Source organism: Pteronotus mesoamericanus, unplaced genomic scaffold (genome assembly GCF_021234165.1).
Source record: "Pteronotus mesoamericanus isolate MK-2021 breed Mesoamerican mustached bat unplaced genomic scaffold, CSHL_Meso_final contig_56, whole genome shotgun sequence".
Classification (NCBI taxonomy): Eukaryota; Metazoa; Chordata; class Mammalia; order Chiroptera; family Mormoopidae; genus Pteronotus; species Pteronotus mesoamericanus.
In genome coordinates, this window is record NW_026555201.1 from 32,749,220 (window position 1) to 32,893,398 (window position 144,179).

General features: G+C 41.4%; 1 protein-coding gene and 2 pseudogenes across 3 annotated transcripts; 2 read left to right on the top strand and 1 right to left on the bottom strand.

Moving 5' to 3' along the window:
* Window positions 1-10,297: 10,297 nt before the first annotated feature.
* TMCC3 (transmembrane and coiled-coil domain family 3) lies at window positions 10,298-87,025 on the bottom strand. 3 transcript variants are annotated; one of them, XM_054580221.1, is made up of 4 exons: window positions 86,765-87,025; window positions 20,597-21,513; window positions 18,379-18,514; window positions 10,298-14,666 (listed from the first exon to the last, which is right to left on the bottom strand). In XM_054580221.1, the coding sequence occupies exons 1-4, from the start codon at window positions 86,840-86,842 to the stop codon at window positions 14,364-14,366; spliced, it is 1,434 nt and encodes a 477-aa protein (XP_054436196.1). In that variant the 5' UTR covers window positions 86,843-87,025; the 3' UTR covers window positions 10,298-14,363. The 3 variants fall into 3 exon arrangements, with proteins under 3 accessions (XP_054436196.1, XP_054436195.1, XP_054436194.1); XM_054580220.1 differs by lacking the exon at window positions 86,765-87,025 and adding an exon at window positions 24,410-24,570; XM_054580219.1 differs by lacking the exon at window positions 86,765-87,025 and adding an exon at window positions 24,405-24,570.
* LOC129075957 (small nuclear ribonucleoprotein E-like) lies at window positions 73,392-73,669 on the top strand (annotated as a pseudogene).
* A 2,468-nt stretch (window positions 87,026-89,493) lies between the features above and the next one.
* LOC129075733 (transformer-2 protein homolog beta-like) lies at window positions 89,494-90,347 on the top strand (annotated as a pseudogene).
* The last annotated feature ends 53,832 nt before the right edge of the window (window positions 90,348-144,179 follow it).

Here is a 144,179-nt window from a genome sequence, read left to right on the forward strand (position 1 = left end):
TATGAGTTTTGGCCCATTTGGGAAAGAAGAGTTCCCACCTTTCCCAAGCTCTGCATCATATGTATTTTGTTCCTATCTACTCTCAGATCACCCAGTCTCTGAGTTCAACCAGACCCCACTTTACCGCACCCATTCTCCAGGCTCAAGGCATCCGCTGCACACTCAGCCAAACTGGGTCACTTGCTGCAGCCTTAACCTACCTCACACATTCCTGCCTCCACGTGTCTTTACCCCAAATGGACATTTGATAAAAGCTTATCAGGAGATGTTTGATGTAACCATTTAAAGCACTTTCCACAAAACTGCTCAAAACACTGCTTTATCTTAAAAATTGAAAGCTGTCTTAAGTGAAAGGGAACAAATGAAGGATCAGGTGACAGTTCATATAGAAAGATGGGTATGATATCTGTTGAACACATTACTCAGTTACAACAGCACTGAAAAACTAAATATTTAATAATTTGTTTTCCCCCAGCTACCTAAAAATATCCTTCACACTAAAATAGTCAGTTCAAGATTGCCATGTTCGCATGTCACAAGTTTGCTCATACTGTTTCCTCCATCTCCCCACTCCCCGTCTCAGTTAGGAATGCCTCGTGATGTAATAAATGGCCACTAACAGATATTAAGCAGGAGAGATATTATGACCTCATATCACAAGTAGTCTGCAAGTAGATGATTCCTGGCATTGATTCAGCTGCTCAGCAGAACTGACTAGGACCCAATCTGTTTCTGTTTTTTACTTAGCATGTCTGCTATTCGTTTTTACTTCTGTTACCTCATGGTTACAAAATGACTGCCACAGTTCCAGATATCATATCCTTCTACAAGGCAGCAAAAAAAAAATGAAAAGGAGCCGTGCTTAAGAGGCTGTTATGACTGTCCTGGGAAGAACTGAACCAGAACCAATGCAGTGGGGGTTGAGATGGGAGGATGACAAATTTGAGATATATTTTGAAGGTAGAATTGATGTGACTTGGTGGCAACAATGAGGAAGATAACTCTGAGGTTTCTAGCTTGGGTGAGTAGGCAGGTGATGATGGTGACACTAATGGAAGAAGTGAGTACAGAAAGGACACATCTGGTATAAGGGAAAAAATAATAACCTTGATTTTTCAGTTTCAGGTTCCCTAGAGACATCCATGTACAGATATTTTGTAGGAAACGTAAATTGGATTCACAGCTCAGAAAAGAGGTAGGCACTAACTATGTAATTGTGGTAGTATTTGTCACACAGGTGATAGCTGAAACCATGGAGAGTGTGTATAAAGGAGGTGAGATGGAGATAATGAAGCCACAGAATGCTGAAGAGTGATGAAGAAGTAAAAGGAAACCCAAAAGCATGGTTTTAAGGAAACTCCCTACAGGAGGACAGAGCTTAAAGGGCAGGGAGAAGTCTGAAATATCAGTTAACCTAGAAATCCAGTAAGACCAGGGCTGTGAAATACACGCACTGGCTTGGGCAAGTAGGTAATTGATGACCTCTTTAAAAGCAGTTTATGGGAGGGAGGCACAGATTCTACTTTATAGTGGTTTGCAGAGCCTTAGGGAATAAGGAAATGGAGACTATTCCTTCAGGAAACATATTATGAGGTATGGTCATATGAGCCATTCTGGCCCAAGAGTTATAAAGATGGTCTTGCTGGGGGCCTTGTAGAAAAGATGTCCCTCTCTTTAAAAGGCAAGAAGTGAATGAGAAGAACCTACCATTCCTGTGATGTTCTTCTATGTGAAGATGTGATGGCTGGATCTGGGGCAGCAATTTTATGGCTAGGAGGGGAGATCTCATTGATGCACTGAGGCTAGCAGAGTGAGATAGTATGAGCTTGGTCCTTGGTTTTCACTGAGCTGATGAACTAATCCTGTAGCCACCCACCTCCAAACTTTTTTTAGGTGCGAAAAATTAATCCCTGTTGCTTAAACCACTTTCATTCTGCTTGCAACTCGTATGTTGAGCACACTGCCCATGAGATGTGTTAAAAATAAACTCTAGTGTTGTTTCCCACCATCCCTGGAAACTCTTTAGTGGAGCTAATATCTCCCTACTCCTGGGCGAAAACTCTGGCAAGCCCCTAGGTAACAGAGAACCTGAAGTCACTTTCAATAACAAAACACAACTGCAATTCTGCAATTAAAATGGTCCAGGATTAATACAAACTCTGAACCTGATTATGCATCAGGTTTCTATCACCAGACCCAAAACCTGAGGTGGAAAGGAGTAGGTGCTGGCTTCTCTCTTTTCCACCTCATGCCTCTTCTCCTTCCATGCAGCCCTCACCTTTCAAAGCCCACTAGGGTGTGTTCGATCCCTTAGGGTTAGGGTGTGGGATGAACACTGAAACCACAGGAAGGCACTGCTTTAAGCTGGCTGTGTTCCCTGGTGCCGGCAGATGTGAAAGCTTTCTTTCAGGTGATTCCCATCTCTGAGGACTATCCCTGGCAGTTCCCTTGACCTGAGGGGATGCATCTGTCCTGGGGTCTTCTTCCTCAGCCCCACAGGGATGCTGCATCCACCTTTATCTTTCTTCTGCTGTGAGTCCCTCCCACCCCCATCCACTGCCTCGCGCAGTTCATACCACGCAGGTGTCCCCTGTGTGGCCCACGTCAGACCGAAGGGAAACACTGGGCATCCTGGTGCTGGACCCCAGCACAGCCCTCCTCTATCCGGCAGCCACAGGCCTTTCCATTTTCCTGCTCATCAGTAACAGCTCTCTTCAAAACCTGGGCTAAGCAAAAGGCAGAAGAACCCCCACCCCAGTCACCTCAGAAGAAAGCTGAAGAAAAAAACAGATTGAGAAGCCTCTCCCTTCTCACAATCCTTTTGTATTTTCAAACTTGTGGAGCAGGAGTTTATACAGAGCTTCCCTTTGGGAGTTCTACACTATAATGACCAACCTTTGAAATTTTATCTTTTATATTTTGGCATCTTTATCTTTTGTATTTTGGGGGACACATTTTATCCACAACATGCATATGTATGTACACACCTTATATTACATATTATATACATATGCACATATCCATCCAAAATGCTACCTATAAGCCCCACCTCTGTCTGCTGAGAGGACCTGGGAGCAGAGATGCTCCGATAGCAAAGAGCAAAGCTAGCATCCAGATCTTTTAAATACTCTTTTCCACTGAAATAAACCCAGACTGCTTGAAAAAATGGCTGTTACCAGGTCTAGTGTGGAGAAAATACGAGATGAATTTAGAACATTTGTGCCAAAAAGCAAGGGTACACACAGAATGATGCAGACGTGGCAAAAAGACAAAAAGACAGCTTGAATGAGTTCCCACTGTCCAAGTAGGGGGCAACACATCATTAAAATACATAGTAATAATCATGGATTATAACCCTTTGTATAAAATAGGAAGCTATGATTCCATACTGATATAAATAAACTGAGAGTTTAGTGAGGACTAGGAGGCACGAAGTACCTCCCCACAAAATATCTATTAAATAATCAGAAGAAGAAAAAGAAGTCTATACAGTGAAGGAGGCTGGCAGACTGTACCTTAATCGAGTGATCAAAGTGAAAGAAAGCATCAGTGATGGGACACAGGGATCCGCGGGCCATCGGATAGGATGCGATGAGAGCAGTGTCGCTTCCGTAGCATGCCCGTGAGAGGTGTTTGACCCGAATCCAGTGGTGAGGAAACACTAGACTGAGTCACATTATACAAAATAACTGGCCTGTAATCTTCAAAATCACCAACATCGTGAAAGTCAAGGAAAGATGGAGGAAATGTTCCAGACAGGAGGAAAAAAAGATAACTAAATGCTACTCATAATTGGAATGGGATCCTTTGGCTAAAAAGGGCATTATTGGGACAACTGGTGAAACCTAAATGGGGTCTGAGGTTTAGATGTCAGTACCACAGCTATTTAATTTTCTCATTTTGATGGTTATGTTGTGGTTTTGTAGGAGAATGTCCTTATTTTTAGGCATTGTACACTAAGTATTTGTAGGTGATAGGACATTAGGTTGGCAACTTACTCTCAGGTGGTTCAGAAAGAATATAATTCTTTTTACTGAAATCCAACTTTTCTCCAAGTTGGTGATCATTTCAAAATTAAAAACAATAAAACCCAATAAGTGCTATTCACATACGAATTGAATCTATAGTCTATGTGGCTATATACTACTTATTTATTTGTGCACTGTAGTGTATACATATACTACACATGTAAATATGTAGCTTGGGACCTGGAAGCAGCCCTAGACCTGTGCCCAGCAGTAGGCTGCAGGGCCCTGGGGTGCAAAGAGGCTCCGGAGAGACAGGCTGCCTTGGAAGGCTGCATCCCTCACTGTGACATCCAGCCACCCTATTCTGAGATAATGGCTTCCAAACGTCCTACAAAATTCAGAAATCAGAAGTTAAAAATCTCCAACACTCTTGTCCCACTGTCCTCAGAAATCCCAGAAATCTCAGAAAGTTCTCTATTTCAGGACCCCTTGAGCATATCACAGACAGCTTTGTGTCCCTGATGGTGGCACCCACTATGGCCTAATGGCCCGGAGTCAGACAGAGGAGAGCTGGAGCTGCACCTCCACCACGTCTGTGCCTCTGTAGGGCAGCAGCTTCTTCCCAGGGCTGTGGTGGGAATGCAGTGACATAAAGCACACCCTGGGCCTGGTAAGTGACATGGTCAATGAACAGGAACTGTTTTTATCAGTTAAAGTTCATGCTTTTCTGTTTCGATTCCAGAAATGTGATCACTATTTTGATAAAAGGGAAAAGTACCAAAAGTCAGTCTGGGGCTGGGCTCTGAGATGTGCTCTGTGTTTTAGCCAGGGCGGACTTCGAGTCCTTGCCACAAGGGACTGAGACCTGTTTTATGGCCCCCAACTGCCTTCTGGTGCAGGGTGAGGGGACAATGGTGGGCTGAGGGGACAATGGCGGGATGACATAAATGTTGGTATCAGGGAAAGGGAAGTTGAAGGGAAGCCTTTCAGAAGTGGTGCTGTTCCAATGAGATATCTTTATCCCTTTGCATTAGGAAGAGTGTCTGGTAGAAAGCTGGAGTAAACCCAATCCATATTCAGTAATCTTTATTGCACACCAAAGGTCTAGGAATGGCAGATAAAGAAGAGATGTTCCAGCCCACCAAGTGCTCACTCCTTAGTGGGGAAGAAAGTCAGCCTCACCAGAGATGTCATCTTGACACAATGTGGCTTCTTTGCTCACTGCATCTATTGAACATGACCCATGTGCCAGCACTTGGGGCGGTCCTGAGCGAGAACCAGACAAGTAGGAGGTGGCTTCGGACAACGAACTCGGTGTCTACAAGAGGAGACAACCACAGGGGTAAAGATAGTATGACAGAGCCCCCTTTACAGAAAACAGAGGGAGGAGGAGAGCATGAGAACCTTTTGAATTAAATAGGAAGCTCTGATTCCATTTTGATATAAGTAAATGAACAGAAAGTTTGATGAGAAGGAGGCACAACGTACCTCTCCACAAGGCTTCACAGAGCTGACATGTGAGAGAGGCTTTTGAAGAATAAGGAGAGAAGAAATGTGATTATTGGCAGAGGGAAGCACTTGTGCATCACCCAGAGGTGTGAAAAGAAAGGTAGGTTCACATGGACAAAACCAAAGGGGAAGAGCTGAGGGAGGGAAGGACAGAGGGGGCAAGGGAAAGTGGTGAGGGGAGGCAGAGACAAATGTATTTAAAAAATAAAGAAAGAAAAAAAGAAATGCTTGAAAAGAAAGAAAAAAAAGAAAGAAAGGTAGGTTCAGGGCCGGATGTGGGGAGCATGGGGCATGAGGGCGGGAGATGAGGCCAGGGAGCCAGGCTGGCTCTAGGACATCAAGGACCTTGCTGGCCTCGCTCAGAAATTCAGATATGACCCCGTGGGCAGTGGGAAGCCCTGAAGGGTGAACAGTGAAACAGGGTGATCTGATTTGCGTTTTCAAAAGATCGCAGCGGCAATCGCATGGGGGATGGATCAGGATGAAGGCAAAACCAGAGACCAGGGCAACCATCTAAGAGGCTTTTACAACTGTCCTGGAAGAATCATGGTATCCTAAACCACGGCAGTGGCGGGTGAGATAAAGTGAGGTGGACAATTTGGGGATCATTTAGAAGGTAGAATTGACATGACTTGCTGGTGTTGGTGGGGACGAGGAGGATGGCACTGAAGTTTCTAGTCTGGGTGGATGAGTGGGTGGCGGGCGGTGCCTTTAATGGAATGACATAGCACAGAAAGAGCAGATCTGGTGCAAGGGCTACAGCACGAGCTTGCTTTTCTACTTTGAGGTGCCCTAAGGATATCTGGGTAGAGATGAAAGGTAAGTAATTGGAAATAGAGGTCTGTGGATGGAAAAAAAGGCAGGTGCTCTCTGCATAGAAATGGTGATTAGGAGTCATTCAGATGATGATGGTTGAATCATGGGAAGTCTGTAGAAAGGGGATGAGATGGAGACAACGCAAAAAAGACTAGAGGCCAGGGGAGAGGGGAGCGAGGTGGCGAGGAACACCCAATGGGAGCGAAATGCTTCAGGCTGCTGGGAGCATCATGGCCGTGGCCGAAGAAGCAGAAGGTAGTAGAGATCCAGACTAGGAACTATGCAGCGGAGAAGCCAATATGTGCCACTGGTGACCGCAGCGGGAGGACTCTCAGGTGGGTTTCCGGGGCTGACACTAGGTCTCAGTGGATTAAGAAGTCAAAGGAGAGGGGAGTGGAGACTATTCCTTGGTGAAGCACGCTGGTAAGGAGCAGAGAGCTGAGGAGAGGCAGGGTCCCAACAAGCGGGTTTAGGGTAGCCGCAGTGTGGACTGTCGTGAACCCATGGAAAAGCAGGCGTGGATGACACAGCGCTTGAGGACGGAGAGGCAAGCTCTCAGAAGAGGTGGCGCAGGGAGAGAGTAGGCACAGGCGGGCGGGTCTGGCTTGGCAGGAGGACGGAGAGGAGAGAAGGGCAGGGGGAGGGGGCAGGTGAGAGTTCAGGCCTGAAGGCGAGGCTCTGAGAGCTCCCGGGGAAGGGAGCTCCCGGGGGAGGGCGCCTTGGTTCCTGGGGCCCTCCCAGCCGGAAGGCACGCGGAGCCTCCCAGCCGCCCCGGCGGCCCGGGCGCCAGTGCGCGGGCCACCTAGCCTGACTCACGGCTGTGACAGGGCAGGGTGGCACGGCAAGGGCCAGGGGTCAGGCGCTGCCTAGGAGAAGCTTTTCAGGGACTGGGAGGAGCCGGCGGAGGCGGAACGCACAGGCCCGCCTCCCGCAGGGGCGTTACTCGCGGCGGGCTCCGGCCCCGGTGCTCGCTTGCAAGTCCTGTCTCCGAATTCCAAGAGCACCTCCTCCCCTTCCCGAAGGGAACCACCTTCTCCAAAGGGAGCGACCCAGATCTCCTCAGCGCTCCTGCTGCCGTGCGGAGTCTTTCTGACCTAGATAGAAGCAATTCCGCTTTAGAGGGCTCTTCTCAGCCCTGCCCACAGGGCTGGCTGTGAAAACGAGCGGAGGAAACAACTCTTGGGAAGGTCCTGTCGTCGCTAAGACTGTTGAGGGGAGCTTTAATGTTAGCTTAATCGCTTAGAGCACGGCCCTTATTGCTGCCAAATATTCCTTCCACTAGAATGTAACCCCCACAAAAAAGGAACATTGTTTTTATATGAGTCTAGAACAGTGCCTGACACAGTTAAGTGCTTAATAAACACTCTTAAGTGAAGGCCCTGTTCCAAGCACTTTATCTAAACTTTACAACCCTACACATTTAACGCTTTAGAAAAGGAAGATTCTGAGAGGTTAAACATTTCCCTCAGGTTAACCAGATTGCAGGTGAGGGAAAACCCCCTGCCCCCCCACCCCCCGCTCCGGCCCCCGCTAGTTTCAAGCTGGACTTGCCCCATCACACAGTAACTCGTAATCTACTTTAGTAATTTATTAGGTGACCTCCTGTGAAACTGGTTCATGCTAACCCATCTCTGACAAGAACATCCCTGACAAAAAAAGCCAAATGTACTGATTTACATTCAAATATAAATAGCTGCCAAGGAGCCTGTTCCCAGGAGGACAGGTCCACTGAGGAAGCCAGGCACCCCCCCACCCCCACCCCCAAGCTTGGCTAGGGGCTGAGCAGAGTGGAGTGCTCTCAGGGAGACCGAGAACCAGCCCTGTGAACCAGATCCCTGGAAGACCCATAGCCGTGAACCAGTCTGGACCCCTGCCTCCAAGGTGACCCACGATGCACTGCAGCCTGCTCGCCAGCTTGTCAAGAGAGCAGCCTCCTCGTGTCCTTGCAGCTTTCCTTTGAGGAAACATACTTGAACAACTGAACAGGCCTCTTCCACTCCAACTCCATATAGAAATTTCATTGACTTCCTTGACAATTTCATTGTTTCTTGCTTACAAGGGGAAGTCACCTTGCAAGGTCTGACCATGGAGTCTGGAGAAGACCACCTCTCTGTTTGGGTCCCTGTTGGCTTCAGCCATTGTGTGAGGGGGTGTGTATGGCCTGGCTGTGGCCTCAGTGTGGAGTTCTTTCTTATAGTTCTCTGTTCCTTGCAGCTAGAGGGTGTGGGCCTCACACCATGGGGGAAGTATGATGAAGAAAGTCATCAAAACCACTTTCAGGAGGAAACACCCAGGGGAAGGTTCTGTCAGTGTTGCTGCTTGTGATGAGAACAGTCTAAGAATCAAAGAGGAACCCAGGGCTCCAAGAGGTTCTTTGGCAAATGGAGCCCCTTAGCATTTAGCACAGACCAAGGCATTACTTTGCTTTCTTTCTAAAACAGGCACACCTTGTTTTACTGCACAATTTATTGTGTTTCACAGATACGGAATTTTTTACAAATTGAGGGCAAGACCCTCCAGCAACAAAAAGATTATGACTTCCTTGATTGCTGTGTTCTGGAATCGAACCCACAGTACCTCTGAGTTGTGCCTGTACTCAGTAGCTTATTTTTAAGTAGAACAGGAAAAAAAAAATCCATTTCCGAATACCTGGGCTAGAGTAGAGTAACCACCAACAAAATAGCTGTTAACATGGCTGATGCTTATTTCTGTTAACTCCTTTACTCAAGTTCAAGGCCTGGCAAGGGAGAAATTCTGGCTGGCTTAGCAAGGAGAGAAATGTCAGAAGTAGCCACCACAGATGGTAGCAGATGTCACGGAGCACAGAGCAGGAACCACCAGGGACTTCACCATCTCAGAGCTAAGTGAAAAAGCTGGTATTCAGCCAAGCCAAGCCAAGCCAGGGAGGGTGTAAAAGTTGCTTTAATTAACAGCTTTCCATTCTCTTCATCCACAAATCTGTCAGCCTATGCCTCTTAAAGATCTAGGATGTTGGCTTCAGGTAACCATCTTTACCACAGTACGCAGTGTGAAGGGATAAATGCACAATGTGCAACTAACTCATAGTACTGATTGCTGTAGCCCTAGGTTAAAACTGACCCCTCGTAAGGCCCTAAGAGTCATCTATCTCGCAGGAGCTGAGAGCTACGGAGGAACCAGAAGCCAATCACTCAGTAGCCTTCCATGGTTCCCAGTGCAGGCTCCAGAGTCACACCAGCTTGGGGTTGAAAAAACAACTCTGCCAATACCCATTGCAAGATTCTGTGAGTTATTTAACCTCACATTTCTCATGTATTAAGCAGGGACTATAGTGCCTGTCTTACTGAGTGTTGGAACAATTACACTGGACATTGTATGCAAAGCATTGGACACAGAGCATTATATATAGTAAACACTCAAAGAATGTTAGCGGTCATTCCACATTTATGAAAGGCCAGAAAAGTGCTGTTTGGTATCATTGTGGTCCTTCTGTGTCCTATAAATTTCTCCATCTTAATGGTCATACCTATTAGGAAGTAACCCCCTCCCCACTAGGGCTTGAGGAATGGACTGCCTATCACACATCAACAACTTTTTATGAAAGAGACTTGGAATAAGCTTAAAAATTGATTATAGGGGGTGAGGGAAGGAGGGATAAATAGGCATAACACAGAGGATTTTTAGGTGTGAAACTATTCCGTGTGACACTGTAATGGTGAATACAAAGTCATAGAAGGTACAAGAGTGAACAGTAATGTAAGCTATAGACTGTGGGAGACAATGAAGGGTTAATGCAGGTCCATTAACTGTAACAAGTGTACCCTCTGGTGGGGGATGTTGACAGAAGGGGCGGCAGTGTGTGTGTGAGGATGGTGTATATGGGAAATCTCTGTACCTTTTGATCGAGTTTGCTTGAAATAAAGTCTATTAAAAGAAGAAAAATTATTAAAAATCAATGATATACACAAATGAGTCTGCTATTGATATTGGCTCTGACAAATGGGAAAATTTAAGAAATCTAGCTCTTTATTTAACATCAAAGCTAACATCAAGTGTTTATTTAAAAAAAAATAATGGCACCAGCTTTGAATGGGGTGATCAACAGAGAATTTACAATTTTAGGCTGACATGAAACGATATAGTATCCCACAAAATGGAAATTATGCAATGGATCTCACAATAAACATTTCCAGTTTTTACTTTCAGAACCACTATATACTGCTTAAACATATCTTAAATACAGAGCACACTTTTTTGAAACATTTCTCTTAGGACAAACACAGTGAGACATGCTTTAAATACATAAATTAAAATTGCAACACATAAATCATTCCTAAAACAATTCAGGTACATTACTTTCCAGCTTCTTATAAACAGAAAAATTGTAGTGACTTTAGAAATTGTAGGTTAATTCTGCTTTATATTTTATGGATTTCAAACTCTTATTAACTATACCATTTTTTAAAGCTTAACTACTTCTGATGTAAACAGGCCAATCTCACTGTTTTCAGTGACTTTTTTTTTTAGATCAACTCTTTCCTTAGCACATATGCTAAACTTCTAGAAATACCTCTCCAGATAAAGCCCTGAATTTTAAATGACACTCTGTCCTACCACCATTTCCTCACAATTATAGAAATATGCAAAATAGGTTTATTTAATCACTTATGTTCACATTAATAATTAAATGTTTTTCCAAACTAATACAACTGTATTTGGTTTCACTACAAAGGTTCCCATTCAATGCAAAATAATTTGGTATTTAAAATCCAAACAAAAAGGACAAAAGTAATTAGTTGCCCGAGGGGAGCGAGTTCCTGGCACTATTATCGAACCCATAATTAAACCTGATACGCTACAAGAATGGCAGGGTAATAAACATACACAGTGGGGCAATATTTCAATGAAAACAAGAATGACAAAGTGGGAGAGGGGCTAAAATCACAGGGATGCCAAGTGGCAGAGAGGGCTCAGAGCACATGGGCTGAAAGAATAGGAGGAGTTTCAGATTTGTTCACTGAGAGATCATAGTGCACACTGGCAACTTTCACTGCCCCAAATCAGCAATACAGGACTTACATTTACTGCCTCATTATGGCTTTAAATTTATTTATTTATTTATTTATTTATTTAGGGAAAGTGTTTTGCTCTGGCTTAATTATACTAAAAATATAAGCTGGAATAGCCAACTCAAAATCCATAAGGGAGTATTTTTAGGTTTTTGTTTCATCCTCAGAGAACTATCATTATCTTGGCAATCATGAAAATAATGTCACCAAAAATTCCAGTGCTAGAATCCAATGTCCAATACCTAAATGACTCAGTAAGTTCACTGGATGAGCAGGTGCTCGCCCCTCCCACAACTGGCTTTCATCCTTAGTGGGAATGCACAAGGTGTTTACTACCAATGCAAGGTGAGGAAAAGGGATTAATTGACTTAAATATTCAGTTCCAGGATGTATCATAGCTTGATCACTGTTTTATTTGCATACTTATAACATTTTATTTAATTTCCTTCAGCAGTGCAGAAAACAAGCAGTGGGAGAGTTTATTCCTTCAGAAGAGAATAATAAACCACAGAGAGTAAAAGTGCCCTTGGGGTATATCATCTATTAGAAAGCTTTATGAACTTTCAACTAAACTCTGAAATAAATATTCTGTGTAGGTTAAGCATATCCAAATGAAAACAAGCTTATCTGATTTCTAATGAGAATCACTGAAAATAGGAATTCTGTAAAAAGAGTTCATACCGAAGTGCAATGATTTAGGTGCTACACTATTTCGGAACGGCCAGTTCCCTGCAGCTTGTTCAATGCTCCAGACTGCAGGGGGTGGAGTGTGCTGCTTCCCTTTCCTTCACCTCTCTCACTGGGGAGCACACACTGATCACAGGTCCGGGAAGTGTCACAGCAAACACGCTGGGCTGAGCCACGGAGTGGCATGTGGTGGCAGGAAGCCTGTGTCTTCCTAGACACCCCCAGAGCCCTTACCTCAGGGCTAAACTACCAGCCCATCCCAGACCCCGACATGTCCAAAGTGTGCTGAGAGATTCAGACATCAAGAGGAGCCCACCCAGAACCCAGCGTGATGCGCGCCTGTAAGTTACATCCAGCCCTCAGGCCTCATGGAGGCTGATGCCCACAGGCAAAGGCAATGCTGGCCATGGAAATGTAAATGCAAAAGGAAGCACGCCATTGTCTCTCCCTCCCTTCCCTGGATCTGGAACCTGTCTCTGTCCCCTGGATTTGATGGATCGCAGTGTATTTACAGCAAACTTGGGAGTCACCCAGGGAGAACTGGATAGTGAAAGGAGACAACCATGAAATGCGGGTGGGGCTAGTAACTCCTTCCCTGAATCCAAAATACTTATAGCCAATGATTTCATGAAATCATGTTTACTGTTTGAGAAAGTTCTCATCTACAGTTAGGTAATGGTGACAGCTGTATACATTTGCGAACTGATTAAAAGCACTGAAATGTAAACCTAAAAAAAGAAAACAACTTGAGTTGTGAGTCTCATACATTTTGGACTTGTACCAAATGCTGGACTATTCCTTTCTTTCAAACCATGGCAGTCACATTTTTTTGCAAGAGATTTCCCTAAAAGCAGCTGTTTGCAAATTATTGCACTTAATTTAAATCCAGGTAATTTGATGTTTTCTGGAAGAAAATGTACACCAATATGCATCTTTATGCCTTCAGATAATAGAGTGGGTGGTGGGGGGAGGCCCTTGATAGCAGTTTCCTTTTGTGTAGACAGAGGAACAATTAAAAGGAAAGTACTGACTAGGCTAAAGACAGTGAATGGCATCCCCCAAATAGGTCAAAGATGCTACCTTTGTGGGAACGTGGGAAATGTGGCCACTGTTATCTTAGGACTTATTTCCAGTGACATCCTAGAAGGCAGATGGCAACCTTGGCTCAGATACTGAGTCTAATTTATCTTATTCTTGCTGGTCTTTCAGGGTCCTAAGCGGACCTTCTCAATCTTCATCCAGGTGAATTGCTCCCACAGGTGTAGCTGCCATCCAATTGGACACATGTCACATTTTCCTCCTGCTTCCAGTGTTCCTACCTTAGTGCACATTAGCTTTATAAACTATGACTTGGTTTTCCTTTTTAAAGAAAAAAACCCCTGCAACACGGGCATCGTGTGTTTTCATTTACTGAGTGAGCTTCGCAACCCCTCACAGACCTGCAAATAAAGTGAATCACACCCTCACAAGGGATTATCAAAATTAGGGTTTGTTGAATCACAAACCTCCAGAGTAGTGCTCACAGAGCCCCCAATTAATGTAAAAACCATAGTCTGATGAGGGATTTGGAAGCACCTCTCTGTGCTTTGGAGGCCGGGCATTCTAGCTGGTTAGGACGCGTAAGGCTCGGAGGACATGCGAAGACAGAGGCCCCATTCACACATCCTCATTCTTGCTGTTTAAAGTGCAACAGAGCAACTAAGACTTTGGGTGAATTAATGGGTGTAAAATAAGATTTCCATATCACAGAGTCACACATAAATGACCACTGTCGACACTGGGCACGTATGGGACCTATAGCCAACTGTCACCATCGGGATGGATTACCCGGGATGTCCTGCACTTCCATTGCCCATGAGTGTTCAACACAGCCAATGCCTGGGCTTCTTCCCTTCCCTGATTCGTGCCACATCCTTGGTCTTATAGGACTCAGGGAAAACGTGACCACTAACAATGGTGAGCTTGATTTTAATAGAGACTTGAGAGAGAGAGAGAGACTGAAATTCCCTTTTCTTCTGAGCCACTAATTATGCCAAGTGCTCAACAACCAAAGGTCTACCATGGTGGGCAAGTCAGGTGGGCAGGAAATCTGGTCTGATTAAGGCAGCGAATAACGTGGGGAAAGCTTCCGAAACAAATTCATGTTAACCAGGCACAGGGACTGAGCTGGCGACTGCTACTGAGTTAAGACAATTGTAGTTATTTACAACACACAGTCCCAGTCCTTCTGGTAATCTTCAGTTGGCACAACTGTTCATTTTAAAATTTGGTAGTATGCACAGAGTTCTCTTTAAAATAAAAACTTGAAGAAACTTGAAGATGGGAGCCAGCAGCTTCATCTGGGTATTATTATCCTTTCTATGGCACACAGAATATGGTCCCAATTTTTACAAAATATTGCAAGAAGAGTCACAGCAAAGAAGGTGCCAAGGATGTGGAAGCGGCTCTTCATCATGGGTGAGACAAACTTCGCAATGGTGGACACACACACCAAGATGACAGTCATGAAGGCCAGGACCACGTTGATGCACTTCCCCAGCAGAACTTTGGCGTTCACGGTATCTGTCTGCAGAGCTTGCTGCTCCTGTTGGTGCAGCTCCAGCTTAGAAATGCGAGTCTGGCAGGATTCCAAGGCTTCCTGTGGGCAAAACAAGAACAAGGATCAAATGCTGTGAGGTCATGGGCAACGTGTGAGTGCCCGCCCGGGAGTGCACGAAAGCCCCCCAGCTCAGAAAGGTTGATGCTGAGGCAGGTTCACGTAGCCAGACTGACAATGATGATGATGATGATGACAGCAAAGAAAGAAAACAAGAATCCCAAGGCTCATTTTATGTTATTTATCAGTAGAATGAGCATGTGCACACAATTAAAAAAAATCATAAATGAGAAATTATGGTTAAGTATTTTCACTTCATCTATATACGAAATAAAGTGCCTAAAATATTGGTATCTGTTGGTACCATGCAGGACAAACCAGAGGATGGGTAGGATTCCATTTTGGGACAATTATCTACCTTCAGCCATGGAGGAGGTGCTATCTCCAATTGCTTTTCCTTATTTCACTGCTCAGTCTGTGCGCATCCATTTCAGGCTGGCGGAGGATGGAGGGGGAAGGGCGGGGGCAGGACTGACTGTGGGACAACTCTGCTTTCGCCCGCTCTCAGAATGCTGCGCTGCTCGAGACACTGTCTGAAGCTATACATTCTTGCTAGATCTTGATCTTTTCAAGACTTCAGGAATGATGACATGGACGACTCCAAGTGTATCGCTACCTCAGCTGTCTCTTCTGAGACCGACTCATATATCTACAAGCCTCCTTGACATCTTCACTTGAGCTTCTTAAAAGCACCTCACATGCAACATGTCCAAATGTGGATATACGTATTGCCCCTTCTCCCTCACCTGCCACCAACCCTGTTCCCCTTCCACTGTTCCTTTTCTCAAAAAACGGCACCTGATCTACCCAATCCCTCATACCAGAAGCCTGAGAGTCATTCATCAACAGCATCACCCAACCCCATTGATACAACATCTAATATCTATTTCAACTGGTTCACTTCTCTCTCCTCCCACAGCCACCACCACCATCTAAGCCACCAGGATCTCTTACCTGTAACCTATACAGGTTTTCCATACGCCCTCTTGATTCTCAGCCCCATGAATCCACTTTTCACACAGCAGCCCAAATGACCTTTGAAAGATGCCCACAGGACTTCATTCCTTTTTGCAAAGCCTTCTACATCTTTAACATGGCTCAGGCCCAGCCACCCTCTCCTGCCTCACTTAATGCCAGCCCCCTGTCCCCCTCACTGTGTTCTGCCCATACTGGCTTTTTCAAGTTCTGAAAAGGAGCATGCTCAGGGCCTTTGCACATGGCAGTGTCCTATGTCTGAAATGTTTGCCCCCCCGCCACTCCCTCCCCTCTTCACCTGTGGATCTCTCATTCATCTTTCAGGTCTCACATCAACTGTCATGCCCTGAGGGGAGCGAGCCTTCCTGACCCATCAGACTACACCAAGACTCCCTTTAGCCCTGTGCCCCAGCCAAGAGGCCACGGCTACATGAGGAAGAGGACAGGCCCCCAGTGCTGTGCACAGAGGCAGTGAAGAGCATGCAGCAGGTGCTATGTACCAGCGCAACACTCAGGAGGCGGGGTTATGTGATATGAGGCTTAAAAGAGAAAAAACCTGTAGTCTCTTGAGAGGAAGGGATCGAAGTAGAGACAGTACAATGAGCCCCTTTCAGTTCACTGACCTGCTATCTAATTCATTCACCAATCTGTGTCTGCTCAATTAAAACACAGCCATCTTTTTAGGTTAGAATCAGCGTAATGGCTCTAACAAGATTTGCTTTTCTTCTGCTGAATATACGCTACGGGCCAAAGAATGGGGTTTGCTGTTACTATGTAACTTTCGTTACACAGGCTACCAACAAAAAAGGTAAAACTTCTTTAGATCTTCACATTCTGAAAAATGCTGGCTCTCTGAAATAGCAGGCGAGTGCCCCAGAAATCATGTATTCGTTTCAAACACCTGGGCCCAAGGTGTCTTTCATTTTGGACAGGGCATGGAAAAAGTAATAGAATAAGACAAAAAATCAACATTTTAGGCAAATTCATTCATCTTTGATCGGCTAGATGAATTACACATATAAATAGACCGATCCCAGAACTGCCACCAAAAGAAAAATCCAGAAAAAATTAATTAATGTGTTGTAAAGAACTTGAGTCACAGCAACGACTAGGAGATACTCAGCCCCATAATCTTTAGTACTTCCTTGGGTCCAGTACTTAACTTATTGGGGGTAATGACAAAGGACATGATCATCTTTTAAACTCTTTTAATTGGGAATTCAGGGTTAAAAAAAAGCCCCAGTACTCATTTGCTTAAAATAATCACAAACCCTCGCATCCCCATAGGCAATAGCCACCCTCACCTATACTAGCCCATCTCCTCTATCACCCTGCCTCTGAGAATAAAAGAAATCAGAAAAAAGGACAAAGTTGAGCAAATAACCCTGGGAAATATGTACTTACCACCATTACACAAAGTATAGTCAGCATTTACTTTTTGACTGCTTATGCATCAGGGAAAGATTACTTTAAGTTATTATCCCATTTGTCCTTTTAACAACCTCCTGAGATAGAGCTCATTAATGTTTCCATTTTATAGATGAGGAAACTGAGGCACAGAGATGTGACTTGTCCTGGGTTACACAGAAAGTAGTAGAGCCAGGAGTCTATCGTAACAAGAAACACCCTCCAGTCACTCACAGAGATGTCCTTTTTGTACTTCCGAAGTCCCTCCCTTTATCTTACCCATTGATCCCTAGTGTACGTTTCTTTAAAAAAGGAAGGACAGTATTAACCCAAACTATCCCCTAAATAAGAATAGTACTATCAGCCCTGGCTGGTGTGGCTCAACAGATTCAGTGCTCGCCTGCAAACCAAAGGGTCACTGGTTCCGTTCCCAGTCAGGGCACATGCCTGGGTTGCAGGCCAGATCCCTAGTAGGGGGCATGCAAGAGGCAAACACTCATTGATCTTTTTCTCCCTCTCTCTCCCCCTCCTTTCTCCTCTCTCTAAAAATAAATAAATAAAATCTTTAAAAAAAAATAGTACTATTGTATAGTCCAGCAATCCCATTTTTGGGTATATACCCAAAAGAAATAAAATCAGTATCTAGAAGAGATATCTGCACCCCCATGTTCACTGCAGCATTATTTACAATAGCCAAGACATGGAAACAAACCAAGTGCCTATTGATGAATGAATAAATAAAGAAAATGTGGTATTTTATCTATAGTGGAACATTATGCAGCCACGAGAAAGAAGGAAATACTGTTATTTGCAACAACATGGAATGATCTAGAGGGTATTATGCTAAGTAAAATAAGTCAGAGAAGATACCATATGACTTCACTTACATGTTGAATCTAAAAAAAATGAACTCACAGAAATAGGGGACAGACTGGTAGTTGCCAGAAGTGGGAGAGGACAAAATAGGTGAAGGAGGTCAAAAGATATAACCTTCCAATTATAAAAGCTAGATTTGTGTATTATAACTTTAAAACAGTTTGGTTGTGTGAAGAGAGTAGGGTGTAGGCGAGGAGCTTAGGGGTAATAAGATAATAAATATTTGTTAACTAATTTAGGCAGAAAATAAACAGAATATAGCTTCATTACTCAGTAATGTCTGTAGCATGAGCTAATGGGGTAAATAAGATGGAGAAGAAATGCTCGCTCCATGAGCCAGAGACCCTCTAGGGCTCAGGGGTAATGCACTTAGTTTGTAAAATGCATCTGTGGCTGGGCAGTGCCTGCGGAGCGCCTACTGACAGAGGACAGGCACCTGGATGTCCCGCGAACGCTCGCAGGCCTGGTAGGCCACCTTCTCCTCGATGCTGGCCAGCTCCTGCTTCAGGTCAGCCATCTCGTGCTGATGCAGGTCCGTCAGGTCATGGAGCTGGTCTTCCAGTCGCTCGTACCTTTGTAAAGAGAGGAGCAATTCTGAGCACGGCATCTCAAAGGTGTTCTAACAGCACATTCTAGAACAACATACTTTATATCTCACTGTTGTCAGTGCCCCTTGGCTTGTTTTCATCTCCCCACAGACTGTATTTCCAAAAGAAACATCTAGCTGTGGGAAACACTGACTTCCAGCTCCAGAAAGGACTGGTCTCTGCAGTCCTGACTCCATCCTCACCTCTGAGGTTTCGTGCAAAGCAAATCTGGCTTTTCCACCCAGGTCAGACCAGCACCTTGGCCGGCAGCGATGATGACAGCACAGACCTCAGCAATGACGCATACACCGCTGCTGGCCAGGAAGCGGGGCTGTCTGGGCTCCTGCTCAAAGCAAGGACCCACTGGCATGTCGGTGCCTCTCTCTCCTCTGTCCCATGGTGCCCAGCAGTTCACGGGCACGGCTCTCAGGCACCAGAGTGCCTACAAGGAAAGAACCAATCACTACACTGGAGCCAATTCCACTATTTCCCAGTGTACACATTGATTCTGAATACGTGTTTCAGCTCTTGGAACTTACGTTCATTATGCATTGTAGATGCTTATCAGGTTAGCATTTCAAAAAGTCCAAATCTAAGGAAACAGAGGCACAAAGATTCCCATTCTCAGTCCTCATTCCCCTCAAAGAAGAGGGATTTGTCTTATAGTTACAAAAGCTTATAATATTTATTTTGAAACAGGAAGCACTATTTGGAGAAGATTAGCTTGAAATGAGGCTGATCAATGCCAGTTTTAAGATGCTTATATAGAACATCTGGTAGAATCATTTTTAAAAAAATAAGACAAAAATTACATATTTACACTTATTCTCAGGTAGGACTTCATAGGTACCCCATGTTGGTATTATAAACAAGCCTTTTGAAGAACTCTTAAAGTAAGCAATATAGTCAGTGGCTAGATCATGGAGATCACAAATATAACTATATAACAAATGAGAACAAACACTTTCCTAAACTTATGTAAATGAGTATTTGTGACTTAGGATACAATTTGGATCCAAAGTGTGCTATACCCCAAACTATTCTAATAGAATTAAGGTTAATAGTCTCTGGAAAATTTGTGACTCAAAAATATTTGTTGTGTGACAAAGAAACCAAAGTCAAAGATTATGAGGAAGGTTAAAAAAATTGTTTAATAAAATATGAGCTGAAAAAAGCCACATTCCTAAATTAATATATATATAAAATCATGTATCAGATACAAAACATGTAAGCTAAATTTAAAATTGTAATCTTACAATATGTGATATATATTCACTTTTTTATCTACATTTTTATAAGTTAACATATTCATTGTGACCAAAAAAATCTTTGGAGAATTTTTTTTAAACTGGGAAAATGGAGGAAAAGCACCTCATGTTTGGGCATATACACTTTTTATTAACACATAAAAGCCAGCCAACAAAATACTTACTTTTAAAATTAGCTAATACAGGGTGGGGCAAAAGTAGGTTCACGGTTGTATGGAAAATAATGCAATAATTAATAAACAATAGAAGAATAAACTCTGTTTCGTGTACTTACAACTGTAAATGTACTTTTTTCCCTACCATGTATAACCCACAGATTTGAAATTTATACTTTAGACTTAAAATTTCTATTGAACATTTTCTTCATGGGGGGGGTTTAATGAGCAAGATATAGTATGCAAAAAAATATGCTATATGAAGACTTTAAAATTGATGTACCAATTAAAATCTACCTTGTTGGGAAATGAATTAGTTTTTCATTTGATAGTTATCATGGAGGAAAATCAAATACAGATCTATGAACCAGTGTAATAAATCTTCTCAACAGAAGTCCCTGAATCAGAAGCTTAAAATGCACATGAGTCATAGACTAACATAGTGATATTTTAATAGACCCACACATACAATATCTTTCTCTAAACTGTCAAGTATGAAGTATGGAAAGTACTACTGATCCCTAAATGCCTTTTGACCCACATTCCTCTTTATGAAAAACATAACCATTAGCATATCACTGTCAAGCAATCTCTCTACAGTTAGTAACTCATGCATCCAAATACACTCTAAAAGTCTGAAATACCTGTATCTCTCCTCTTGCAGGGTCTGAGAAATAAAACCGTATTCTCTTTTAAATTGCACCTTCAGCGCCTCAATGTCCTCGGCCAGCTGTGTCTGGGTATCTTTGATCTCCCTCAACTCCTCCAGGATAACGGTGAGCTTCCCCTGGCTGTCCAGTGGGCCAGCTCCACTGGCCCCGAATGACTGGTTCCCGTTACTGTCTGCAGAGCCTGACGTGCCGCTCGAACACTCGTCGTCGCTGCCATACTTGGGTTTGTCCACGATGGTTGCGCTGCCACCGTAGCCCCTAGCACTTGCCTCGGGCCTAAACTCCTCTAAGGAATTTTTTAAGTGAGCGATGTTATCTGCACTGCCAAACTTATTCCGGATCAAATTGGCAAACTCTCTGGACTTACTGAAGACAAATACAGGGGGAGTGAGGGAAACCCCTGGCATGCCCGATTTACTGCTCTCCATGGTGTGTGGAGCAGTTCGAGATTTGGCGTGGGCATCTTTCAGAGAGTGCTGGATGTCCTTCAGGTTGTCCTTGGAAATGTCCTTGGAGCTTCTGGAGGCTCCATTCTGTTCAATCTCCCTGAGCTTTCTGTGATACTGTTCTAATTTCTTCTGCAGCTGGGCAATGGAGTGAGCTGATTTCTGATTCTTCTTCTCAAAGACTTGTTTGATACGGCCAGCCTGCTGCTTGTCAGCACTGTTGACTAGTTTCAGATACTCAGCAACGTTCCCATCACGCGATGTCTGCTCAATTTTGATCTGCTCTGTTACTTTTAGAATTTTTTGTTTCAGGCTATCCGCACTGAGTTTGACCTTGTGGAAGTCCAGGATGCCATCTGGTACATCGAAGTTGAGGTTGGTGTCTGACCCGCCTCGGCGTATGTTTAGGGGCAGGCTTAGAGTAGTCATGTCATGTCGTTCTACCTGAAAAAGACAGGGCAGAAGTAGCACTTTAAGGTTTGAAGTCTAAGAGACAGTTTCTATGATAAAAGTTGTGCACACACAACAGACATACATTAAGTCCCAGATTTAAAAAAAACTTCCTACTATCCTCCCAAGTTGAATATAGGACAGTCCAACTCCTTCCTGTGTCCCTGTACTAACTGTGAGATTCAGATCTCCCAGGGTATCCAATTATCAGTGTGATAAGATGGTAACTTTTGGTTGCCAGAGTAGAACTGCATAATGGAATGAGATTATCAGTCAGTCCTGGTTTCCCAAAGTGTTCCAGTAACTGCGATTCCTGACATATCCATTCACAGAGAACTTCACCATTGTGGGAAGTGCATCCAATTCAGGACTCAGTCATGTAATAGAAGGAGAATGGAAAAAAAAAAAAAAAAGAAAGAAAGATAAAAGAAAGTAAAGTTCCAGCGGGTACATTGATCTATACAAGAAATTATTTTCTTAATGAAATCATTAAACAGATGTAATTAAATAATATGGTCCAAGATTAATTTTAATAACTGAGTAATACACCAGTAGTATTTAGATATAGAAACAACTGCAAACCACAACCAAAGTGATTAAAAAAACAGTACTAATACTAAGACCAAGTGAAACAGTTTTCTCATTAAAGGGCCACTTGGGGAAAAGAACTGCAAAGCTGAGCATCTTGGTCAAGGTGCCGGGGGTGGGGGTGGAGGTGGGGGTAGGCGAGGGGGGCAGGAGGGGGAACTCGTCTGGCTCTAGAAAGGAAGGCAAATGCAGTCCGTGTGCCAGGCACTGTGGATGTGCATAGGGTTGTCTTGTTTGATCCTTACTACCAAGCCAGGCAAAGAATCTGTTAGAGCCATATAATGAGTAGAAGCTGAGGCTTAAAGGAGTCAGGATTTGAATCAAATCACCCTTACTCAGGTCCTCTTTCCAGCCAGGACATTCTACGACTGGTGTCCCCAGAGGACTAAAAACAGGTCTTTGTAGCATCTGAATACATTCTCTAAACAAAGATTTGTAAGATCTAAACTGAAACATCTTATTTGTCAAGTTAACAACACTTTGATTAGAATAATGCCTTGATATAGCGTCTCAAGTGGGAGATAATATTCAGCCCCAGTTACCTTTTTTTAAGAGGACAGCATGCTGACATAGTAAAGAATTAGTAAGACAATAACTCAAAAGACCTCACACTGCGTAAGTGGCCCAGACTCGAATATGGACTGTTGTCAACAACAAGTATTAACAGTTTGCGATGTGACAAATCCTACCTAGTGCTTTTTCCCAGAGAAGAGAGCCCAACAGCACAGTGGGACACAAACCCAGGCTGGTGAGTCAGGCTTCCTTCACAGCTTAGAGAAGTTTGTTAACAATATTTCTTGGCCTCTCTCTTCCCACACACAATTTTGCCACGCATCAGCGACACTGGTGGTTTTATCTGGCACAAGAGCATCAGGCTGGAAGGAACTAAATGCCAAATCACTATCAGACTGGAAAACAGGATGTATGAAAAAGGATAAAGGAACCGTGACTTTATCTGGTCAAGAGGGAAGGATGGGTATAGGGACTAAAGAAGATATATAATAATTGTTAAGTCCTAGAGAGATGAATACAGGAAACTCAAGGAAGCTATGGATCTATGGTTCACTAGTGGACCCAAAAAGGAATAGGCTCAAATTACAGTAACAAAGAATGCATTAAACCTAGCAAATATTTATTCTGGGCAGACAGGCTACCCGTACAATCACGAGGCTGGGAAACTGATCCCATTAAAGATGTCTAATATAATCATAATTCTCTACTTCTCAGAAACTTTCTTTGGCTCCCTAGTGCCTCTCCAATAATGCAACATGGCCACTGTAAGGCCATAGCCTACCTTTCAGGCTTCACAGTCTACCTGATGGGTGCTGGTCATCTTGAGTGAACCATGCAATCGAAAGTTCCCAGAATATATATGAATTTTCTATGGATTTCCTCCTGTGTCTAATATTTGCAATGCCACCACCCATCCACCTCTACTAATCAAAATCCTACATAGGCTGTAAGATCCATTTCAAATGCCACTTCTCTGAAGATTCTCCTAGTGCCACTGGAAAGCCGCCTTTCCTTTGAGCAATCCTCCATGGTGCTTTTGTTGTTCCGCTCAATCCCTCCGCTACCACCCATGCATGGACTTCACCCCCACAGGGGGTGCAGGCTCCTCAGGGGAGAGATGGCCACGCCTGTACCCAGCTTGCACTAGCACGTCCCTTATTCATAGGAGGCTGTCAACAAATGTTCGCTGAACTAGAATGACATCATTCTTCGTCATTCAGGAGTGTCTACCCTGAAGTCATTGAAGATACATTTTAATAGAATCAAAAAGTGATCTTGGAAGTTCTGCACATACAGACCTGGCCATTCCAGGTAAAGACATTTTTCTAATATCTAGGCAATAAATTCTATATCACTTCACAGTGATCCAAGTAAATGGAGATCAAAGTGCAACAATATACACAAACACAGATAAGGACTTTTAAGTATAATTTATACTCAGAAAAGAGGACATTTAGTATGTATAAAACTACAAATTTCCACAAACTGAACACGTTACATAACTAGGACCCAATTAGAAAAAACAGAACAGAAACTTCCTCATGCCGCCTTCAATCACACAACTACATCACCCCCACCTCCAGGATAACCATGAACTTGACATCAGCATTCCTGTCTTTTTTTCACTCTGCAGTGTTTGTGAGATTCATAAGAACTTGCTCTTGCCCGCCTTGTTCTTACTAGAATAGATTCATCTATTAAAAAACAAACCAACGAACCAACCTGCTTGGTGTTCTCAATTGAGAAGTCCACCCCCATACCTGAAGATACAGAGGTTTTTATACCTTACCGACTGCAGCAGTAAACCATCATCTGTTCTTCCTTCTTTGATTCTTAATCACACCGCAGCCGGCCACCCAACCCCAGCATCTCAACACAACGGCCTCATTCTCTTAGTGACTGCTGCATTCTCTATACCAGGACAGCCTCGTATAGACAGGAATGTTTACACACAGAGGGCTGGCTGACTTTTGGCTCACTTATAGTTATTACAATGCTTGGCACGTCCTCAAGAATCCAGGCGGAGGAAATCTGTGGCGTTTAAAGCTCAAATCAATCAGTCTTACTGCTCGTCAGCAAATCTCAGTTAGAAATGTTTGATAAGGGTGAAAAGTTGGACCTACTGCTGGGCCACTCCTCGCAGCCTTTTAAAGCTCCGCCTCTGAGGGGTAATTAAGAGTCAGCAAACACTAGATCCCCATATACTCCCTGAACACAAACTGCAATTTCAAGTACATGCTGGGAAGAAAGCCATGCGAGTCCTCTGTCCTGCCTTTCATCTGGACTCAGTCCTGAGCGCAACAGTGAGCCATTTCAGGGCTGCGACATGCAGGGAGGACAAAGGTTCCTATTTCCCTCGAGCCAGCGTGCATGTAGACTGTGTGGGTCAGAACATGTGTTCCAGTTTTGGCACTAACATTCCCCAGCCGCACTGTTTTAAGTAAATCAAATCACACCTGTGGCTTTAGATCTCAATCTACAATCTAAGGAGCTAGAACCAGGCTACTTAGAGCCGACATTGCAAAATTCCAATGAAAGTAATCCCATTCCATGACATGTGCCTTCACTGTGAGACGGTATCATGGAGTAGGCAAGGCCCAGGGTTCGGGAGGCAGAGAGATTGCTTTGGTTTCCATCTTGGCACCACGCTTATGAGCTGTGTGACCTTGGAGAAATGACTTAGCCTCTCTGTGCCTCAGTTTCCTCTTCTGTAAAATGGAGCTGATTCTTCAAAGGGTTGTTGTGAGGTAAAATAAGATTACATACATAACGTGCGTAAAGACTTCCTGGCACAGAGAATGGTTTCGATAATGTTTCCTATTGTTATCATTCCAGTTTCATCTAAAAATGTATGTACATGTAAAAACTGAAAGGAACAATGGTTATTTTTGTACCATGGGGTTATGAAGAGTCATTCTTTTTATTATACTTTCTTATGTTCCAATTTAAAAAAAAACAATAAACATGAATTACTGTTCTGGCAGAAAAGATGCTATTTTCTGAAATGACTGCTAGCCTCTTTCCGTTCTCAGAATTACTTGGCTATTATTACCTTACATGAAAGGCGGAACACCAGCAGCCCAGTGAAAGCCATTTCTAATAATGTTTTCCTTCAGGCAGCAGAAACACTTCCACTGTCACCTCAATGTTCTGGAACAAAGGCTAAGGAAAAGCTAAAGCCCTGGACAGACGTCAAAAGCTGACACTGAGTCATCTCTGCAACAATCCAAGCCTCCAGTACAACGTTAAGTGAGCTCAGCTCACTCAACTCAGTCATTACCAGGGCCGCTTGAACACACTGTTCAGGTGTCCAAAGAGAGCTGTCCCTTATGTCATTTCATATTTACCCCCTAGAGCTCTGGAGGAAATGAACAAAGAGGGAAGGAGAACCCATGCAGAGGCATACCACCCAAACTGGCAAGGGGTGGGGGCCGAGGGGCTCTGGGGGACTCCTGGAGGGAAAGGACTGAGGCAGGAGTCCCCTGAGGCTCTGGGGGTCACTGAGGGTCAGGATGTGCAGGGACACAGAGATCAGAATGAAGGGATAGAGAACAACCGCCTGCTTAGTCCCAAGGCCAGATACAATGAGCCTTTGCTTAAAGAAAAGCTGCTTGAGCTCAGTCACAGAAGGAAAGGGTCAGGTATTTCAACCGGCTGTCATGACGCAGGCAATAGATATTTCATAGGACTCCTGAGGGCGGCTTATGGATGGGCCCCTATGAAGCTGCATGTTCAGGATTCAGTCCTTCACTGGTCTTTGTGGCCTAGGTGCCTAAGTCAACACAGCTGACATCCTGTACTCATTGTAGCTGAAATCTAACTTCATGACTAGAGTGAAGGTTGTTCATGTGGTATGCCAGTCAGAACTGTGCTAGGCTTTGCTGTGGTTACAAACAATGTCTCAAAAGTTTATTTCTTGTTCAGGCTAACAAATCTGCTGAGTCAGCTGAGAGACCTAGGCTGTGATGGAGCCTCTGCCTTCGAGAATGTTGCCGGTGGTCATGGCAGGGCAGGGAGCCTGGTGAATCAACCACCGGCTCCTAGAGACTTCAGCTAGAAGAGATGCCTGTGACTTCACTCAATGCCCTGGGTCACCTAACTTCAAGGGAAGTACAGAACAGTGCAGTACATCCTTCCACATATCCGGGAGGAAAGTTTCATGTTAGTGACATGCACAGTATCTTATTTCATTGTTAAAAACTCAGAGATAGATTTTACTATTATTACTGTTTTACAAATAAGAAAACTAGGCACTGAGTTCAGTAAATTCTCTCCAGTACACAGCTTGTAAATGGCAGAGCTAGGATTGAAATGTACTCACACGGTTCCCAGAGACTGCCTCCCTAACTTGAATGAATGAGTGCTTTTATTATGAGTCAGACATTGTGCTAAAGATTTTTTTTCACATATTCACGTATTCTTTAGATAGGATACCAATCCTACCTTATCAAAAAAAGGAAGGCTTATAAAGAACATACATGTTTCTCGAGGTCCATGGGTAATAAACAACTTAGCTGGGGCCCAACTTAGGTATATAAAATATGCAAGACTTTGAAAGATCTGTACAACTCAGCCCCCGATCATGTGAGAGTCCTTTCTGCAGTGTCCCTAACATGGTTACCCGGACTTGTGTGGAAGCGCTGGGCTTGGTTTAGACTGCTCTGTCAGAAAATTCTCCCTGAGGCCGAGCTTGTAATCATCATCCATGTAACCTCCTCCCATGGCCCTGGTGTTGATGCCTGGAGACACACAAGCTCAGGTTTGACACACGTATAAAATCAACTTTTCTTCACCCATGTTCCAAAATGTAAACTGTGACTTAGGCAAAATAATTTTATGAGGATAAAAGAAAGCTCATTGCTTTTACTAAAATCATGGCCAGGCATTTACAATCATTAAGAAAAGAAAGAGAAACAGAAAGTATGAATCAGAAGTATACAATCAGAGATCTGTGGAGAAGAAGCAAAGGTCTAACAGGTGAGGGGTTGATACCTGGACTCTGGGAAAAGACACACAGCAGGTAAGCCATGGGTTTGCCTGCAGAGAAGGGAAGGCAACCTTTCCTATTCTAAGAGAAGACGCGGGGTCCTGAAGGGGTACTTTGTATCTTCTTCCTGAAGAACATGAGCTTTATCACCTTTCTACTTGTATTATATATGATGTCATTAAGCCCTCTTCCTTTTTGCTTGCTGAGGTCTCTTGACACACCTTTGAAAAATGTCTCACCAGTCAGCAAACAGGGAACCAAGGGAAGCTAACCAATCATAGTTCCTAGCATCAAACACCTCGTTTTCTTGCTAATTGAGCTAATTTGTACTGGAAAAATCACTCTGAAGGCTTATAAGCATCTTTATCATGACACAATTAACACATTCATGTGGATATCTATAAAGAATATTCAATACCTATATTTTAGAAGAAAGCCACTTCCCATACTACATGCTAGAAATGAAAAAATGACAATGATCTTCTCATAGTATCCAAAAGGATATTAGTAAAGTGTCTTAGTGACATGTTGGTTCTAATTTGTTTACACAAAGAACATTTCCTTTTGTAGTTCAAGTCTGACAATAGTACACTCTGAACTTGTAATAAGTTCATGGTGTACAGAACGGGAATTGAGTCACTAGTTCTGCCATAAAGGTTTTATTTCCCCACTCCTCTTCCTCTCCTGACATCACTGACAAAAAGAATCTATAGTGTCAGAAGTTCTATTTCTTGACTGCAGGTGAAGCAAAGCTCATTACTCTGGAATCAAGGAACATTTGGAAGGGAGAAGGGGAGACAGTACTTTTTTTTTTTTTTTTTTAAAGGTTTTACTTCTAGAGGGGGAAGGGAGACAGAAAGAAAGGGTGAGAAACATCAACATGTGGTTGCCTCTTGAGTGCCCCCTACTGGGGACACGGCCCACAACCCAGGCATGTGCCTTGACTGGGAATCGAACCAGAGACTTGGTTTACAAGCTGGAGCGTAATCCACTGAGCCACACCAGCTGGGGGTGGAAGCCAGTACCTTTAATAGCCAATCCTTTATCCACTGACACAACTAATTAACAGTGTAAAGTGTTCAAGGCTCTCAAAAACAAATTCTTCAAACATCTTCAAGCACTTACAAACACTTGATACTGTAATTAAAATTAATTATCTTCTCATTAAGCCTCTACCAGGCAACAGTGGTAACCTACTTTGAGTTATATGCACTAGAAAATACATATTTCTTCAAAATAATTTATAACTCACGCTTTCCATTAATACAAACTAATCCCTTACAAAATTAAGTCTGACCTGGTAAAGATATAGTATATATACAGTATATATTATAAGTACAGTATAATTTACATAAAAGTTAAGGTAAAGGGTAAAAAAGGCCAGATTTCAAAAGACCATGCCTTGAAGGGTAGAAAAGGAAGGCTGCGGTAATGAAAATCAAGTAACTTGTAATGAGTAGCAATTGTGGGTAAAGAACAGCCAACCATCTCCTGGGGAGGAAACTGTAGAGGGCAATACCCAGAGAGGGCTAGTTCTTTCTTCCGTTTTTTAATTCTCACCAATGATATGTTTACTGTTTATTGATTTTAGAGAGAGAGGAAGGGAGGGAGGGAGATAGGGAGGAAGCGGGGGCAGAGACAGAGATCAATTGGTTGCCTCCCATATGCACCCTGACTGGGATGAAACCTGCTACCTTCTGGTGTAGGAACCACGCTGCAACTAACCGAGTCACCTGGCCGGAGCACCAAGAGGACTATTTCTAAGAAGAGGCTCCGGGGCCCCTACATGCCTTAAAGATAGGTAAGTTTGGGAAAGGGAAGTGAGCGCCTATCACCTGACCCTTACCTAAGAACGTGGTCTTCTGGAAGGAAGGGCTCATGTTCCTCCTTGTGGGGAGATGGTGAGCTCTCACAAAGGAGAAGCAAGAAGCCACAATTTTAGGACAAACGCAGAATAAATGTCACTGAGGCTTTTAGTTCCCACATTCAGAAGCAGCGAGGGAAGGTGTAAGTGGGAACCCCTGGGGCACTAAACTAACTTCTGGGGGATTCTGGACTCTTTCCCATTCATGCTTGTTATTCCCCCATTGGTCCCTGGCAGTGTCTGTCAGCAAAACCTTCCCAGGAAAAGGACCCGAGCACTGGCTAGAGGGCTGAGAGGTGGGTCTACCACACCCATTCTGAGAGAACCCTACCCAGGAACGGAGGGTTTAGCGGCAGTGCTAAAGAAAGAAGAAAAAAGACTCTCCAAGACCCTCAGCCAGTGAACAAAGAATGCCAGCCCTGGCTGCCCAGGGCCTGAGAGGCAGTCTGGGGGCGGAAGTCTGCTTCCATCCCAGGACGGGGACCCCAGCCTTCTCTCACTGCATTTATTCACTGCCTCCCTTACCTCCAAAATGGGGATAGTGAGCATTCTTGGGAGGGACACGTGCTTACCTAAGTTTCTGAATGAGAACTACAAGTCCAGCTCTGTCCTACAATGTCTTTAGTCCTTCCCATCTGAAGGTCTTTGAGATGGTATGAGGGCCCTCTTAGGCACATACAATGACCAATCTCCTATGAGGAACAGAAGTTAGACTTTCAGAGCTGGAAAAGTCCTTAGAGGTCTTATTTGGCCTCTACTGCCTATTTTTAAAAGTGGCGGTTGAACAGGAACCCAAGTAACTTTTCACTTTGATCCATGAACTGTACATGATAGGTGCCCTACAGAAAAGGTAAAGTAATTTGTCTACTAAAGAATAGTTTCTTGGATAAATACATAATGTGAATATAGTAGTGAATATGATAGGTGTGTCTAACAGATAACAATTACGCTTCCCTCTCTGCCTCGGATGTTAGAAAGTTCAAAACAGAGTAACTGTTAGACCAGTGGTTAGCCCTTTTGCTTTCCACTCCTTCTTTCTCTTTTTTTGATTTCTGGATATTATTGCTATTCTATTTTCCATGTACCTTATCATAACCTGACTCTCAGCAGAAAGAGGTGGGTGAACTTTATAGATGCTAAGCTTGTCATGCTGCCTGGAGAGGAACACTTACGGTCACTCCCAAAAGTAATAGGGGTAATGTGGTCAAACATGCCCAGCTCATAAAATGGTGCAGCTACTTCTATCCCCCACTCCCAAGCACTCAGAGAAAGCTGCACTAAGGGTTACAACTGGGCTTGTGTTCTTCAAAAAATTGCTATGCAAGACTGAGCCAGGAAACAGCACTTGGTATTTGGGGCCCAAAGCACATTCCCAAGGCAAATCTAAGTCTCAAATCAAGTTACTACTCTATGCAGTTAAGGGTTTAGTTTGTTTCTGGTGCCATAACATACTGAAATAGGGGTGAGGGAAACATATGTACCAGAGGATTTGTAGTATAGAATTCTGTTGTATATGTATCAGAATATCAGTAGCCATCAGACAGGGCTTAGAAAAATCACAGTTTTGAGAGAGTGGAAGGAAACCTGTATTACTTTTTTAAACATATATTTTATTGATTGTTATTACAGTTGTCCCATTTTTTTCTCCCCTTTATTCCCTTCCACCTGACACCCCCCTCCCACCAGCAATCCTCTCCCCCTCTAGTTTATGTCTATGGGTCATACACATAAATTCTTTGGCTTCTCCATTCTTGACCTCTCCCTGTCTACTTTGTACCTACTATTTATGCTTCTTATTCCCTGCCTCTTTTCCCCCATTCTCCTCCCTCCCCTTCCCCACTGGTAACCCTCCATGTGATCTCCACTTTTGTGATTCTGTTCCTGTTCTGGTTGTTTGCTTAGTTTTTTTTTTGTTTTTTTGTTTTTTGGTTCAGTTGTTTATAGTTGTGAGTTTGTTGTCATTTTACTGTTCACAGTTTTTGATCTTCTTTTTCTTAGATAAGTCCCTTCAACATTACATATAATAAGGGCTCGGTGATGATGAACTCCTTTACCTTGACCTTATCTGGGAAGCACTTTATCTGCCCTTCCATTCTCAATGAGTGCTTTGCTGGATAGAGTAATATTGGATGTTGGTCCTTGCCTTTCATGACTTTGAATACTTCTTGCCAGCCTCTTCTTGTCTGCAAGATTTCTTTTGAGAAATCAGCTGACAATTTTATGGGAACTCTTTTGTAGGTAACTGTCTCCTTTTCTCTTGCTGCTTTTAAGATTCCCTCCTTGACTTTAATCTTGAGTAATGTAATTATGATGTTTCTTGGTGTGTGTTTCCTTGGGTCCAACTTCTTTGGGACTCTCTGAGCTTCCTGGATCTCCTGGAAGTCTATTTCTTTGGCCAGGTTGGGGATGTTATCCTTCATTATTTGTTTAGATAAGTTTTCAATTTCTTGCTCTTCCTCTTCTCCTTCTGGCACCCCTTATGATTCACACGTTGGAATGTTTGAAGTTGTCCTAGAGTTTCCTAAGCTCTCTTCATTTTTTTTTGAATTTTTGTTCCTTCATCCTGTTCTGGTTGAATGTTTATCTCTTCCTTCTACTCCAAATTGTTGATTTGAGTCCCAGTTTCCTTCCCTTTACTGTTGGTTCCCTGTATATTTTTCTTTAGTTCACTTTGCATAACCTTCACTGTTTTCTCCATTTTGTGGCCATACTCAACCAATTCAGTGAGCATCCAGATTACCAGTGTTTTGAACTGTGCACGTGATAGGTTGGCTGTCTCTTTATTGCTTAGTTATATTTTTGGAGCTTTGATCTGTTCTTTTATTTGGGCCATATTTCTTTGTCTCAGCATGTCTCCAATTCTGGAAGGCGTGGAGCCAGGGCAGAGCAACCCAGGCTGTTGTGTTGTATGCTGTGTGTTGGGGAGGGGTCCAGGAGGGATCAATGCCACTTGCTCAGCTCCCGGCACGCTTTCAGTCACTTCCCCTGCTACCTACAAGCAAATTGGGCCCTTCTGGTGCTGATTCCCAGGTGGGTGGGCTTGTGTACATTCTAGGACCCTGTGGATCTCCCTAATGGACCCCCCTGTGAGGCTGGGAGCTTCCTCCCCACCCCTGCTGCTTCATCCGCCACAGGTTTTTACAGCCAGAGGTTTTGAGACTTTCTTTTCCCACATTGGAATCCTGGATTGCATGGTCTGTCTCACTCCCCAGCTGTTCCTCCTGCTTTATCCTCATGCAAATGTGAGACCACCAGTTCACCAGCCACTGCCTTGCCATGTGTCTTTTCCACCCCAGCTGCTCATCTCCCCCACTCCTCCTGGTCTGGATGAATGTTTCTTCTTTAACTACTTGGTTGTCGAACTTCTATACAGTTCAATTTTCTGGTAGTTCTGGTTATTTTTTGTTTTTAAATTTGTTGTTGTCCTTCTGTTGATTGTGGAAGAAGGCAAAGTGTATCTACCTATGCCTCCATCTTAGCCAGAATTCTCTATATTACTTTCTTCTCCTTTGACAATAATGAAGTTATTTGCTTTAAGCAGTTTTATTTTTTTCTAATATAAGCCAGCAGTATTATCATCAAATAGCAATTAGAAATAAACAGCTGGTTTGAATTCTACCAAAATAATATATACCTTTACATTTAAGGAAAAAATATTAATGTCCATGAAAAGTGCATTCAATCAACACTTTAGTAGTTATTTCTAGTAAGGAAAAACAATCTTAGTTTGAAATTGTATTGGACCTTCAAATGAGGACAATCAATATTAAAAACCTCTATGGGCCATATAAAATGATCTTTGTAAAAGCTAACTCAGATCTCATACTCCTCCTTCTGAAAAACCTTTAAAGTTCCCTAGATTAAAATCCTTGGCAAAGAGTTTAAAACTCCTGGTCAGGGTCCCATCTTAGCTATATTCCAACAGATCCCTCCATAATGATATTTTGGGAACATGTATTCACAAGGCACTAGAGTAAGGAAGAAGGAGCTTTATATACACTTCATTTAACCCCACAGCTTCATGAAACAGATGTCATAACCTATGCTCAAAAGACTTGAAAGTGGGGAGACACCAAATAAGCTTTGGTTATAGCTAAGGGGACACAGAGCCGGGGTTTGCTGCAAGTTCTAAGTTTTACCCAACATGTTATTCCATTAGTCCAATCAGCCAGCTGCCCCTGAAAGCTTCATTGCTTTTCTATTTCAGTGTGTTAGTTTTCAGTGTGTCAGCGTGTCAGGCAACCATGCCTGATAGTTCCTCACCCTAGTGTGGCCTCCATGCCAATCTACCTTTCAAGTACTGATTCAAACACTGCCTTTTCCTCAAAGTCCCCGTGCCCCTCAAGTCAGCTGGAACTGATTGCTCCCTTTGTGCTTGCCCCCCAAATCCGCCTTTACCCTTTCTATAGTGTGTGCTCTAACCATATTAAGTACTTGGGTAACATCTGTCCCCCTACTATGTGGAAGCCTCAAGGAGTGGGAATGTCTACTAAACTACCCGTGTGCTGCCCCACATTCCTTGCTCAATATTCTGGTGCATGGTAACAATGACTGACAAACAGCCAAGTGGGGCAGCTGATTGTCCCTCCTGTTTTCATTCTCGCAGCTGCTTGTACAGATAAAGAACAATGTGCAGCTGGTATTGCGCTGGATGGATGGCTTTCCAGACAGGTTGGCCTTGGATTGTTACTGGCTGTTGAATCATGCCAGGTCAAACATTCAGGAAACTGATGTGTCTCATGGCTCCAAGCAGAACATAGGTGACCAATTACCAAGTGGTTACGAATCACAATCTACAGAATATGAAGGTGTACTCCCTTCCTCCCTAGGTGACATTTTCTCTGAGGTTACCACCATAACTATTGCTGGGAACCCAGGAGACTGCTCCTTCTAACACACCTATGTTTTCATTCAATCCCTTGTTTGTGATGTCAGGAAAGCAGCCTTATACTGCATTAAATTAAAAATTTTTAAAAATAATTTATCTAATGCACCAGCAAGATTATTATAAAGTGTAGTTCCTTGTCCCTCAGGAACAATAGAATGTGAACACAAAACAAAGGAATCTTTTTATCCTCTAAAGTCTAAGTTGTCAAGTCATGACTTGTTTAAAGAAGAAAAGCCGGCTGGACCTCAAGAAGAATGGTCTGACAGAGGACAAGATCTTGGCAATATTTAAAATTTACTTTAAAAAGAGAAGCTACCAGTCACTAAGGACTTGCTAAGCATCATGTAATTTTCCAATGCTTTATATATTTTATTTTTGCTTCCAACAATCTAAGATTGGAATAATTACTCCCATCTTATAGATGGAAAAAGTACTTGTCTAAAATCATAAGGCAAGCAAGTGGCAGAGGTGTGGTCCCAGCTGGCTTCAAGGTCTGGGTGCTAATAACATCCCTATATTTTATTGAGAGCCTGCTGCATATACCAGACCCTTCTCTAGACATGAATGTGTTTCTCATAACCCCTACTATGTAGTTCACTTAAATCTTTGTTATCATTAAATATGACTAAGTGATGTTTAGAACAGCAAATACTAAACAGGTTTGGACAGTTCTTGGTGCCAAGAGGCAATTATTGGAAATGTTCCCCATTTGACATTAATAAGTAAAAGAAGAGAATAACTTAAATCCCAAGATATCTTGCATAGTAAAAAATGTAGGTTGCTTTTGTTTTAGTCACAGACAATGAGTCTAGCCTCCAGTGAAACATGGCAGCTTGTACAAAAACTCCCTCTTCTGGCTAAAGCTCTGGTAATAGTGTAATCATTAGATTCTCTGCAACCCAGATGCAGGTAAGAGAACGCTTCCTTTTCTTTCTTCTCCCACAGCCACAGCAGTTTGAAAGCACCCAAGATTTGTATTTGGAATAGAGAATAGTCCTCTAGGAACATATTGTTTTATAATCTGAGAGAAAGGAAACTACAAAGACATAAATTGAATGTGGATCCTAAATTTTAAGATAAACATTATACCATAGTTCTTAGAAACCAAGTCTGTATGTGGATCAACTATATTTTCTAACAGAGGAAACTGCCCTCCAGGGCTCACTCACCGCATCTGCAGCAACCAGTCAGCTCAGGTTCATGAGAAAGACCTGATTCCACGGCCATGTGTCTTAAAACAGAGGCTATACACATTGGTGGCATAAGTTTGTGGTTGAAAGCAGTGATTCTGAGCCAGACTGTGTGGGTTCAAACTGCAGCTCTACATGGTAATTAATTAATTAATTAATTTATCAGGGTAAAGAAGGATATAGATTTCTTTTAAAAAACCAGCAGTGAATATTGTATGAAGTAAAGCAAATGAATTGGACTACATTAAAATTAGTACAATGAAGGACACCAAAGTCAGTGTTAAAAACAAGTGATGGGTAGAAGATATGCGCAATATCTAAAAATCAATAATGAATTCATATTGAATACAAAATAACTACAAATCTAAAAAAAGGCACTGAACACAATAGAATAATGGACAAAGTTTATAAACAGACAATGCACAGAACATGAAATATGAATAGCAAAAAAAATATAAAGAATCAACCCTGCTGACATCAGAAAAAATGCAGAATTAAAACAAATATCACATAGCAAAGAAATCAACACAGGCCAAAAGTTAAAATGCATTACGTGGTGGTAAAAGATAAAAGTGAAAGATAAAAGTTAAATCTCTCTTCAAAGGACATGGTGAGAGCTATAGTGAGAGGTAAATGGTGCGGCTGTTCTGCAGAGCAATCTGTGAGATAAGGTAGCTATACAAATTCTACCTCAGCCATTTCATTTCTTTTTTTTTCCTTTTTTTGAATTTTATTTTTTTCTTGTTAAAATACATTTGTCTCCACCTTTCCCCTGCCACCCGCCATCATGTTCCCCTGTCCCCCTCCCCCACCTCCCTCCCTCAATCCTTTTCCACTTTGGCTTTGTCCATGGGTCCTTTATACATGTTCCTTGGCTTGATCCTTCCCTTCCCTTTCCCTGCCCCCTGCCTTCCCTTCTGATTCTTTTGGTTTCTTTTTTCTTTCAATGTTGCTGGTTATATTTTCCTTGTTTGTTTGTTTTGTTGGTTAGGTTCCACCTATAGCTGAGACGATATGGTATTTGTCTTTCGCCCCCTGGCTTATTTCAACTTAGCATAATGCTCTCCAGTTCCATCCATGTAGAAATCGATAACATTTTTATACACCAACAATGAAATATGAGCGGGAAAGAGGGGTAAAAACTGAGACAACTGTAATGGAATAAACATGATTTATAACTTTAAAAAAAGTTTTACTAAAAAAACAATGAAATATCAGAAACAGTAATCAGGGGGAAAATAATCCCATTTGCTATAGCAACAAGAAAAATAAAGTACCTAGGAATAAATTTAACCAAGGAAGTAAAAGACCTGCAAGCAGAAAACTATACAACACTGAAGAAAGAAATTAAGGAAGACACAAATAAATGGAAGCATATACTGTGTTCATGGATTCAAGAATTAACATCATCAAAATGTCCATATTACTCAAAGCAATTTATAGATTCAATGCAATCCATATTAAAATACCAATGAAGTATTTCACAGACATAGAACAGACATTTCAAAAATTTACATGGAACCATAAACGACCCCGAATAGCCACGGCAACCTTGAGAAAGAAAAGCAATGTAGGATGGATTACAATACTGGACATAAAACTATAGTACAAGGCTACTGTAACCAAACAGTCTGGTACTGGCACAAGAACAGACACATAGATCAGTGGAACAGGATAGAGAGCCCAGAAATAAACCCATGACTCAATGGTCAACTAATATTTGACAAAGGGGGCAGAAGCATAAATTGTAGTAAAAATAGCCTCTTCAACAAATGGTGTTGGGAGAGCAGGACAGCTATACATGCAAAAAATTGAAATTTGATCACCAACTGACACCATACACAAAAATAAACTCAAGATGGATAAAAGACTTCAATATAAGTCGTGACACCATAAAAGTCTTAGAGGAGAACATAAGCAAGAAACTCTCAGGTATCCCATGAAGCAATATTTTCACTGATATGTCCCCTAGAACAAGGGACATAAAGGAAAGAATAAACAAGTGGGACCTCATCAAAATAAGAAGCTTCTGCACGGCTAAAGAAAACATCAGCAAGATGAAAAGGGAACCAACTGTATGGGAAAATATATTTGCCAATGATACATGAGATAGGGGTTTGATCTCCAAAATATATAAAGAATTCACATGTCTCCACTCCAGGAAGACAAACAATCTAAAAAATGGGCAAAGGACCCGGACAGACACTTCTCCAAGGAGGACATACATAGGGCCCAGAGACATATGAAAGGATGCTCAGCATCACTAGCCATCAGAGAAATGCAGATCAAAACCACCATGAGGTACCACCTCACACTGGTCAGAATGGCCATCATAAACAGATCAACAAACAACAGGTGCTGGTGAGTCCGTGGAGAAAAGTGAATCCTAGTCCACTATTGGTGGGAATGCAGACTGGTGCAGCCACTGTGGATAACAGTTTGGAATTTCCTCAAAAAGCTAAAAATGGAATTGCCTTTTGACCCAGTGATGCCACTGCTGGGATTATACCCTAAGAATCCCAAAACACCAATTCAAAAGAACCTGTGCACCCCAGTGTTCATAGCAGCACAATTTACAATAGCCAAGTGCTGGAAGCAACCTAAGTGGCCGTCAGTAAATGAGTGCACGTTAATTTTAACACCTTTGGTTAAGTTACTCTCTCTATGCCTTGGTTTCCTCATGTAAAATGACAGCAGTATCTACTCTAAAGGATGATTGTGAGGATTAAATGAATTAATGATTGTGAATTGCTTGGACAGTGCCTCTCGCAGAGTAAGTGCTTAAGTATAGGCTATCATTTATTGAACACAACATACCCTAAAAAGGTGGGAATTCCAGAAATTCAGAGCCAAGCACAATGGTGCTATTGTTATCCTGATGAAACTCTTCTGGTAGAAGCTGGTAACTGTCCCAGCCGCACTCAGGGAAACTGCTTGTGTGCACTGGTGCGTCTTGCAGCAGAGAGGGAGGGGAAAAGATGAGCAGGATCTCCAATGCATAACACCGCAGGACCTCTTACGGATCAAGTTTCAATGTACATGTGATACAATGTACATAAATATACAAAAGGAGACTATCTAGTATTTGAGTGATTTAACCTGACTTTCAGAAAGGTGCAGAACCTCAAGTGACTAAAATTTAAAATCTTTTCATAAGTATCACTAGTCTTCTCTGTTGCTATTTTCAGTAAAACCAGGACTCTAAGACCCTAAAGACAAATGTCTAACATTTCCCATCTTCAAGTCTTTAAGCAAAACAAGGGAAAATTGCATTAGAATAATTTATCTAATGATTATAACTTGCTATGTCCTCTAAAAAGCCCTTTAAACTAATTCTTCAGTTTTATGTCATGGTAGGTCGTTTTTCTCAGTAATGTGTGGGGTTATTATGGACCGGGCTACAGTAAATCCCATGATGTTACCTATCAACAGCATCATCCTCTAATTTTTACCCAGGTTCTCGCTCCTTCATCCTTACTCAAGTGCTCACCAAATTTTGTTATTTCTCGGGTCAGTAATTTCTCTCTAGATCACCCTTTCCTTGCTATCCCCAGGCCCATCTACCTGAATCCACGCCCTCACTCCCTATCTCATTTATACAAAGGACAATAGTTTAATCGGATTTTCAATGCTTTCAAGGTCTTACTGCTTCAGCCCAGCCACAGGGAGTCATTACAGTAATCTTCTAAACGTCCATCACATGACAACACTCCTCAGGATGTACAAAGGTTCTTCCTTTAATGTTGGCATTGGGTTCCTCCTCCTGCTAGGGCTTAATTCCTGAGTCATTTTTCCCATTCCAACTATCCAGTGTCGTTTTCCTTCTACCACCAACCAGACAGATCTCGGCACTGGAGTCCACTCAGCACATTTCTGTACTTTTTTTGTGTGTGTAACTGCAATACTTTTATCACGCCTTTCTGGACACACCATTTCCAAGGCCTCTGCCTTACCCAAATCCTTCCACCCATCAAGATCTCTTCCATGAGGCCTTTCTGTAGGACTCCTGCACGTGTTCGTTCCTCCCCTTCCTGATCCATTTTGGCTCTTATTCATAATGTCGAGTGGGATAACAGTAGTATTTATCTTCCTTGTTGGATTTTGGGTTACTGAAAATGTTCACCCTTTAAGATACCATACGAAACTCAGCAGAGAACTAGCAGTATCGCTGAGTAGCAAATACCTGATTATGTAACTGACTTCTCTATGCTATAAAGCAGTATATTAGAATAAGTACCTATTTACCAATACATAAATATATACATGCATGTGTATGCACACATGTAATTGAACCACATGTTTTATGAAATAATGCCTATCATTGCTATTTGCAATGCAACTGTATTTTAAAAAACACAGGCTATATTTCAAACAGCTGCATATTGGGAAATTACAATTAATTTTGTTAGGTACATTAACTTTATTATGCAGAAAAAGTCCTTGTTTTTAGATACATATCAGAAACTAAGTTCCCTGATGTCTGTAAGCAATTTACTTTGAAACAGATTACATACACACCCACACAAAGAAATATAAAAAATAGTAATTGTTGCATCTGGATAAGGTAGGTATTTGCTGTACTCTTTTTTTCTACTTTTTCTTATAAAATATAAAATGATATTTATTACTCATTAAATTTATTTCATGACTAACCAATGAGTTTAAATCCTACTTGAAAAGTAGTGCTTTATAAATAGGAAAAAGACAAGTCACTCACTCATTTCTATGTTTGCTAATTACATTTAAGACGGCACTAACATACTGAAAAATGTTGTGAGATTACCTCCTGGAGAGTGGGTCAATGAGGGATTCAACTTTCCGTTGCTCCGAGACCACAAATCCATGAATCTCTTCTTTAAAACCCTTTCTTTGAATCATTAGTACCTTGACAGGAAGGTATAAGATTAAGGACCAGATTTTTTACTTGAAGAGATCACAGAATCAGAATTTACCCTAAGACATCTCATCCTAAGAATAATCTTTGTGGTAAAAGGACTACATATGAGAATGGCAAAAATTCAAGACAATGAATCAAAATGGAAGAATGTCATAATAAATATGCACATAAGTCCCATGAACAGAGCTTGAGACACCTCACTGAATTGACGCAAAGAGGGAAGTGTTATAAATGAGTGAAAGAAATTTCCAGAGAACTGAAATTCTTTCCAGTTAAGGGCCAACATTTTCCAGTATTGCTGATAATGTATTTCTAAATTTCTAAATTCTTAAGACTTTTCCCGATGACTGGGGTCATCTGTATGGTCAAGCTTGAATTGCAACACAGCAGTGTGACTGCAGAAAGAAACCCAAACTAGCTCAGGAGGGGCCCAGGGGTCTAGGAACTCTCCAGCCTTAGGTCCCCCACTTGAGAAAACAAGGAGGCTGGAATTCTCAATTTCTAAGGTCCTTGAAGCTCTTACACTCAACAATTCTGTTAATATTAGCTCTGTAATGCTGATAACAAATCAAATAACACAAATTGAATACAGGGTGGGGCAAAAGTCTACAGTTGTTTGTATGGAAAATAAAATAATTAATAAATAATAATAAAATAATAAACTGTGTTCCACATACTCATAACTGTAAACCATTTTCCCCACCTTGTATTTATCCTTCCTTATAATGAATCTGTCTCACCAAAATGAAAATTAAGCAACAGCAGTTTAAAACCATATATAGCAAGTAAAAGGAATGAATTTTTATTTTTTTTAATTTTTAAAAAATATTTTATTTATTTATTTTTAGACAGAGAGGAAGGGAGATAATAGAAAGGGGGAGAGAAGCCTCAATGTGTGGTTGCCTCTTGCACGCTCCTTACCGGAGACCTGGCCTGAACCCCAGGCTTGTGACCTGACTGGCCAGCGACCCGTTGGTTTGCAGGCCAGCACTCAATCCACTGAACCACACCAGCCAGGGCCTAAAGGAATGAATTCTTAACACCACATAGATGAATCTCATGTATATCACAATGAAAGAGACCACACACGAGGAGAGTACTTGCAGTTTGATTCCAGGGACACAGAGGTCAGACCAGCTGTTACCCTTGTGTGGAGGGGCAGGGACAGTGATCTGCGGGAAGGTGGCAAGAGGGGGTGCTCGGGTGCTGACAATGTCGATGCAGGCGGTAGTCACATGGTGCATGCACAAGCAAAAATCATCCAATTGTACAACTGTGCTTTTAGGATGCATGTGCCTTACTACAAATTATTCCTCAAAAAAGTAAAAAATAAAACAAAAAATCAAGCAATGAAAACAAAGAAGCTGTCAAAACTACTACTTTATCTTTCTAGTACCTATAACATTGCAGGTACTCAGTAAATGTTGATTAACATTTAGTACTCTTCAATTCCAGCAGAAAAAGAATTTTAATTTCATTAGTATGTCAATTCATACTGCATTTTGTTAGCTCTTTAACATTTTCAAAGTTTCCAAAACTTTCATGACACTATCTGATAAATCTTTGTTTTCAGTACCAGAATACAAAAGATCAAATGTACAAAACACAGAAAAAGAAAGGCCATCTGTATGGCACACCAGTAGTAAGGCATTAGTATCTGTGGTATAATCAAATACCTCTGATCTAGATACAAAAATATTTAATCTTAAGTTCCGCAAAATGCAGAAAAATCCTAAAGACCATGTTGATGCAGGTTGCAAATGTCCTGGTTCACTACATCATAGTTATTAAAAAAGCCAGTGTTTCTCAAAGGGGCTGAATTTAATCAAAACACACAAAGCACAATTAGGGCTTACTGAGACCAAGTTGTTTTGTGATCACTAATGGAATTGATTAATTTAGGTCCCAAGCCAGGCCCACCCAAAATACAAAATTCCCACTTCAAAAATGTTTTTCTGCACACACCTTTTGTAAGCCAGAGAGTATGCTAAAAGCACTCATGGAAAGATGAGTGTGGTGAACTCTGCCCTAGGAGTTCCCTTCTGGACAGGGAGACATGAAGAACACATGACTGTACGCAGTAAGTCATGTGGACTTACAAGGACCCAAAAGGGTGGAAATGAATAATCAGAAGGTTTCAGTGATACGGCTTCTATGGTGATCTGACTCAGACCTACAAGAGAAAGCTCAAAAATCAGCCAAGAGCCTAGCAAGGAGCACAAAAAGTAGAGTATTTAGGAAACTAAAAAGTTTTTTGGAAGTGTCTAGAATTTAGAAGGACTAAATGAGTCTTTCTAAATCAGAGTGTGATCAAGGGCTGGGGCAAAAAAGGGAGAAGGCACGAGACTCAGAAGAATACAGAGAGTCTGTGGTAGGCCCTGAAAACCAGGCGAGACTTGACCCTTTACCGTGAAGGTAAGGGGCAAGCCAGAGTTTTAAGGGTACGTCGGAATTTTTTTAATCATAAAAATATTGAGAAATACAGGGATTGACATATCTAACGAGTATTAAAAAACCCACCCATTAAACCCTCCCTTAAATACAGACATTGTTTAGATTCTTATTAATTTTTTGAAACACATAACTGTGCCTTTAGTGTACACAGGGATTTCCCATTTGGTTCATGTGCTGTACTCAGTCACATAAGGCAGATCTGTAGGATTTGGTCAACGTACAGCTGTACAGTCATACATCTGCTTTGCACATCAACACTAAGGGGCCTCTGTCTGGGATGCAGGGGTTTTATGACCAGATCTACTTAAAACAAACAAACAAACAAACAAACAACCCATCACTTGAAGCTAAGGACAGCTGAATTCTTACCTAAACTAGTATTATCCATCACATGTTGGGAAATCAGGCATTTTGCCTCACAAATACATGATTGGTAGTTTATTTTGTCACTACTCATCTCTCCTCTGGGGACCCAAAATGCTAAACTACCTTCAATGGTCATAGCCCTGGTGCTTTTTCCACAGAGCTCCATAGACAGAAAAGGACAAATTTTTTTACCTAGGATGAAAGAAAAGGTAGAAGTGAAAGATGACTTTTGTGTTTTATTTACAGATTAAAAAGAAAAATCCTTCATTGCATGCTGCAAAGCACATTCTCCTCACTTTAAGCCGTAGTTACAGAGAATATTCCAAATTCTTCTCACTGTCCACCAAGGTATATCTCTCTACACTATTATCAATCAAATTCTGTCTGAAAAAATTAAACACCCAAGTTAGAATATTAAAAGGGGGAAAAGTGTATGAAGAATAGAAAGCAGCCTGGAGAAAAAAAAAATCAATGTCAGATTTTTTAAAATCCTTACTGGGAAGTGTAATGAACCAAATAATGGGTCTGTACCTGGCTCAGAACCCTAACTTCCCAATGAGATGGCAAGAACTCAGACGGGACACCTGCTCTGGGCTTATTTCAGCACTATGCACAGAATTACCATAGGAAAACATATTAATTTTATGACCAATTGGAAGCATGCCTTTTGTCTTAAGAGGCTTTACTCATGCCTAGTTCCCTAAGATACATGAACAATTTCTTATTGTCTTTTATTGGGAAAGCTGATAAACTTAAAAAGACTCCAAGGGCTGCTAACTGTGTAACAGTATTTGAATGTAGTGTACTTTATTAATTTGACTCATTCCACCTACATTATTCAGCATTTCAAAATGTTAGAGGACCATCTGTTCAAGATTTACCACTGAGAACATTATGAAACCTCATTCAACCCAAGGTATTACCCCAAATGTGATGAATGAAAATTCTTTGATTTTTATACAGGATAATGCCTCTGATGTCATTCATTACTTCAAATGTTACGACTGATGTTTTACTAATAAGGTCATTGTAAACATCTGTAAGTGCCACAATCCCTGTGGCAGAGATACTTTCCTCAATTGCTTTTCACCCTTGATAATTGTGTAGTCAACAATTAGTGAATACATACTACATATTACAGATTTGACATAAAGTGTTCAATAATATCTAATGAGAAGCAAAGGTATGTTTATTTTTTTTTAGGGGGCACATACTTCAAAGAAAATTTTATATGTAAACACTGGGAAAGTGACAAACAATTAGGCAAGAAGTAAATGACAAGCAGATTTGAGCACTATCATTTATTTTCCACTTATAGAGCATCTTGCAATAGAAATTTCAATACATCATGCCAAATGTTCTTGGGCCAACCTGGGATATGATTATCTGAAAGTGTTACAAATATGTTCTGAATTGCACACTAAACAACTGACAAACATTCAGTCTTTAGGACTCATTGTTAAGTCTTTCTTCCCCTTTGCTTCTCACATCACTACTAAGTTTTCTTTTTTGATCTTCTCTCCAACACTTAATCCTTATTTTCTCTCCAACACTTGATACCTGCCTGGTCTAGGTCTTTTATATTGCGCACCTGGACCACTGCAACAACCTCCTATCTCATATCACTGTCTCCACACTGCCCCTCTCAACGGTCACTGCATAGGCTGTCTACAGGATGAGGGCTGAATTCTGTTAGTTTGAAGTCGAAGTCCTCCATGTCTTGACCCAAACCTGTCTCTGTCTCTCGATTTTGTACTCACACTCCCTTACCTGGACCAAAAGGTCTGAGCCAGGTGAACTCTGACCAGATCGAGAACATGCCCAGATCAGTTCTACTAGCTCATCTCACCTTTGCTCATGCGCTCCCCCAAAGCAGGCAGTCTTACCGCCCCTTGGACATCCACTATCCACTGCCCCGTGCCTGCTATGTGCCTGTCAACATGAGAGATGTTTGATGTATTTTCTTTTTAATCCTCACCCTGATTCTGTAAGTTATGTTTAGTCTATCATGATGAGCACTGAAGAAATCAAGGACTTTGACAGGGTCACGAACTAGTAAGTGAGGAGCCAGAGACTGAATTCAGGTCTGATTCCGTAGCCTGTGTACTTTCTAAAACCTCGTGCACGCTTCTTGAAATGCCATCCCCAATCCTCTACTTACCAAAATCTTGGGGTTTCTTCAGAGTTTGCCTCCACTTAATCTTTTCCACACAGTCATTTCTTATCACCCTCAATCTAGCAATCAGTGCTTACTCGGAACTCCTGCTGCTCTTACTGAATCCTTCCTAGTGCACTAATCCTCTATTATTTTGTATCATTTGTTAAATGCCTTACATTACATTACCTTACATTAAATTGCTTCCTTCCCCCCTTTTTCTTTGGAGTCCCAGAGTCTCACATTGACTCTTGAATACAGCAGGCACTTGACTGTCTTATAATTGAGTCATTTCCTACTTGGATATTATTTTCTTTGGGTAAAATGCCATATTAGGTAATGGAATAAAAGAAGTTGAATCATAGGGGCCTTTTTGACCTCACAAACTAAGAAGATCAGAGGACAGGGCTAATTTGATGGCTGAAAAATGTTATAAACCCAAGTTCTTTCCATTCTACTATCCTCAGGACAGTTGCTCACTCCTTCATGGAGGCAAGAGACCTACTGCAGTTCTGAGTGTCACATACAGACAATTTTTCATTATAGGCAAGTATGCTGTCTTTTCATATTTTATAGGGAGGAAACTGTTTTCCAGAAGCTCCTTGCCAGATTTCCTTTCAGGTTCCCTTAGCCAAGACCGACTCATATGTCTATGCATTAGTTGCCAGAGAGGATGTGGAAACAGTAACATTGTCAGCCTCTATTGCAGGAGATGGTTCTGCCAGCCTATAGAAAGGGAAGGAAAAAGGCGCTTGGTCGGCAACTGATGGTGTTTGCAAACACTGTTAGAGAAATATTAATGTAACGGTAAACTTTGTATAATGAAACTCCTCCATGTCCAAAAAGATAAATGGTCCTAAGAAAGGTTTGCTAATCATATATAACAAATAATCCGTTATAACAGGGTGTGTTTGTGCTAGAGGTAGGAGAGAATTGGAATCTCCCAGTTCTTTAGCCAATGAATTGTAAATACTTTCCTTTTCCTTAGTTAAATATCATGATTTCTTTCACCGTGATGACCATCACGAAGAAGGAAAGGCAAGGAGGGATAACCCATATAGTTCTCCAAACACGTTAAAACAGACAAAAAAAATCAAAGAGATTTAAAGAACAAAAGTGGAGAACTAAGTATTTATAAGTCTTTGCCTTTTCTCCTATTCTTTGCTGCTTCTAACAGGAAATTCTACTTTGTATCGCCGCCGCTGCCGCCGCCGCTGCCGCCGCCGCCGCCGCCGCCATCCCCACCACCAACACCATCATCCTCACCATCAACACCACCATCACCACCATTATCTGTTTTTTAATTCTGGAATCAGCATAGATGTACATCAATGGGGAACCACCTAAAAATTCTAGTACATGAAAAACAATGCAGTTATTTAAACAGAGGTGGATCTGAATGGCTACCATGGGAAGCTGTTGAGGCCGAAGTATTAAGGGACAAAAGCAAAATGCAGAGCTATGTCTACAGTACACACTCATTTGTGCTTTAAAAAGGGGACAATGGTGGGGTTTCTATCAATGAATACACATGTAATCTGGATGAAGATTTCTAGAAGGGTATTTTAGGAATTGTGAATGTTAGTTACCTCTGGGGAATAGAACTGGGAATCTGTGACCAGAGGTACTTTTTATTTTATATTCTCTTTCTGGTATAGTTTGTTTTTATTCACCTTATTTCCATATTTTAAAAGTCTCCAGTGCCCATATTCTCAAAGCCAGACTATTATGCAAATACCTGCAATGTTTCATTAGCACACTCACCACTCTTTCTCTACTCTGAGGACCTAGGACTTTACTAATACCAGCAAAATAACAGGCCTCAGTGTTCAGGGTAGTAAGCATGTCTGTAATGCAAACTAACTTGATCTAGTATATGCAATTACTTTCTGAAAAGCTCCCTACTGAAAAGGGCTTTTAAATCCAACTTCCCAAAGAAGTAAAACCATGTTTTAGAAGGTAGTTCAAAAAAAAAAGATTATGGAACTGAGCAGGAATTTTCAAGTCATAAATAAAAGTTTTCAAATAAGATCCCATTAAAAAACCATGTGTACTAACGTTACATCATTCCTATCATCTTCTTAAGGGACCAATGCTACTGAAGTATTTCTAGTGAATACTCAGTTTCCAAGCACTCACAGCTTTGAGTTTGTATTGTGTGGGTGATGGTGTTTCCCAAGCAGGGTTTTCATGAGAACAACAAGGAGCAGATGGGCAGCGTGTGACAGGCATCTATGTCTCTATCCACGGCAACCACACAGTCAGTCAGTCCACCTAGTGACGGTCTGCATACAGCTCACGTGACTCCTGGGGGCTGCATTGTTCTATTTGTGATTCTCAGGTTTTAAGGTTTGGTTTTGCCCTCCAAAATGGTTTCTGTAACCGTAACTACAAAAAGCAACAAAGCTATCTCCCTAAGGCTGAAGTTTCTCAGAAGCCAAAATAGGACTAGACTACTTCCATTAAAAAAAATATTTTTGATGGTTCTAGAATTTACTTGTAAATGAAGCAGTGCTAAAATTGGATTACAAGATATATCTGGAATGATTACATTTAATGAATTCTTAAAACCCTAAAAATTGTTTGGCATTTGAACATGCACATGTTCTAGAGGCCCAGGAATTCCATTCCTAAGAACAAATGTCCATGATGTGCAGAGAGTGCATTGAAAATATTCATAGCAGTAACGTTCACAACAGAAAACACCAGCAATAACAGCCACCAGAAATAGCCCAAATGTCTATAGGCCTTTGTACAGTGTAATAAAATGAAACACAGCTACAAAAATTAAATTGGATATATCTTAAAAGTAAGTTAAAGAAGACGGGCAGTGTGAATTCCACCTTTTAAAGGTCAAATGCAGGTAAACTTGTTTAGGTATAAACACATAGGTTGTAAAATGACAGAAAAAGTGTGGGAATGGTTAACACAAGTGTTAGGACAGCCTAACCTCTTGGGGATGGGGAGGCTTGTGACAGAGAGATATGCAATCAGGGTTATGTTTGATTTCTTACCCTGGGTTTTAGGTACTGGGGTATTTCATGTTATTTTTAAAATAGAATATCTTCTATATGTAGTATTTTACAATTTACAAACATTTAAATGTAAAAACTATTGAATAAATTACACAACATGAGTGTGAGTGTGTGTATAAGTTATATGATGAATAACATCTTCTTTCAATCCTATTGCTCTATATCTACCGCTATACGTAGCTCTTTGAGTAATGCATGAAAATCTAAATTTGAGCTGCTACTTGAATTGTGACCTGGGCTCAAAGGCCCTCAGGTGATCACCTGCAATATGCCCTGACTTCATTTTCTTGGGTCATTATCCTCTCTGGTTCACACCTGGGAATGTGAAGTAATCGTGGTCACTCACACATGTAGTCAGGAGAGAACCCCCAACTCCCCCCAATGCTACAGATCTGTAGCCTGCAAAACACCCAAGTTGGCACTTTAGGCAACTCCTCCTCCTCGGAGAGGAACTTGGAGAGGAACCTGGAGAAGGATGGGCTGGAGGGGCTGATCAGCACTGAGAGGGCTTCTCCAGAGGACCCTGGACCCTTCCTACCTCCTTCTGAACAGCCTCGAAAAGGCGGCAGCTACGGCTGTTTAACAAGCAACGCTCTAGAGACCCGGGGAGGAATTTCCCCTTTTCATTCCAACCGACACCATGCACGCTGTCAACTGTTGCACTCAGATGCTATGAGGCTTTTAAGATGCTTTGCTGTTGGGACAACTGGCCTTCCATTTTTTTTTTACACAGAAATTTAATCCCCAAGATACAAAGGAGCAAATGGTAAGCAGCAAATTCTTACAACCTTCTATATCCCTCTTCCACCCTTGTTTTAGTTTCTACAGGCTAGGGATCATTATCTACAATAAAGCCTCCCACTTTGTGACATTCTAGACAAACATTTGATGCGGAATTAATTGAAAAAAATACTTTATAAAGGTGTTCAAATGGAACCTTCACTGTCCCACAGGGAGCCTTGCGTCCGGCGCCACGGGGTGTCTGAGGATGACCAAGGAGCCCTGACTCTTCAGATCCGCGTGCCACTTCCCCAAGGCTGCTTCCTCATCCCACCCCACAGCTCGGAGGCAGCCACTATACCTTTCTTTCTCACGATGGGCTGGCAGTGGCTGACACTGTCACATGAGGTCAGTACTATGAAACCTGAAGATTCCACGGAAGTAAGGACTTGCCAAGAGATCAGATGTTAAAGTACAGAGTCAGATCCCAACTCAGCCTGGTTAAACCCAGTTACTTTTGAGTTGACAAGGAAGTGGGAGGACAGCTGGCTCTTTCCCAGCCAGCCGCTGGCACACTCAAACCAGGTATTTGTTCATCTGTAAAGTCACACACGTTGGTTTACATTTTTAAAGAACTAAAGGTGATTCATTAGGAGTCCAGGCAGGCTAAATACCTAGAAACCTGATGAGAAATAGCAAGGGATTTGGGCAAGCACAAAAACAAATATTAAGAGCACAAAAATATGTATTTCTTTCAAGCTTCTCATAGAATATTAATAACCACAAAGCTCTACAGTATATATTACTCAGTCCGGTTGAAGTAGGAGCAGGGTGAAGAGACTTACCAAATGCCACACAACAAATCAGGAAGCAGACCAGGATCAGCAACCACTCACACTCCTGCCCGAGAGGTATTTGTATCTGCAAGGCAGGCAGGCTTGATACTCTAACAGCACCTCTAGATGACTCACCCTGGACTTTGGAGATACTGCTCATATATCTCTGGGTATTTCTGTGTTTGTCTTAGAGAAACTCCACACCCCATACTGTAAATCAATATAACTGCCAGCAATAATACACTGTATTCAACCCACCACTGGACAAATGGGCTCTTTGTGCTGCCAGAAGTAAGGATACATATTCTGTATCTTTGCAGGGAGGCTGACTGGAACAAGGTCTTGTTATCATACAACTCTGGGATTGCTAGAGAACCTTAGAGGATGTTCAGTAGGGCGCTCCCCTAGCTTACCAAAGAGGCTGAAACAGGCTCGTTTCAACAAACTCCAGTTGGGCAGAGCCAATGCAAAGCAGTGAACTGAGCACAGGAAACCCCTACATGAATGAAGGCAGAACAAGCAGTAAATAGTCCAAGAGCCTAGGGAAGGCCAGTAACTCAAAGGCAGTGAGTGAAGTCAGGAGAATCTTTCCTCTGTTGCTTCATTCATGAGACAGATGCTCACTGGTGCCTTTGCGTGTCAGGCAGAGCAAGGAGGCGTCCTGGAGTTGCAAAGTGGCACCGCCCCTTAGTCTAGTGGTGAGGGAAACAATGATAGCCACTGACGAACACCATGAGAGGTGCACATGGTACTACAAGGTTAACACTTAGGAGGAGCAGCAAGGGGATGAGGGGGAGGGGAGACAAGGTTGGTAGAAAGAAACTTGTCAAGTCAGAAGGTGCTTCAGGTGAAGTGAGTTCTGAATCAATTCAGCAGAGAGTAGGTAAGGATTTGGAGGATACACTGTGCAAGGTGAAGAAGGCAAGGGAGGAACTGAGTTGGCAGACAGAGATCAGACCTTGAGGGTTCCAGTTAAATCACATTAAAGTATTCGGATTTCAGCTGATAGGCTATGTGGCAGCTGCCAAAGGGATTAGAAAGATCAGATCCCTGTTTCAGACAAGTTCTGAGAAAGCAGGAGAGAAAATACATTTTGGTGGAGTGGACTGGAGCCTGCTGTAGCCACTAAGGCAAGAGCTGGTGAAGGCTGGATGTAGGGTGGAAGCAGGGAAGGGAGAAAGAAGGCAGCATCGAAAGGGCTTGACAGCAATCAGCTTGCTGTGGGATTAACCGGGGGAGTCGAGGAAAATTCCAGTCTGGTTTTTCATTCCATCTCACGGCCAGTAAGATCACTCACAAGATCTGCAAATGAGAAGAGGCGGGGGAGATGGCGGTTGGGGTAGAGGAGGAGTCAGATTCAGATATACTGAATTTGAGGTTTCTATTGGATGTTTAAGCAGAGATGTCCAGAGGAATGCTCAAAGCAACAAAGGGGCTGAAGAAACAGAATCGGAGCTTTCAGCACCAGTGCCTTGGGGCAACTTACTGGGAGGACATGCATGGACTTTAAGGTCAGTGGACCCGATCAACTCCCAGTCCTGGCATTTAGTAGCTGCATGAACTTGGGCAAGTAAATTAATGTTTCTAAAACTCTAGTTTCATCTAGGAGGAAATTCCTCCTAGAAATTAATAAGATCAGAAAAGGATCTCATGTCATGCCAGACCCCGAAGATATTTAATAGTTTTCTCTTCTTTCATTATCATACACTGCTTTGTATTATAAGTTGAGTATTAACCCCTCCAAGAGTACAAGTTTTTTTGTTGTCAGTCACTCATCTTTAAGTCCCTTTTGACCTTCCTTGTATGAACAGACTCTCCAACATTTGATTGCCATAGAATGGATAAAAAAACTCAGGCCAGAATGGCCCGGGGGACCAGGGGTTTCCTGCTCTTGACATCAAATAAATGCAAAGATCTCAAAATTGTTATGTGATGTAAGTGATAGTGGTTTAATTATGTTGGGGATGAGATGAGGGAGAAGTGGGGTTTGGAAAAGAGAATGTTAAGCCTAGACAAAGTAATAGAACTTATTCTTTGTGTAAAACTATCCTGCAGTATTTAAGAGGAAGAATGTCTTCCAAGGTTAATATTGGCACAGTCTCTATCCTCTGGCTCAGTTCAAGTAAAGATCCTTAAATAAATGTCAAATAATAAATTCTAGCAATGGATCTTGCTTTAAACCAAATGTTAAATCAATAGCATACTTTTTATATAAGAAATATATACTCTCTTTGCTAGGCTCATTTTGCTTATTTTATTTATAATTTAAAATGAACATTTTAAAACTACAATAAAATTTAAAAATCAGAAAGCACACAGAATTCAAATCCACATAATTAAGCTTGTGCATTTCCCCCTCATTTTCGCCTTCACATTTGAGCTCCAACTTGTATTATCTATTTTCATGGCTATCTTTATGGCCAGTCTAAAAACATCTTGGTCGCTAGATATTTTATTTCATCTCCAACTCACCTACTAAAACACATTCATGATCACTTCTTTATTCCTACTATTTGATACTTTCCCAAATGCTCCATATATTTTCATTCTTTCATTTATAGCCCAATTCAGCATACCTGTTTCATGTTGTGTGTGTCACTCATAATTCACACACAAAAACTCCAAGTTTCTAATATAAAATTCCTTGACAATTGCCTCAAAGCTCTCTTTCATTTAATTATTTTGATTAAACATAAAGAATGATTCAATTTGGAGCTACAGTGTTTGCAACTTGTTTTATGCTGGGCTGTCTTCAACCTGGCCCCATGTAACATGGCCCAAGCGTGACCAGTTGAGAGGGCATTTTGGTCCCTAAGGGCTGAGGAAGAACATGTGCCCTCTTGTCCCAGTGTGCCTAATTCTACCTGAGGTTCTTGCTGCTCTCTGATTTCCTGGACTTTGGATAGCTCCCTTAAACTCACAACACACCTGGCCATCCCTCTTAGCCAACCTTTATGATTTGCTACCTACTGACCTTTCGACCCGAGATACCTCCCAATTCTCCCCTGCCTTGAATGGATTTGAACTTCCCATTTGTGAATAGCCTCAACTTATTTTCTGCCTCTGTAAGCTCCTCTCCTGTCTTGTTGCCAGTAGGAGGCAAAATGAAGGCAGATAGAGAGTCAGATTAGATGGCGTCTGCCACCCTAACCCAGCAACATCCCCATGCCACCTGGCCACGATCTGCATAGTCATCCCCCAGACACTAATGAGAGGCACACAGTCTGAGTGGCTACTGAGACATAATTCTTTTGATTTAAACATTACTTTGAAACAGACACACATACCCTATGACTCATATTAGAAGTGTTGTTTAATATGAAGAGCGTCTCCTCATCATAATGCTTCACCTAAAAATGCCCCATGGCATCCACTGAAGGAGGTCATGCCCAGGAAACAGTTCACCACAATCTAGAGCACGATTTTCTCACTGGCGCATTCTGCTCCAGGGCTGCCTTACTTTCTCCAGAATCCAGTTCCAGTTCTGTGACCTCCTGTGACTCAAAGCACTCTTCTTGAAAATGTGGGGTTAGCTACTTGCTTTACCTAACCTTTCCCTCTTCTCTTCCCCCCTTTAGCAACCTTTTGGTTTGTCTTTTCCTTATGAAATATGCCACTTAATTCCTTTAACCAGAGGCCCTAAAGTGAGTCTCAGGTTTTGTTTAAGTAGACCAAGTTCTTTACCTGCTGCATCAAAATCAGCTGGGGCAGGAAAATCTTTTGATAATAAAGGATTTCCCCAGTAAACTGGTGCAGCCCTTTGGAAGGACATTTTGTTCCCATTGAGCCTTATTTAGAGAAACATATAACCTTGACCCAACAATTTTGCTTTTAGAAATTTATCCATATATGGTTACCAAAAAAGATGTACAAAAATATTCAGTATTACAAAGCAAAACATGGGAAAAAAGTCACCATAAAAGGAACTTAAGTTGTCTATCAATAGGAGACCTGTTAAATAAATAGTGGATATATACGTTTTATGTAGACTACTTTTCCATAAGGAGGCATAAGAAACATAACAGTGTTTATCTCTGGGGATAAGGATAAGTTGGAAGGAGAGACTTCCTTTTTCACCTATGCCCGTTAGTGCTATGGGATTTTTTTTTCCTCTATGAACTTGCACTTTTTATGTTAAGCTAGTTATTAGAAAAAAAGTGAACCTTCCTAATTTAGACTTATGTGGATGATCTACTAAACTCTACAGTAAACAATGTTATTTCATCTTTGTTAAACAGGAAATAGAAGGAAAGAGGCACAAATAGAAACCCTATAGGGCAGATTTATATTAAAATGTGTTCATCATTAAACTTTAGGAACCCTTTGCCTTAGCTCAGAAGATCAGCACTCTTCTCTAAGGTCTCTGCAGTATGTGTTATAGACTCTTTTACAACCTAAGTGGCTTCATTGAGCCATCTCCCTGGTGCTGAGCATGTGTGTTTACACTTAAAGTAGTTTTTAGTCTGTCAATTGGGTAAGATTGGAAGGAGAAGGGTGGAAACCATAATCTTGGTCAAAACCTTAAACCCATCCCCCACAAAATGCTTCAGGTTAAAAACAAACAAAAAACCCCAAATCGAAAAATAAATAGGAGCAACAATAAAAAACCCAAGACTGATGCCCATGCGCTGTATAGAACGTATTGAATCTCTGGGTCGGGGAATCCAATCTCTGTATTTTGAACAACTTTCCAGGTAATGCCTATGTTGCTGGTCCTGCCTCATGCACATCAGGAGTGCCTACGCTTAGCAAACACTACATCTCATTTAAAGGAAATCAGGCAGCACAGAGTAGAAAACTCTATGAACATTAAGTGTTTACTATTGCACAACTCCAAGATTTTAAAAGAAGTGACTCACTGTCAGGGAGTCTGGAGCTAGTACTAGGTGTAAGCAGAACCCTCCAGAACCTCCCATCAACACAACTCCTCTGGCTCATTTGAGGGGGTGAGGGGCAATACCTGTAACAGCCATCTTTGGGGCTGGAAGGCAGCTCCAATAGTGTAGGCCAATGTTGCTCAAATTGTGGCTGCAATTACCTGCTTCCTGAGCCCTGCTCAGTCCTAGGGTTCACAGGCAGAACCTGGGCATCTGCATTAGCTCCTTTCTCCCTCCCACCCCCATTCTTATGCCCGAATAAAGTCCGGTAACTGCTGAGTGAGCTCTGATATTCCCTGAACATCTGACCATAAGATCACCTGGGGCTGCGGCCATCCTAGGCCCGCCCCGGCCTAGTCAACCAGCTCTGTTAAACCAGTACCCTGGGTTACTCTCATAAACAAGAAAGTTTGAGAAACACCAATTTAGTCAAACTCTTCATTTTAAGATAAGGAATCATGACCCAAGAAGTTGACTAATTATCCCAAGGACTTAACAGCTGACAATTAATAGCTGGGTCACCGGAAACCTGGTGAGCCAGTTCTTGTCTCTGAAACCAATACCAACTATTATGTTTATTATGAGTACCTCAAGTTTCTGATTCACCATGGTGAGACTATAAATAAGTGACTAATGAAGTCTGAACCCAGAGGACATGTCAGAACACACCACTGGTTTAAAGGGCGACTGACGCTGTAAGCTGTCCAACATTTGCCTGCCTCTGGATTCTTTCACTTTCAATATCAGGATGAGGAGAAGTATCTGACAGAAAAGTAAATACAGCCCCACACATTTATAATCACATGAGGGTGATCTGAAGTCCTCAGATCTCACTATTCCTTGGTCAAACATGAGACACCTTAGCGAATGAACTCTACTAATCACCCACATTGGGTGATCGCATCAGCGTGCACCTTACTGTTGGGACAGGAAGAGGACGCTCCTACAGAGATTTCACAACCTTGCCCTGGAACCAGGGATCTCTGAGCCCGTCAATGAGAAACTCTGATGGGAAATGAAACACCCAGCCTGGACAGCACTCAGTAAGATTTAATTCAGGGAGAGTTTGCCTCTCACAGGCCCTCCCACAAGGTGTCACGATCTACAGCTGTACTCAGTTTCATGAAGAATGTGCTACATTTCTTTTCTACTTTTGAAATAAGAATCATCTCCAATTAGGTTCTTACCATTACTATTTTGAATTAAAAAATTGTTTTTCACCAAGATAATAAAAAGGATAAATGAATGAATGAATGAATGAATGAATAAAAACAAAGACACAGACAGATCTTTTGGAAATAACCACTGACCCCTATGAGCTAATGATAACCCAGTAGGATTCAAATTTGCAATGGAGACTAACATCAACTCAGGAAACCTTCCCATTCCAGGGCACGTGATCCAAAAAACACATTTATCTGGCTGGACATTTTCCATACTCTGATTTTCGTCTTTCTTGGCATACTCGACTCTCCCCTAATAAAGTCACAACCCTTTGTTGCCATGGAACCCAATCACACATGGAGCCTGTTACTATGACTTCCCTGCAGGTCTAAAAAAAGACCTAGTGACCAAAAGAACAGCTCTTTCTTAAAAAAAAAAAAAAAAAAAAAAAAATTCTGAGGCACAGAAGCTCCAAAAAGAATCCAACCCTTTTATGTCCAATGAAGTTTAAATTTTCATGCAGGGTAACTTGAACTCTTGAGCCAAAACTAGACAATGTTTTGTAAAGAATCTTCAGCTGGGACATTCCAAAGAAGATGATTTTATAAATGAGTACCTGCAAGTGAGGGTAAAAATATTCTTACTATTTCTTCCTTTTTTTTCTTCTAGGCAAGCTTCTGGAAATTTGAGTTGCTGTTTAGGAAACATTTGTCAATCAGCAGCTACCAAATTGCAATATTCATTTCCATCAATACTTAATTTTTGCCAAGAGCTCAGTATTTCTCTGTAAAGAAAAGATCATCTAAACAACACAATCGGCCCTGTGTTCTGTCATATCTGGAACTGGACTACATCTGTGGAAACAAATATCTGAGACTAATAGCAGAGCTATTTAAGGAGAGAGAATTAACATTTGCTGAGTGCCTACCATGAGCCGAGCACTCTTCTATCATCATGAAAACCCTGCAACAGAAGCCTTTTCATTTCTCCATTTCACAGATCAGGTATTACGTCGGAGAGCTTAAGTAGCTTCCTCGAGCTGCCATGCTAGATTGGTGGATTGGTGTCTTACTCTCAAAGCCAAAGCTATTCATTCATTGCACCAACATGTAGTTCTGGCCTCACAGGTGCTATGTATTTTTTTTTTTTTTTGGCTTGTTGTTCTTAATAGAATTTGTAGCCTGTAAAGCTTGCCTGTAAAGAGAGCATGCATGGCACCTGTCTTCATTGGCACAAGGTGCCAGAACCTTGTACCCACCTTTAATAACTACCACATCTGCACAGCAGCAGCGAACCCTTGGGGGAATCATGAGTAAGTGCCCTGGCTGCTTCCCTAAGACGACATGGAGCCAGACATCTACGGCATCCTTAAAAGGCTGGCCGCCGACATGGCCTCCTAAGCCTGGGCTCTGTCATGGGGAGGAACAGGAAGCTCTCAGTGACTGTTCTTAGGCAATGTCAGCAACAAAGTCAAAGCCAGGCTGTGTACCTCACAACAATTATTCTCTGCAACTGTGATTTTGGACAACCAGCTCTAACAAATGATTGGGAGGAAGAAATGTGTTAAAGCATGAAAGTTTATTTTGAAGTTATATTATTAACCATACCAGATGTCTGACTAAAAATGTTACCTATTTTCTTGTATAATGAATACACCTACTTTCATTAAAAGAAATTTCAAAAACCAAAATGAGATACAACTTCATATCCACTAGGACGGCTATAATCAAAAGGCAGCTAACAAGTATTGCAGGAGATACGCAGAAATTGAAACCCTCATAAACTCCTGTTGGGAATATAAGATGATGAAGCTGCTTGGAAAACACTGGTGGTTCCTCCAAAGGTTAAACAAAGAGTTACCTATGTTTATATTCACAAAGCTCCTAAAACCCTTGGAATTTCCTAAGTTGTGAGAGTGATAAAACTGAAGTGAGAAATGAAAACATATGTCTACACAAAAACTTTTACATGAATGTTTATAGCAGCATTACTCATAACAGCCAAAAAGTAGAAACAACTCAAATGTTCACTAACTGATGAACAGATAAATAAAATGTGGTATATCCATACAAGGGAATATTGGCTGGCAATAAAAAGAAATGAAGTACTGATATATGCTACAATATGGATGAGCCTTGAAAACATTATGCAGATTTAAAGAAGCCAGACACAAAAGACCACATTAAGTCTGATTCCATTTAGAGAAAATGTCCTGAACAGGCAAATCCACAGAGTCAGAAAGTAAATTGGCGGCTGCCTTGGCCTTGGGATTTTGGGAGGGAGGAAATGGAGAGTGACTAGTAATGGGAATGGAGCTTCTTTTTGGGGTGATGAAACTGATTGTGCTGGTGACTGTACAACTCTGTGATTATGACAAGAAACCATTCAACTGTACACTTTAAAATGGGTTAATTGTATGGTATGTGAATTGTATCTCAATAAAGATGTTATTTTAAAAATAGGAAAAAAAGGCCAACACAAACCACCCCCCCCCCCTTTTTGCTTTTATTTTTTGGTTGTCCAATTAAAAAAAAAAAGCCCAAGTGACTAGACCTGCCTGACCTTGGACAAGTTACGTTGTCTCTGTGCCTTATTAAGAAACTAGGCTCATTACTGAGCCAATGCTCTTTGATCTCTCCAAGCAGAGGAATCTGCAACATTTTATCTGAGGGAAAAAGCCACTTGGATTAAAGCCTCTCAGGTAATGTTCAACTGGGAGTCAGACTGTGCTGCCAGGCCACGATCCACCCCACTCTAGCTGAATCTTTTTAGGCTTTCCTTGTTTGGTTCTTCCTTTCACTCCAGCCTCAGTGCCATAGTCAATTCCTGAACACCTGCTATGTGCAAAGCTCGATGCCAGACAGTTTTCATTATTTTGAGTTCTCAATCCACAATCCCCAGGGGAGACAGGTATCCCTTCCACTCTACAGTGCACAACAGACGCAGAGAGATTATGCAAGGTGACCAGGGTCCAACAGCCTCAAAGTGGCAGACAGGATTTGAACTCAGAACCAGAATCTGCACTGCTTCTCGTTTCTACACCTGGGTTTTTCAAATCGGGTCCATAGACATATTCTTGGGTTCCATGAGTTTGCTACAAATAATTTAAAATGATATGTTTAGCTAGAGGGCAAAGCATATTAAAAGAACTGCATTTGGGTGATCACAGTGATAACCGTCTGCTAACCAAGTGCCGCCCTGCTGTTTCAAGGCCTTCTGTGTTTCCACCCATTAGGATTTCTTCAGTCATGCTGTCGAAAGGAAACACGCCGGCTGACAGTGTTAGTTTCCTAGGGCTGCCTTAACAAAGTACCACTAACTGGGTGGCTCCCAATGAGAGATATCTATTGCCTCACAGTTCTGGAGGCTTGAAATCAAGGTGTGGGCAGGGCCATGTGCCCCATGATGTGCCAGGGAAGGAGCCATTCCTTCCTAGCTCTCCTAGCTTCTGTTAGCCGCAGTCATTCCTTGGCTTCCAGACGCATCACTCTAATTCTGTCTTCACTTTTTAGGTGCCCTCCCTTCTTCGTCTTCACGTCATCTTTCCTCTGTGAGGGTCTGTTTCCAAATTACCTCTTTTTATCAGGATACCGGTGAGTCACACTGGATTGGGACCCACCCTAATGGCCTTGTGTTAACTTAATCACCTCTGTAAAGACCTTATTTTCTAGCAAGGTCATATTCTGAGGTACTGGGGGTTAGGGCTTTGGAGAGGAAAAGTTCCCTCCTGTACCTCCTCTCCTCTCACACTACTACCACACTTCTGGTCACCAAACGTGTGTGTGGTGAGGGGTAGCAGGTGGTTCCCACACCAAACAATTGTGCACCATCAGCGGGGGTGTCCTACAATTTAACCCCACTCTGACACCACCTACGTGGAGATAGCATCAGGTCCCACAGGTTAAGGGCTCAGTGCCAGAGACTGACTCCCACCCTTCAGACACCAACTGCAAGTCCGGATTGTAACCAGTGCTTCTGACCAAGCAGCTACGAATTGGAGGTTCTCACGACTCCCTCTTTGTGTTGATTAATTTGCTAGAGCAGCTCACAGAACTCAGGTAACCGTTTACTAACTGGATTAGTGGGTAATTGTAAAAGAATATAACTCAGGAACACAGGTCAGGAAGACAGGTACAGGGCAGGGTATGTGGGAAGGGGAGCTAAGCTTCTGTGCCCTCTCTGGGAGCCACTCTCCCCAAATCTCCACGTGCTCACCAATCGGAAGCTCTCCCATCTTTCTGGGTTTTTATGGAGGCTTCGTTAGGAAGGCAGATTACATCACAGGTCGCTGGTGACTGCGCTGATCCCCAGCCCCTCTCCTTCCCTGGAGGTGGAGGGCGGGACTGAAAGTTCGTTTCCCAGGCAAGCAGCTTACTCCTCAGCGGCTTTCCAAATGTCACTGCATTCACGTAAACTCAGGCTTGGTTGAAAAAGGCTTCTTTATATGAATAACAAGAGACCCATTTCAGTTTTATCACTCTCATCACTTAGGAAATTCCAAGGGCTTTAGGAGCTTTGTGTCAGATATGGGGACAAAGTCCGAATATATATTTCTTTCCTTATTGTTATTACTGTTATTCTATTACGGTTGTCCCAATTTTTCCCCCTTTGCCCTCCTCTGCCCAGATCTCGCTGCCATAGTCAATCCCCTCTCCATTGTCCATGTCCATGAGTTATGAATACATGTTCCTTGACTAGTCCCTTCCCCTTCTTTCCACCCTTATGCCCCTCCCCACTCTTCTCTGGTTGCTGTCAGTCAGTTCCTTGTTTCCATGCCTCTGGTTCTATTTTGCTCATCAGTTTTATTTTGTTTATTAGACTTCTCTTGTAAGTGAGGTCATATGGTATTTGTCTTTCACCACCTGGCTTATTTCACTTAGCCTAATAGTCTCCAGCTACAACCATGCTGTCACAAAACACAGAAATTCCTTCTTTATTTCTGTTGTGTTGCGTTCCATTATGTAAATGTACCACAGCTTTTTGATCCACTCATCTACTGATGGACACAGGCTGTTTCCAGCACTTGGCTTTGTATATAGCACTCCTATGAACATAGAGGTACATAAGCTCTTTTGAATTGGTGTTTCAGGATTCTTAGGGTATATTCCCAGCAGTGGAATCACTGGGCCAAAAGTTAGTTCCATTTAAAGTTTCTATTTCTCATTATAAATCACCGTATTGCAGTCTTCAACGTTTCTTTTTTTTAGGGGGATACAATTTAACCCATAACTGACAATAACTGTAAATGATGCAGCAGTTCCAGACGAAGGTCACATGATCTGTCCATGACCAAAGGTGTCACACACAATTTTTCTAACAGAAAAATTAATGAACTGAGCCTTTCCGTAGACACAGTAGGAAAGAGAAGTATTCCAAATGGGAAAAAATACAAAAAACTAAAGCCTGTCCTTTAGTAGTCACTACCATACCGTACTGACACTGAGGAGTGATTTAGGTTATCTGTATATAAAGTTGATGTTAATTTAAATTGTTACTATATTTTAATTGATACAGATATCTGATCATATCACTGCGGAGGAGTGAGGGAGGGACTGCAGAAGGAAGGATGGGCTGAGAAGCTGAATGCCTCCAGAGCTCATGGAATTATGGGCTAGAAGATCTGAAATAAAAGATGGGCTCTTGGTCAGGCTCTCTGGCTCACTCTCTCTTCTTCCTTGAGGATGCCTGGATGATTGTACTGCAGCTGCCTGCATTTCCCAACAGAAGGCATTTTGGATGGGAAGGAACTCCTGGTGCTGCCCAGGACCGGGCTGGCCAGGCAGAGAGTGACAGGGTTATTCTTTCTTGGGAGTTCTAGAGGGGATGAGCTCCAAGGTGGACGCCTGCCATTCTTCCAAAATCGTGCAGCTTTTGTGTCTTATGTTGTTTTAGTTTGTAAAGTAACCCTACAGAAATAAGATAATTAGGTCAGAGGGATCCAAGATGGCTGTAGAGGAGCTGGAAGCTCCATCTGCATGCTCGCAGATCTGGACCAGTTTTGCAGTTAAAACACAGAGCAATCAACTTGAAAATCCAGCTGAGGGTGGATGAGAGAGTGTGTGCGCAGACGAGTGTGCGGGGCATGTGTGTGAGTAGGCAAGAGCCTGCCCGCCTGCAGGGTACTTGGGAGAGGGTGACCGGGCTCTCTAGCAGGGTGCAACCACTGTCACTGCCCAGCCCCGCACCTCTGGCTGTGCAGATTCGGGGTAGGGGACATTTTGAAGGATTTAAAATATCTTCCTCAGGAAGATGCCTCTGGAGTGCCTTCACCTTGGCGCCCAGACGTGTCTCTGTACCCTCCACCCCAGCAGGGACACACAACTCACTGCCACCATGAGCCAGGATCTGGGGACTGTGGCACTTACTGGGGAAGGGGCTGGCACCTCCCTGAACCCAGGCACCATGGGAACCACAAACAGGACAGAATCTGACTGAGGAGACTGCAGTTCATCACAGGAGCCACAAGCTCTGGGCGTGGAGAGACGCCAGGGCAGTGCTGGCTGCAGAAACAGCAAGGTGGCAACAGGCCCGCCTGACGCTAAGAATCACTGGAGGTAGTGATGAGAGTACCCCACCACTGACCCATGTTATAGTATCGCTGCAAGACTCTTCCCAGCACCATTCAGGAGAGATCCAGAGAGAAACTTTACCTAAAACTGTTGCAGGCTCTGGCAGGTTGTGGCCAGTCCTGACCGAGAGAGACTTTGTGCTTTCTAGGGTAGGGCAGTGTGTGGAAAATAGGCCACCCAGGACTTGGTGCTCCAGTGAGGGGGCCACAGAGAAACTCTTTTAAAAGAGGAGCTGAGGTGAGATTAGAAATCCAGCAGGGACCCTGTACTCATGCACGTGCAAGGCTGGCCAGGAGCTGAACTCCTGAGATTTGCTGCAGCCAAGCAGGTCCCCTCCTGTGCAGGTGTGTCCAACCCCCACCCTGAGAGATTACAGGATCTGGAGATCAGTGAGGCCAGGCCCAGGAGTCCCAGGCTCAGGAGTCCCCTGCTGGGTGTGTATCCACAGAGGAAAGAAGGAAAAGCTCTGAAAGGGCCTTTTGTACCAGACACTACAAGCTGCACTGTTTCTCAGGCCCTGATCCACTGTAATCAGCAGGGCAGAGAGATTAGAGACAGGTGCAACAATTGGTGTTCAGGACCCCGCCCAGCCTCGGGGCCTAGACAGAGCTGCTGTCTGCTCCAAGCAGGGAAAAGCTTCCCTTTTTTTATACAGATTGGCCCCTCACAGGAAATGGACAGCAAATGCACCAGAAACCATACATTATTGGAAAGATTCTGGGGCAAGCCTAGTTGTGTGGCAAGGGGGTGGGGAAACAGTCCCACCGTCTTCTCTGAAAACTGAACAGCATCCTCTTGGGGATGACCCAGGGTTCCCACCCTCCCAATTGCACCCGAAGCTTCCTCTGGAAGCAGGTGAAGAAGGTACTGGCAGTCCTCTTAGGTCATTAAATGAACCACTCCTGGGCCCTGTGCTGAGGGAAAGCTGGCAGGGCAGAGCAGTGGGGACCAGCCAAATCTTCAGGAGACAGCCACATATTGTGCGTCACTTGTAGTCTCCAAGAGGCTGCCTAGGCCGAGACTAGGACACCATCTGACATCACCAGGGGCAGATCCAGAACGAGTAGAGAGTGGTAAACACTGGATTCTATGGAGAGGAATTCCACTGCAGTTGTCTTCCTTATCTGCATTATTTTCTCTCCTGCATAGCTCTTTAACATTTCTTTATTTTCCTTTAAGTTTGTGCCTATGATTTCACCAGTTTTTTTTTTAATTTTAGTTTATTTCAAATCTCATATTTTGCACCTTCTTTATGCCATTTTACCTTCTTCCTTCCTCTTCTTATTTTTATTTTAAATTTTATTTGTTCTCTGGCTATGATTTGTTTTTACTCTGCACTCTTACTCTCAAAACCATTTTTCTTATCATTAGTCATCTTACTTTCTTTTTCTAGTTCTTAAAATACTCTTACTCTCTTTCCATCTTTATCAGTCTTTGCTTGTTTGTTGATATTTTCTTTCTTTCTTCACCTTGTTTCTACTCCCAGCTCTTATTATTTCTCCTCTCTCTACCCTCTCAAATCATTTTTCTTTCAGTTAGTCATCTCATATTATTTTTTTTATAAGTCTTAATCTCTTTACACCTTTATTAAAATTTACTCATTTGCTGTTGACAGTGTGGTTGTGGATGGGAGTTCTTACTGTGAGTGTGGGTTTTGTTTCCTGGGTTGTTTTGTTCTGGCAGCACCTGTACGACAGCACAGAAGATGTGGTGGGTGGTGTGACCCTCAGACTGTGAGCTGGAGAGAAGAACCCACCAAAGAATAACCCAACAACAACAATCAAAACCCAATTACAACAAGGGGACACACATAAATGGCATAAAGGGAATTGCAAGAGCATCGGCTCAGGAGATCAAGGAGACTGCACCACTGAGTCCCACAGGTCTCCTACCACACAAGGTCATACCAGGAAAACAGGGAGTCAAAGCAGATCAATCTAATACACAGAAACAAACAATAAGAGTCATCTAAAATGTGTAGACAAAAAAACAACCCTCAATTGAAATGAATTGGCTAAAAGAATACATCTCCACCAAACCAGCATTGCAAGAAATGCTAAAGGGACTGCTTTAAGAAGATGAAGAAAAAGAGAAAGACAGGAACACAGGAACAAAGGGAAAAGTGGCAATGAATAAGTACTTATCAATAGTAACCTTAAATGTAAATGAATTTAAGGCTCCAGTCAAAGGGCAAAGGGTAGCTGAATGGATAAGAAATCATGACTGGCATGTATGCTGTCCATAAGAGACACACTTCAGAAGAAAATATCTACACAGACTGAAAGTGAAGAGATGGAAAAAAATATTCCAAGCAAACAGACATGAAAAAAAAAAAAAAAAGCTGGGGTAGCAATACTTATATCAGACAAAATATACTTTATAACAAAGACAATAAAAAGAGACAAAGAAGATCACTACATAATATTAAAGGGAATAGTCCATCAGGAAGATATAATCCTTGTAAACATATAGCACCCAACAGAGGAGCACCTAAACATATAAGGAAAATCTTGGAGGACTTCAAGAAAGATATAGAGAGCAATACACTTATCATAGGGGATTTTAACAGCTCACTGTTAACAATGGACAGACCTTCCAAGCAAAGAAATCAGCTGGATAGTGTGGCATTGAACAACACTCTAGATTAAATGGACTTAATCGATATATACAGAACTTTCCACCCCAAAGAAGCAAAATATACATTCTTTTCAAGTGCACATCAAACAGTTTCAAAGACAGACCACATGGTAGGACAAAAAACAAGCCTCAACAAATTCAAGAAAACTGAAATCATATCGAGCATCTTCTCAGATCACAATGGCTTGAAACTAGCCACCAACCTCAAGGAGAACACTTTAATATATTCAAATTCATGGAAACTGAATAATAAGCTATTAAATGATGAGTGGATTAACAATGAGTTCAAGGAAGAAATCAAAATTTACCTGGAAAAAAATGAAAATGAACACACAACAGCCTTTGGGACATGGTGAAAGCAGACCTGTGAGGGAAGTTCACAGTAATACAGGCCTTCCTGAAAAAGATAAAAAAAAACCCTCAAATAAACAACCTAACCCTACATCTACAAGAACTAGAGGAACAACAATAAACAAAGCCCAGAGTGAGAAGGAAAGAAATAATCAAGATCAGAGCAAAATTAAATGGCATAGAAACTAAGAAAACAATTTAAAGGATCAGTAAGTCCAGAAGACGGTTCTTTGAAAAGATAAACAAAATTGACTAGCCTTTAACAAGACTCATCAAGAAAAAAAGACAGAGAAGCCAAATAAATAAAATCAGAAACTAAAGAAGAGAAGTTATAACTGATATCACAGAAATACAAAGGATTTTAAGAAATTACTATGAATAACTAACTACAGCCAAGAAATTGGATAACCTGGGTGAAGTGGACAAATTTCTAGGAACATACAATCTTCCAAAACTGAATCAAGAAGAAGCAGAAAGCCTGAATAGACCTGAATAATAACTAGTGAAATTGAAGCAGTAATCAAAAAACTCCTGGCACACAAGAGCCCTGGACTAGATGGCTTCACAGGTGAATTCTACCAAACACTTAAATAACTAACTCCCATTCTTCTGAAACTATTCCAAAAATTTCCAGAAGAGAGAAGACTCCAAACTCTTTTTACAAGGCCAGTATTATCCTAATTCCAAAATGAAGTAAAGACACAACAAAGAAAGAATACTACAGGCCAATATCTCTGATGAATATAGATGCTAATATCCTCAACAAAATAATTGGAAATCTGGATCCAGCAATACATTAAAAAGATCATCCACCATGATCAAGTGGGATTCATCCCAGTGATGCAAGGGTGGTACCATATTCGCAAGTCAATAAATCCAATGCATCACATAAATAAAAGGAAAGACAACAATCACATGATCATATCAATAGATGTGGAAAAAACATTTGATAAGGTACACCATCCATTTATGGAAAAACACTCAGCAGAGTGGGAATAGAAGAAACATACCTCAACATAATAAAGGCCACATATGAAAAACCTTCAGCCAACATCATCCTCAATGGGCAAAAACCAGAAGCTTTCCCCTTTTTGATCAGGAACAAGAAAAATATGTCTGCTTTCACCGCTTTTATTCAATATAATATCGGAAGTTCGAGCCACAGTGGTTAGCCAAGAAAAAAAAAATAAAAGGAATCCAAACTGGAAAGCAGGAAGTAAAGCTGTTATTATTTGCAGATGTCATGACAGTGTACATAGGAAACCCTATAGTCTCCACCAAAAAAACTGTTCAACTTAGTAAGTGAATTTGGCAAAATAGTGGGATACAAAGTCAATATTCAGAAATCCAGGGCATTTCTGTACACCAGCAATGAAATATCAGAAACTAGGAAGAAAATCCCATTTACTATTACAACAAGGAAAATAAAGTACCTAGGAGTAAACTTAACAATGGATGTTGAAGGCTTCTACTCTACTCTACTACGCAACAGTGAAGAAAGAAATTAAGGAAGACACAGATAAATGGAAGCATATACTGTGTTCATGGATTGGAAGAATTAACATCATTAAAACATGCATACTACCCAAAGCAATCTACAGATTCAACACAATCTCTATTAAAATACCAATGGCATATTTTACAGATATAGAACAAATATTTCAAAAATTTATATGGAACCAAAAATGACCCTGAATAGCCTCAGCAATCTTGAGAAGAGAAACAAAGTAGGAGGGATCACAATATCTGATATCAAACTATACTCTACCAGGCCACTGTAATTGCAATAGGTTGGTACTGGCATAAGAATAGACACATAGATCAATGGAAGAGAATAGAGAGCCCAGAAATAAACCCATGTCTCCACAGTCAATTAATATTTGACAAAGGGGGCAGGAGCATAAAATGGCGTAAAAATAGCCTCTTCAATAAATGGTGTTGGGAGATCTGGACAGCTACGTGCAAAAAAATAAAAATTGACTACCAATTTATACCATACACTAGAATAAACTCAAAATGGATAAAAGACTTCAATATAAGGTGTGGCACCATGGAAGTCCTAGAGGAAAAGAGAGGCAGTAATATTTCAGATATCCCACACAGCAATATTTTTGCTGATAAATCTCCTAGGGTAGGGAAGTAAAGGAAAAAATAAACAAATGAGACTACATCAAATTAAAAAGTTTCTGCACAGCTGAAAAACCATCATCAAAATGAAAAGGGGATTGATCATATGGGAAAATACATTTGCCAATCATACCTCGGACAGGGGTTTGAGCTCCAAAATATATAAAGAATACATATGATATTCTTTAAATATACATGACTCAACACCAGTAAGACAAACAATACAATTAAAAAATGGGCAAAGGACCTGAGCAGATGCTTTTCCAAAGAGGACATACCGAGAGCCCATATACATATGAAAGGATGCTCAACATCACCAGCCATCAGAGATGCACACTAAAACCATAATGATACCACCTCACATCAGTTGGAATGGCCATCATAAACAAATCAACAAACAACAAGTGCTGGCAAGGATGTGGAGAAAAGGGAACCCTAGTGCACTCTTGGTGGGAATGCACTGTTGGTGGGAGTGCAGACTGGTGCAGCCAGTGTAGAAAACAGTATGGAATTTCCTCAAAAAACTAAAGATGGAACTACCTTTTGATCCAGCGATTCCACTGCTGGGATTATACCCTAAGAATCTCAAAACACAAAAGAACTAGGCACCCCTATGTTATAGCAGTGTTATTTATTTACAATAGCCAAGTGCTGGAAGCAGCCAAAGTGTCCATCAGTAAGTGAGTGGTACATTTACACAACGGAATTCTATGCAGCAGAAAGAAAGAAGCAACTCCTACTGTTCACGACCGCATGGATGGAACTGGAGAGTATTATGCTAAGTGAAATAAGCCAGGCAGTGAAAGACAAATATCGTATGACCTCACCTACAAAAGGAACCTAATGAACAAAACAAACAAAGTAGCAAAAATAGAACCAGAGGCATGGAAACAAGGGACAGACTGACAGCAACCAGAGGGGAGAGGGGAAGGGCAAAAGGGTGGAAAGAAGGGGAAGAGATTAGTCAAAGAACAGGTACAAATGACCCGTGGACAAGGACAACAGGGTGAGGATTGACTGTGGGAGTGGGGGGTGGGTAGGGCATAGGAGAGCATGGTGGGGGGGGGCGCGGAATTGGGACAACTGTGATAGAACAATAAAATAATTAATAAAAAAATAAAGCTAACAGGGGGAAATGATAGAACTCAGGTGTTAAAGAGCTCTGCCTCAATCACAGGCTTAAATGATTAAAGCTATAACTAAAGGGTTAAAGAGTTAAGCCTTAATTAATACGCTTAAGTGACTAATGCCTGTGGAAAGCTGTTATTCCAAAATTGTGAAGCTTTTGAATAAAGCCGCCTTTCCTTTATCACAAACCTTTGCCTCTGGAATTTTGCCTAGAGGGTGGCTGCAGGCAGCAGGACCCCACCTGCTGTTAGGTAACAGTATTTCTAACAGTCCTCTGTATTTGTTTGCAATTTTCCTTAAGAAAATGCTGGGGAAAAATTTCCTCAGAATGTTGATGAAATGTGTTTCCAAAATCTTTATTCTTAAAAGAACACCTAACTGAAAACACCAATTAGCATCTCTGAACAAACATTTCTCCACAAGCCAAAAGCAGGGAGAAGAGAAATTTTAAAATATGAAAATAAGAGTACATCTTCCCTAATTAGACTTATTTGAATAAAATTGAAGCCAAGTCCTTAACTAATCACTTGATATCCTTAGACGCTGAACCCTGAGAAGAAAAGTCCTGCTGTCTGTTGGATGTGTGAACTTAAATACTACACTAACACCTATGCATGAAATTCTCAATTCGTTCTTTCTTTCCTTCATTGCTCTAGCCGTGCAAGCATTCATCTGGCATCATGTGCCCAGCATTGGATATACTATCCCCAGCCACTCTGTGCTGGGGAGAGGGACAAGTGAACCGCAAGTGACAACTCCTACTTCCCAACAGACTTGGTACAGCTGCGTGGGGAGCACCCACGCTGGGTGTGAGACGAGACAAGGGAGTCAGAGAAGACCCTTTCACTATATGCCTTACGTAAGGCTTCGGCACCCTTCTAAGTTCAGTATTGTACTTATTTCTTACACGAGGAAACTATAGTTCAAATGGGTTGAGCAAACTGCCTAAGATGACCTCACATATCTTGTAAGGATTTAAAAACCAGGCCACTGTCCCCAAAGCCTGGCACAGCACACTGGTGCCCCCTCAGAGTCCTTAGCACACCAAAGGAGGGCTTTAAGTGGCCTTTTCTCACACAGTCTGACCGCTTACCCCTTCCATTGCTAGCATCCTAGGGCAAGCCACCCTCCTCTCCTCAGAGGTTTCCCTGCCTGCTCATGCCCACCTTTGGCCCAGCAGCCAAGGCGACCCCTGTAGCATGTACTGGCCCCTGAACTGGCCTCCCCACTACCTCTTAGACCCTGAGTCCGTACTCACCCTGTTCTTCCCACATGGCCTCTTGGGTGCTCCTCAAACAGGACAGGACACTGCAGTTGCAGGGGGCTCCTTGCCTGTTGCCTCTCCCTGGAATGCCCTTCCCCCAGACGGCTGCCCAGCTGACTTCCTCAGGTCCTCCCTCAATGACATCTTTCAGCGTTCTTTGAGCCTCCCAGTTTAAAACTGCTTCCTCAACCCCCACACTTCAGCTCTCCCCAGCCTGCTTTCCTTGATCGGTTTTTCAACATTGCACTTATCATTTAACTTTTAAATCCTACATTTAAATACTATATATTTTACCTACTGGTCTGGTGTGTCTACCTTGCCTTAACCAGAATATAAGCTTGTGGAGATTTCTGTTTTGGTCTCTGGGATGCCTGGTACATAGCAGGCGCTCAGTGCTTATCTGCCGAATAGGGGTAAAATGGTTACAGCATGACCCACAATTGTGCTGCTGACGGACGGACTCCGGCCTGACCTACACATACTCTGCTCCTGCCCTGGCCGCAAGGTCGGGGAGAGGAGACAGCTGGGGGGTCCAGGGTGTCAAGAAGCCAAGCCAAGGGAGCTCATTCTTAAATCCAGTGCCTTGAAAGGTGCCTGAGTGACTCCTTTTCCATGCCACATGTTATGGTGACCACCAATTTCGACAATACTGCCAGGAAGTGGGGCCAGTGATCCCAGAGCTCTCGATCTCAACATGTGGTCCTGGGTGAAGGGGACTCCTCAGACCCAGAAGTCGGGGGTGGGGGAATAAAGGACAGCATACTTCCCGCTTTCTCTCAAAATGCTAATCAACAAAAATCTCTGAGGGGCAGCCAAGGAGCTCCTTATTTTCCCAAGTTAAGCTCCGCCTGCTCACACAAGGGCTCCTTTCTTACACTGGCCTTGCATATGCCAGGTCTATGAAACCTCACCTGAGCTACCAAAAGAAAAGCTCAAGGGTTCAGTTCTCCAGGAGTTCTCAGATAGCAAAGGGTGGACTTTGAACCTGCCTTGAAAATGATGGGAAGAACCAAGATATTCTCAGCATCCCAGCATCTGCTGGGTGTAGAGAGCGGTGGATGGGGAAGAAGCAAGCACAACAGGATCGTACAAGGTCCAGCAGCAAAAGCATTCAGACGTGGGAGATGGAACACTTCTCCCCAGGGAGGAGCCCGCCACAGAGTGCAGAATGCCTGCCAAACTCCAACTCATCTTCATTCTGATCCCTCGTAAAAATCCTGGCCTGTGGCTGAGACTGATTGGGAAAGCCACAGCATCTGATCTGTAAAGTCCTAAGGCACTTAACGGGTGCCTTTCAGCTCTGAAATTCTATGGAGGAAATAAAATACTATTTCCAAAGAGCAAATAAAACCCCACTGAGACATGGTACTATAATTTCTTGAGTTTGTGCCAGTCTGTTTTCTGTAGTGAGAAAAAAAGGTGTCTGGTTTGGGATACAAAGGCAGGGTTCCACTATAAAAACCTGCTGGTTGCCATGACAATTCACATCTCTTCCTCCCTTTTCTGCAGCTTCCTTCCTCCATCTGAGTCAAATTAAAGAACCTATCTGTGATGCTCATGATTTAGTATTTCCTTTGTACGAGGATATAAAAATATATATACACATAAACAAAATACATACCAAAGGGCTAATTAGAGCTGAGCTAGAACCTCAAACATTGCCATCTCTCCCCCACTGTCAAATAGTAATGTCCTACAAACAATTATCCGGAGACACCCCTGCAGGAGGGTGGAATAGGAAGGGAGGAGGGTATGCCCACACCTATTCCTTCCGGTCTAGAGCCTCTCAGGATGTGCTCTGGGTCAGTTCTTTCCAGAAGGGTCCAGCCGAGGCCAGGGCTCCCTGGGGCACTGTCGCTATCTGCCTGCATGTCTGTCCTCCCAGCTGAAGCTCCTCAAGGGCAGCGTCCACCCCTGACAGATTCCAGGGCCTAGCACAGCGCCGGGCGCCCAAGGAAGCCCTTCGGACAAGGAAGGGAGCCCTGGAACGAGGCGACCTTTCTTTCTCTTTTCTGCTGAGATCTTGAGTTTGGGCCCAGCCTGCTTTCAAATCATCTTATGGATTTATCCAAGGTAAAAAAAAACCAAAGAAACATGCCAAAACATGCAGAGGAATGAAATACAACAACTTCAGGTTACGGAGCCCTCTGTGGAAGTAGCAAGGGAGAAGGCATCCAGATAGGCGTATCAAGAACCACTCATTTCTTAAAAACAGTGACCGAACTCTGACGCAAACATGGCAACATGTTAACATGTTAAATTGGGGAGGTAGGTATATGGGTATGACATATTAAATTTTTTTCCATGTTTGAAGCATTTAGTAATTAAAAATAAATTTGTCTACTAATTATTGTACTTAACCAGAACTACTTGGTTGAAGATTTAATCTGGGATTTCCTCATGCTCAGAACTTTCTCCCCTCTGTGAACCTGGTTTACTTTTAAATATGGTGTAAGTTGCTGTTTCTGATGGGCCATTTCATTACCTTATAATTTTGGAATCTGATGTCACTGCATTTACTTCCATAGGATATTAACTTCAACCTAAATTAAATTCAACAACCAAAGCAAGCATAAGCTTAAGAAAATTAAAATCCACTGAGAGTTTAATAAGCTAGCTGCCCTAGAAAAACATACTGGCTCATTTTAGGCTATTGTGTAAATAAACTAAGGAGTAATTTATTTTAAAGAATTATTTCCTAACAAAGTTATTGTGATTTCTGAAATGAGCTAAGTAGCAGAGAACATGAAATTATCTTCGTATACAAATTTGTGTGTCCATCTTTCAACAGTATATGTATTATTCTTACTGAATGAATTTGTTACCATGAAAATAACCCCAAATGTGCAACAAATTATTTCAAAAATAAAGGCTGAGAAGATACCAACATTAACTTAAAAGAAAGCCACATAAATACAAGACTATTTCACTCATTTCCTATTTTCCCAAAGAAATAAAAGCTCCAGAAATGTCTACTGAACTAGTGGGCTGTTTGCAAAACTATCCTTAAACATTCGGCGAGACTTAAGGGCTCTCATTTTAAGTCCTTTTAAAAATAACTGCTAAATTTGAGCCCCAAGTATTAATAACACTTTTAAATGACGTGAGTGCTAGTCAAATTTCTCACTAGCAGAATTTAATATACTCCCACCCACCCAAAGAGCAGGGGCATTTCTGGGCGCTAGAAACAGATAATGATGATTTCACAAGTAGCTTTTTGAGACAAGGCATGGGTTAGTGTGGTCTTTTGCCAGCTTCCACCATGGCATAGCGTGGCCAGGGCCAAAAAGTGCAGAAGGTGATGGTGCAGCTCATCAACCTTCTCTTTAGATACTTGCAAAACAGATCTCAGATTCAGGTGTGGCTTTATGTGCACGTCAATATGCGGACAGAGAGCCGCATCACTGGTTTTGAGGAATACATGAGCTTTGTGTTAGATGATGCAGATCAGATTCATTCTAAACAAAGTCAAGAAAACAACTAGGTCAGATCATGCTAAAAGGAGATAATATAACTCTCCTCCAAAGTGTCTACATCTAGAAATGACTAATGAAGTGAGAAATTGTTGAAGCAATACAATTTGTGTTTTTTAGGTGTTCTTTGTTATGGGTAGAGTCCTTGAAGATTTATTTATATTGTTTTGATTACCCGTTTGTTATTATCAGATTACGATAAATGCTATGTGATTGTTTTTATTTAAAAAAAAAAAAAGAAACAGATAATGATTTGGTATAAATAAGAGCCCTCATGGCTCCCCCAGGTGGAAACAGGACATAAATGAGACACTTTAATGAAAGAAGACTCGCTTTAATTTTGGTGCCTACATATCCACCTGATGCCAATTCAGTGAGTACCTCTAAATTGCTCAGCATATGGGGTAAAAACTTTGGCTAGTTGTATACAACCAATATTACTTGATAACTTGCTTAAGTCAAAAGGTTTTTTTTTACAAGCATGGTGCCTTTTCCAAATGAAAGCACATGTAATAAAAGCATTTTCATTCCAACATGAATAGGCTCTTTGGTCAGGGTAAGAAAAGTTAAGTGTTGGTTCCTGGGCACGGCCAACAGTTTTAACCTCCCTCTGTGTCAGATGCAGAGACTACATGGAGGTGAAACTGTCAGTGGTTAACAAAGGTGCGTATAACAACCAATCTCTAAATATCCAGTGATATTTAGCAAGTGACAGGGCTAGCTTACAAATAAAGATAATTGAGCCAAATAAAAAAAAAACACCTATTACCTACAAACACAAAATCTTATTGTAGTCACTATACTAATGTGAATGACAAATCAACTTAGATTTCCTAGTACTTGAAGACAGCACAAGGGTGCTCAATGTATTTACTAAGGGAGAGGAAGACAAGCTTAAAAGTGGTCTGCTCCCCACAGCACACAAAGTTACGCTGGGTTCCTGCTCATCCATCTCCCTGGCCGGGAGGGTGACCGCAAGTGATGAAGGCAGCAAGGATGATTTGTTTATGAAGCAACGATATACATTCTTTATCCTATAACAGTGTTTGCAAACATGTGGAAGGGCAGGTTTCTGTATTAAATAGAAATCGAGAAGCAAAATCTTATTCAAAAAAGAACTGAAGGCAAACAACAAATTTGGCCATCTTTTCCCCTCTACCTTTTGGTCTTCCCTTACTGTAAATGACACTGGAATTGCGCCTGTTAGGAAGTTTCTAAATGCATGAGTAGAGTTCTCAAATTGTCTACTTCAAATCCTGGTTTGGGGAGAAGGGGAATATCAATCCAGAATAAATGCATCAAAAGTATACCTTTTGGTTTGTTTTAGAGCCCAGAGGAAAAGTAGAAATTTATAAAAGTATGTAAAATAAATACATAAATAGATGTTAAGTATATCTAACATTTATTTATGTAAACATAAATATGTAAAATACAAAAACAAATTTATAAAAATAACTTTGCAAAAAATGGTGTCAGGATAACTATGTCATTTATATGTAGATATCTTAAAGGAAAACAAATTCTAGCTGGATCAACAAATTAAAACATAAAAATAAAAATCATAAAATATATTAGAAGAACATGGTGTTTTGGTTTTTTTAATGAATCTCAAAGTATGAAAGGCCGTTCTAAGAATGACACAAACCTAACATTTTTAAATTTCTTTATGGCAAAGTCTGGTTAATACTTCACTCAGTGTTTGCTACATGCTATCTCTATTCTCAGCACACACACGACATGTCATTGAGTCAGTGAAGAAGGGAGAACACTAAGATGGCCCAGGATTCCCACCTGCTGGTGTACACATCCTCTATTATACCCTCCCCCTTCATGTGACAAGCCTTGTGAATATGATGGGATTTCACTCTCATGATTAGGTCACATTATATGGCAACTGTGAAAGAATTTTGCAGATGTAATCAAGGTTCTCTATCAGTAGGGCTTTAGTTAATTAAAAGGGGGACTGCTTGGGTGGGCTGGGCCTAATCAGGCGAGCCCCTTCAAAGAGGGTCTAACAGGGGTGTCCAACCTTTTGGCGTCCATGGGCCACACTGGAAGAAGAGCTCTCTTGGGTCACACAGTAAATGCACTGTGACGTGTAATCACAAAAAAGTCTCAATGTTTTAAGTACATTTACCATTTTGTGTTGGGACCTATTCACAGCCATCTTGGGCTGCATGTGGCCCACAGACTGCAGGCTGGACACCCCTGGTAGAGGGAAGAGGCAAAATACAACAGAGACGCTCTCCTGCTGGCCTTGAAGAAACAAACTGCCAGGTGGTGAAGAGGGTCACCTGGCAGGGAACAGTGGATGGCTCTGGGGGCTGAGAGCTTCAGTCCTACAACTGCAAGGAATTAAATTTGGTAAAGAACCAGTGAGCTTGGAAAAGGATTCCAAGCCTCAGAAGATACTGTAGTCCTGGCTGACACCTTGATTTTAGGCCGATAACACTCTGAGAAGAGGATGAAGGTAAACTGTGCCTGGACTCCTGGACTAAGGAAACTGCGAGATGATAAACTTGCTGAATTTGTGGTCACCTGTTACACAACAGCAGAAAATTAATAGTCAGGAGTGACAAACTGGAAAATACATATGTGCAAAACAATTTACTTAATAAGTAAAAAGCTTCTACAAATTAATTTAAAAGATTAGTAACCTGATACACAAATATCCAGAATATAAAAGTTTACAGAACAAATGTTTTTTAATTATATAAAAATATGATCAACCTATGGTCCTATAAATATAACCACTGGGAGATTCTGAATGACGGGTACATGAACATATATCTCTGTACTATTTTTTTTTTTGCAACATCCTGTGGGTTTGTATTTATTTCAAAGTATAAAATTTTTAAATATGATCAACTTCATTTGTATCAGGAAAAACAAATTAGAATGAGCTACCAGTTTTCCTTTATCAGATTGGCAAGGATCTAAAAACTTTTAGATACATAGTGTCAGAAAGATTTGAGCTGAGACATGTTCATACATGGATGGTAATATAAACTGTATCATTTTTGTTCACTGCTACACCCTCAGCTCCTAGTGTTTGACACAAAGTGCATACAGTGTTCAATTTGGCAATATCATAATTTAAAATGCCTACGCCCTTTGCTGAGAAATTTCACTTTCAAGAATATATAGCCCACTAACATTCCTCACACGTACAAAAAAGAAGCATGTCCAAGGGCAGTCACTGAAGTGCCTGATTAGAAACAATATACATGCTCTTCCATAAGGAAATGGTTAAATAAGTTATGAAACACCTGCAATCCTGTTTAAAACTAGATTAATCTGCGCGGCTATGACTCAAAGAGTGGAATGTTTTCCAGCTTCTCAAGTCCATAGTGCAATTTTACAACATACCTTCATTCACTACGTACAAAGCCCCAACTACCAGGCTCCGTGTGTATATAAAAAGAACACGACCATTCCCACATGAAGGGATGGAGCAGGTGCCCGCAGGCCAGACACAGGAGTCCACAAAGGATACCAGAGCTCAGAGCAGACAGTGGGTGAAAGACAAAGGTCAGCTAAGAGACTCTGGGTGTCAGGCTAAGAAACTGAGATTCTGCCTATGGAAGGAATTAAAGGAAGATATTGACAAGATACTATGCCAAGCATACACTTGCTGTAAAAATAAAGGAGTGGTCCAGCTGGAGAAGTTCATAATCTGGAGGTCATCTCTGATTTCATTCAGAGGTGTCTTAAGGTACCTCAACTTGCAACCTTGTGGTAAGCTGGGTCACCCCCCAAACACCCCTTCATCTCATGCCTATAAAAACATGAAGACAGCACGGAGTCCTCTTCAACCATCCCAGGGGGTGGACTCAAAAGGGACACCAGATATTTTCCTCATCTGGAGAAGTATTTACAAGTAGCCCTCTCAAGCATCTGGACGTGCTTCACTCCACCATGTCCTTTCATTAGCTCTACACGCAACACTGAATCAAAGCCACTGACTATTAGACTGCATTTGTTGTATCTTCTCTCAGTCTTCTGTGCTTTTAAGGGTCAAAGCTTTCAAGCACTTTGTCTGATGCCAACAGAGCTTGAACAGCTCTTACTGAATGGGCCTCATATTTTCAGATAAATTAAAATCTATGCCAGCGAGTGATTCAGTCTCAAATAGAGGCCACCTGTTCCAATTAGTGAGATTAAAATAGTACATCACTGACTATCTGAAGTTGAGCTCCAGGCCTTCTGGATTATCACATTATCTTTACAAAGTCATTAAAAAAGGAACGTTTGGGCTCAATATACAGTTGCACATATTGGAGTAAATATACCGAGGTGCTGAAGCATAGTTTTCACTAAGGGTATACTTTATGTTTAGACAAGTGCTCATGGCAAAATTTCTGTGAAAGGCTGCAGCACCATTTAATTCCCTCATAATACAACAAGCCTACATATACATCTTAAGTTATATTCAACTTTACTTCAGAAAACCATAGAGCTTAAATTTCTTCTCCTCCCACTACTTTCTTGCCTGAAATTCCCAGAGAACCCTAAGGTCTTCTGTTGTCTCAGTTTCTCTCAAGTCATCAGAAGACTAGAGACACGCCCTGCCTGGAGCAGGCACGACTCATTTTTCCAACCTCACCTACCCAAGTATTCCTATGCAGACAAGGCTCCCTTCGGCGCCCCCCCGGGGGCTTTTGTTCATGCCAACGCCGATTACCCAGATTTTCACAGTCCATGAACAAATACTTCTAAGCAACTTCCAGGCCATGTTTCACAAAAGCACAAGAAGAGATGATACTTTAAGACCAGTGTTTCCCCAAGAGGTTCTGAGTTATTTGAGGTGGTATTAAACGTAAGCATTAAAACAATCACAGGGAACAACAAGTCATTGCTTTCAAAACAGCCCTTAACTCAATCCGGTTGATTCACTCCTGGAGAAGTTTCTGTTTAGTGCTATAGCTCTCTAACAAAGCTTCAGCATTCACTAATCCTTTTAATCTGGCACTGCAGGCCTCAGAAGGCAGACAATATTTAGCTAGAATAGTAACACTGATACTTGAAAAATAAATTTAAGTTTTAAGGAGTGAATTGATTTAGAAATCTAAGTAAATAATTGTATGGGTGGTATGAAGCTATGTGGGTAGGTGTGGGAATGACTGAAGATTGGGAAACTCTCTGAAGACAATGAATGATTCAACATCAGGACAACAAATGCTATAATGGTTTCCTGACGCCACGTCTCACGGTTGTTCTGGTTAAATGGACGAGTTGGCATGCAAGTTTGACTTCCGAGTCCATACTCTTAACCCTTCGCCCTAATCTCAAACCCAGAAGTAAAAACTAAGGGAGTGATGTTGGGGATAATGAGAGAAAGGTGACTGAGAAAATTTAAGAAGTAAACCACCAGATGTGGTCTGTGAGTGGGGTGACTGAGGAAGTTCCCATGATCTTGCCTGGGGATCAGCTAAATGGGAAAAGCATTAACCAGGAATGGGGGTGGACATTTGAAAAAGTGAATTAAGCTTGATATATACACTTTGAGGTGCCTGTAGAACCTCTAAGTAGAAATGTCTTGTATCATGTGCTAACGCCACATCTGACTCCAGGGCTGGGCTCTCAAGTCGGACTGCAAGGCAGAAGTTGTAAAGAGCCTGCCCCAGAGAGACACTCCACTGGGGGCTGGCACTGCATGCGCCTCCTCTCAGCAGACGAACCAACCCTCTCACTGCCTCCCCCCGACTCCCCCACTATTGGAGCAGTATGAGGCGATGTTCCTGTGTTTAGGGGCTATGTTGTATGGAAACTATGTGTCTTAAAGACACTCGGTGCTGGAAGACGCTCTCAGTGAGAGACCCACAGGAACAGAGAGCTTCAGAGGGAAGAGAAGACTTGGGTTCAGTTCTAAATTAAGTACATAGAGGGTATACTCATGACTTGTGCATCTGCCATTTTTTCTAATACCCTATCCCAACATATGAAACTCATTTCTCAAAAACTTTATTTTGAGGGAAAAAAACAACTAAAAGAGACTTCATTCAGAAAAGACAACTTTTAAAAAGTAGCAGCAGCTCTGGCTGCTGTGGCTCAGTGAGTGGACTGAGTGCCAGCCTGAAAACCACAGGATCACCAGTTTGATTCCCAGTCAGGGCATATGCCTGGGTTTCAGGCCAGGCTCCCAGTGGGTTATGTGCGAGAGGCAGCCACACATTCATGTTTCTCTCCCTCTCTTTCTCCTTCCCTTCCCCTCTCTCTAAAAATAAATACATAAAATTTTTAAAGAAGAAAAAAATGTAGCAGTAGGTCCAGTGCAGCTAAGTAGTTTGGTATATGAATTGTCACCCTTCTCCATCCCAACTCTGCCAAAATCTGGAAATAAATTCAGAAAGATGATGGCCTAACACTAAATCATTTAAATTCACTTTTTTTTTTTTTTACCTAGAAAGCTCACAAAATTTTATATCTGTTCAATTTTCTACTAAAAAATTTTCAGTTCTCATTTTACCTTTATTAATTTTGAGATGTTTATCTCATACAACTTAGCAATTAACTGGGTATTTAAAAAATATTTAGAGCCATTTTCTTTTAAGAAATTCTCTTTTAAGACAATAGCTGGTATAATGGTTAGTCCTAATCAGTCTGTATTAATTACATAATTTTACTGGTCACAGTCTGGCTGGATGTCACTTTTCTGTATCTACAAATGAGATGGTCTGGAGTTAATGCCTAAACTCCCTTTCAGTTCTAAGAGAGTAAAACCTTTTAAGTCTAACTTTATAACCCTCTGCCTTAAATATGAGAAGTGAATATCTTTGATCCAGTGAGGCTGAGTCCTACAGGAAGATTTGGTGACACCAGATTGTTGCAACAAGGAAGAACCACCCTTGTTACGTCCTTCAACTGCTCATCCTCCAGAGATTCGTATTAGGCTAGAAGATGTTTTTTTTTAAACTCTGCTCTTAAATCATGAGTTTATTTAACAGTCTTTAAGACTACCCCAAACTATCAGCAAAATTATTATATCCTAAGCATTACAAAAAGTTCTTAGATTATCAGTCCAAATCATTCACTCACAAAATGTTTACAAGGGATATATGACTATATGAAAAGGACTGGCAAAGTGCTGTATCATAAGAGCCTTGAATACGCCACTAGTTAGGTGCCCTGCAGAAGTTGCACACATCCATCTCCAAGCACCCAACAGGCTGGTTAAGACCAAACTGCTCTCTAGTACTCACTTCAGAGGCAGAAGACAGGAGAGTGGTTAACATGCAAGCTCTGGAATTCGATCTCAGTTCATTAAATGCTAGTGCTACAGGTCCTAATAGCCACAGGACCTTGGACAAATAACTTCCTGGACCTCAACTTCCTCATCTGCAAAATGGAACTATAAATAGGATATCATGAGGATTAAGGAGATAGTGCATTTGAAGTGCTTGATATTATGCCTAGTGTATATTAAAGACTTAGTACATGTTGGCTCACTATCACTGCTACTGCAGTCTTCTTTTCATTTATGTTCTTTTTGCTTCCTCACAGAAGAATAGTTGACATACACACTAGGTTTTCCTTCAAGTAACATCCCTCCCCCTCTAAGTCAATGGAACAGTTGGATTATGCACTGATCATATATCCTGACTTTCCTTTTCTAGGGAGTGTAAAGTCCTCATTCTGATTCACAGGACCGTAATTCACGCTTCTCTTCCTTCTCTCTCACCTCCCCGCTCCACCGAAAACATAAAAATACAATTAAGAAACAGCAGGGCTCAAAGCTGCAGCCTCTCTTAAGTCAAGATTTGAGCAATTTCCATCAAGGAGGACTCAGTTGGTTTCTGACCTTAACAGCAGCCCTGGAGATTAAGGCAGTGGGCCTGAAGCAAAACATCCTGTGATCCAGCTTGGTAGCAGCTGTCTGTGGTGTTCCACAGCAGATGTGACAGGCCAGTGTGCTAGGGGTGGCTGGCAATTTGTTCTCCTCTAAAGGGAGAACTGAGGAGCTTGCAGCAGAGCATAGCTCAAAACACATAGCAGAGCAATCTATCCATCCTAAATTTAAGAAAAATCTGACTTAGAAGACTCATTATTCCCCATTCCTTTAATTAACTCATCAGAATAAAGCAAATCACTGATTCAAAGAGAACTCACCAAATAGCTGACCCCCGGGTTAGGTCAGTGTTGTCTATGGCAGAAGTCTGTTTCCACTCACTCTCGCCCGTTCCTGCCCGGGAAGTAAGCCTGTGCTCACCACCTTAATGCATTACTGCCCAACCATTTCCATGTGAAAAGGGCTAGGACACCCTCTTTTCCTTGACTGTGTTTGGCCATTACTCATCATATGTTTCTGGATGTGTTTCCAAGCCAAAGAACACTTACGGATGCACTACAGGTGACCACCATGGCTGGCACAGGTTTTTTCTTCAGATGCTAGAGACTGGTATTTATTATCATCATTCCTTCCTGTTAGAAAGAGGGGTATCTCCTGGGCCATAAGTAGAAATAAGATAAAGCCAACAGACATTAAGCTTCTGGAGAGGTCAGGCTGTTTGATTCACCATTATATTACTGATACCTAGCACGGCTGCCAGCACACAGAAGGTGCTCGACAGGTATTTAGTGAATGAATGAAGCCGCTTGCGCTCAGAGTGCCAGTGTCTTTAGTTTATAAACATGTAAATGACAAGCACATGAACAACCAATGTAATGAGAGAGGAGTAAAATGCTAAAAATACCGGAAAAGACTATAGTATTCACCAAGTTAGCAATCTTTCCATTTCAAGCTTATGATCACTTTTTATATAGGAATAACAAAAATGACTACCATGTACTGAGTTCTTACTGTGTACCTGGTATTTCATAGAAATTATTGCATTTATCCCTGGTAACACCCCTAGGATATGGAAGAGGGATCTAAGACTTAGAAAGATTATAGGATCCAAGATCCCACCACTAGTCAGCAGTACTAATGCAAGATCCATATTTGGGGGCCAGACTAATGAAAGTGGTTCTGTAGGCAGAATACTCCGGCCCTTGCAGGCAAGATGGAATAGAAGCTGACAAAAATCACAGACTAATGAGGAACCTAGTGTACCAGTTATCTCTTCCTAAGGTTATAAGTGGCTAAAATAAGGTGGGAGATGGCAGGAAGAATGAACCAACTCCAGAGAAACATTAAAAAAAGACCCAGTGGAAAGGCTGATAGATTATAGATGGGGGGAAAGGTAATCCCTCAGGAGATTAGAGTTCTGATTAGTGGTGATACCAACAGAACAAGAATAAAATTATTCACCTTACATAAGGATAAAAGGCTGCTGAAGGTGGCCTTTCAGAACATTTAAAATTAGAACTAGCAAAATTTGATTCACACATAATTGATTAATAAAAACCAGACTGCCTGCATCCTCAAAAAGACGATAGGCTTTAACTATCTAGGGCATGAAGAAAAAGTAGGAGTCTAATTATGTATGTTCTTTCTTTCAAAGTAGGGTTATATTATGTGCATCAAGTTAACATGCACCATTTCTGAGTTTTACCTAGATAAAGTTTAAAAATGTAAATGATCCTTACTTGTCAGCTTAGAGACAGTCAACAGAACTCATTACATTTTCACTGAGGGGGAGAAATCTAGGTTAGTCCACCTGGCTATAAATACAGGCTTCTCCAACGTTAAAAGAGTAAACTCCTCATTATTATTCGAGTCTCAAAGGCTTAACCAAGCTCAGCAAGAGAGATGTGTATTTTTCCTGTTGTCTTCACAGGGTATCAATTTTGAACTAAAATATGACCATTTGGTAACCAAGAATTTGATCTCATAGAGTCTTAGGTCCTTCCTAGGAAGAAACGGGACATCTCTGAAAGGTTTATCAACTCTTCACAGGCACCCCCAGTTCTCGTTAGTAACAGTGTTTTTAGAGGAGCTCATTTACCAAATGAGTTCACAAAAGGGTTCTTTAAAAATACTCTATTAGATGGTTTATTGCCAAGGAGAGGGTGAAATCAAGAAATTAAACCCTAGTATCGCTCGATGATTTCCTTTTGCATACTTTGAGTGTAAAGAAAACATGTCTTTATAATTACATCTACATGAATCCCACAAAACAGGAGCTAGAATCATCAGTGGGATAAATATTTTCTGCACAGGAAAATTGTTGTGGCTTTTCCCTCCATTACAGAAGGCTTATTGCAGCCTTAAGGACAGACTCAAAATTACATCAGCTCCAGTGGAGAAAAGTTCTTATGCAGTAACAAAATTTCCACTAGTTATCACTATCCTTCATGTCTCAACAATAAAAACTAAAAGTAGACAGTCCAGAAGTTCAAACAGGGGCCTTAGTATCACCGTTGCAGAACTTGTGATTATTGTCTACTGAAGCTTTAGCCCTCCTCAGTTTGATTTCTTATAGTCCTCACTAGATTTCACTTGCTCAGTAGTTAATTTAGAATAATCAGTATATACGATAATGTCTAACTCAGTTTTAATACATGGGTTACTTAAAAATCAAGTATAGTCACGCACCACATCACAACATTTAGGTTAATGATGGACCACATACACGGCCATATTCCCATAAAATTATAATGGAGCTGAACAATTTCTATCGCGTAGTGACATCTTGGCCACTGTAATGTCCTAGTGCAACACATTACTCATGTGTTTGTGGTGATGCTGGTATAAACAAATCTACTGTACTGCCACTCACATAAAAGTATAGCACTTACAATTAGGTACAGTACATAGTACTTGATAATGATACTAAATGTTACTGGTTTGTGTGCTTACTATAGCATACTTTTTATCATTCTTTTAAAGTGTACTCTTTCAACTTATTTTTTAAAAAGGGTGCTGTAAAACAGCAGCCATGTTATGCTGGCAGTAGCCTTGTACAATACTTGTGTTCACCGTGTCTCTTGATGGCATCATTTTCTCTTGTTCTTGACTTAATCTGTGCTGTTTTACACAATAACATGCCGTTATTATGCTATACCATGCAGTCTAGGTGTGTAGTAGGCTATACCATCCGGGTTTGTGTAAGAACACTCTATACAGGGGTGAACAAAAGTAGGTTTACAGCTGCGAGTACATGAAACACATTTTACTTTTGTACTGTTATTTTCCATACAAACAACTGTAAATCTTCTTATGCCCACCCGATACATTCACACAACAATGGGATCCTCTAAAGACCCATTTCTTAGAACTATTCTGTATCCTATCATTAAGCAGCATATGGCTCTATCTCCATTATTCATTACACAATATAGTAGGTACAACGTCATGCATATAATTTTAAAAAATAAGAAACCCCCTTCAATTAAGGTTGTGGCACTTTAGCAAAAAAGAAGGGTGTAGAAACAGGACAGCGGCAGACACAGCACAGAAACTGAGCCTGCAGTTAAGATACCCATTTGCTTTGGCACTTTTCATCTGTAAATAGTTGAGGCAGAAACGTTATCACAACTATTTTGTGGATTATGAAGAGGGAGTTTTGGTGAGTTCTGTGAGTTTTGCTAAAACACTGAAATGAGTTCACAGTGAGCCATCCACCCCTCAAAGATTACTAGTCTTGTTGTTTACACAGATTATCACAGTTGTGACAAGCAAAATCAAGTTTCCACACTTTCAAGTCTGAAATGTCTTCTATCAACAGCAGCATTAATATAGATTTCCCTGATGATTACTAATGCTTTAGAAATAAAGACCTTCACCTTTCTTCATAGTTAACCTTGTTAACTAGAAGTCATCCTTCCAAAAACTTCCAAGTGTAGGTTAACAAAGATCTTTTGCCAATGTTTTCTTCCAAATGGAGTTTCTGGTTATTTTCATAACAAACTGTTAGGACATTTTTAGAAAGTGCAAAAAATAAGAGAATTCTTTTGGGGGAGGAGAGTGGAGTGGAGGCAAGAGCGGAGGAGAATGGAATAGATGCAGGAGGTATTATTCCACCAAATGTATTTAATCTGTAACAACTTAAATCAGTATGCTAAACTGATTAACGGATGCCAAAAGAAAAAGAGAAAACAGGTAGATATACCACGGATTTGTCACTTCACTTCTGGGGCAACTGATAACTTCTCTGAATTACGATTAAACACCCATATCCTGCACAAGGGGAGGCGCCACATTTCTGTCACTGTTGCTACTCTTCCCATCCGGTTGGGCTTTAGGCCTGGGAGGTGGCAAGCCAGGATTTGAGCACGACTGTACCTCCATGAACTTTATACAAAGAAGCTGACACTCAAATGCTGAGATCTCTGACATGCGAGAAGTTAGCTGGGCAAAGAACAAATCCAGGTATCTCCTGCCAGAACAAATGCCAGGGTGGAGGAGGTGCTGTTCCAAATGACACTTCAATCGGCCAAGGGGTGAATCGCGGCCTGGACGACTCAACAGCCCAGGAGGGCAAAGGTATCCGGTGGCGGTGGGGGGAAAGATGCTTCCTCTCCCCACAGGGACTCGCGCTCAGGCCGCCGCCTCCGTCTTTATTTTGAAGCCCTACAGGGCTAGTCCCTGCTGCCTGCTCCGAAGAGCTATTTTCAACCACAGCCGAAATCAGCAACAGCAAATTACACTGCAAACAATGGAGAGGGCGCCTGCTCGGCATGGTTAGAAACTCCGGAGAGGCAACGTGGAGAATGACTTTTCACTCGATCAGAGCTGCTCGACGCTCCAGCCGCCAGCCGCCACCCGCCCCGCGCCCAAAACCCCGAGGGCTGTGAGATGCGGCGACAGCTGGGAGAGCTGGCGGGGAGGAAGGCTGTCCCACCGCGGACAGGGGTCCGCGGGTGGCGGGATTCCCTCGCGTCCGGGCACTGCGCGTAGTGCGCTCCCTGGCGGAGAGAGCGGCTGAGCGCGGCCGTCGGGGAGAACCCGGCGTCCCAGCCAGGCGCTCGGGGACCGAGGGCGGCCGAGGGCGGGGTAAGGTGGGGGGAGGGTCGGCGGGCCAAGCTTTGCTCTGCGACACCCCCGGCGGTGGTCCAGGGGTCTCAAAGCCGCAGGCCGGGCTCCGACGCTCCTCTTTCCCAGCCCCTCCAGCGCAGACAGGGGCGGGAAAGCCCGGACCCGGGGCAGCGGGCAGCAGGGGAGGGAGAGTGTCAGGCAGAGAAACAGGAGGACGACAGTAACTTCACGCGGGAGACGAAGCCCACTCAGCCTCGCTCCTCGGCCCGGCGCCCCCACCGCCACCCAGCTTGTCCGGCTCACCCGGTTCTTGCAGCGCTGGTGCCGGCCAGGGTCGGAGTACGTCCGGTCCACGGTGAGCGCCGTGTCGCTGCCCGGCATCTCGGTGCTCGCGCCGGGAACTTTCCCGTCTCCTGGGGCTCCAGCGCCGCGAGCTGCGGGCGGTACTCGGGTAGCCGCGGGGACCGCGGCGGAGCTGGAGGTGCGGGCAGCGGGAGGCGCGGGCAGCGGGAGGCGCGGGCAGCTGCAGCTGGTGCCGACAGCCGCGCGGCTGCCCTGCGCCGCCGCCGCGGGGTTGGGGTGGGCGGGTGTAGGGCGGAGCAGGGACGTGGGAGACTCCTCCCCTTGTCTTTCCTTGCCTCCCCGTGCGCGCCCCGCGGAGGCCGAAGACCCTGCTCCAGGTAAGACTTCTCCGCCTCCTTCCCTTGCTGAAACTTGATTCCACCCCCTCCCACACTGCTTTTTCTTCAAAATATAAGCGGCATCTATTTGTTGACATATTTGTGTATTTATGATAACAGATGGATTTTTGACAAGATGTTGAGGCTTGCCTTAAATTCTTGCTTTCAGGTTATTATTATTATTTTTTGTTCAACATGCACCTACTGGGCATCTGCCACGTGCCAGACCTTGGGACAGGAACCAGAGATTTTTTTTTTTAAAGTTTTTCTTATAATTCCACTGAACATGGAACACACCTCCACTTAAGGAAGATCTACGGTGCTGTGTGTTTTAATTTTGCGTGTCCAGCTCACCTTCAGGTTGGAAGCTACTTGAAAGTCAAGACATCTTTTTGTTTTAGTATTTCCTATTTCTAGTGAATAGTCCCTGCCCTCAAGAAATTTGGAGTATTGTAACCTAAGCCAATAGTCTGAACATCGGGTCTGTTTGTGTAGGGTGTATCTAGTGGGTGACTGACCTGAAATACTGAAAGTGCAGCTGCTTCAGAGATGAGCCAAGAGTACAAAGTGAGCAGCCCAGAAGGAAGAACATGCTTTTCCCCTTCAAAGGGTTGAGGGGCTAGGGGAGTGCGGGCCTTAGAAGAGTACCGAGCATAAAAACAAAGGCATGTTTGGAAAACCTCCAGTCATCAATTTAGGGGGTGTCTTTAGGAACAGAAGGATGTGCTGGAAAAAGTAGCTGGAGACCATGTCGTGCAGGGCTCTACTTTCAAAACTAAGATGTTCAGCCTTGTTCTGAGAGCATCGGGAAGCTGCTGGAAGTTTCTGAAAAGGGAAATGACAAAATCAGGATGGAAATTTAAGAGGATGTATGTGATAGTGATGAGAAACAGTGATTGAAGATTGTGAGGGCACTGGTTAGAAGATCATTGCAAAGACTGAGAACACTCTAAGGGTCCTTCAGAAGGAGACTGAATGTAAGTTATGGTACATCCATCCAGTGGAGTATCAGGAAACTGCAATGGAATGAGGCAGCTCTCTATGTAGAGCTACAGAAATCTCTCTAACATACATGATTAAGTGGAAAAGCAATGTGCAGAATAATTTAAATGGTAATTCACCATTTATGTATTGTAAAAACCATATATGTATGTGCTTATATATGCATAGCATAATTCTGGGGGGATAAGCAAGAAACCAGGGAAACAGACAAGAAACTGATGGCAGGAGAAGGGAACAAGGTAGATGGAGGAGAGATTTATTTTTCACTGTATGTTCTTTTAAAACTTGAATGTTTGAATTGTGTATATATATTAACTATACAAAAAGTAAAATAAAAGTATTTTTAAATGAAGAGATTAAACTGATTGAAACTTAATAAAATACCGCTAAAACCATTAAAAAATGTAATCAAGACCCCATACCCCCCATACATATGACACAAGTACACCAGACTCAGAGAGTTTTTCAGGTAAATTCTTTCAAAACAGAGGAGATCCAAATATTAGTGTGTGAATGTGTGTGTGTATGTCCATGATTTTAGCTAGGGTGGCCAAAGAAGGCCTCCATGATAAGGTGACATTTGAGCAGAGACCTGAAACATAAGGGAGCAAGTGATGTAGATATCTGAAAATTTCAGAAAGAAGGAACAACAAGAACAAAGGCCCTGGGGCAGGTACTTTTGGGGAGTGTTTGAGGAAGAGCAAGGGGGCCAATGTTCCTTGGAAAGACAGTAGGAGATGCAATCAGAGAGATTTCAGAGGTTTGGATCATATAGGGCCATTTAGGCCATTTTAAGAACTTTGACTTTAATTATGAGGGAGATGAGAAGATTTGGAAATTTGTAAGCAAAGGAGTAGCATGCTCTGCTTTTTCACTTGGGGAAAAAAAAGATCCCTACAACTCACAGGGTACACAAAAATCAATACCAGATAGATTAAAGGTGTACAGGGGAGAAAAAGAAGAAAATTGGAGAATATCATTATGATCTCAGGCCACAAGAAACAGGTCACAAAAAGCATAAACCATAAAAATTCAACTACATTAAAATTATAAAACTTCTACTTATGAAAAGGAGTAATAAGAAAGTAAAACGATAAGCCACAAACAGAACTTGAGCTAAAAAAAAAAATCAACATAAATGATTTTCACAAACAATGCTTAGAAATTTAAAAAGCCTCAGAAAATTACGTTCAGTATTATTTTATTCATATAAAGTTAAAAATATAAAGATTGAGGGAGCCTCTAAAAAGAAGAAGCAAGAGGTTGGCATCTTCAACTGAAAGAAGAAGCAAGAGGTTGGCATCTTCGATTGAAACACTTCCAGCCAGTCGACCGCAGCAGCTAGGAGTCATGTGCGACAGCGGTGGGCGGAACTGCAGCGAGCCGGAATCCCGTTCTGCTTCCAGAAGTGGAAGTGCTCTTGGATCTGGGAAATCTGCAAGGCATACCCCATGCAAGGTCTCCCTCCAAGGAAGATTCCAGGAGTTCCACATCAAAGTCCAGGTCCAGATCTGAATCTAGGTCTAGATCCAGAAGAAGTTCTCGAAGGCATTATACAAGGTCGCAATCTCGGTCTCGCTCTCATAGATGATCCAGTGGCAGGTCTTACAGGTGAGTTTATCGAAGACATCATAGCCACAGCCATTCTCCCATGTCTATTTGCAGGCATCATGTCAGGAATTTGGCAAATCCTGATCCAAGCTGTTGTCTTGGAGTATTTGGATTGAGCTTGTACACTACAGAAAGTGATCTAAGAGAAGTGTTCTCTAAATATGGCCCCGTTGCTGATGTGTCTCTTGTATACGACCAGCAGTCTAGACGTTCAAGAAGATTTGCCTTAGTATATTTTGAAAATGTAGTTGATGCCAAGAAAACAAAAGAATGTGCCAATGAAATGAAGTTTGATGGACAAAGAACCAGAGTTGATTTCTCCATAACAAAAAGATGACTTACCCCAACACCAGGAATTTACATGGGGAGACCTACCTATGGCAGCTCATGCTGTCATGATTACTATGACAGAGGATACAATCGAGGCTACGATGATCAGGGCGACTATAGCGATCACACAGAGGAGGCGGAGGATGCAGAGCTGCTCAAGACAGGGATCAGATTTATAGATGACGTCACCTTCTTCTGACTATAGTCATGGAGGTTACAGATCACATTCCAGGTTTTGATCATATTCGCCTCCTCGCTATTAAAGCATGAAGTAGGAGACTTTCTGAAACCTGCCCTAGAGTTTGGATATTGTTTGTAGACAATATTTTTTATTTTCTCCTGTTAAAAAAGTGAACAGCACCTAGTGAATTTAGGTGACTTTTACACCTTTTCCGATGATCACTTTTGGTGGAGTTGAAATGCTGTTTTCATTCTGCATTTTTGTAGTTCAGCGCTTTGTTCAAAGTTAAGTGTTTTCAGAAAACTATGTTTTGCATGTATTTTTTTACAGTCTAAATTTTGACCTCTGCCAAGTTTCTATTGTACCAAACTTCATTTAAAAGAAAGGTTTTTCTACTGAATCCAGGGTATTCTAAAGATCGAAGCCTGTGTCTAAATGCTGCCAAATGGCAAAAAGCAACACATAAAGTTTGATTTTTGCTTAAAAAAATGAAGATTAAATGACTCTCTTTTTTTAAGGCAACCAAGACATATAGTAAAATAAGTAAGAAAAACAAAAGCATGATAAACACTAATTTCAGGACAGTATTTATCTCGGGGGGGATGAAGAAATGTTTAATAGGAGAGGGTGACAAGATTGCAAATAATGGCCTATTTAATGAATGACTGTTGCTACACTGGACATGTATTTACTCACATACAATATTTCATAATAACTTAAAAAGTCTTAAAGCGATGAAGACTCAGGCACAGATGTGATGATGGCATCCTTAATCCTGGGATTTAAGGAACCTGGGGGGTACTCTACTCAAATAAACAAACATAATAGTATTTTTACAGGTACAAAGCTTGTTATAAAGTCAAGATAGTCTGTTACTATTAACTTGTCATTATGCCAGTTTAATCTTAAAAGATTCATTCTGAAAATCTTATTTCTGAGCTTTTCCCCTCATTTGTCTGATACCTAATTTTGTTTTCTAGCTACTTACAGCTATATGAAGTACAATACTTAGGGTGTGTGGGTGTGTGTGTGTGTGTGTGTGTGTAACTGTGTGTGCATAATTTTAGAAAGGTCAGGCTTAAGTGAGGTCTCAGACAAACCAAAGTTGGGCCTAGGGTGGTGCACCATCAGGCATCTACTTTTGAGTTCTGTTATGCTTTAGCATTCCTTAGAAGAACTTCATGTTGGAAATGCTCGCCCTCAATGAAGAGGATGAATTAAAACTTTATTAGGTTCACATGAATGTCATGTAACAGAGGATATTCTCTTTAGATCATTTTGACCCATTCTATGAGCTAGTGGCCCTAAAGCGCCTCTACTGGGCACTCATATAAGAAATAATAGTTTTGTTTTGTTTTTTTTAACCCTCACCTGAGGACAATTCTTTCATTGCTTTTAGGGGGAGTAAGGGAGAGAGGAAGGGAGAGCAACATTGATTGGTTGCCTCCCATGTGCACTTGGACTGGGGATCAAGGCACCCTGGTTGGGACTGAACCTGCAACGTTTTGATTATGGGACAACTCCAACTGTGCCACACAGGCAAGGGCAAAAACTAAGGTTTTTAAATACACAAATTAAGTAGTGCAAGAGCAAGATCCCCAGAAAAGAAGGCCCCAAAAGGTTAATAGACCCTGTCCCTTCTTTTGGAGGCATTGCTTAGAGTTTTGTCACTCCTTAAGAGAGGGAGAGAAGGAAAAGACAGAAAGAGTAAGCAAATTTTGCCTGCCATTGTAAAAACTGTGCCACTGATGATACCTCCAAAATCCTCTCTCCACAAAAAGTAATGAAAAAAAAAATCACACCTTTACAGTAACAAATGCAGTCGGAACAATAAGGAACACAAAAAAACAAAATCTAAGTGTGAAATAAGAATTTACTTCCTAAGTGTAAGCAGCACAATAAGGCAGCATATGCTAGGTCTTTTTAGTGGGAAAAAAGTGGAACAGGTCATTGTAGTTCTACTAGCTTAAAGTTTGGAATGATAACAGGTTTTATAAATGAGGTAGGACTACCCATGACTTTTGTAGTACATATTTGTTTTTTTTCCTGCCCAGCATCCAGCCCCTAATTTTTGAAATGGGGCCTGTACTTTTCTTTTGGGACCTATCCCACCCCAACCCTCAATCCAAGTGGTTTTACTGAGGCAGCCAGACCTACCATGGGCTCCAGTAAGAGGCATGTGACCCAGCCTTGGCCAGTCAAAGTCACTGTAACTTGTGCTTTGGCACATGACCCAGTCACAGCCAATCAGAGGCCCCCTTGAGACTTGCCTGAAGCACAGAGAAAGGGCTGTGCTCTTTCAATGGGCATTGCTGAGCTTGTGGGATGTGCGCCTGCTGCCACAGTGGACATCCTTGCCGCCACACAGAGACAGCCTCTGAGGAAATTAGAGCGTGAAAGGAGGAAGATCCCTTACTGAATTAGAGCACTAGCTCCACCTTTTCCCATTATCTATTTCTGTGTGACAAATCACCCTAAAATGTACTAGCTTACAACTACCATTCACTTGCTCTTGATTCTGTAATTTGAGCAGGCCTCCAAAAGGGGTGGCTTTTTTTGCTCCATGGGACATTGGCTGGGACTGAAGTACCATAGATGTCTTCACTCATATGTTAGCGCCTAAAGGAATGGGGGTGGCTTGCATACCTGGGGCTGGCCAGGCCTCTGTCTTTATTTGTATATATACATTTTTAACAACAAAATATTTTTTATATTTTATAGTCTCTTATCTTCCAGGGCTCCCCTCTCTCTGTCAGGGTAGTTGGACTTCTTTACCTGGTGACTGGCTTCCGAGAAAACAAACCCAAAAGCTGCCAAACTGCCTAAGGCCTAGCCTGGAACTGGCAGAGTATCACCCCTGTCACATTCGATTGGTCAAAACAAGTCCAAAGTCCAGCCCAGACTCCAAGGGAGAAGAAAGAGCATCCACCTCCGGAAGGAAGGAGTGGCTGTGCCTACAGAGACAGGAGAAAGTGCTGGCTGGTCACGTCAGTCGATCCGCCACACCAGACATGGCTAGATACCCCTTTCCACTTATATTTCAAAAAGTGTGTTCCTTTTTTTGGCTTGATCCAGTTTCAAGAATCCTGACTAACAATACAACACTCCGTGGTGGCTGTGGGTACAAAGAAGGGTGGCATTTCAAGCAATGGCAAGAACTGTGGACAGCATGAATGAAGAAGCATGAACAGATGCTGTTCCTGGTGCTGGGCATATAAAACTCTCTAAGACACAGGCTGGTCCTGAAGGGACGTTCCATCTAGACAGGGAGACAGACAGTCAAAAAAAAGTTGCTCCATATGTAAAGATAGCTGTGGCTTTGGTTCAGTAGTAGGACAAGGGAAGGAAGTAGTCTCTTTAGGAACTGCACCTCCTGACTTGTTTCAGGCTTGCCATGTCGTTACAGCAGGAGGAGGAAAGCAACACGGAGAAACCCCCAACTTTATACAGGAAAAGGTAAGCCTTTTACAAAGTAAAGAAAAACATCTTTCCTTTCGTATTCTGTTTTAATGTAATAGTATAGGGAGCCTTCAAGTGTTCTGGAAACTAGTCTCTAACGGTTGTTTTCCCTGCAGGCTTGAGGCTCTGTTAAAAAGTACAAAAATGTATTTTATCTCATCAAAATGAAACACCTTTGCTTTGTGAAAGACCTGTTAAAAGGTTGGAAGGACAAAATATAGATGGGGAGGAGATATTTGCAAAACCATGTATCCAACAAATTCATTGCACCGATATCTAGAATAGATAAATAACTGCAAAAACTCAATATTAAAAGATAAACAATTCAACTTAAAAAATGGGCAAAAAACTTGAACAGATATTTCATTGAAGGCCAATATAGATGGCAAATAAATACATGAAAAGATGTTCAATGTCATTAACCATTAGGGAAATGAAAGTTAAAACCACATAGAGATATTACTATATACCTATCAGAATGGTTAAAATAAAAAAAAGTGACAGCAATAAATACTGACAAAGATATGGAGAAATTAGATAACTCATATATTGCTGACAGGAATGTAAAATGGTACTGCTGTTCTGGAAAACAGTTTGGCATTTTTTCTACAAAACAAAACACGCAAAATACTTCATGACTCAGAAACTGTGCTCTAAGGCATTTATCTTCGAGAAGAGAAAAATGTTCATACAATAACCTGTACGTAAATGCTCACAGCAGCTTTACTCATAAAATCCAAACACTGGAAATATCCCTGATGTCTTTCAACAAGTGAAGAGTTAAACTATGGGACATCCATATTATAGAATTCTACTTTCCAGTAAAAGAGAACAAACTACTGATGTACAACAACTTGGGTGAGTATAGACGGAATTATACTGCGTGAAAAAGCCAATTGCCCAGGTTATATATTCCCAGGTTATAAATGGAAGGTATGATTCCATTTATGTGGTATTCTCAAAATGACAAAATTATAGAAATGGAGAAGAGATTGGTGGTTGCCAGAAATTAGACACTGGCCGGGAAGGGGAGAGGGTTGCAGGATTTGGGGGGGATATAGTTATAAAAGGGATCCTGTGGTGATGGAACTCTTCTGTATCTCGACTGTTGGTGGTGGATTGGAAGCACTCATGTGATAACTGCAGAAGAACTAGCCCTGGCTGGGTGGCTCAGTTGGTTGGAGCATTGTCCCATGATCAAAATGTCATGGGTTCGATTCCTGGTCAGGGCACATACCTAGGTTGTGGGTTCCTCCCAGTTGGGGTGCATTCTCTGGTTGGGGCATGTAAGGAGAGGCAACAGATTGATGTTCCTCTCTCCCTCTGTCTCTTTCTTCTTCTCTAAACATATCCTCAGGTGAGGATTAAAAAAAACTGCAGAGAACTAAACACACACAACTAAATATGGTTGTGAATTATATCAATATTAATATGACATTTGTACTACAGCTTGGCAAGATGTTACCTCTGGGGAAACTAGGCAAAGTTCACACAAGATCTCTCTGTATTATTCCTTACAACTGCATATGAAGCAACAATAATCTCAAAATTAAAATTTTAATTTAAACTATATTTTAAACTTTAGGTGCAATTGTGGTAATTTTCACAGGAAAAACTTTGTCTTGGCGGGGGGCAACACAGCAAGTAGGAATGGCTGGTGTACAGATTTTTTTTTCTCTGAAATTGTCCAGAGAACAGAGTTCTTTAAGGATCGGGCCTCTCGCTGCACCAGCTGTGAGAAGGGGACCAGCTGTGGAGACTGGGGGGGTGAAGGAGAGACTGCAGGTGGTACTTACTAATGTGACCACCTCCATCAGCAACTGACCACAGTGCACGGTGTCTGAAGCTCTGGTCAGCTAGGAAGAAATCGAGGGCCAAGGGCAGAGTCCTTTATCCTTGGTCCGCCAGGGCGGAGCATAATACCTGGAAAAAGCTGTGATCCTATAAGATTTTCGTTGAATAAATGACTGACAATTAAGTCCTGATTTGATTGGAAGAATATGTTGAAGTTCACAGATTTGGTTCAGGTTCAAAATGATTCATTATATACTGAGTTGTTTAGTAAAAATTTACATTCTAAGTAAATTGTAAAAATTTACAAATTTGTGTGCCTTGTTCTGTTGTGAGATTCCCATATTGGTATGAGTCTTTGTTTTATGTTAGGTACACATGGATTGCAAGTGCTTTGTTATTTCTAACCTTTTGACCCTCCCATTTTCTAGGAAAGGGTTTCACTGTCTGATTACTGTGTACAACTCTTGACTGTCTGCTGTTGCAGTTTCCCAGAGGCCCACAGCAATGGCAGAAAACAAATGTAGATGAAAGTACCTTACTTTGCACTAGGCATAGTGTCCTGTTTGGTTAAGTCTTAACTGGAGTTGTGATGCTGAGGGTTCCTACTTCACTTGAAGCAGTTCCCTGGAGATCTCTAGCTGTCTCCATTCTATGCATGTCCAGCCCAGGAAAATTCTTTCTCATTAGGCACATATTAAGTCTGAAGGGTGACCTAGCTATACTTTGGGAACACATTGTGAATTCACTTTGCATTTTACCAATTCACTTTGTAAGATAAGAATGGTTGGTGGACTATAAAACGACCAGAGAAATCTGAGGTGATGTCTCAAACCAGTCTAAGTCACAGTCCTTTTAAAAGAGAAGATGTTGTGTGCCGAAGCCTTCCTTGTCCACTTTAGTCTGCACTCATTGCTCCCTTCTCTGACTTCCGACAGTATCTGTTGCTTACATTACTCACATAAATATTTGAGTATAAATAATCATGCACAGTTACAGGGAGGCAGGATGGTATACTGGAAACAGACTACCTGAATTCAGCTCATGGTGCTGCTACCTACAAGCTATAAAGCCTGGGTTCTCTCATTTGCAAGCTGAGGATGGATATAAAATCCACCTTATATTACTGTTGAGAACTAAAGGAGGTAATATATGTAAAGCACTTCCAAATAAGAGCTCAATAAATGTCTGCAGAAAACAAAATAAGACCTGAAATCTGTCTTCATGTGATAAATTCTTGTTACCAGTAAGACTTCAAAGACTGCTGTTATCCTGGAACGTGTTCCATTAAGGAAGAGGGTGTGCTCCAATACTATACCTCATTATCACAAATTCTGGTAATAGAACTAGGAAGAAAGAGGAAGCCTCTGGCTAAGCTCTGGGCCCCACTACTAAGAAAGGCAAACTTCCTCCCTTAACACAAATCTTCAAATTCCTTAGCCCCCAGGGTACCTGCTCCCACACATAACAAAGTTTCTTTTTGCTTGTACACTTTAACCAAATAATGCCACTTTTAGGAATCCATTCTAAAGAAATAATACAATGCAGAAGAAATTTTACAAAGACTGCTCAGTTACAGTTTTTTCTCCTTCTTAAAAGTTTGAAAGAATCGAAAGGATTGTTTATGAAAAATAAAGGGTAAATTATATAAATTAGGAAGCAGTTATACTTTTTGTATATAAATACAGTATAGCTATTGCAAATTATACTTAGGAAGAATTTGTAATCATATGGGGAAATGTTTATGCAATAATATTATACAAAAAAGAAATCAGGATAACCCTACCATATTGACAAAAATTAAACAGTATAACAATACTTAGTGCTGGCAATGATCTGCAGCAGCAGGAACTCTCACACGTTGGAGGTGGGAATGTAAACAGGTACCGTCCCTTGGAAGCACAATTTGGCATTATCTCATAAAGCTGAAGCTCTGCCTATTCTATGACTCAGCTTCTCCACTCCTCAGTGTGCACCCTGGAGGGCGCAAGTCAATCAGGACACAAGGATATTCATAGTGGTAACAGTCCCTTTCTGGAAACAACTCAATTGCCATCAACAACAAAATGGCTAGATAAATCGTAATACAGTTATTTCCTAATTAGTATCAGTCATCTGCTGCTGAAAATCCAGTAGGCAGGCCAACCTGCTCTCATGTATGCATGCATTTAACACACATCTACAGAAATGATAAGAAGTCACCAGGCATGCAACATGTAGGTTTTTCAGAATATTAGCAGGGTTTGGTCTTTTGGAGTTAAGAACAACAAATATTCCTTTCAACTGCAAAAAGGGGTTCTGGGACGTTATAAAAGGAAAGACAAAAAACCAAGTGTTCTCCATGAAAATACTAACCAGAGCCTATTTCCCATTATCTTAATTCATTTTACAAAGTAAGATTTTTCTGGTGTGTGCTACCAAACCTCATGCTGATCGACACAGACCCTAACAAAATGCCTCATATGAAGTATCACGAATGTTGACACACCTTCCCCCACCCTATCCCTCGAAAGTTCAGGGCAAAATGGTCAAAGAAACCATGAAGTATTTTGCTTCAGAAACCTAAGAAAAAAATTTCTCTACTCCTTTTGTGTCTTCCTACAGCATCTCTATAATACTCTGTACAGAGTCTGCAAATGACAGTAGTTATTATTTATTTAAGCCTACTTTATCTGCACCAGAACTTGAAATACATCAACTCTTCCAAACCTCTTCCTGCCCCTTTCTCTACCACGGTATGTGCCATTATTTTCCCATTTTATGGAGTAATAATACGGTCTCTGAAGAGAGTAACTGATTCGACCAAGGGTACCCAACTAATAAATGGCAACAGTGGAGTCTAATTTCAGGCTTATCTTACTCAAAAGTTCGCTTTCTAGGTGTAGAGCCCTGGACAATTTATGTAGCCTCTTATAGGCCTCAGTTTCCACAACTGTAGATTGGGGATAATTGCACCCATTAAACAGTACCTGCCTCTTAACCATAGGCCTATGCTAGCACCACTAAGAATGTAAATGGGAAAGAACCTCAATGCATCTGGAAACTCCACTGTTGTGTGTCCCCTCACATAATGTTTAACTCACATAAGCCTGACTTGCCCCTGTCCCTGCCTATCCTGACCTTTACCTGCTTCCCCCAAACAGTTTAATGAACATCCAGCATTCCTAATAACTGTCTGTTTCCTGTTCTTTCCCTGAAGAAAGAAAACAAACAGGGCTTTTGATATTCAAAATCACACCATTATGACTTTATCCTCTGTCTGAAGGTTCTTTGTAAATCCTTTTGTTTTTATTTTTTAAAAAAATGTTATTTGTTTTTAGAAAGAGTAGACAGGAGGGAGGTAGAGAGGGAGAGAAACATTAATGTAAGAGAGAAACATCGATTGGTTGCCTCTCCTATACCTCCAACCAGGGATCTGACCCTGTAACCCAGGCATGTGCCCTGATCAGGAATTGAACCGGTGACCTTTCGGTTTGCAGGACAGCACTCAGCCTACTGAGCTACACCAATCAGGGAAAATTCACTTGGTTTTAAACCATTTCCAAGTGCTTTTAGATTTTCAGTTTGCACTTTAAATTTCACAAAATGAGATATCAATTCTCTGATCAGTTTGGAAGTAATGGTTAAATTTTCTACAAGTATTCAGAAGCATTCACTTTCCTAGCTGACAGTGCTGAAAAGTATTTGACAGTTCTATTATTTCTCATTGCTTCTTCCCAGATCAGCTGTGGCTGATGCTCTTGGAGATAATATTTCTGACTTTCCACTGAACGGACATCTTTCACAAAAGAAGAAAACTGCTATACCAGGCACAAGATTTATACTATCTAATATGTCATGGGCGTATACAGGGTTCCCAGGAGGCAGGCACACCAGCTCACATGTATAAGCATGCATTTAACATAAACATCTACAGAAATGATTGGATGTCATGAGATGTACAACATGCAGGGTTTTCATAATAATAGCAGGGCTTGGTCATTTGGAGTTAAAAAAAATAATATTCCCTTTAACCGAAAAAAGGAACTCTTGGAGGCTGTAAGGGGAAAACACAAATAAAAGATCTGAGATGAGCCCAAACCGCTTGTAAAGCCCAAGTTACAATTTCTGTTCCACCAAAAGAAGAAAATCCATATATTTCACTAGTGCTTTCTGACACTCATAATTGCAAAATTGTTCTCTAGCCGATACTCTACTGATATATGAACTGAGTGTACTGATTTATGAAACAGAACCCACTACTGAGAGGTGTTCCCGTTCTTGCTTATTTCCATCTTTTACAAACAGAACTGCATTTGCCGCAATCAAAAAAATGTCAGAATGTTTTAGATATAATCAATTAGAATATACATTATCAATTAGAATATATACTCTTCATTGTTCAGAAACGCCCTGTCTGGGTTCAGGGACTGCAGCCCCGCTGACAGGAGAGAGGGCCCCACGGCTGGAGCGAATCAAGGAGGCCCTGGGAAAACAGGCCACTGAGGAGACAACACCTGTCCCCCTGGCAGGGCACAGCCCCTGCCTCCCTCACATCCCCCTGCTTGGCCCTGTGATGGTCGGTGAGTCAAAGACGGGTAAGACTGCTCAAGGGGAGGGATGACCTAAGACAGACATGGCCTGTACTGGCAGCGGACAAGGACTTGGGGGACACAGAGAGAGGGCAAAAAGGCCCGCACCTCTTGGCTCAGCTTGGACATGGCTGGGGTCCTCATTCTATCTGAAAGGAGTCTCCTTATCTCTTTGTGGCTCTGCCCTGCCTGCTTGGCTCAGGCTTGAAACAATACTAAAGGCAGGTACAGCCCTAAACTGGATCGGGCAGTTCCCAGGGAGAAATCAGGCCTAGAAGTAAGTTCCTTGAACTTACTGCTTTATTCTCCCCTCAAAAGCTATCATATCCAGCTCATACTGGGAAGGAGATTTACATTATTCATAGACCCTGACGTGAGGCAGATCTCTTGTGTTCCTTCAATTGTTATCTATGATCTCTATTTGTTTTCTATAAACATAGCCTTTTGACATTGATTGATGAGCTTTGCGGTATACACCTGTGCATATAGTTCTCAATAAAAGCCTTTGGACATGGGAGCTCAGTGCCTTTTCCACTAGAGGCAAGAGCCATACCCCTCTCCTGGCAAACAGAGAAGTGTTTGTGTCGACTCGTGTTTACTCCCCCCCATCTGTGACAACCCCGGGGTGGGCTCTGCGGGATTCAGAGCCCCGCTCCCTCCTCAGCTGGCTCTGGACAGTGACCCTCAGATCCAGGAGCGCCCCATGTGGTGTTCCCCGTGACAGTTCATTAAAACCCCAGCCCAGAGATACCTATTTAAATTACTGTGCTTTAAATGTTTCCCCTTATTTTGATATCATGATCGTCTAAAGCTGCACTGTAGAGTAAACACTAGCCGCGGGTGGCCAGTGAGCATCTGAAATGTGCATACTGGGATGGAGGACCTTGCTTTTTAAATTTTACTTAATCTTAATGAAATACTATTTTGAAGACTTCATACAAAAAATTCAAAATATATCAATATTTCTTATGCTGACTAGATGTCAACATAAACAACAGAGGCCACTTTTATGTAGTTGTCAAAATATGACAACACAGAGGTTGACAAGTATTCTCTACATCTCATTATAGGAATATGAGACAAATATTATATAAACATAATAATACTCATATACCTACTTCCCACAAGTGATCTCTCAGGTCAAAATTAGTCTTCCTTCCCTAGTAGCATATTATGTATAATTTCAGCATAGTATTATAACAATCTAATTTATATTAAATAGATTGTATATATATCTGCCACACCTCCCCTAGAGTATGATCTTTTTGAAATAGGGAACTAATGCTTATTTTAAAAATCCATCATTATCTGGCATAGTTCTTGCAGTGGAAATCCTGCCATAAATGTTTGTATATTTGATACAGTGTATACTAGCATTATTAAAAGAATTCATTGTTTTATAAAAGCCTAAAGCTAATATTGAAATATTCCATTCTCCTGGAGTGAAAGATGAAGTATGAACCAGTTGTCAATTTTCCCTAAATCAGTTGATAAATGAAAGAGAACCCAATTTAAAAGGGTTTTTCCTAAACTTGACAAGCTTATTTTAAAATTCAATGGAAGAAAATATATAACTCAAATGAAAAAAGTGTGATGAGTGGGGGCGGGCAAGGTGAGTTCTCCTTACTAAATATCAAGACATTTTATAAGCAATAGTAATTCAGTTAACATGACTAAGAATAAGCTCCCAGACCAATGAAGAGAGAGCTCAGAAATAGACCAATGCATATTTGGAAGCATAATCTAAGACAGAGGCAGCATTATAAATCAAGGGGGAAGGAAAATACTGGGTGTTCACCTGGAAAAAGTAAAACCACAGTGGATCCCTATCTCACGACCAAAATAAAAAAAATTCAGGTGCAATTCATCACTGGAAGTTATGTCATATTTCCTATTATTGGTGATTCATTGAGAATTCCAAGGGGAGTATGCAATACATAAATTACACATTGTTAATACATTGTTCCTACCCAATGGAAATAAAAAAGAACAGAAATGATGGTTTTTAAGGACTTATTTTAAAGATGCCCATGCGAAAGTGTACATTAAACATTTTTTTTTCCTGCTTTAGTGTGCTGAATCAAGTCAGAAATCGCTGTGGCTTTCTGAAAGGTCAAAATTTCAGAACTGAGATGGAGACCAATAAGTAAATGGAGGGACTCAGTTACTGTGCAAGTACTTCTAAAGACTTCTTTGAAGCTAACTCCATAAAGCTGAAAGCAAAATCCAGGTGAACTGTGACAATGTGCCTGTGCTATTAAACAGCACCTCTGACTCACCTAAATCTGGCTGTTGTTAACGGAGGCAAAGCTCAGCCTCACCCTCACTCACGCAGAACATAGCTGGTTATTCTCAGGGTCACCCCATACATCAGACGGGCAGCAGGGAAAGAGCCCTCCGTGGATGCCGCAGGGTTTGCTCGCACTGCTGTAGTTCTGAGCTGCTGGTGACATTTCTTCCCTGACTTTGACAGAGGACAAAACCCCCCACATTGGGCTGTGAGAGAAAAGGAAGTTTTAGACCTGTTACAGATCACCTATATCCCAGATCATCTCTCAAGTGAGTAAATTTCCTGCTTGCGAGTTGTTTTTCTTTGTTTTCTAGCTCTCATTCTTGATTTTCCTGTTTGATCTCACAATCGTCTCATAAACAGATGTGGTATTGCTATGAACATTTTTTAAAATTTTATTTTGCAATTTCAGTTTACATTCGATGTTATTTTGTATTCGTTTCAGGTGTACAGCATAGGGGTTAGACAATCATATACTTTACGAAGTGTTCCTCCTGATACTTCTAGTACCCATCTGACACCACACATAGTTATTAGAATACTATTGACTCGATTCCCTATGCTGTACTTTACATCCTCGTGACTATTTTGTAACTGCCAATTTGTATTTCTCAATCCCTTCTCCTTTTCGAACCAGTCTCCCAACTCCCCTCCCCTCTGGCAACCATTAGTCTGTTGCTATGAACATCTGTATTATTTTATAGAGCTGCCATAACAAAGTGCCAGAGGCTGGTTGACTTAAATAACAGACATTTTTTTTCCCCTCACAGTTCTGGAGGCTGAAGTCCAAGATCAAGGTGACAGCAGAGCGGGTTCCCCCGAGGCCTCTCGCCCTGGCTTTTGGATGGCAGCCCCCTTGCTCCTTTGTCTCTTTACCTGGTCATCTCTCTGTGCACACACTACCCTGGTATCTCAGTGTGTTCACATTTCCTCTTATACGGGCACCAGTCAGACTGGAATAGGGCCCAATGTAAGGGCCTCTTTTGAACTTAGTCACCTTGTTAAGTTAAAGATATTATCTCCAAATATATTCTGAGGTATTGGGGGTTAGGGTTTGAAGGTATGTTATTTTAGGGGGACATAATTCAGCCCATAACGCCATTTATGTAATGATTAACTTGGCAAGCATATGCAAGCAGCTATGCTGTGAGGCTAGGAGGAACAGCGGCAGGGAAGTGAAAAATAAGGGATCTCTAAATCTACAGAGAAACTCTCCGTCCCTGGGAAAATAAAACCTTGATTTTTTTTTTTTTTTTTTTTTTTTTGCTGAAAACTGATGATTTTGATTAAGCAATCTCTTAAACTCCTAGTTTAGTTTCACAGAGGGAGTGATGTAAAGAATTTCATCAAAAGAGGTAACTAGAGACGTAATGGTCCATCAACTGTCTTTAACAGCTTCTGCAAAATAACATCTTTTCTCCTTCGGAGCAGCTGCAATTCTCAATATGCCACCCATACGTCCAAACATGTGCAGGGCCCAGAGATAAATGAGCAGAACACGAGAGTGGAGAGAGAGAAATGGGAGACACAGAGACAAGGGAAACCAGTGAATTGAGATTTTAAAGAAAGAAGTGTGGCTAAGAAAAATAAACACACTATTGAGAGCTCAGAACACTCTGCAATGGTGCTTCTCTGAATGGAACACTAGGGTGGGACTAACCAAGTGAATTCCTGGTGTGAAAAAGAGGCAACAGGAAGGAAAAAGAAATAGAAAGTATTTATATTTTATAAATACTCAGTGATCCATTTTGAAATGAGATGTAATCTACTTAAAAAGACTTGGGAGACAAGGAGAGAGACTGGAGGGTGGACAAAGCTCTGCCATGGCTGGTCAAAGGAGGGGTGGGTTTTCCAGGTCAGATAGACAATATCCTCAAAGGTCGAACTTGAGATTAGCAAAGGGCCCTACAGTCCCATATTCTGGTGTTAAAAGTCCATCTCATGCCTAAATAAATATTTTAAGGAGCTGTGGCCAAAGATGGGAATTTATAATTACATATTGATTTATATTGGATTTCCCGGTCGGCTGCAGAGTTTGGAATCTCTCCAGCATTACTTCCCTGCCAACTTCTAGGTAACTTGTAGTAATTTCAAAGCACCTCTGAAAATGTATTTTCAACAGACAGAATTATTAAATGCTTAGTGCAATGATCCATAGATGTGTTACTACCCACCAGTAGAAAAAGCAGATACTCTCTCTGTTCCACTTGCATTCCAATAAATATTTACATCCTTCCATGTACCCATTTCAAGACTGCAGTATATGGAATCTCATTGATCTTTTAAGGTGGATGCAAAGACTAATTGATGATTTCTGGATTTTCCAGTTAACTTGCTCTCAGAATAATTCATTTTTAGCATAAAAAACAGACACAGTTCATGGTGTGTAGATATGTTTATTTATATATCAATCATACTTCTAAGTATGGTAGCAATAGTTATTTTTAAGTAGGAACCATTTTTTAAAAAGTATTTATGCTCAGTTGGTTGGGCGTCCTAACGCAAAGTGAAAGGTCAAGAGGCAGCTGATAGATGTTTCTCCCCCTTTCTCCCTCCCTTCCCACGTCTCTAAAATAAATAAATAAATAAATAAATAAAATACTTTTAAAAAAAAGTACACTTTTAAAGCCCAGAATTGTAGAACTTTCAGAACCTTCAAGAATGTGTGGTCCAGCTTTCTTTTTTAGATGAGGAAACTGAGGCACAGATATGTAACTGACTTGCTAAGCAGTGGCAGAGCCAGAGGAAGAAGTAGAAGAGGAAGAGAAGAGACTTTGCACTTGCTGTGGGCACCAGCTAGGTGGCCGGATTTGTGTCTATGCACTCTCCCCCCGCCATACACCCCCCCCACACCCACGCACACACCGCCCCCCCACAGCATCCTTGTCATAGTCCTAGGACAGTGGGGCTGAGATTGATCTTAGGAAATGCCCACTGTGACTCTAAGCAACTGATTTAAACCTGTCTGAGTAATAAATACCATACAACAGCCCTTTCCCGTTTCCCTACGCTTTCAAAAAAAAAACAAAACAAAACACACAAAAAACAGCCAAGTTCTATCAAGTTCAAAACTGCTATTTATAATGGTACTATACGACATTAGATTCAATAGCTTCTAAAAATCTTGGGTTTATTTCCTACTATTCAATCTCTGGATTGTTACTGGCTTCTATTTTGGCAACATAATTGACATTCAGTTAAGAAAGTATGAATTAAGACATATTTGGGTGTAAGTCAAGTGAAATCCTGGCTTTTTGACCTTAATTTATCAGTAATAAAAAGTTCCATAATCTTTTGGTTGTTTTTATTTTGCATGTAATTATTTGAATGAAAATGGAATGCAGTACACTTTAGCATGTCTTACCTGAATAGAAAATTTACTGACTACTTGTGTATCTTACATAGCCATCACCTAATGTTAACAGTGAGAGACACAAAAGGGTAGAAGAATCAGCAAGTAATTGATTCAAACTCAAGACTGTCTGACATCAGAAACCAAGCCAAGGGAGTATGAAATGTGCTTAAAACATATCAAGCTTATTTAAATGTTCTTAAAACTTAAAGCTTCTTAAAACCCTGTGTTTGTTTCACAGAACTTACGGTCCAATTGGAGATGTTTTATCACACTGAGCACTGGTGCACAATTTCTGTGATCCCATTAGTAAATAGTTTTATTTGGCAGAAAGAAGAAATAATTTATATTTATTTGATCCACAGCTACACGGACTGCCAAACACCGCTGGACTTCAGGGCTAAGGAGACCTGATGCTTCACACCTATTGACTTAAAGTGCTGTGAATACAACAGTCATTCTTAAACCCCACAAGGTAAGTCTTAATTGCACGAGTGATTAGGTAAGAGTGTGACCAATTACTACTGCCATAAATACAGCTCGAAGGGCATATACTATCACTATTTGTAGGAGCTCAGTGGCACAATATTAGTTTTCAACAGACAGCAAGTAACATTGTCAGACTTTTTCTGTTTTTCTGCTTACATTTAATGTACAATGTTAGAGTCTAAAATTAAAGCTGTTTTCCCTTCTACTACTCAATTTTCTTTCATATCACTTTGAAAATCTAACTCTGCCCTTGGGTCACCTTCAGTAGAATGGAAACTGGGAAGGGAATGAGCTGCGTTTGTTTTTATGTCATCACGTCCATAATTAGGCATTGTTTTCAAAAAGAGAACAACCAAAATGTCCAGGCACAATAACCTTGTAACCTTGTGCAGTTTTGTAATCTGAGGTGGTACACTGACAAACCTGGTAATTATTCTTTTCTTAATGTCAGATAGCCTTCTCTCAGTTGCCAAGCATGTATTCAGTAAACCAAATCTACTTCCTTCAGTATTTTAAATCCCATTTGTATCCCAGTATAAACACACATTTCCTGAAGAAAAGGAGCCACCTCTTGAAAAGGGAAATCGAAGTCTTTAAGCTTCAGATAAGTCTTTTCAACATGGAAAAAAAACAAACAAACCAATAACGGAAAACAAAAAACAAAAATCCCCACCTTTGGCAGGACTTGAGTGTGTCCTATAGCAGTGCAACTTAGAAACCTGTCCTTTATTTCATGCCCATTACTATACAAATTATAAAATATACAGGCACCACATCAACCAACTCCATAGAAGGTACCTGTAGCTTCAGAGAGCAGCCTTGTTGAGGGGAAGGGGCAAAAGGAACTAAAGTTTGGATTTGGAGGTTTGTGAAGATACTCTATTCTCACTGTCCCAAACTCCTGTTGACTCTCAACTCAGGGAGGGCACATTATGAATATTCTTTCAGACCTAGATTGAGAGGAACCCTATTTTACAGGATTAGGCATATGAAGTCAAGTCATTACAGTTTATGAAACAGAACCAAGTGAAATGAAGCTCATAAAAAGGCTGCTGTAACAGCCTATATCTTGGCTTTCCTGCACTTAGTCCACCATCCCCCTTTGAACGTCTATTTCTGTTTTTCAAAAGGTACAGTTCACAGAACTGCTGAAGCTTCCTCCTGTTTCATGAAAAGGATCACCACGTTAAGGAGTGGCAATTTCAATCTCCACCTGGAAAACATTTTGTTTTGTGAAACACCCTGACTTTTACAGCAGAATCCAAGCAAACAAGCAGGTAGACAGTTACGGAGGGCCTACTGCATGCCTGGCTTTGGCCAGGCAGCAGAGAGACAGCAGCTAAGACCACCAACAGCACCCGGCCCCATGGAGCAAAGCATGGACTGGCAGGGTGGGGGGCTGGGGGGGACAGCAAACAGGCCAGGGCAGTGTGATGTGGGCTCTCACAAAGAACTAAGCAGAGGTGTGGTGGGGCAGGACAGGGGGCCTAACCACATCTGGGCAGTGGGAAGGATTTCCTGATGGAGACATGCGAATGGAGACCCAAAGAAAGAAAAGTTTTTAAGTGGGTGCAGAAGGAGTAGAGAAAGACAGCCAAGGGAAGAGAGGTGTATACCTGAGAAATGGAGATAAATCTAATGAAGCAGGAAAAAGTAAGGGATTGGGAATGGGGGTGGGGGAGGGGGTCAAGTCACAGACCTCACAGGGCCTGGTGGGCCAGATGAGGGAATCTAGTATTTATTGCAAGGGCAATTAGAAACCGTCGATGGACTCTAAGCAAAGGAGTTGTAAGATCAGATTGTTGTTTGTGGTGTTTTAGGTCAGTCTGGCTACAGTTGGTTTAGAACTGAAGAATTTGTTTTCTTTCTGTTAAACCTAAATACAGAAGTAAACACTCACTCGACCCTCTTTTTCTTAATTAAAAAGTTTCCTAATTATGTAGTGGGGTGCTCTGAGTAGCAGGATGGAGATACAAAACCATTATTCCAAAGCAGACATTAATAAGCTTTCTGTGGCCAAGGGAAGGTGCTAAAATTCATATTTAGGGCAAAAGTATTCTTTATCGTGGGAAGGAGTGTTCTGGTTACGCAAACGTTAGTGGGATGCCTGTGGGCCTTGGGGAGCGCTCCACTCCAGGGATGCAATCCAAAGCAAATGCTTCTGATGGCAAGTGTCCCTTTCGCTAACTTAAAATGACGTTCCATTGTGAGAAAGGCCCATATTTACAGAAAAAAACCTATTTTCCACTGCTTCTCACAGAGTGCTACATTTTTGTGAAACATTCATTTGACAGCCCCGCTGTAGCTAAAGGGGCAGACTGGACACAAAGGAACCGGCAGGAGGCTACTGTCCTCGTCTGGGAGACGTCATAGAGGCTTGGAGCAGAGTAGTGAGTAGACCACCCCAGAGAGGTGGTGGAACAGGATGGGCAGGACTCAGTGATTCCCTGAATATGATGTGCCCCGGGGAGAGACTTCAAGTGGGACTCTTGAGCAATTGGTTAGGTGCTATTTATTGAGGTGTGGGATGTGAAGGAGCATGTATACATTGGGATGTACTGAGCGGTCACCACGTGTAGATGGAAGTAAACAGATGGAGAGAGAAGGATGGACGTCAGAAGAGAGATAGGAGCCAGAGTGTTCAGTTCGGGAGCTGTAGGTGCACAGATCTTATTTGAAACCAAGGTGGTCTAAGGGAGAGAACATGACGAGAGGGGAAGGGTCTGGGATAGACCCAGAGAAGTGCTAGACTATTTCCATAGCCTCCTATGCACACTCCTGCTTCCCACCTTGCCCCCAATCGTCTTTTCCTTAAAACCCTCCAGTGGCCTCTAATTTCACTCACAGTAAAGCAAAGTCCTTTCTGTGCCTGGACAACAGCATAAGACCTGCTCAGCTCCTCTCCTAAGCCCAGGCTACTTCTCCGTCCTCACCCCACCGCTCTCCCAGAGGGCACACTCTGTCCCAGCACGTTGGCATTCTTGCTGTTCTCCAGGCGTACACGTACTCCCCACCGCAGAGTCTCTGCACTTGCTGTTCCCGTGCCTGAATGGTCTTCTAGATAGTCTACATGTATGCGCTTCTCTCGCCCTTCCTGAGGGCTCTGGTTCAGTCAGTGAGGACCTCCCTGAGCATCCGATTCTAAGCTGCAACATTCATCCACCCCTCTTCCCTGATTTCTAACTCTTACACCTGTGTGATACATGTTCACCTGACATAGAGTTCATTATGTATAACATGGTATACATTATATTCATATGTTACATACCATATTTACATTTACTACATATCAATCATCATCTGGTGCATTATACATTCATGTTTATAATTTCCCCAAATGTAACTCCAAGAAGCCAGCAACTTAATTTTGTTCACCGCTCTATCCTGAGAGCCAAGAAAAATTCCTGGCATGAAATATGCACTTGCCAAAATATTTGTTGAATTAAAAGCTCCGACATTTCATAAGACCATAGAAAAAGAGGAGGGATCAAGGGTGTAGGAGGAAAACAAGAAAACACAGTGTCACAGAAACCAAGGAAGCATGTGCACTGATAAAAGCAGTGGCTGGCATCTACTGTGGCTCAGCCCTGCAGCGGACCCTGTGCTCACCCCTCCCACAGACCATCGCATTTAGGCTTTGCTGCTACCGTGGGATGACGGCTTTACCGCCATCTAATAAAAAAAAAAAATTAGATAAGTAACTTTCCTGAGGTTGTGATGCTATGTAGTGAATTCTGTTGAGAAGAATTAAATAGGAGTCCTACAAACTGTCCACTGAATGGATTCACAGAGAGACCACCGGTGATCTTAACAAAAATCTGGGCAGTGTCCAGCCTGGAGAAGGGGGAGAGAGGGAGGGAGGGGAAGAATTAAGGATGGGGAGGCAGCCTGTCTGTCCGAGGCCGGCCTGTGAAGAGGAGTGTGGAGAAGGGGCTGGATCTGTGGTTATAGAGAAAGAGGGTGTCATTTTAGGTGAAAAGGAAATAATTTGAGTTTCTAAAACCCAACCCATTTTTGGAGTTTTGGTTAGCATGTCTATATGAGCAATCAGCACAGATGAGGTATTTGTTTTCTTTGTTTTCTGCTCCACAGAAATTCAGATTTTGCTTATAAATTTGGTTTTAAAAAAACCTTACCTTCACATAAAATTTGCTTCCCATATCCTACAGGACAAAGAAATCTATAGTAAAGAAGATGCGTAATTGGGTCAACATAACAAAGAAATAAAAAGATGACCTACTCTGTCTGGCTCTCCTGGAAAGATGAAAAATCAGGGCTTTAGAAAAATCAATCAACCTGCGATTGTGTGACAACATGGAGGAGAGGCCGTACCCAGTCCCTGGAAGCAGAGAACCTAGCTGGCTACTCCTTCTGATTTAGCCACTGTTTGTCACCTTCTGTAAGTTGCTCCACTTCAGTGTCAGGACATTGTTTACTGTACCTTTCTGGGTTCTGAGCATAATCAGATGAAGTGGAGCCAGAAATATTCCTTTATACACATACATGGTATTCCCAGTATTTCTTGTAAATAAAGGTCAGCCTAAAAAATTCTTAATCATAATATACACAGCCTGGAAGGAACCTGTTTGGGTATGTGTACAAACATTCACCAACTGAATCAAGAGGGGAAAAAAATGCCATAATTGTTTAACAATTCTACATGATATGTATTTAGAAAGACCTGCATATATATTCATTCCCACAACTGGTGCTGTTGAAACTGATTAAGACAGGTTAAGCCAGGTTAAGGCAGGTTAAGCCAGGCCTGAGCTTGAGGCAATGTCTGCTCTCTGAAAATACTGTGTGACATACTTTCAGTTTGCTCCGGATCTGACAATGTAACAATTTGTACTCCAGCCCTGCTACATAGTAATGCCATGCATTTACTAACCAAAGAAAAACCAGTACAGCCAGTGTAATTAGCTATAGACCGGCCAAGCCTCAACACTCATCCTTAAACACTTCTGAAATTAGGCCTCACTTAGGGCAAGATCACACATGACTCCAGCCATGTACCAACTGCCTGCCCAACAGTGCCCCTTTCTTATGAAGACATGGATATGGCCACCTCCATTTAGAGGAACAAAAAGAGAAGAAAATCGTCTGGGCTTTACTTTTAATTTTTAAATTTTAAATCCTTCAAGTCCTGCCCTTTCGTTATCACTGTACATTATGAATATTGAAAATGCTGAATGGGGGTGGAGGTGGGATTAAGTGTAACAGAGACCAAATGCACCAGGCGTTTTGCTTATGTAACATTCTGGGCTCCAAAAACCTCTGAGTGGGAGTGAATCAGTCCCACATCCAAGCAGATAACAGCTGAAGTTACCCTCTCAGCACAGCTCTTCCGGCATTCTCTTGGACCTCTGCAAAATAAGATGGGCTCTCCTTCCTTTCCTGGACGCCCAGGGCCCCGGGGGCCCAGGCTGCCCTATGACGGAAACACCCAAATTGCATGGTTGTCTAGGCTGCTCCGGCCCCTGTGGCTGTGGCGAGGAGTGAGCATAGTGGAGCAGAGGGGAGAGTGGAGCTTTGCTTCAGGGAAGCGCTCAGGGCTTATGAAGGAGTCCAGTGAGTTCAGGAGTAATCCTGTTGCCTCCTAAGTCTGCAAGGGAATTCTTGCTTCTAAGGCAGCCCTGGCTAGGGCCATGGGTACCAAAAATGCAAAACAAAAATAAAAAAACAAAAGATAGGGAAATTCCCCTATACAGAGGTATGGGCCAGGAGATTACTAGGATGGGACTGTCCACAAACTGCCCCCGACTAGTCTTTCCCTCCTCCCTCCCACGCCCTCCTGTCCTCTGCACCTCAGCCATGCCGTATCCCTCACCGGTCCCAACACCCGCCTTGCCTGCCCGCCCCATCGCTGTGCTTTTGCTGGTTATGCTCCTGCAAAAACATAGAGGGGTGACCTTTCCTTTCTGATGGAAATTCCTCCTTGCTAGGCCCTGATCGAATGCGCCTCCTCAAAGAAGTCTTCATCAATTACTAGAAGCAGTCTCTCCTTCCCCTTGCCACAAATATTTTGTTTACAACAGACATAAGTGATAAGAGCTGGTAATAAGATTACTTATTGAGCACATTGTATGGGACAGGGATCATGTAAGCACTTTATAAATTTTATTTTATTTATTCATCCTCACAACAACTTCCATGCAAAAACACTGTCATTATCCCCTCTTACAGATGAGAAAAGGGGCCTAGAAGGGTTAAGTACCTTAAAAGGGAAGTGGGGGCACTGGACATGAGCCAGGCAGTTGGATTCCAGAGCTCACGCACTCTACATGTTGCCTTATACTGTAATGATCTGCGCACTTGTTCCATCTGCGCTATGAATTTCTGAGGTTGTATAGCTTTGGGTATCTCATTATGTTAACTCAGAGCCTGGCTCAAAACTGGTGCCTGAATTTGAGCAAAAGCAATTTGGTGTGGTTTTATCTATTTCTAGACAGATCACTGTGGCTGATTTTTCCATGTATGCTGTCCCTGTCTACTCTATCTTTAATCCAAAAAAAAAAAAAAAAAAAAAAAAAAGGTTTTAGGACAGGTCAAGAGTAGCAATTATAACTGGCCTTCCAATTATAATTTTAGAATTATAATTTAAAATTTAAGAATCCAAGACCCAGGAAAGCAGGAGAAGTCTGGCCCCTGAAACTTTCCAGAAGCACTGATACAGCCCACAGGATGTGGACACCGCTGTTTTCTAATTTGGTGATGAGGTACCTGAGACATAAAAGAACCACCTCTGCGTGCATGAGCTAGATAGCTTAGAATGGCAAGTCCGGGGGTTCTTTCTTTTCCAGTACAGAGTAAAATTATATTGTGTTGCCATCAATGTTTCTTCACACTCTCTGTTTTTAGTCTTCCGGAGAATAATAAATTCTTGTTGAGAGAATAAGGCAGTATGGTTCAAAGGTTAAAAGCAGATGGGCTTTTGGATGCCTAATGGACTTGGTCTGAATTAATCCTACAGGGGAGGAAAAGGTTTTTCTCAACCTTCTTAGGGTCTGAAAAGTAAATTGACAAAGATATTAACAGGAGAAAAGAATACACGTTCATTTAATCTAAGTTTTATATGACATGGAGACTTCATAAGGAAATGAAGACCTAAAGAAGCAGTTAAATATTGGATACATTACGCTAGACTTGATGAAGAGTGGACAGTCATAGAAAAATGGGGTAGTAAAGTAGGGGGAACTTAGCAAGGCCTGCATGTTCAGATTCCTCGCAGCGTCCCTTGGTCTTTGGAGACTAGGGCCTTCCTTTCCTCTGGGCTCAGGGAGGGTTCTGTGGCCCGTCTTATGGGAGAAGGTGGGAGATGGGGAGGTCAGAGTGGTCTTCCTGCTTCTGCTTTTCCTCAAACACCTTCAGCTTGAAATATTCAATATTCCAAGGTCCCATACTTTGGGATGCATGTGTGGACCCCACCAATCCCAACACTGTCCCCATCTTTGTGGTGTGGGACCAGTTACTTATGTTCGTGCCTCAGTCTCCTTGTCTGATACTGGAGATACATCAGCCCCTATTTATTCACAAGGTGACTGGGAGGACAGTATGGGATAATGCATATAAGGCACCTAGTCAATAAACATTATTTTTAAACAATTATTATTATTAACTGCTTATTAATATTAATGGTTTATAGCTTACAGGGGAGCAAGTTTTTCATGTGAAACATTCTTTTCTGAAGTGTATTGGTAAGTGCTGTTCTTTCTGGCTCTATGGAGCTAGCAGTAGATACAGAAGTCCACAGCTCTAATCCTGATGGATGAAGAGGTAGAGGCCGTAGAGATGTCGTTTGACAATTGAAACTGCTCAAAATATGGTGGTATCTGAAATTATAAGCCTCCCTTATTACCTTACCCAACTGAAATTGCCTCCAATGGATGTTGCCTTTGGTTCAACTTAAGGTGCAAGTCTAAGATCCTAGCCAGTTTAACACAGCTACATATATGTATATATGTGTACATATACATATATAATCAATCCTCAAAGGTCGGGAATACAGGGTATTGGGAGGAAATGCAGTTGCAAATATTGGATCTGTTCCAGGACTGGACAGTCAGAAACTTCTTTCCTTTGACTCCAGTGACAGGAGGCAACATAGCATTTAAAAGAAACTAAGACCACAAACTCTAGGGGACACTGCTCAAGTTCTGTACTCACTACTGTGTGATTCTGGACAAATTACTTAACCTCTCTGTGCCTCAATTTCTTCATCTGTAAAATGGGATACTGTAAGACTAAAGATGGTTCATATGACTGTTTTAATTATTGGACAATCATGTGACAAAGCCAAAGCCTCTCAGTTCTGGGACTTTTGCTGGAGATGCTTCTGCCAGACTCACTAAATTGGTAAAAATATAAGCCGAGAACTTTCAGGGGCTACCTGTGGAGAATGTGTTCTTGAGAATGAACTTCCCACTGAGGAAAGAACTGAGAGATGGAAAGAGGCACTAGGGTTCAATACTATTGTTTGAGACTGGAATCGAATCAGCCTGGACATTTAGGATGGGGCTTTTCAGTGACATGGGCTATTAACTCTTCTGTTTTTGCTTGGGTCAGTTTGAGTTGGTTTCTACTACTTGCCACAAAAGACTTGTGACCTAGCTTTACTGAGGTGTAATTCATGTACCATATAATTCACCATTTAAAGTGTAAAATTTCAATGGTTTTTAGTACATTCATGGAGTTGTAAGACCATCACTATGATGTAGGAGTTTTGATCCCAAACTCCTCAAAGATGACTCAATAGACATGGGTGTGGGTGGTAGGGGGGAGGGCAGGAGCAAATCTGCTTCCAGAGTCCTCACTGTCCTGAAACTACTCGCAAAGCTGGAATCATCGACTTTTTAACTTGCAAGTAGCTTAAAGCTCAGCACTGTATAATGGAAAAGGAAATGAACCAGAAGTTAGAGCCCTCACTTTCTTTTGAGGGAAATTAGAAAACCCCTATGAATCCTTGAGACTGTACATAATTCTATAGTTTCAGTCACAGATTCTTTCATTTGTCATGATAAAATTGAGGACCAGAGAAGCTAAGCCAACTGCTCAAGTTGACAGAGGTATTTACTGTAAGACACACTCAGAATATAGTTCAGTTTTCTGTTGTTAGTTTCAAGGCATTCTTACTTTTCCTGCAGGATTTCATGCTCAAGATCCAAGTCAGTCTGTTAAAATGCTTGGAGGTTAAGAGAGTCTTTGAAAAACTAAGCAAATATTCAGTCAGTCATTCAAGAAATACACTGTGATTATGGGTATTCTTCATATTTATGTTCAATTCCAGTGTTTCTGTTCAGATAAAATAGTGTTCTACCTACAAACTAGAGGTAAATTAATATATCTTCCTTAAAGTAGGATATAATGGCAAATTTCAAAAATATTCTATGGTGTATAGCATGTTAGATAGATAATAGACTGGTGAGTTGAGTTTCTACATACATTTGTGCAACAATCTTGGTTTGCAGGACCAGGAGGTTTAATTTACAAAGAAGTGCTGCTGGGGATAAGGGTGGATGATAGGCAAGGTAATAACTACACTCTTCACCTAATAAAAATAAAGAAACTTGATAACCAAAAGGGAAATTTAGAATGATTTCTCTTCTAATGGTCCTTGGGACTTCAGAGGGCTTAGCAAAAATATAAAGAACAACCTTTTAGTTTCTAATTACAAATCTGTGTATCTGGGCACACAAGAATTCTCTATACAGGCTTCGGAAATTTTTAGAAACACATTTCCTGGAAGAACATGAGAGGTTTGGATCTGGCCAGCAAAATGTAGTGCAGCCGGGGGCAGGATGCATTGTACTGAGCCGTATTCAAGGACCTGGGATATCCTGTGAAAACACATTAAGAACTCTCAGGGAAATATCATCAGCAGAGATATTATTTGTGGTCATCCTCATTTTTAATGCATGTTTTTTCCTATGTGAATCTGGACAAAATAAGTTGAACCCCGTAAAAGAGTATTGGCTGTTTTATTTAAATTGCAAGCAAGAGGTGGTCAAACTTTTACACTTAGTTTAAGGCGAGGTCCTTGATTGGAATTCAAAGGGAAAATAGTGAAAAAGAGAAGAAAAACTGTCCATAACTCCATTACCCTGATACAACTACTATGAGGACTTTCACATATTTTTATCTACTTTTTTCCTAAGAGTTCCTTGTATTTAGTTGCAATTGACAAGACCCCCTTCCACCAAACTATCCTCCCTCCCAACATGTCAGCATGACCCATCCCATCACGCCCTTTCCCTCTGTTAAGGGCCCGTCTCTCTGAGCCCTGGATGCAGGTAGGTAAACACCATCACGGGGCCGCCGCCCCCATGCAGTGCTGACCCAGCCCAGGGCCCAGACCCAGACACGCTTTCCTCAGTCCCAGGTCTGTCAGCACTGGAGTCCTCTCTATGCCCAAACTTGAACATTTCTTCCGCTTTCTTGTTCTAACAGGGTCTCCCTGCAGACACTGTTCACTCTGCGGGGTTTTCTCTCCCACTCCCTTTGTGCCACGGCCCCCAGCTGACCTCCACAGTTGGCGCCCTGGCTCGTACGTGTCTCTGATCTTCCTTTCTCTCTACACTTGCCCCCTTTTCAGAGTTGTTGTCATCAGACTTCTCACAGGCTGCCCCTCCTTGCTGCTGTAATCAGTTGAACCCACCAGACCATCACCTTCCTCACAGTGAAGAGTTTGGCCCCTGACTCAGTCATGCCAACTTTACTCAATTACAGATATTGGTGATATACAGGAACACTGCCCGCGTGCGCCCTGACCACTTTTCCATCATGTGTCCTGCCCTCCTCCCAACTTCAGCTTCCCCCCGCGTCACAGTCTAGACCACGTCACTGCCTCCACCTCCCGTTTCAAGCATCCCAACCACAACTTCGATTTCCAGCTCACTCCCGTTAGTACCCTCCCAATCCAAGGAGACCTATGATGCATTGACCCCACCGTCTTTTCATTATTATCAATATTCTCCATATCTTCACTTAACTTCTTAAGCAACTTACCATCATTCACGCACTCATGCCCCTGGCTCCCTTGCCTCTCCTCCCTTTCATGATATTGACCCAGCAAAACCTCTGCGTGGGTTAAATCTGACTCCCCACTTACTCTGCGTCTGCCCCCACGCAGCTCAACATGGCTGGGGGAAAACAGAGCCCCGCGGTGCGTCCCATTTCAGATTCATGCTCAGAAGCCAGGACTGTGATCCGGTCATCTCACCTCATTTCCCTGTCCATTATCTCTCCTTCTCTCCTACGTGGTTATAGTTCATGTCCTCTCTCCTCAAACCTCCAACACTTCCTTGTCCCCCACCCTTGCTCTTGGCTCATGATCTTACTTTCTACTTCTCTGAAAAACAAAAAACTAGAAGCAATCAGAAGAGAATGTCCACGAGTTCCCGCCACCACAGCAGCCCACCACTGCATCTGTGCCTTCCCTCCTGCTGCCCTGGATGAACTGTCTGTGACCCCGAGGCCAGTCCCTGTCCTGTTCTATCTCCCAACCCCGTTGCCTACTCAGGGACCTTGCCCCAGCAATTCTCTTTTCTGCCGCATCATGTTTTCTCTCTCCATGTGTTGTTTCCAACAGCAGGCAAACATGCTGTTTTGTTCCCAGTCCTTAAAAATCCCTCTCTAAGGTTTATCCATCATTAAACCCTGCTAAAACTAAGTCATCCCTGCTGCTCAGAATCCCTCAGTGGCTCCCATCTCACTCGGAGAAAGACCAAAATCCTACAAAGACCTGTACGGTTGGACCTTACTTTCGACTTGACCCTCTGTGCCCTAGCCAAGGGCACTTTCACAAGAAAGCACACCAGGCACGCTTTCTTAGGGCCTTGCCCTAAGGGAACTTGCTGTTCCCTCAGGCTGCTCTTCCTCAAGATATCTAAAGGCTCATTCCCTCCCTTCACAACTGTAATCAAATGTTACCTTTCAGTGAGACTGGCCAAAGTCTTTCTATGTAAAACTACACGCAACCACACCCCCTGATACTCCCTCTCTCATCCCTGCTATATTTTTCTTTTTAGTACTTAGCATTTCCTAACATACCACATAATGTACTTACTTGTTAGGTTTATTGACTATTTCCTGCAGTCGATATTCACAGAACTAGAATGTAAGCTCCTTAAGAACAAGAATTTTTTTTAATTGCTTTGTTTACTGCTAAATGTATCCCCAGCACTACAGTGCTTGTCACATACTAGGTGCTCAATAATATCAGCTGAATAAAGAAATGATTAAAATTAAAGACACAGGCATAATGTCTTATGATTTTACAGTTTTCAAAATCATACTTATATATGATTCTTCTATAGCTTCTGCATTAAGAGTTCTCTAAACCAAATGCACGGACCTTAGTGTTAAGTTCTACTGTAAACATATCTTTGTCTTTCAGATAGAATTTGACTTCAGAATGAGGAGAGTTAAAATCCGGGAGTGCCGTCAGCAGTTCACAGAATCTCTTTCCTTGCTTTCATTATGATTTACACTGAGCCTGGTTTAGAGGGAGAAGATCTCTGCGTCTGTCCTGAGGAGGGAGCAGAGATCTTGGGAGGACTTCAAAAAGAATATTTGGCAACAGAAAGCATCATTCAGAGCTTAGACATGAAACCCATCATAGGCTAAGGGAAAAAAAAAAACAGGAGCTGGAGAGAGAAGGTAGAATTAGTCATATCCCCTGAGACTATGGTTCTCTGGGTCATAGGACATCATGGCCCAAAGCAGCTTCCAAGGATCAAAAAAAAAAAAGGGCATTCCACAATAGAAATCAAGATTTTGGCCATGATTCAAAGTAAAAACATTTTTTAAACAAAACCACAACAGGATAGAGGTTCCAAACACAATAGGGAGACAGTAGCTGGGGAGTTGAAAAGAACTGGGTTGAGGCTGGCTTCACACTTCCCAGAGCTGGGACACAGCTTCGGGCACAGCCTGGCAGAGGATGGGGACTTGACGGATGCTGGCTCACTCTTCCCCCTCCGCCAACCTCCACAGTGTCACTGGAGCCCAGCACAGTGTAAGACACACAGTGGATGCTCAACAAACATCATTTTAATGAACAAATGCCTAACTTAGGAGGACTAACTTCTCCAATTGCTCTGCCTCCACCTTTGCACCAGACTTCACAAAACTGGCTTTCCTTACTTCCCTGCACCCTCTCACCTTCTGCTTAACCCACTGCCGAAATCATCTTGCCATTTGTTGTTTGTGTCCCCCCTCCACAATGGGTCTGGCGCCTGCTACGTCAGTCCCTGAGCTGCCAAACATTAATTTCCATTTAAAAACATAGCTTTTCAGTGGAGAAACCAACCAAAGAGGCACTGTGCAGACTCCAGCCTCAATTTATTACTCCAGGCTGACAGATCTTTTAGCAGGTTCTTGTTTTTCTTCTCTGGAGGAAAGCTTGTTTCCATAGAAGGATTTCCCCTCTTTGTGTTCATTCTTTGTTCACAGTTTCAGTGTTTACTTTTGCTTTTTATCTTTGTATAATCCTTACTATTTCAAGAACCTGAAGAGACTTGGGACTGGAATCCCTCACCCTTCCCTGAAAACGTCTCTGGTTCTTGCCAATAGCGGCTGACACATTTTCCTAGTTGTCCTTTTACATCCAAGATGTGAAAGGATGCTGGTGAATCCTGAGGATAAACCTCAGGTAACCCGGCATTTGTTTATGGGGTATTTTTCAAGTCTACAGCCAAGACTGTGTGCAGCAATCAATTTGTTTCTATGGAGTTCCTGGAGAGAGGGTTCCAGCCCTGTGTGGGCTATGTATGTAACCATGGACCTACTGAGAAGTCCAGCAAGGCTAAGCAGGTGGAGGGCCTCTTTGCTTGGAAGGCAGGGGAGCCCACTGCTCAGAGAATAGTTGTGTCCACTGAAGCAGGTGGCTGCTCCCCAGGACTAGCTTATAGGCAGTGGGGGGTGGGGAGGTTGGGGATTGCTTGGAAAACACTGGAACAGCAAAACAAGCAACATCATAGGGACACTCCCAGCAGAAAGTAACCTCTGTGAATGGTGGGCCTCTTCTTGTTTTGTTCACTGTGTCCGCAGCACCTAGCTGTGTGCACAAGTCATGACTGGCGTTCAGTAGGTATTTGTGGAATGAACGAATGAGGTAGAAGGACAGGGCACCGCAAGAATCCTCTTGAATAAAAAGAATGTTTTGGAAGGAATTCAAGTTGTTTTCATGTTTAAATTTACTTGTAAATATTTGTAATTCTACTGAAACCCTGGGTTGGTGTGGCCTGGAAAAAAATGCGTCACTAAAGCTTTTCTTTAACCATATATGCCAAGTCAAAAAAGGGGGCTTCAGGTAAAAACTATGGTGCCTAGTGTGTGCCACATAGGATGCCAGGTAGGAGATGAGAAACCAAGATAATGACTCCTGTATGCAGAGTTATATTTATGTGAGTTATTACATATGTGTATATGCACCTATACATACACAGTTACAATTTACTGAACACTTGCCTCATGTCAGGCACTAATTTTTTGACTACTACCAAGATATTGCGGCATTATTATTTCCATTTTATAGACACAAAGATTGAGAATCTGAGAAGTTAAAAAATGGCCAAATATAAGGCAACCTTGAAAATAAAGTGATTTTTCATTTTCCCAATGAAAATATTTCTCCCTTACAAAAATTTTTGGCTAACTTGAATAAAAAAACTTTTACAAATGACAGTACAAAATCTCTTATATGCACTGTTTAAAAAAAGGAAACTACAAGAGGTCATTGGTTTAATTTTTCCTTTGGCCAAAAAACAAAAAAAAAAGAGTGAGAGAAATAAACTTTGGAGGATCCCTTTCTTGACAGAACAATCACAGCTTTGTATCACCTTTAGAAGTTACAGTTACCAATTTGAATCATGTTACCTCATGGCAATAATTAGCATGTAATATTATTTCCATAGGTGATATTAAAATTCAGAAAGTCGGTATTCTCCAAATGGATTTCTTAGTGACAACTCTAAAAAGGTATTTAATGAATTACTAAAAACCAAGTAGGATTTTATTATGGGAATGTTTGCAGTCTTCAGCTTTATCCAAGAGCTTTCCCCTCGGTGGCTTTACAGTTCTGCACCTTGTCTCTGTATTTACGTTAACAGACTCAGAGGCCTAGAGTTTCTTTAATCAGCAATTGCTAAAAAAGGAAAACTGCAGTTTCAGGCTACGGATGAGATTTCATTTGCTGAGTCTGAATCAGATGCACAGACCCTAAATCTAAGGCTAACCCAGGTATGGCTAATGAGAGTGAATCAGCCTCAAAGGCTATGTGTGGAAGTACCAACTCCCACTCTTTGTCCTCCAACTAAATCATTGCCCAGACTTTTTCCACACACGCACTTGTAAAAAGTAATTTGTAACTGTCTACTTGGTGGATCTAGCCATCTGTTTAAACATCTGGAGCCAAGAGTGTTTGAATCTGCACAAAGACAAAGACCTGTGAGAGACCAAACCTGCCATCACCATTTCCCAGTCATGCTGAGGGACCGCAGTAGGGCTGAGTATCTGCCACCTGGTCCTCAGGCTCTGCTTCACCTTCTCTGGGAGCCCAATCCACATGGACTGTGTTAACAGCGTCCAGTTGACTCACCCTGGGGAAGTCAACTGGCAGGGGGAGGGACAGAGAAGGGCGAGAGGAGGCTGAGGTACTCATGCCCCCAGTTTCCTTCTCTAAGGCTCACTGTGAGCAGGCTGCATACCTGTTTTTGTTGGGCAGCCCCCTCCACATAGCCCCCTGGCCCAGGTTCTAGTAGCCATTCCCTTCCTCCTCAGGTCTAGGGCTGGTATCTGCCCTTCCATCGCCAGCCTGAGCATCCCTGAACTATCTCCTGCATTCTCCCCACCTTTGTACAGAGTTTCTTTATTAAGTCTCTTCAAATGATCGGATTTGTGCATATCATCTATTTTCTGTTTGGACTCAAGTTATTATTGTAATCTTGTCAAAGGCTCAAGCTAAAGCCTTCATTAGAAACATCCTAAGGGAAATGTCTAACTTTAGGAGGCCTGGAGGAGGGAAAAGAAATGAATGGGCTTTTCCTACCAACACATAAACAAAACACTCACAGAATTCGAGGTCCCCTCAACATCTGCTGCCATTCAGGATATGGGGGGGGAGGGACAAAAGGACATGGTGCAAGCACCTATTGTGTGCCTGGCATGGTGCACGGACTTTCACACACAACATGTCGTCATGTGCTGTGTGACCTTGAACAAACTTATAAGTTCTCTTTGTCCCAGTTTTTCATCTGCCTAAGTGAGAATAATAATAGGACCCAGCTCATAGTGTTAGTGGGAGAATAAATGAGATAATAAATGTAAGGTGCTTATGGCAGGATTAATATATGTTTAATAAATATTAGCTATTAATAATGATGTTGATGATGACGGTTATAATAAATAACTCTTATGAAAATTTTCTGAAGTAGATGTCATTTCCCCCATTTTAAACATGAGGAAACTGTGGCCTCATGAGCTATGTCACAAAGAGGCAGGGGATCGCTTCTTGATAGTAGGGACAGATGAGACTACGGTGACTGTTGATTATGCTTCCTAGGTCAGTATAAACTCTTTTATGAGCTATCATTTCCAAAAGACAGCTAAGTTGTCAGTCAACTAAAATATAAACATACTCATGTATATTTGTATACAGCATACACACAAACACATACACATAATGTTGAAAACTAAAATGAAAACATGATGATTTTGAACTAAATCCCCTTCATGTTTTTTGAGTCCTTGATTAATGAAATATCCTATGCTGACTGAATTCGACTACTGAATTTACTTGTCCACAAAGTATGGTTGCTGCTTTATCAAAATATTCTGTGAAAAGCAACAACACCAGAGGTCTTAGATCTTCATCTGAGGGTAAGGGCATCTCCAGGTAGTTTCAGGGAAACCATAATTTTATGGCCATGTAAGATGGAAAAACACTTATGATATTATTTAAAATTGATCAACATCCTCTCATTGTTCAATACATTATTTAATTAACCCCAAAGAAGTTTTACTGCTTTCCTGTGTCAAAAGTTTTATACAATATAAATTAAGGATCTTAAAGCCTTCTGTCACTTTATAGATACCTTCTTTTTATACTTGTTAAAGACCAATAAACAACCACTTAAGAATCTTCTGTTATCCTTCTTTAAATAAAAATAAATATGTTTTGAAAAGGAGAGAAAATTCTGAATCCTGACACCAGATCTGTATATATTCCACCATCACCACCTCACACTCCCCTCATGTGCCTCCTCTGTGTCACAATACACAATCTACATAAGGGATAACACCTACGTGACCCATCTGCTCTCATACTCTTCTCCCCAGATGAGTGACAGAAGAGGGTCCTCTTTCTAGCTGACTCTTAGAATGCCTAACATACCAACCCAAGCAGCCACTGACAATAACCAGAGTTGACTTGTGAGATAAAACTCATTTGCTATCCATGAAAGAAAATTTTACTTCAGATGAACCGGGCAGAATCAAATTCAACAAAGAATATCTGCTCATAGATCTGGAACTTTGCTGTGTTTATACCATAATCTCCAGGGCTTAGAACCATGTCTGGTGCTTAGGAAGCACTCAATAAATATTTGATTGAATGAAACCTGTGATCTATAAGAGCCAGTACCATGCCTTCAGGGAATGTACAGAGAAGGAAGATGGACAAAAAGAAGAAAATAAACAACCCTAATGCAAATTGGCCTAAGATATGTACCATAAAAGTGTAACAAATTGTGGGTAAAATGAGAAAGACAGTGGTCTGAATTAATTTGAGTAACACAACATTTAAAGAGAAATATGGTATCGATTTCAATGCTTTAATAATCAGATGAAAATAATTTATAATTAGAAACATCATTTTCCTTAAACTGTTTACAGTTTAAGTTTATTTAAAAAGAGTGAGCAAGTGGGACCTTCAACCCAAAATCGGAGTGGGTGAGTGTGGATAAATGAGATCTTGAATTATTGAACATGAGCCCCAAGGCCTTGTCCTTTTCCCACTGAAACCTAACAGAGCCCTTGCACGAAGAGTTTTTTTTTTTCCTTTTGACCCTCACATGGACATGTCTTTAATTTTTCTTTTAATTCTTAAGAGTCATATCCAGTCAAACCTCTATTTTCGAATGACTTGGTTCTTGAGCAATTCGGTTCTCGACTAAGTGGTTCATGAAAACGTGCCTTGGCTGTCTAAAAAGACTTTAAGTCTTGATCCTCTACCCAGTAACCCTTTCGTGCTGACACCTGTATGATCAGTCATGTGTCACTCAGGTGACAAACAAAAAAGATTTGTTTTTTGAACAAATCACTCTTGAACAGTTTTTCAGAACAAATTAAGTTTGAGAACCTAGATCCCACTGTGCAATTATTCTAAAAAGTTCCAAAAATACCTAAGTTTAATAAGTAGAAAGTGGAAAGCGAGCCACTTCCTCTCTCCTCCATCATCCAACTCCTTCCCCACTCAGATGACAACAGGGGTCACGGCCCGTGGGCCAAATGCAGCCTGCAGCCTCTTTAAGTAGAGCCCGTGAGCCAAGGATGAATCTTACAATTTTAAGTAGTTTAAAAAATCAAAAGAATGATAACATTTTGTGGCACATTAGAGTTATATGAAATTGTTTTCAATGTTTATAAATAAATTTTTATTGGCACATAGCCATGTCCATTTGTTTATTTCTTTGTCTATGGCTGCTTCACACCAGAGTCGCAGAGTGAAGTGCCCCTGGTCTAACAGAATAGATCCTGTCACTTTTTCTGAATAATACCTCTCTTTCTAACTCACTATACGATCCATTTATCTATATATCAAACAAATTACTTGACATAGTACCTCCTATTTGTTGGACAATCTCCTTTTATCCAGTCAATGATATTTGTGGCCATCGGAAGTTTTCACAGACCCATCCACTATATTATAGATATTTCACTACCACCCATTTTACCACCAGCCATGCATTCAAGGGCATTTCTTCCCTGCCTCACTTATCTTGTGCGTAGTACTGAGCACAGGGAGTACAAATTGGAAAGGTCTCAGGAGAGATGGCAGTGATAATCCAGTGACTTGCATTTGCAGTAGGCACACCACCTTGGTGAGCAATCAGCCTCCACCTTGGCTGGCCAGGTCTGGTGGAACACGCCCTGTGTAATTGTGCTGTCTGGTTGTGGAAATACTTGCCAAGCACGTGTCTTGATAGAGGGGGCAGTGTCAAAAATATTATTAGATTTTATTCTTCTGCCCTGTAGCTAATGTGAGGAACAAACTTTAGACTGTGCAGTTCTTAAACCTAATTTCCAGTGACTCACAGATTAATATAAAATCTGATTTTACATTAATTTAGTTTCTGCAATTATTTTGATGGCACTTAGTTGATATTCTACTAGCAGATGTGCTTTTTTTCCTTAAAAGATGCCAATTTAGTCAGTAAATCTGTAGTCATGTAGGTGGTCTTTCATATTTGCTTCAGTGAAGATAGAAAAAAAAGAACATTTTAGGTCTGCAAAAATGATTTCTGGGATGACTTTCAGGGATGGTTTGAATTAGGAGTTATGTTTTTTACTAGAAGAAACTTGCTGTAATAGCGCTAGCATTTTAAAAATAAAACTTTTTTTGACCTTACATTAGATTCTAGTTTATCTTTGTTAAGCAACGTTGGCAGGTGTTTCAGTTACCTACTGCTGCACAACATACCATGCCAAATTTTAATGGCTTCAAAAAACAACCATCATTTGTTTTGCTCATGAAATCTGCAGTTTCGGCAGCATTTAGTGCTGCAGCTCATCTCTGCTCATGTGGCACTAACTGGGGTCACTCAACTGAGGCTGGAGGAGCCACTGATAAGATGGCTCCCATGGAGAGCTGGTGCTAGCTGTAGGCTCAGAGCTCAGGTGAGGCTGTCATCCAGGAGTCTTATTTCCTTCCCAGGCGGGCCTCTCAGTGGGGGTCCTTGGGCTCCCTCACAGCATGGCAATTGGGTCCTAAGAGTTGGTATTCAAAGAAACCAAAGCAGATAGAGCAAGTCTTCTTATGGGTCACCTCATACGTCACACAGTGTCATTTCCACTGCATTCTGCCAATTAAGCAAACCATTAAGACCAAGGAGAGGGGAATTCCATCTCACAGCCTAACAGGAAGAGTTGCAAAGAATTCATGGCCATCTTCAATCTACCAGAGCACATAAAATAAATAAAGTATATGTATTTCTGAGAATCATGTTTTGGTTATTGAAGTGGTAGCAAGGAGAAGCCAAGAATAGAATTAAATCATATCTCATGATTGAACCAACTCTCCTCAGAGGAAGTAAACCATAAAGATCAAAGCACAGGCTGCATGGGTATGATTCCTAGACATAAATGTCACTCACCAGCCCTATGACCGTGGACAAAATTGCTTGCCCTTTCTGTGTCCCCTTATCCTCATCTACAAAATGTGAATACAGTTCCTCTGAGGGAAATCATGACTCTGCTTTTTAGTTAACTTAAAAAAATCTGATATGTATAATATAAACACAGAAAAATACAAAATAATGCATGCTCTATGAATTTTCACAAATGGGATATACTCATCTGACCAGGAAACAAAAATGACAGGACTCGGGACAAGAGGGAGTGGTAGGGACTTTAGCGAACAGGAGGGCACGTGTCTTTTCCAACAGAGACAGCGGACTCCTGGCTCTTGCAGTGGTTGCCGTGTGGAGACAAAGGTGGAGTGCAGGCTGAACAAATGGTGGCAGAAGGCCAGACGTAGTCCACGGGCTCCTGCCTGGGACTCTGCGGAAAGGTTTGGAATAATGATGAGGGGATGGAAAACTGAAAGGGTCAGAAGAAAAAGGGATGTCAGCATAAGAGACATGGACAATGTAGCTGTAGCTAAGCATGGCAGGGAAAATAAATATGGAATTAACAGGGCTTAACATTTAGGAATGAACCTTGGCTTGAAGTTGTCCTAGCACTAGAAGAAGGCTTCCTGATGTCGGGAAAGATTCAGAGACAAACCTACCACAAAGCCAAGTGCTTGCCTTGCACATGCACTACCTGTTTTAATCACTAAAGTATCTTGAAGAGCTCCACTCCCATGGCCAATAGTCCTAAACCTTTCTCTTCTACTCCTTTTGCTCCTTTCCACAGAGAGAGACTTGCTTTCTTTCCTTTCCTCAGTGTCTTATCTTGCTTTTGGGTATATTGTGCTTCTTTGTGGCGTTCCTAAGGTTCTCCCTCATAGAAGATTTCTCACAGCACTCACAGTATTGGAAGATTTCAGCACTTCAAATTCCCTTTGGAGAGAGGCAGATACAAACTAGTGAGATGAAAACAAAGTCCTGTTAATGATACTATGAAATTCGAGGCGTCTGGGAGACCTCCTCAAATAGTCCCAAGCCCTCCTCACCCTGGCTCTGGGGCAGGGTTTAAGTGGTGGCGAATGGAACACGGAGCAGCGGTGGGAGGAGGGGGGACCTGGGATCACTGGCATCTAACTGCATAACTGGCAGATCTAGGGAATGGCTGCCCACGGGCTGCAACTGGAAAGAGCAACATCAGGAAGAAGACTGCTGGATTCAGAAATATTTAGATCAAATTACCATCTGAACATTATATACATACATGCCTGCAGCTTACTAAGCGAGACAGTGCACAATAAGCGTTGAAGCTCAGTTGCCTGGCAAAGAGAAGGTGATCCGTGGACCTTCCCCACCCCTTTCCTCCCTTCTGTTGTTCTGTCAGGCTTTATTTGGTTACACCAAGCTTTATTTATTTCAGAATCCTGCAGGTTACCATCAGCTCTTTTTCTCAAGCACTGTGCCCTGACTGGTCTGAACTACGTGGCTACCACTGTTTTCTATTGACCTGAGAAGAAGGATGATTTTGCATCATCTCATTCATGTGTTAAAGGTGAAGTGTCTAGTGCAGAAACCGTGAGCACTTTTGGAAATACTACATTCTGTCTTTTATAAATCATCATTAACCTGGAGGCAGAATAATGATACAGCCTGTTTTTCCACGTATCTGAACACTTTTTTATGCTCAGCATACTTTCTGTTGAGAGATCTAGGAATTTAAATACACCTGGGAAAAGGTAAGATATAGATTAATGAAATCAAAGTGAAGAGTTTTCCCCTGTAAATCACATTTTTTTTTCACCCCGCATCCTTTCGTGCTTTCTATCAAGCACTGTCTTGAATCTTTTAAGTATTGTAGCATGAAATAAAACTAAAGAATGAGAACTATGTATCAGCTTCTCTTTGGTTAAGACAGCTCTAGATTCTTCAAACTGTGACTAAAAACCCTCACTCGAAAACTTAGGCTGAGCTATGACTTTCACTTAAGAAAGCGAGCATTATTTAGGAGTTGGAGAATATGGGTGGTGATGTAAACATGCTTTACGCTCTGCAAATCACAGTAACTTGTAAGACAAAGGCCATTTACACCACTCAGAATTTAGTATTGAGAGTATACGCTTTAGTTTAGACTTTAAAATATTTTTAGGATAGTCTCCTAGAAGTGGAATTACTGGAACAAAGGCTACACACATTTTAAAGCTTGGAATATAGATTTCAAACTTCCCTCCCAAATGGTTATTTTGATTTTCATTCCCACCCGGCTGTTCTTCCCCACACTCTTGCCAGCACAAGGTCCTCTATTTCTTTACTATCTTTACCATCTCATTGGCACGTTTGGTTACATGTCTTTGACTATTTGTGATTTTTTTCCATACATTTATTGCCATCTGAATGTCTCCTGTTGTGATTGCCTGTTGATGACCTGTGCAGGGGTCGGGCCTCTCTTGACTGCTGTTTTATCATGCACAGCGCACAGCAGACATCACGGGCCCCCAGAGGCCTGTGTGTGTTTTTGAAGCAATTCTGGCTTAAAATATAAATAGGATGAGACAGAAAAGGGAATGACTCAAACAAAGCTCTTATTTCTTATCTGAAGTAAACAAGACAGTCTCTCCAGTGTGGGTCAACACAACTAGCACTTCTTGCTAAAGAAAAAGGGCTGGCTCTGGCTGCTGAGTCACTTAAAAAAATTAGGTTCCACTTGGCAACATGACTTTAATTCCTTTTGCAAAGGAAGAAGGCCTTACAGCTGCTCCATGCTCCAAGCAATGCTTTAATGACAATGGGATAAATACACCCGCATATACAATGCTCCTCAACTTTTCATAAAATAGAAATATTGTTAAGTTGAAAATGCATTTAATACTACACTGTAGAGTCTTCAGTTGTTACCTAGGATTGTGTGGCTGGCTGGGAGCTGCGGCTCTCCAGCACCATGACAGAATATCCTACCACATATTGCTAGCCTGGGAAAAGATCAAAATTCAAAATTCAAAGTATGGTTTCTACTGAATGTGTATTAGTTCCGCAGCATTGTAAGTTGAAAAACCCTAAGTTGAATCGTTTATGTATGAGAAACACACACACACACACACACACACACACACACATATGAGCAGGAGTCCAGCTATTTATACAAAGTCCAATAACTAAGTTATGATTTAACCCAGTTAATCTTTCTTAAATTAGTACTTAAATGTCAAGTACTTCAGAGCTCGAGATGATATGAAATAAAACCCCTGAAATTCCAAAGCTCTTTCTGAGTATTTTAGCACGTTAAGTGTTAAACAGCACCTCACATCCATGGATGTGTCCCTGGCACTCCATGTTCATTATTTCCTATTTCAGGCCTGATTTGTCTCCTGCATTCATAATTTCTGTCCAAAGGCATGGCTGTTTTCCCAGGTACTTGAAGTGGCTGAAAACTTTGATGTTATTTTCATTTCTCCTTCCCCCTTGCCCTCCACACTCAATTAATGGCCAAATCCTGAGACCCTTCTTTTAGTTCTTTTTCAGTATAAATAAACTTTTAACATGAGAATAGTTTTAATTTGAGAATAGTAAGATTGTGAAGATAATACAGAGTTCCTGTATTCTCCTAACCTAGACCCCCCCCAAGGGTAACCTGTTACATTGCCACGGTCCCTCTGTCACTACTTAGGAATCAACATTGACTAAACTTTGCACTTCACTCTGATGTCACCAATTTTCCCTAATGCTCTTTTCCTGTCCCAGGATATATTAAGTTGAGTCTTCATATCTTTTTAGTCTCCTCTGGTCTGTGACATTTCCTTACATGTCCTTTGTTTTTGATGACCTGACAGTTTTGAGGAGTACTGGTCAGGTACTTCGTAGAATTTGGGTTTGTCTGATGTTTTCTCATGCTTAGACAGGGGTCGCTGGGTTTTTTTGGAGGATGATCACAGTGGCGCAGTACCATTTTCATCACATATATCAAGGGTACGTACTGTCCACATGACTTACCTCTGATGATATTAGCCCTGATCACCTGGCTGAGGTGTTCTTGCCAAGTTTCTCCATCTCAAGTTACTCCCCATTTTTACATTCATTTTGCAGATGAGGAAACAGGTTAGAAGTTAAGTGCCTAATTCAAGGCTGAAAAGTAATAAAACTGAAATTGGAACGTAAGGCTTCTCACTCCTAGTCCTGCACGTCTTTCACAGCAGGGGTCAGCAAACTCTGATGGTCTGTGGGCCACGGCCTACCCCTACCTGTTTTTATAAGGCTCGCAAGCAAAGCATGGTTCTTTTATACTTTCAGGTGGTTAAAAAAATTAAAAGAAAAATATTTTATGCCATATAATACTTGAAATTCAAGTTTCAATGTCCATGAATAAAGTTTACTGGAAAACAGTTATGCTCACTTGTTAACATTTTTTTCTATATGCTTTTATGACACATCAGCCAAATTAAGTAGTTATGCCAGAGACCTAATGGCCCACAAAGCTGAAAATACTTCCTGGCTGGTGTGGCTCAGTGGGTTGAGTGCTGGACTGCGAAGCAAGGGGTCGCTGGTTCTATTCCCAGTCAGGGAACATGTCTGGGTTATGGTCTAGATCCCAGTGGGGGGAGGGGGGCGCAGGAGAGGCAACCACACATTGATGTTTCTCTCTCTCTCTTTCTCCCTCCCTTCCCTTCTTTCTAGAAAGAAATAAAATCTTTTTTTAAAAAATTTAAAAATATTTTCTATTTGGCCATTTGCCAAAAACGTTTGCTAACTCTGTGCTACACCATAATATTAATTACTCACCCAAGCAGCCTCATTTTTGTCAGAGGATGGAGAAAAGAAGTCCTTTGTCCCTAAAAAGAGCTGTTAGTTGCGCGATTTACAAAGTGTAAAACAAGACCTTCTAAAACATTTTGTTAGGGGCTCAGATTTGAGGTTTGCTGGCTTTGTCACCCTTAGTGATGAAATCACATATGTGGGGCAGGGGGGATGGGGGTGAGAATGAGACAGAGATGGAGAGATGGGAACACTGAACAGAGAGAAACAGAGAAACATGCACACCTGGCTCTTAGAACTGGAGGATGAAGGCGAGTGAAGTAGGATGAGGCCTCAGTTAACAGATGATATATAAAACTGTGTGCACTAAGCCCAAAAAACTGTACCCTGGGCAACTGTGAGACAGGCCAGGGGTCTGTAAATGCAAACTTTGAGGTCCTCCTCCCACATGTACAGAAAAGACATTCTTAGAAACTTTACTTGCATATTTTCAAGTCTCAGCTGCTCCAGCACGTGCCAGAGAAAGCCCCTCCCAGCCTGCTGCCTCTCTCGGAGCATGACCCCCATCATTCCTATCCGTGAACGACGAGGCTGGCTATCTTCCCAACTGCACAACTGCTCTGTTTATTTTTAACTCTAGGAAAGAACAGAGATGTTTCATGATAACTGTATTCAGGGAAGTTATTTAAAGTTATCTGATTCTTAGTGTGTATAAAATATAGAAAATTACTTTTGATTTTTTCCTCAATATCTTTGGTGAATAATAATTTTTCTTTCCATGTTCATATCAAATGGCTATGAAATTTCTCAGTTGGGAGGCTCGTCCTTGTAAAGCTGACATGGATCAACAATCAGGAAAATGGGATCATCTTTGGAGAGGAAAATGCAACTGTTGCAAAAAGGCAAAGGGCAAAGGGAATACCACCTGAGGATAACTTCGTGGAAGTGAATAATAAGGAAAACAACTAATTTGGGAAAGTTCAAGGTTAGGCATATTACTGTGTAACAATGTTGACCTAAAGAACTCTACAGTTGTTTCATACTTTATACTTTTCTAACTGTAGTATCATAACAATGCTGTGTGGTTAGGAATTAGCCTCATTTTTCACATGAAGCACAGAGAAATTAAATGGTTCATTTAAGTTATGTCCATGCACAGTGCATCAGATTCGTCACCCAGCCTCATGACAAATCCCCCCAATCTTCTGCCTCCTGCTGTGTACATCTCTAACGGACAAAGATCACCCCTTGCTGCAATAAATGGCCCTCTCCCTACGATTCCACCTTCAGAGTTCAGTTTGCTGATTCATGACTTGCCAGCCTGGGCTTCTCTAAGGGCAGTTCTGCCCCTTAGTGAGTCAGCTGTACATAAAGAGAACCAGGGGAGGGACTCAATGTCCCATTGCTTGAGCATTTTAAGCTAATTCCAATTCAGGGGATGAATTATACTCATCCCAAAAGGTAAATGTGGACGCCACATTTATAGAGACTCCGTATTTATAGAGGAGATGTTATTTTTTAAAAATTAAGTCTTAAAGCTGTTTTCCAAGCTAAGAAATAAGAAAATAAACTATAAGATGAGAATCCCACAGAATTCTCTAGACTAGCCTGTTTGTAAAAGCTGTATCTGTAAAACAGAGGAGTCTGAGAATGCATCAAAAAAGCAGAAGAAAAATCCAGCTGTCTTTTTATTTTCTTATAAAAACAGCCAAACTCTCAATCACAGTACATTTTGCACAATCTGTTCATTAGCCCCTATTTACATAATGATGTAAGTATTTGAGGCCACAATTTTCCTTGCAGGAGGCAAGGTTTAAAAGCAAATACCATCACAATGCTACACAAGGCATGAGGATAACGAGTAAAGGGTGTCAGGGGTATGCCGAGCCCCTTACTTTTTTTTTTTTTTATACCTCTTAATCTTTGGAATAAATGGGAACTTTCTGGTAATGCCAACAAACTGCATTTTAGAAACAAATTGGGCATAACAAGGTATGAAATTGCTTTGCAAAATAAATCATTTTCTGATTCAGTAAGAGGTGCTGGGGTGGAGTGGGGGTGGTCCATTCAACACCTGATCTGAATTAGGGAGAGCAAAGAAAATATTTAATGCTATTAAAATGAGATATTGGCTCTGAGAGATGCTGTGAAGAGAATTTATTTAAAAAGAAAACCCAAGGGGCAGTTAGTCACAAGAGAAACACTGATTTTGTTATACCCAAGAAACTAGTACATTGTCCCCAGAATTTGCTACCAGGCCACCCAGTTATGATGGGATGACTAGATATATAAAGCCTAGTACATACCAAGGACAAATTGGTTCCTCAGGCAAAGCACTAATAAGTCACTGGCTTGATGGTTGAAAAAGCAGTGGCAGTGTTTTTTCACCAAGCCAACAGAAAGCTCCTAATCCTCAGAAGGAAAAGTTATCATCTTGCCAACATTTGTCAAAAGTTCAACTCAGCAAAAGAATAATTCAGCAAAGGCTTCCTCCCTCTACCCCTGCTCTGCCAAGGCAGGCGATAGAGTTATATTTCTGAAATGAATGAATGGCTTAATAATACTCATGTTTTTTGATAAATGTGATCATAAAGGTAACTTTGCTTTGTGATATGGAGACAAATTGGAATTAATTGCTTATGGGGATTTTATTTGTTTCATATCCTTCTGAATATATGCTATGAAATCTCACAATTACTAGGCTAGAAGGGACTTGGAGATGTCATTGGATCCACACTATATCCCCTTGCCTCAAAGTGTGGTCCTTGGACAGCAGTTATCAGTGTCAATCGCGCCTGTGAGAAATGCAGAATCTCACCCCATTCCCCACCATCTCATGAATTAGAATCTGCTTTATTGCCAGATTCCCAAGTGGTATGTGTGCACATATGCATCCCTTCTTCTAAAGCTGTAATTTCTCCTGAGTTTGAGAAGCACTCATTTAGCCTGCAGATGGTTAGTGCTGGTATCTGAAAATCAGAATTGCTTTGGCCATTGCTAGGATGGGTACCTGGGTGGCATGTTCACTCCTATAGTAAGCCAGCGTCCCAGACGGTGTGGACTAATAGCTGAGGAATAAAATCAATCAAGATGCTACCAAAAGCAGGGAATGGATGATGGGCAAGGAAATCAAAACATATTCCCAGATGTCATCTGTTGTTAGGGATGAGCATTTGGCCCACGCCAGGTCAATGAGACTCACTGTGGGGCTTCTGCTGTATTTTCAGAGAAGGGGGAGCTCTTGGTTCTGAGGTTATAAAGTTGATAAAAAGAGACCTAGAGCTACCAGGGGAACCACTTGGAGAAGGCCTGCCTGAGAATAAAGCAAACCCCAGGGCTGAGAAGTTAAGGGACTAAGTCCTCATGACTTCAACTGTGCCCCTGAACGTGGGGCCATTAATTCCAGGGGACACCATCCACTGTTTCCTATTACAATGTGAATACGCCCCCTGCAGGTGTGCAACAACATTGCAGCCCTCCTGGATGCAGCTGTGCCTGATCCAAATTTTGACTGGACTTCTGTTATTATGTACCAATAATTTTCTCCACTTAACTTTTTTTTTTTTTAGTTTAAGACTGTTTGAAGTAGATTTTCTATAACTTGTAAAAAACTGAAAGACTGCTAACACTCATAGGGTGAGTTTTCAAAAGACTTGTGTTCATATCCAGCCCAAAACCTTCTCCCCTACAATAGACAAGACTCTGATATGGTCTAGGTCGGGGTGGGGATAGGGGAAAGAGAGTAAGGGGAATAGATTCGTATGCATAGCTGGAAGTGAATAAATACTGTATAGAAGGGCAGTTTGGCCATTTCTATTACTATTAAAAGGATATATCATTGGCCTAGTAATTCCACTTCTGCAAACAGATACTATAGACAAATTAGCACATGTGCTCAAATATATATGTTCAAGGATATTCAATTAAGTATTGTTGAGATGGCAAAGGACTATAGAGTCAAAATGTCCAACAATAAAAAACTGGCTAAGTAAATGATGATCCATCTAAACAATGGAACAAACATTCTGTCCCCCTACATTCTGGCAGCTCTATGTTTGTTATCCTGGAACAATTCCCAAGATAAGTGAAAAATGTAAGATATGGAATAATATGTATGGTATGCTAACATTTGTGTAAATAAAGAGGATAATTAAATAAGTGTGTATGTATATATATACACATATATATAAAATATGAATATGCATTTATATAGGAATAGAATGTCTTTATAGGCATCAACAGAAACTTAGTATGATTGTTTCTAGAGGAGGGGACAGGATTGGAAAAGAGATTTACTTTAAATCCTTTAAGTTTTGTAACTGTTATGTGCATCCATTACATATTTAACGCCTGGCATATCTGGAACTTTCTGCTCCTTCTCCTTTTGGAAATAATGGCCCAGAGAAGATGAGGGTGCATGTCCCAGGAGAGAGGTCTGGAGATTGAGTGATTAGTGCCTCCTCTTCTCTAATTAGACCAGGAAGTTAGCATGTCACATCCACTCAAAAATTCTTGAAAAATCACTGAAAGAACTAAATGTACTAAATGTAATCAGTGAGAATGGAACTGCAGGAGCAGGAATAATGGGAGTTATTTTTCTCAGAAGCAGAAATGTACAAAGATTGGGCCTTGGGAACATCTGTGTTGCTGTTAGCATGCTGCAGGGAAGGAAGGGCTCCCAGCTGCCTGTCCATCACAGCAGTCCTATTGGTGATTTCTTTCTTTCACGTGCCTGGAATTCTCAAATCATCAATGACCCCTGGCCTGCCCTATTTGGCCACTCAGAATTACTGAGCCCCGCTCAGAACACCCCTTTAATTTCTAAAGATCTTCTCTTCTGATACATGTACAGCTGGAAACATTTAAAGCTTCAAGTACAGTTTAAATGAAAAGTGTAAGCAAGGCTGCGTTGATTCTCAAGCTCTGACTCTCCTGGTTACTGGAGGGTTAGATAGTCTCTGGCACAAGTCTGGGATGCTCTGGAGAGGCCACTGTGTGCTCACTGACAATGAAACACAAACACAGTGAAACATCACGGTGACCTGAGACACGCACAGCCAAGTCCACACACATAGTGACAGCTGCTGTTGGGGAAGCCAAGGGATCGGCATTTGAAGCCACTACCATTTAATTTCTGTAAAGTGTGCAACCTAAGTGTGATGATGTTGTTGTTTCCATTAAGCTATAATTCACCTAAAAATTAACATCTGCTGCAAGGATTCAGTTAAATGATGTTTTAACAACAGTTCTGATCCCAACTTTTGAAAGTAGAAACCCATTCTCTTCCTCCTTTCCCCAGCAAAGCCTGTCCCCTCACTGTCCCACATTACATATTTTACTGGTTATAAAAGTAATTGCCGGTAGCCTTCTGAAACTGATGTGTGTGTATGCATGCATACGTATGGAGCTGTGCATGCATATGTAGGGGGGTGAATGGAAAAGGTGGACCATGTTTGCTATCAGAGAGCACAGAATTGATTTTGATCCTTTCTCTAATAAACACTTAAGAAACTTTGCACTTTATACCTTTCCGGGCCTCAGACTTCTCATCTGCTCATTCTCTCTGGGCAATTAAATAGATGGTGTCAGAGTTTCTTGCCCTGCCCCATCAGCTCTCAGACTGAAAGCACTCAAACAGGACAAATGGCATCTAAAAGAATGAGCTTTTGTTGTTGTCTTGATTATTATTGTTGGATTTGTGTGCTTTCATCTTCCACAGTTTCTGTCTTAGGAAATGCTTAGTAAATACTTATTGAACTTAGCAATCTTTGTCTCCATTCCATCGGCCTATTGGACTGTGTGTGTGTGTGTGTTCAGTCAAAACACTGAAAAAATAGTGCAAGTATAAAATGTTGCAGAACACCCAACTTAAATGCAATCAAAATGGTCTAGAGTCTATATGTCACTGTTGTTGGTTGGTGAGCTGAGAGGAAATGTGGTTCTTTTCACAGTGGGGGATTTAAAAACTACAAGAGCAATTCCAGTTTAAACAAGCTTGTTAGGGGCCTCTTGAGTTTAGGCTTATCGACACACAAGCCCAGAGAGGGCTACTCACTGTGCTGTCATGTCTGCAGAAATGGCTTTACCTTTGTTTCACTCTAAGCCTTCCCCTGTCCCTCATTTACCCCATAGGACAATATATGCAAAGCCAGAACAGCCGAAGGGTGCCCTATCTGTCCAGAGATTTCTTTGTGCAGATCAGTTTGGGCAGGCACAAACAGAACTTGACCCTATTCACTTGACATGTGGTCTGGTTAGACTCAATGACAGACAACAGTCCTAACAAAATAGTCTGTAACTGAGTCTGAGTCTTGTTATACCACTAGCAACAATGCCAATGCTTCAGATAGGGTAGGTACTCAATAAAAGTTGCTGAATAAATGAATGAAGTAAAAAAACAAGACTAAGTCCTTTTAAAGGAATCTGCTAAACCAAATCTATAGCTGCTTCTCATTTTAATCCCAAGAAGTGATTTTTTAATTTGTTTTTTGTGTCTGGTGTACAACATAGTGGTTAGACAATTATATAATTTATGAAGTGATCCCCCTGATAATTCTAATGTGCATCTGGCACCATACGTAGTTATCACAATATCATGGACTATCTTCCCTATGCTGTACTTTACATTCCTATGACTATTTTGTAACTCCTTACTCCCTTCACCTTTTTCCACCTATTCCCCCATGCTCTCCCATCTAGCAACCACAGTTTGTTCACTGTATCTGTGAATCTTATTTCTGTTTTGTTTATTTGGTTCTTTTGGTTCCACATATAGGCAAAATCATTTATTTGTCTTTCTCTAACTTATTTCATTCTTTTTATAGCCAAGTATTAGTCCATTGCATATATCCAATCATCTACTGATGGGTACTTGGGTTGTTTTCACATCTTGGCTATTGTAAATAACACTACAGGAACATAGGGTGAATATATATTTTCAAGTTAGTGTTTTGGATTTGTTTGGGTGTATTCTCAAAAGTGGAATTGCCGGGCCATAAGGTAGTTCTATTTTTAAGTTTTTGAGGAACCTCCACACTGTTTTCCACAGTGGCTGCACCAATTTGCAATCCCACCAACAATGTATTAGGGTTCCCTTTTCTCCACATCCTTGCCAACATTTGTTGTTTTTTGATTTATTGATGATAACCATTCTGACAGATGTGAGGTGGTATCTCATTGTGGTTTTAATTTGCATTTCTCTGATGATTAGTGATGTTGGCCATCTTTGGAGAACTTTCTATTCAGGTCTTCTGTCAATTTTTTAATTGTATTGTTCACATTTTTTTGGTGTTAAGTTGTATGGGTTCTTTATAAATGTTGGATACTAACCCCTATCAAATGTATCATTGGCAGATACCTTCTTCCTTCAGTGGGTCGTCTTTTAATTTTATTGATGGTTCCTCTTTGCTGTGCAAAAACTTTTTAGTTTGAGGTAGTCCCATTTGTTTATTTTTCCTTTGGTTTCCCTTGTTCAAGGAGGCATATCAGAAAAAATATTACTAGGAACAATATCAGAAGGTTTACTATTTTTTCTTCTAGAACTTTTATGGTTTCAGGTCTTACATTTAAGCCGTTAATCCATTTTGTGTTTATTCTTGTATATGGTGTAAGAAGGTGGCCTAGTTTCATTTTATTTTTTAATTTCTCCAATTTTCCCAACACCATTTATTGGATAGACTGTCTTTACATCATTGTGTATTCTTGTCCCCTTTGTCATGTATTAATTGACTATAGAAGCATGGGTTTATTTCTGAGCTCTCTTTTTAATAAAGATTTTAGTTATTTATTTTTAGGGAGGGGAAGGGAGGAAGAAAGAGAGGGAGAGAAACATCAGCATGTGGTTGCCTTTCACGCATTCTCTAATGGGAACCTGGCCTGCAACCTACGCATGTTCCCTGACTGCGAATTGAACTAAAGACCCCTTGCTTCCCAGGCCGCACTCAATGTACTAAACCACACCAGCCAGGGTGCTTTCTGGGCTCTCTGTTCTGTTCCATGGAGCTATGTCAGTGCCATGCTGCTTTGATTGCTATAGCCTTGTAGTATACTTTGATATCAGGTAGCATGATACCTCCAACTTTATTCTTCTTTCTCAAAATTTCTGTGGCTATTTGGGGCCTTTTGTGGTTCCATATAAATTTTAGGATTACTTATTCTAATACTGTGAAAAATGCCATTGGTGTTTTGGTAGGAATGACATTGAATCTATTGATTGCTTTGGGTAGTCTATGAGCATTTTAACAATGTTAATTCTTCCTATCTATGAGCATGGTATATGCTTCCATTTATTTGTATCTTTAATTTCTTTCTTCAGTGTCTTATAATTTTCTGATTACTGGTATTTTGCCTCCTGGGTTAAATTTATTCCTAGGTATTTTACTTTTTTCTGATGCAATTGTAAATGGGGTTATTTTCTTAATTTCTCTTCTTGATAAGTTCATTATTGGTGTAAAAAATGCAATCAATTTATAAATATTAATTTTGTATCCTGTTATTTTATTGAACTCATTTATTTCTTCTAGCAGTTTTTTTTCTTTGGTTGAATATTTAGGGTTTTCTCTATAGAGTATGTCATCTGCAAATAATGACAGTTTCATTACTTCCTTTCTAATTGGGTGCCTTTTATTTCTTTTTCTTGTCTAATTGCTGTGACTAGGACTTCCAATACTTTGTTGAATAAAAGCAGTAAAAGTGGATGACTCCAAGAAATGAATTTAAAAAATTCATAGGTGGAGATTGGGTGAGGGAAATAACAGTACTTACTAATATTTCCTTGCATGTATACAGCACTTTATCAGCATTTTCATTTCCATTATCCTGACAACAACCTTATAATGTAGGTTAGACAGGTATTATTATCCTCCTTTTACAGATGAAGAAACTAAGACTCAGAGAAATTGTAATTTTTTTAATATCTAAATTTTAAACAGAGCTAGGATAAAACTATAATGTATTTCTATTTCACCAGTGCCCAGGAAGCTAGAGTGACTGTTGTTTATCTTTTAAAATTAAACTACACTTAAAAAATGCCCTCAGACAAGCACACACCACTGTGAACATCTTCCTTCTTTCATCACTGACTGCCTCAGATTTTCCATAAAGGAAACCAGCTCACCTTGGAAGCAGATATACCTGGATTTATGTCCCCACTTGTATCTACATGACTTTGAACAAGTCACCTCTCAAAAGTAACCTCTCTAAGACTTCACTTTTGCTTCTATAAAATGGGAATAACAAAATATACCTTGAAGGATTATTTTGAGAATTAAATAATATAATACAAGTAAAGTGCTTAATACAAAGCTGACATATAATCGACATCCATTGTATGACAGGTCTCATCATTATTATGTACTGAGATTTTCATATGTTTAGGCAGAGTATATATACATGCATATGGGTACATGCTAATGGATGTTGGGGAAAAATACACTGTCATACATGAAAGCAAACTTCATAACAAATAACTAAATGTCTCAACACTGACCTAGCAAAAATAACAGCTTAAGGGATTTCTTTTCACCATAAAACACTGCAAGTGACAGCATAAGATTCATTCTGGTATGGCCCTAGCTAGACTCACTACAGTTGAAAGTTCATCCCCTGATAGTACCAACACACAGTAAAAATTTGACCAATTTTCTTTAAGTCTAGAAATTAGTTCTGATCTCCAATTGCAATATGATATTGTATCTTTGAAAGCTCTTCCATATGTTTCATGGCTTAAAAATTCAACAGACTCCAGGAACACTGATGATTAATGCTAACTAAACATCTCTTTCTTTTTTAAAAACTACAAGCCACTGATACCATTATTTAATGAGCCAATAGAGTCCTTAGTAATAATTCCATAATAAGCACAGATTCTATAGCTGGATTGTCTGAGTTTAAACCCAGATGACATCACTTCTAAGTCATGGGATTTTGAGCAAATTATTTAATCTCTCACATGCTTCATAAGTTTTGCTGTATTAAATAATATAACTGATATTAAACCTTTAGAAAGGCATTTAGCACACAGTAATGAATCAGTAAATAGTACCTATCCTTAATATATACATATATGCACAAAGCATGCCCATTTGACAAGTACTCCCCCCTCCAATCATAGGTCCGTCCTTCCTCAATGCCGGACTTCAGTATTTCCACCGAGATAACAATGATGTGAAAAGTGATTTATCTTGCATTTCCTGCTCTCAAGGGTCTGGCACTGTGATTGGCAGAGAGTACTTACTCTGAAAATATTTGATGAGAATAAAATGATGGTAGCAGTGTTTGAAAACACTTTGAAAATATGTCATGAAAAAAAGCATGCTATTCACTGTAATCCAGAAGGGTAAGGGAGAAAGAAAGTATCCTAAGCTTAGATTGTCTTTCTTTCTCCCATCAGGATAATAAGGAAATAAACAATAGCAGATGCCGAAAGGTACACTGGAATCAAATTGTCAGTTTCCTGGCATGATAATAACAGAAAACTCCCCACGAAGCCAAGGCTGGTCACCTATTCCTCCACCCCAGTCTTCTAAAAAACAAATCACTCTCTCATACAAATTCTCTCTCACTAACATATATAAATTACTAAGAATTCGCATTATATGAAATCACGAAGAAAGCAATAGGAATTCAACAACGCTTTTTCTAGCTTTCACAGATGTTTGCTGTGTCCCCTCAGCCCCGCTCCGAGCACAGGCACCGGAAGAGTGCTGAACTTCCAACAGGTTTTACCACTGTTGTCTGACGGCGAGGTCCTGTGGAGGAGGTGGGGGTTGATGCTTCGTATGGGGATCCTGTGCCAGGAAAGATTCATGATCAGATGAGGGGCAGCTGCCCTAGACTTGGAATTGAAGCTCTGCTCAGAGCCCACGCAAACTCCAGGCTTCAAACACAGGTATTTTTCACAAAAGACCAAAATGATTCCCTGGCATGAAGAGGCTGCACTATTACAAAAGAGTCAAAGGATTTTGTACCCTTTAAAAAAAAAAATCATGGATTGACCCAATATAAAATTAAATGGCAAAATGTACATAATATATTGAGATTCCCCTCAAAAAGAAAGTTGTAGACCCCATGCCTATTGAGTTCATTTAATTAAAGCAGAATTAAGCCCTCTCCACTATCCCCCTTTCTCTCTGCAATTTACATATAGAAACATTTCAGAAAAAATATCTATCAAATCGTTAATATTGATTGCCACTGGAAAGTAAGTGAAGGGGAGAGTTCTTTATCTACTTTTTATTACAGGAAAAAATAAACAGATTAATGAACCCCATGTACCCATTACTCAGCTTTAGCAATTATGAATTCATGACCAATTTTGTTTCATCTATATTCCCACTCCCTTCCTTTCTTCTGTATTATTTTGGAGAGAATCCCAGACATATTATTTTACCTGTAAATATTTCAGTATTACTGTTAATAGCTAAAGACTCTTTCTTTAAAAGCATAAGTACAATACCATTATTATACCTTAAAAAATCAACAATAACATTTTAGTGCTTCAAACATTCAGTGCTTAAATTTCTTACAAATCTTGTTTTTTAAAAATTTGTTTGAATCCGTTTTCAAATAAAGTCCATATATAGCGATTGATCAATGTGTCTTTTAAGTCTCTCAGTCCATCAGTCTCCTTCCAGCTCATTTTCTTCTCACAATTATTTGTTACATTTAAAATTTTATACTTCTATTAGTTTAAACTTGACCACGAGTATGTATTTTTTATAAGTCGGGGGAGGACAAATGAAATAGCTGACAGCACAGCCCTGATTTTTTTTACTGCTCAAAAAATAGAAAATTAAGCAGTGGTAAAGGGTATAGTTTCCTCAGGTGGTATTTCTCCAACTCCCCTAAAAGCAACTAGACAAGAGTGCGCCAATATATAAACAATGTTTAGAAAGTAAATGTACAAAACCAGTGTATTATCGGTAGTTCGGTAACACTGATGGCAGTGCAACGTCCTCAGCGACCCATCTGAAGCAAGAGATTGATTAGATTAGCTGTGCGTGTGCTTAGTTCAGCCCTAGTTAAGAATGTTTGCTTTCCTAGGCAAGTACCTTCCAAGCAATGTGGATGCTATGATTACATGTTAACACACTTTTGTGTTACTTTGGCATTACAAAGTTAATCCATGCTATTTATCAAATACAATGAAACGTTAGACAAAATGTAACCTGCAGCTCCACTAGTTAAAAATAACCATTATATTGATCATTAAGGAATCTTTTGGCTCTAAGTCAAAGAAGACCTAAGATAAACTGGCTTAAATATACAAGAAAGTCCAGAAGTAGTTTTGGCTCCAGACAGAGTTTATTCTAGCAGCTAGGTTAGGTCACAGAGGCCTGATTTTCCCCGTTTCTTCACTTTGCCTTTCTGAGTGTCAACTCATTCTGAAAAGAGCCTTACCATAGATGCATGAGAATTACTACCTACAGCTCTGGGCCAACAGATTTCTTGCTCAAGCAAAAAAAAAAAAAAAAAAAAAAAAAAAAAGAGAGAGAGAGAGTACAGTCCTGTACCAGTTAACAACCAGATATGTGCTGATAGATGATTAGGTGATTTTGTTGTGTGAACATCACAGAGGCAGTTACACGAACCTAGATGGTCCAGCCTATTACATACTTGGGCTGTATGGTATACCCCATTGCCGCCAGGCTACAAGCCTGTACAGCATTTTTATTGTATAATACAGCACAAGATTAAATCAAGAACAATAGAAAATGATGCAGTCAAGAGGCAGTAAACACAAGATACATGAGGCTACTGCTGGCATAATGTAACATAGCTACTGTTACAGCAAACTTCTGTTTTTACAAGTAGAAACAGTACACTGTAAAAAGTATAGTAAATAACATAGACCTGAAACATAATCATTTGTTGT

Excerpts from the sequence above, each read along its gene's own strand:
- TMCC3 (XM_054580221.1), bottom strand. The coding sequence starts at position 86,842 with ATGCCGGGCAGCGACACGGCGCTCACCGTGGACCGGACGTACTCCGAC. Across the intron at positions 21,514-86,764 it reads ACCAGCGCTGCAAGAACCGG|GTAGAACGACATGACATGAC; the intron begins GTGAGCCGGACA and ends TGTCTTTTTCAG. Across the intron at positions 18,515-20,596 it reads CTGCAAGAGGAGAGATACAG|GTACGAGCGACTGGAAGACC; the intron begins GTATTTCAGACT and ends CTCTTTACAAAG.